Source organism: Watersipora subatra, chromosome 10 (assembly GCF_963576615.1).
Source record: "Watersipora subatra chromosome 10, tzWatSuba1.1, whole genome shotgun sequence".
In the NCBI taxonomy this organism is placed as follows: Eukaryota; Metazoa; Bryozoa; class Gymnolaemata; order Cheilostomatida; family Watersiporidae; genus Watersipora; species Watersipora subatra.
In genome coordinates, this window is record NC_088717.1 from 57,398,546 (window position 1) to 57,542,724 (window position 144,179).

At 34.5% G+C, this 144,179-nt stretch overlaps 8 protein-coding genes and 2 long non-coding RNA genes across 10 annotated transcripts; 9 read left to right on the top strand and 1 right to left on the bottom strand.

Annotated features, from left to right (window-relative positions):
- Positions 1 to 2,148: 2,148 nt before the first annotated feature.
- LOC137406291 (uncharacterized) lies at positions 2,149 to 15,570 on the top strand. Its single transcript, XM_068092840.1, has 10 exons — positions 2,149 to 2,252; positions 2,580 to 2,698; positions 3,627 to 3,756; positions 4,668 to 4,794; positions 9,585 to 9,703; positions 10,128 to 10,425; positions 11,792 to 11,874; positions 12,614 to 12,880; positions 13,666 to 13,827; positions 15,160 to 15,570. Exons 1-10 carry the CDS (start codon positions 2,204 to 2,206, stop codon positions 15,345 to 15,347), a joined length of 1,542 nt encoding a protein of 513 aa, XP_067948941.1. The 5' UTR covers positions 2,149 to 2,203; the 3' UTR covers positions 15,348 to 15,570.
- Positions 15,571 to 26,272: 10,702 nt separating this feature from the next.
- LOC137406538 (uncharacterized) lies at positions 26,273 to 29,176 on the top strand. Its single transcript, XR_010979894.1, has 3 exons — positions 26,273 to 26,376; positions 27,895 to 28,058; positions 28,886 to 29,176. It is a non-coding gene; the product is annotated as an uncharacterized lncRNA (long non-coding RNA).
- A 23,991-nt stretch (positions 29,177 to 53,167) lies between these two features.
- On the top strand, positions 53,168 to 55,799 carry LOC137406326 (uncharacterized). The gene is made up of 3 exons (XM_068092889.1): positions 53,168 to 53,292; positions 54,838 to 54,995; positions 55,515 to 55,799. Exons 1-3 carry the CDS (start codon positions 53,264 to 53,266, stop codon positions 55,670 to 55,672), a joined length of 345 nt encoding a protein of 114 aa, XP_067948990.1. The 5' UTR covers positions 53,168 to 53,263; the 3' UTR covers positions 55,673 to 55,799.
- LOC137406327 (uncharacterized) lies at positions 53,216 to 62,344 on the top strand. Its single transcript, XM_068092890.1, has 4 exons — positions 53,216 to 53,232; positions 59,753 to 59,812; positions 60,628 to 60,782; positions 61,907 to 62,344. Exons 2-4 carry the CDS (start codon positions 59,784 to 59,786, stop codon positions 62,047 to 62,049), a joined length of 327 nt encoding a protein of 108 aa, XP_067948991.1. The 5' UTR covers positions 53,216 to 53,232; positions 59,753 to 59,783; the 3' UTR covers positions 62,050 to 62,344.
- Positions 62,345 to 66,198: 3,854 nt separating this feature from the next.
- Positions 66,199 to 69,072, top strand: LOC137406429 (uncharacterized). The gene is made up of 3 exons (XM_068093011.1): positions 66,199 to 66,315; positions 66,972 to 67,126; positions 68,732 to 69,072. The coding sequence occupies exons 1-3, from the start codon at positions 66,287 to 66,289 to the stop codon at positions 68,872 to 68,874; spliced, it is 327 nt and encodes a 108-aa protein (XP_067949112.1). The 5' UTR covers positions 66,199 to 66,286; the 3' UTR covers positions 68,875 to 69,072.
- Positions 69,073 to 78,065: 8,993 nt separating this feature from the next.
- On the top strand, positions 78,066 to 80,788 carry LOC137406453 (uncharacterized). Its single transcript, XM_068093038.1, has 3 exons — positions 78,066 to 78,194; positions 79,043 to 79,197; positions 80,312 to 80,788. Exons 1-3 carry the CDS (start codon positions 78,166 to 78,168, stop codon positions 80,452 to 80,454), a joined length of 327 nt encoding a protein of 108 aa, XP_067949139.1. The 5' UTR covers positions 78,066 to 78,165; the 3' UTR covers positions 80,455 to 80,788.
- A 2,936-nt stretch (positions 80,789 to 83,724) lies between these two features.
- LOC137406443 (uncharacterized) lies at positions 83,725 to 85,604 on the top strand. The gene is made up of 3 exons (XR_010979872.1): positions 83,725 to 83,815; positions 84,249 to 84,403; positions 85,057 to 85,604. It is a non-coding gene; the product is annotated as an uncharacterized lncRNA (long non-coding RNA).
- A 15,237-nt stretch (positions 85,605 to 100,841) lies between these two features.
- On the top strand, positions 100,842 to 102,254 carry LOC137406463 (uncharacterized). The gene is made up of 3 exons (XM_068093045.1): positions 100,842 to 100,956; positions 101,461 to 101,615; positions 101,883 to 102,254. Exons 1-3 carry the CDS (start codon positions 100,928 to 100,930, stop codon positions 102,023 to 102,025), a joined length of 327 nt encoding a protein of 108 aa, XP_067949146.1. The 5' UTR covers positions 100,842 to 100,927; the 3' UTR covers positions 102,026 to 102,254.
- Positions 102,255 to 109,216: 6,962 nt separating this feature from the next.
- On the top strand, positions 109,217 to 111,299 carry LOC137406137 (bombyxin A-2 homolog). The gene is made up of 3 exons (XM_068092668.1): positions 109,217 to 109,354; positions 110,310 to 110,464; positions 110,931 to 111,299. Exons 1-3 carry the CDS (start codon positions 109,326 to 109,328, stop codon positions 111,095 to 111,097), a joined length of 351 nt encoding a protein of 116 aa, XP_067948769.1. The 5' UTR covers positions 109,217 to 109,325; the 3' UTR covers positions 111,098 to 111,299.
- Positions 111,300 to 127,041: 15,742 nt separating this feature from the next.
- LOC137407254 (protein GVQW3-like) lies at positions 127,042 to 127,446 on the bottom strand. Its single transcript, XM_068093861.1, has one exon. The coding sequence runs from the start codon at positions 127,444 to 127,446 to the stop codon at positions 127,042 to 127,044; it is 405 nt and encodes a 134-aa protein (XP_067949962.1).
- Between the last annotated feature and the right edge of the window lie 16,733 nt (positions 127,447 to 144,179).

Below are 144,179 nucleotides of genomic sequence, written 5' to 3' on the forward strand. Positions count from 1 at the left end.
GCTAGTTCGGTCTACTCAAGGTCAGAAGAAATTCATGTCTATTAGAGCTGGTGCCAATAGCCAGGAACTATGTTGTGTCTCATAAACATTGCAAACAATGTTATTATATTGATAAGCAGTTTGAACTATTTGGCTTGCCTTCGCAAATAGGGTCTGTATGGAAAGTCAGATGAAGATGCCAATAACTCGCGCATGACATACAAAATAATTAAATGTTGCTGTTTCTAAATTCATTCAATTAAAAACCTGTCAAAGTATGAGTGGAGGCAGCAATTAGCAATCAGTATACATGACGCGAAAAGCATGATTACGATTTTCACGAGTGGTTTATTGAAATATTAATGACAGGCTGAGGCGGTTGCTGGAATGGCCGTAGAGTAGTAATTGTTTGTATGATGTGGTAGGCATTGATTGAAATCATCTCTTATCAAGAGCAGTTAATTTATTAAGGATACTGTTTAGAAAGCCTCATGTAATTACGGTGCATAACAAAAGACGTCTAATATATATACTGCTATCATTTGTGTGCTGTGGTCAGCGTCTAACCAAAAGTGCTTATCACTAACGCAGTAAATAATAGCAACATTAGTTGTTTGGTGACAAAGTATTTAACTTTCAATTGATAAGGTTTGTTTGTGTTCGTCTGGTCATTCCAGGGTTCTATAACAATAGTCAAAATCATATCTCCTCACAAAAATTTCAATTAAATTATGCGAATATAAATTAGCTTTTGTTAATTGTAATAGATTTATATCTATTTGTTTTACGCTTTATTAAATTTTGTAGTCAGGATAGCAGACGCTCAAAAGTTATTTATAGCACACCTATTTTATTCCTTGTTTTCTTTTAGTTCATAATAGCTTAGCTCTCCCTTGACCCTGGCTGGGGTAATAGTCAACCGGTTATGGGAGTGTAATGTGGGCCTACCAGGCAGCCATAGCGAGCATGCCAAATATATTGTATTCCACTATGACCTATCAGAACTTGGCACAAACCCTCTATTTGTCTGCTGTCAATGATTTGCAGATTCCCTAGTAAACGCCGCTGTAGAACAGATCTGCTCAGTTCTAGTTTCAGAATTACAATAAGCTAGGAAAAGTTTGCTCTGCTGGTGAAGACTTCTTATATTTTTTTCATAGTAAAGTATAATATTTCATTCAATTATCAATCTACATATATGTTCATGGGCTGTGAGATACGGGGCTAGAAAATGGCAAGTTAAAGCAATATTGTAGGTTGTAATGCTTGTATTGTCAGCAGAAATACCAACACATTTCTTCCAATTTTCTCAATTTTATGATAAACCAGGGGTAGTTGGTTGTTCAGCTGACAGAACAAGTAAAAGTTATTTTGTTTGCGTAAAACTCATTATGTTGTACTAGGAAAGAAAGGGGTTCTTTTAACATATTTAGTGGAAACTGTTGTGCGGTATGAAACATTTCAATATTTAAATGTATTAATTAAGACTAAATCCATATGATCAATACTTAGCAATAACTACTTGCTTAGACGAGCAGTTAAGTTTCTCATTTGAAACAATTTATTGTGTAGAATAACTGTATTAGCTAGCCACACATAAAGGGCAAGTGGGTTAATCTGTAAACAAATTCTCCTTTTTTCCTACTTCTCATCTGCTCGAGGTTGCTCTCACTTTTAATCAGATAGTCAGCAGGTGGATGTTTAGGAGGCTGGTTCTCGGGAACCAAATGAAGTTTCGAAATTAAATATTCTAGCGACCTGGCAAGAGGCACGGAGCATATTCGAGTCAAGTTTGGATGAAATTGGCAAAGAATTGTGGAAACGCAAAGCATTTACGTGGACTAACAGACACAATTGCACAATGACAAGGTGAAATTTATTAACATAGATAATGACCGAAATCATATTTTAACAATATAAGTTTTCAAAAATAACACAGCAATGCTCTGAGTGCTGATCGTCTACAGATAGCATGAGCGACGCACAATATGCCAATAGTGGGTCAAATTGATGCATTGGCTCAAGAGGCTTGTACATTCTTAGCATCCAATAAGACAATGTGATTACCTGGAGGGCACATTTGATTGGCTGACAGATCTACTAGTGATACTATTTTGCTGTTTTATCACGACTTCGAGTTGTTCAACATAAGTGGTCACTTTAGATAATCACACATTGGCTTTCTTCCATCTGCTTCTGTGCATTTCGAGATATTCTGAGGGAAATGATGGACTTAGTTTTACCTCCCGCATCAGCTGACCCCCTTCATGCTGGTAAGATTTTTTTTACAGCTTTTTATGGAGCTGATGTTAATGCGTTTCTGTAACCAATCTTCGAAGCATTTATCTGGAGTTTCTCACTATCATTGTAGAAACCAGCAAATATCTCAGTTAAATTCCTGAGGCAGTATTTTCAAAACTAGCAGATAATGAAAAATATCTCAAGCGTATCTCTTCCAGTTTGTACTGTTTTTAAATATTTCTTTTATTAATATCAGTAAACATTCTATTGCTCTGACATATTACGTTGGGATAAAATTTGAAATGATTGATCAAAGATTCACATATGATTGTATTTATTGCGAATGCGTAATCTAGCAGTTGGAGAGCACAAAGCTCAAGGAACAAAGTCGGAAAGATCAGGGTATCAAACGTCTCCTCATGTTGAGAACAAGCCAGAAAACAACGTTTGTGAAATGGTTGACTATCGCTCACGCAGGGTAAGGCAGCCTATACAGCAGCATCTGTGCAGCATAGAGTGTGTCAGCATTTTTAAATGTTCATATTTTTATAGGATTTTCTTCATCCATGTTTCAATCCAAGGTATCGTACATCTTACTTTTTAAGAGACTTACCTAAAAGACTAATTATAAGACGCACTTTTTATTCTGCAAAATCTCTCCATAAACTTAAACGTCTGCCAATTGAAATATTATCCCTAGCTATAAATACTCTTGTGGTTTTTTATTTACATCTGACTGAAGCCTGGGTTATATCTTTTTTATGCACTATTAAACTATGTGAACCGAATACCAAAGATTTTAGCCTTTGGTTCAATTAATAAAATAGTGGGGAGAGTTATTATCAACTCCGTAACATATGCAACATGTTCATATCAGCATGCTAATGCCCACTAAATGCAAAACAATGCAATTTAAACTACCAAAGTGAAATAGATCTGTGTGCACAGCCATTGTTATTGCTGATACACGTTTTAGTTAATGCGCGATTAGCTTACATAATAGGCTTTATTCAGATTATAAATAAATTTTATATATTTGTATACCAAATTCTACAATCATTCATTTGATAACAAATGGATCATTGTATTTAAATAGGTGGTTTGTCTAATGTTAGTTTCTATTATTATATTATGATACTCTAATTAAGTTTTTATTCATATCACATTTAAAAATTAATTTTTTCTATTGTGATATGGATTTTGCATAAAGCTTTTTCAAAGCTTAAAATAATTTAAATAAATTATTAATATTCAAGAGCATTTATGGTAATAAATATTTGTAATTTAATAAACCATCAGCAAGCGCTCTGCAATAACATCAACTTATTTTAACACAATGAATGCTCGCAATAGCATTATTGTATAATTTCTTGTAATGGTATTGTTGATTTGTCTTGTTTGATCAGGTGGCGAGCTTCAATGTAGATGGGAGGCAGTTGATTTGCCTTCCACAGGCTTTTGAGATTTTTCTCAAGCATTTAGTTGGAGGGCTTCATACAGTCTACACAAAGCTGAAAAGACTCGAGATAACACCAGGTGTGTAGCGACTCCAACTTGACATTTTATTATTTATTTGATTGTAGCTTTTCTAGTTTGATGTTTTAGTGTTCACGTCAGCAATGAGTCCTGCGCAATTGTCAAAAACTAGGCTTTGTCAAGGTTGTGAAAGTGCTTTTTACTAAGTTTGCTAATAGACTAAGAAACAAGGCTAGGTGAAGGGTGGTGTGAAAAGAGATGAGCAAGAAAAGAAGAAAGAGCCAAATGCCCATAAATTAAATTCACTGCTGGATATATCATGTTATACAGTGTCTGCCATGTGTTGTGGAATTTTCACTCAAGCGGACACCAGTATACTTGTGCACCGCAGAGACGTGAACATTTATCTTGGCAGCAGTTCTTGCAGGACAGTGGCTTTCTGCAGCGATTATTTTCTCATCGCTTCATGTAATACACACTGACCTTCATTCAACACAGATGTTTATAAGTGGTTTGGTCAGTTTAGTTCTCTGATGACCATTTATTTCTGCGCTGCCAATGTCATCAGCATTAGCTATTATCTGACAGCAGGTACTTGTCAGTGCTTTTCCGAAAGTCCCCCAACTTAACCTACCAATAGAAAGCTAAGCTGAGACTAGCCACATAGCGTGAAGCCATGAATTTTGATCGCTTGCTGTTTGATTCAACTTTCATTCAATTTTCAGTTCTACAAAATTTACCTTAAGTTTTCAAGAGTTTACTGTTATATCATAGCTATTGCCTATGATATCAGTGAGTATGTTTTGGGAAGAAAAGTTGGCAGCCTTTGTAGTCTTGCAGACACTGGACAATGTGCTCTCTGGTGTTTTTAATGAATGACCACATAAAATGGACAGACTGTCCAAACATTTTTGCTGGTATAAACAGTTCTCGTGCCAACTGCTACTCGATTTTTATGTTTGTTGTTGCAGTGGTGTGTAATGTGGAGCAGGTACGTATCCTGCGTGGAGTCGCCGCCATCCAACCAGGTGTCAATAGATGCAAGCTCATATCCCCCCACGAATTTGATGTGCTTTTTGAGGACTGCACAAGCAGCAGGTAGGTTGGGTAGTTCTATTAGACTAGATGCAGGTAGATGGGCATGTCGATTTAACTGGCAGCAGGTAGGTTGAACATGTTTGGTCAAAAAAATTATAAATTCTTTGAAAAATGGCTGTTTTGGAGGTTTTAAAAAGAATATCTAGATATGTTATTTAGAGAGCAAGATTGTATCATTGAATCCTATCAAAGCTGAGCACCAAACCTACTATCTTTCTATTTGTTGTTATTAAAGAATTTGAAAAACTAAGCAGTTTCAATGACTCGTATTACAAAGCTGATAGAAAATATGTGACAGGCCTGAGTATGTAAAAATGAGAATTAGCAGAAATGAAATTTAATCTCTTTTGGATTTATAGAGTATTAGTTAATGTCAACAGCAATTATACTTATTTATATCGCATTTATCTTTTCATAAAGATAGGTATGCTGTCGAAAAGATCGCTCCAGCACCATTACATGATTTGCTGTCATAAACATATACAGCTGACAAATATAATTATGATGAATATAGCCTGAGGTACTTTTAAATGGGAAGGGCTTATGAAAATTCTCCAAGTGATTACTTCAGAAGGCAATTGATAATGTCAGTTACACTCTTCTTGAAGTAATCATTCTGTCACTCGGTGCTGCTGATGTCAGTGCTGCCGTTGTCAGCTCTTTTTAGTCAACAGAGTGAAAAGTCTAATCTAATTAATACTGCAACTGTTTTACAACCAGTTTTCTGCCAAGTGAGGGTGACAGAGAAAGGTAGAGCGAAAGAGAGAGAGATAGAGAGAGAGGGGGGGAGAGAGAGAAAGAGGGAGAGAGAGAGAGGGGGAGAGAGAGAAAGAGGGAGAGAGGGAGAGAGGGAGAGAAGGAGAGAGGGGGAGAGGGAGAGAGGGAGAGAGAGAGGGAGGGAGGGAGAGCTCTCTTAGGCTATTTTAGACTGACTATATTTCTGTATGATCTCAGTATATATATATAAATGCCAGTACAGGTAAAAAGATGTATAAATCAACATCCAATAAAGATTAGAAGCATCTGTGAAGTCAGTGTCATTAGGCAAAACAGCATATTTGTATTTAGTTGATTCGTCAATTAAAACGTAACTGCTATTGTTTCTAAACACAAATGCTGATTCAATTATGTCTAATCAGGCCGTGATTTTAGTACCTTACAGTGTCTCTTTTGATAAAAGGTATAAAAGCTCACAAAGGTTGATTTTAAGTGATTCAGTTGAGTTACTGTAACCAGTAGAAAAAAACTGTGTGCAGTAAACATGACATTACAGAACTTCTGTTTTTAACAAGTTTGAATCTATGACATATGATGCTACTCATTTCTCGATGCTAACTAATAACTGGTCTGACAATTTGCTGCTGATTTGGAGTATTCGGGAGAGTGAGACCCGCACAGAGAGTTACAGTATATTCACTTACGTAGTTGAATTCTTTCTGACTATAGCGATGAGCAGTTGTGTAACAGATTCCTTGTCATTGGTTAATGGACCGAAGGGTGTGACCTTTGGGTGTGACCTTTGTGACAGATATGTTTATTGCAATAATTATCTTCTATTCCGATTGTTTATTTATTCGAATGCCATTTATTGTTTATTATAAATGTAGGAATGCGCTAGATGCATATCATGTGTTTTATCGATATGTAGCGAGGAAGCTAACCAGCCCAGTGTCAAGGTGCTTGTTTGAATGTGTGGCCCTTTTAAACTTTGTCATGCTGACTTTGAAATTTGTCATCATATGTGGCGCCAGAAGTTATCGAATATGACACCAGTCAGTCGGTCAGAGTATGATAGCTTTGGCAGCGAGTCAGCAAGGAGTGAAAGCAAAAGCTAACAATTTCTAGTTCGACAGCAAAAGCGACTCAAGGAGAACTTTACTTCATTATTTTTAAGTGTTTTTGAAACGACTTCAAAGTAAGCAAAATGCTATTTTGTGACAACCGTACTTCCTAAAATATATAAATCCTTTTTTTTACTACAGAAATTAATTTTAACCATTAAAATTATTTAAAAGTGATGATCATGATAATAATGCAATAATAGTTATGAAGATAGACTCAGAGCCAGAACCGCTGTGAGACTTTGCTCAGACCGCCCATAGAATCATGCCATCAAAGCCTTAGGCTAAAGGTAATTAGCACCTTGAAATCATTACTCTTCTTCACCAGCCAACTATATCGAGTTTCTATAAATTTGAGTTGAAGAGCTGATGGTAACAAGATTGACACATATTGTTACTGTCCTCTTAACCGCAGCACACTATTTCTCTCCTAAACCTCGCGGTCTTCACATCTAAACTTATGGCCTGCGCAACGCAGTACAGTTTCACCTCGACCTCTTCTCTATCAAGTGTTAGCATTGTTAGCCTGGCAGTGTAAGACCGACGTGTCACCACAATACCTTTGATTTGTGGGCACGACGGTAATCATATGTTTGCTATCAATTATTAGTTTGGTCATTTCATATCGTGCTCAAATTATCGTACATTCGGTCGTTATTGTGCCGATCTGTCAAGTAATTTGTTTGAAAGTTGATCCTCTATAATTGTAGCTGAGAATTTTGAGACCTTTTGTTTATGCTTGAAAGAAATGCTTACGATTGGCATTGAAATAGAGGAGAGGAAGGTGTGAAAGTCGAGAGGTTGTTAAGAGGTCACCTCATGCTTTGCGGAGACCAACAATAATAATAAATCATGCCTGTAAGATGGATGTCAATTGTCAACATAAACATTTATACGATAATATTTCTTTAAAAGTGTGGATCTCATTTCTTGTCTACAAACAAAAGCATTACAATTAATCCATCTTTATAATGAAATAGCCAAAAGAGTTGTTGTTATCTAGGTGATCGTTGGTTGCTTCGACAACACATGGTATCATCCCAAGTGCATACAATTGACCTCAAAACAATCTTTAATTTTTTCATCTATCTCTATTATTATACACCAGTGGGTTTCTTTTTCCACTCTAATTAGTACTCAGTTTCATTAATAATATCTTTTTAAAGATACTATTAGCTCTGCCTTTTGTTCAGACATCCATATCATCAGTCTGAAAATCAATAAATGTAAATGAAACCATTGGCCTTTGAGTCATATGAACACCATAGACATCATAGACACCATAGATATCATAGGCATCATAGATACCATAGACACCATAGACATCATAGGTATTAATAAATATAAAGACTTTGCTGGTGTTCAATGCCACCCTCCACCATAACTTCTTCATTTTCAATATGCCTTGTTGATATCACAAACCTTCAGAGTTTGTTAACGCAAATTTGTTTAAATGTTGAATATGCTTAAAATTTCTAAAACTGTCAAAATAAGTTTTGAAACTTTTGTGTGAACTGATTAATTAATTGATCATTATAACTTTGTCCAGTATATGTGGTAACCATGGCAACTAATAACACATTTTACCGTAACTATTTTTTAAAGTGTCCTCAAATCATTTTGAACTTTCGTGAATTGATAGCAGAGCATCTGCACAATTCTTGCACAACAACAGATAAAATCCTTAGACTCTTACTCAATGAATTGTACCAACACAGTGCAGTTCATCGCTGACTGCTGGTTTTTACGGTTATGTTTATTATTCCCCTTCTTTTCTCTTCTCTTTGACAATGTTTCAACACTAAGAGCACAAAACTCATATTAGATTTCAACTCAGGTGATGTAGAAAATATAAGAACGAACCTGGCAGAAACTACCAAAAATTTTATTTACATAGCTGACCTGGAATGACCTTGAAAGCTAAAATTGTTTGACAACTTCTTGCTACTTTCTGCAAAGTCGATTCCATAATTGCAAATATGATTGAAAATATATTTTTGCATTCTATCTCTTTTTTTGTCTCTCATTCCTTTTTATTTTATAGCTTCAGTGTTCGCACTATAAATTTATTACACCGTACTTGGAAAGTATGGAGTTATCTTCTTATTATGAAGAGTTACATATGTGCATTTTATAACTGTGAAGGGCCTACTTGTCTAGCTGTATATTTGCACTCACAGCTTGTTATCATACAAGTATTTAGTGTCATCTGCAGATATCACTCCGATGCTGATAATTTATGATCCTCCAAAATCTGTTAGCAAAAGGATTACTGATAAAATGATTACTGTCGCTACATATCAAACTTCTGCGACGATGAAAAGGAGATAGCAAAGTTAATACTCGAGCAGAGGGTATTTTGCGTCTGTTGCCAGTTCGATTCATTACGCATGCGGAGGAGACACTCGAATATAGCTTTTATTCTCTGCTGATCAATTGAGATGGAACCAAGAATATATTCTTCTCTGTTGCGCCCTTTGCAACCGTGGGCAGGTCGAATCTCTTATCAAACCACAATTAGAGCTGATAGAGCCTTCGCATGTTAAGAAAACAAATCGTTTCACACACTAGAGAGCATTTTAAGAGCTTCATACAGTAAGCAAAAGTTTCGTTAAGATAAAGCGACTATCTCTTTACAAGATGACAGAAAACCGCTTTTGGTCACTATCAACTGTCAACAGACAACACTTACTTTATCACATTTTATAACATGTAATTGCTTTACATGTGCAACTACTAGCAATCATTCATAGCATCCCATTTGCGGTGTGATGTCACCGGTGTGATGTCACCGCTTGGGTTAGCGTTGACCGGCCTAGTGTTGTTCCATCACTTAAATAGCAAAGGAAGAAAACATAGCCTACTGAATTTTTGCTTTAGATGTCTGTGACAAGTACTAACAGGTGCTTCATGTAATCTCTATTGCCAGTGTCTCATTTCTTATCGCAGTGCCAGACCCGGCAGACCACCCAAGAGAAGCAGCTTTTACCCATCAACAGACTCAGAAATTTCTCCTAACAAGCAGATGAGGAGGTCGCAAGTCGACTCAAGCGTGTTTCCGTTTGATGGTAAATCCTAGCTTTGCAAGCTGCAATGTTTCTAATTAATAGAAAGCAGAGAATTATTCATAGAGATGTATAAGGTTTAAGTAGATCTTAAATAAAATGTCCAATTGAAATAGTTGATCTCAGCAAAGTTATTTTATGTGATTTCTACCCTTGCTATTAAAATGTTGGTATCGATATGAATATGTATATGCATTTAGAAAAATTAGTGATATTTCTTACTTGCTGCCTTTAGAAGGTTTTGTATGAGTTTTGGTCGATAATATCTCCAGTTAAAAGCACCAGCAGCTGATGGAAAACAGAGTGGATTCTATCTTATAGCAAACGTGCTCACTGCGCTCATCTTTATGTATGCGTGGAAAAACTTAAACTTTTTTGTTTTTATTAATGGTGAAAATCTAATTTTATTTCTGCTACAATATTGTAGATTTGAAACCTGCCAACACTGCAGCACCACCTGTTTCCTACCCTCCACTGCCTATTCCAGGAATGCCATTTGTCTCCCCTTACCAGATAAACATGATGCACCAGGCAGCTGTTCAGATGGCCTTAGCCAATCATATTCAGTCCAGTTTTCGTGCAAAACAAGGAGTTATTCCTCCATCACTGCCATTTCATAATCCTAGAGTTCAGGCAATAGACAACAATTATACACCTTCAGTTCTTCACGGACCGATGAGTCCAAAGGCCAGGCCTGGTACGGATGCCGTTCATACTAACACACAGTGAGTACCTGTTCATACCTTTCTGGTCAGCTTTAATCTGTACAACTAAAAGAGGGATTTTCTGATTTACATGACCTGAGAACCAGTACTTGACCACTAGGGCTTGTGGTCAAGAGGCCTAGTGGTCTAGAGGCCTGATCTGCAAACATAAGGTTGGTGTTCGATTCCCATAAAATACCACTCGTGGTGACAAGCTTGACAATCCAACCTCAAATTGCTCTTTACAACTGGGCATGTCTTTAGTCATCGAGGTCCCTTTGCCGCTGGACTCAGACATGCCCAGCCAGGATCACAGAGCCAATGTTTGTACAACAAAGCTTTTAAAAAACATGCACACAGCCTCTTCTGGATAAGCAGACGTCATGCTCCGTCATCGAGGGAATGCTCACACACAGGAGCACTTGAACACAAACAGTAATTATAGTTGTCTGATATGGGTCAGCAAACAATGTCAGTTTTGGTCGTCATTTCGATATTGTCGAGACTTGAAGGTGCGGTTATCTAGTAAGTAAAGATTTCAAAATAACTTAACATTGCAATAGATTTTCATTTTCACTATTTGTGTAGCGAGTTAGAAAGATATGGAAAAGAGGAGGCAAAAGAGGAGGCGGCGGTGTATCACGCACACCTGCCCAAAGTCATCCTTAGCTTATCGTTCCATTAGCTTTCCATTTTTTATCACTCGAGTTGGGCGAGTAAATATGCATCTGGTGTGTCGTATCAAGAACACACATGCTGTTAAATGAGTGAAACCCATTTGTTTTGAGATAAAGCAGATCGAAGCATGAAGGGCGGAGAAGATGATAGCATGATGTTGTTATACCTTTGAAGGAATTGTGTTGATAAACTGTTGTAGGATATCGCAGTAAGTGGTGTGTCTCTTCTTGGATTGTATCAAAAATATTTAAGATGAATTTTGTTATAGTCAGCATTGGCAGCGCATCTGCAAAGGTTCATCTAACTACCCCTACAGCTGATTACCTCTTTCCACCCCTGCTGGTTACGAATACAATTTTTTCTAGTTGTCAATAATTCATTTGATAAAATTTTTGCCACATGATAGATAGAGCCTGAGTACTACATGGAAATAAAGACAGCGGGTGGTTAGTGAGGCCTCTTGCAAAACTCATTCTATAAAGTTTGGAATCTTTTTCATTTAACTGTTTACCATTGATAGGGCTAGACAGACTGGCGCCAGAGAGAGTGCATGATGTATGATGTATCTGTGACGGCTAATTGCCTATCCCAGGAGCTGTGATAAGAAGTAATATAGTGTGAGATATAGTGAGATGTTCAAATGACGAAAGGCTTTTGATGTACCCGCAGATAATGACATGATCTAGCAGATGTTTTTCGTTTGTTGCAGACCATTGCCAGTCCATAGCACAGTGCAACGTCTCTCCCCACACAACAGTGACTTGTCTAGAGGTGTCATATATAATAACATAGGTAAGGCAGCATCTTCTTTGGCATAATTTCATTCTTTACATTTTGCCAATCAAAATTTTAGCCAATAATCTACAATTTTTTAGAGTATAAGTAAAACCAGATTACTTACCAAAGTAAAATAATAGTATATAGTAGTGGAAGTATAACATAACAAGCACTATCAAGTAGTCCATTTTATACATTTTTGGGCATAAGTTTTACAATTGAGTAACATACTTACGCGCTAATGATTAGTCACACTATCTTAGCATCATAAAAATGCAACACTGCTGAAATGGCTAGGAATGCCATTGTATAAGAAAAAGACAACTCCAAACAAATGAGCTTTGACATTGTTATGCATTTTTAAAGCAACAGGCCATAGATATGATATGAGCCATTCAGATACAGAGCTGTTTGAAAAATTGAATGCACTAAAAAGTGTGCTAAATTCATTTTGGCATGTTAGGACTAAAAAATGATCAAAAAGATTTGCAAGAAGAGGCCTCCTAATGTTTGAAATCTTTCTGCCATTGCAATAAAACATGTAACATTTGAATTTAAAAAAGAGCTTTAGCAACTATCTGTGCTTTTAAACAGACATGGTGAGAGTCGGAACTACTACAGTGAGGCATCATAGTCATCTGATCAGGGTAGAACTTGCTTAGATCTGCAAAATCACAATGCATATTATTTTATTCAAAGTGCAGATGTACTTACTTGTTTACTGACTTACTTACTTACTTATTATCTGCTGTAGATGTCAATGATAGTCGTGTACAATATTCTCCATCCGTAAGAAGTTGTTGCAGTGAAGATCTCAACGTGGATGATGTGCCACACGCTTCACCAGAAATTAAAAGTCATGAACTTAGGCATCACGCCATGCCAACGCCTCCTCCCTCTTCTCCAAGAGAGCCAGAAGAAAGTTCTCTTGCTGAAAAGTATTTTTCTGCCCCAACAGAAAGCAGACTGAAATGCAGAGAAGAAGATGAATTGACTGAAAATAGAACCAGAAAACTTTCTTGTGAGTACTGCTAAGCTTAGAAAGAGAAGATAACTCATTCTTTATAAACGCTTGTTTTGAAATATTGGGCGTTTGTTTTTATGTCATACATCTTTACAGATAGTTCATGTTATACAGATAGTTCATGTTATACAGATAGTTCATGTTTTACAGATAGCTCATGCTATACAGATAGTTCATGTTATACAGGTAGTTTATGTTTTGCAGATAGTTCATGTTTTGCTGATACTTATGTTTTTGCAGATTGCCATGCATATGACATGATATCAGATGCCTTTTAAAATATCTCATTTTCTTTATACATTAAATGATTTTATAGATATCTCGTCTTTTTACAGATATATTTGTATCATATACAATACAATACATATGCAGAAAATACATTTTGTTTGTATATACGTATGAATGTATATACAGACAATTTATATAGAGATAACATATTTGATATAAGATAATTATCTTAAAAGATGTATAAAGTATCATATTAATATTAGTATTATTATTATTAGTATTATATTCAATAGGTGTTTTTAAATATACAAGTGCTGTACTGATAGATAGGCAACACTTTTGTACATTTATTTCTTTCAAGAGGCCTCGAATACTTCCAGGTATTTTGTCTCTGCTTTTTGATAGATCTCACTTTCATAGAAATAACTTTCATAAAAATAACAGACACCACTACTATTCTGCAAATCAGCAATTCTACAAGTCAGTGTGTCGATACGCTTGACGCATCATACCTTTTCTTATAAAATATATTTTATACTCAGAATGTATTTTAGGTGACATGCCAAGCATTGACTCAGATACAGATAAAAAGCTACAGGTCATCTCAGAGGAAGACACACAAAGCCTACAAGATGCATTGAGTAGCATGAAATCAGACATCCAGTCATTCATGGACTCAGTGCTTCAGCATCAGGAGGATTTGCTTGCTGACTTAGGTATGCAGGTGCTCCAAAACCTAATACATATATTACATATGGCTGTTAAGAGAAAGAATAGCAGGTGAATCTACAGTATGATGATCTAGTAGCTGTACAAGCTCTTGACCCACAGGCTACTGGCTAAGATCATAGCAAAAGGCTGATACTCATTACAGGTTGAAAATTGAACATTTAGGAGTTTTGTTATTGTTTTTCGGAATGCATTTAGAGCCGGACTATATAGCCTGACTGTACAGACTGCACTCCTAAACCAGACTAGCCTCTATGCTTCTATTTAGAGCCTGACTATGGAACTTTATACATCTGGTTGTTAGTAAACGCTGTGGCTGTACCGACTGCACTTCTAAACCAGACTAGCCTCTATGCTTCTTTAGCCTCCTTTCTAGATTAGTCTCATGTTGAATGCTGAGTCCATCAGGCTCCCCATGATCACACAATAGCATTTAAAGTTTTAGACTATGATGCAGTAAGCCCAATGGGAAGTGCATATAACGAAAGAAAGCATAAGACGGAACCCTCGCACCAACCGTTATCAAAACAAAATTAACTCGTGTTTTTAACTAAAGAAAAAAAGAGTAAACAAAGTTAGTGCGCAGAAAAATTTAGTCATTCACTCAAGTTGCTCAGTTTGTTTGGAGAGCAAATTTGAAAAATCCCTATCATTATTGTGGCTACACATGTATCTGGGGTAGTTTGTGAGAGCGCTGGCGAGATATGCTTTGGGGTAGTTTTATTTTACAGCATATATATCATCTAACATTCTGTTAGATAACTTCCGTTATAGTTTACCATTTATTCTGTTTTAATTATTGCACGTGCCCGCTATGACAAATATTCTACTTTAAAAACTTATCCCGTAGTTTCCGAAATAAATAAAAAGCCAATAGATGCGGTATTATTGGTAAGTTTCCTTGCAGAGTAGCGACACCAGGGTGCGCCAGTGCTGAAGCTCTGTGTTGGGCTGACAAACAGATCATGTTTCCATAGAGCACTATAGTAAACCGATGGTTAGGCTGTGCTGTATGTCAAGGTCAAGCAAGACCTGTGCGCACGCATAAGTGCAACGTTGTTGGCCACTAAGGCCTTTCCACGGCATAAAGATGGCACACTGCACGAGTGTTTCGCTTTCAAACAGTGGCACTGAATCAGATCAGAATGGGGGTGACACAACTGTTCACATGATGATATTGCAGTGCCACATATGGGGGTGTGTCACTATGCTAGTGCTGTATGAAATCTTAGTAAATGTATTACTTTCTGAGGTTTGTCACCTCAAACCATCTCATTTAGAGCTTCTCCAAACTGATAATAAAGGTTTGTGTTGCATAGATGCTTTGGGGGAGCGACTGAGAACTAGTGTGTACAACAAAGCCTTCCTTGACACGCTACTTAGGGAGCAGCAACAGGCTAAATCACTGTACGAGGCGCACAGAGAAAAGGATGAACTACAAAGACACAAGATAAACCAACTCCTCCAGATGACCAAGACTGGGTCACCTGACCGGTGGCGGAACTAAAATAACTGGTTATGTTCTCTTAGAAAACAAATCAGTTTTTCATTTTAGTTTAGGTTTTTTTGTGATTGTGTACAGAGAATTTACTATAGATTTTATATGTTGTTTTTTGTTATAAGCTGTTGATTTTTGTTTACACAAGTAATGCACCTGCTGAAGATAGTAAGCATAGTATTGTATTTTCCTATGGATCATCTACTTCAATAAATTGTTGATATATTTTTGGTTTGACAGGCCTAATTATGGCGTATTGACTTTACCATTCAGTCTTTGTCACCATTTATCTTACAACTGATCGTCCAAGTAGTTTGGGAGACCTGGCAGCTTACAACTGATCGTCCAAGTAGTTTGGGAGACCTGGCAGCTTACAACTGATCGTCCAAGTAGTTTGGGAGACCTGGCAGCTTACAACTGATCGTCCAAGTAGTTTGGGAGACTTGGCAGCTTACAACTGATCGTCCAAGTAGTTTGGGAGACTTGGCAGCTTACAACTGATCGTCCAAGTAGTTTGGGAGACCTGGCAGCTTACAACTGATCGTCCAAGTAGTTTGGGAGACCTGGCAGAAGGCACAGAGCAACAAGTATTTTGAGAGACCTGGCAGAAGACACAGAGCAAAATACTGGTAAAGTTTGGACAAAATGTAGAAAGGCATAGCAGCATTCATAGAAACTAACAGACACGTTAATTAGTAGAGATATAAAGAAACTAATATGAAAATCTAAATTTGAAAACTAATGAAATAGTAATAAAATAATAATCAGTAAAAAATATTGTTACTGAATATTATTTTATCTATATTTTGATATGTTGGATATATTTGATATTTTATTTTTTTATTTTCACTGTTGTTTTTCGTCAGATGCGCATGAACAGAAGTTCTGGCTTGCCAATGCAAAGAGACAAAAATACGTTGCGCAACTTACTCATCTTATATTAAACAGTTCAAATTTTATTTTTAATTTTTTTAATAATTAGTTGTTTAAATTAATTTCAGTAACTTATTTTCAATTGGTTTTAGTTTTAATGTGAATTTCTACTAGTTTCACTTTTACTTTGGCGATGATGATGTCTCGAGAACCTTTAGTCATCTTATACTGGAAGTTATTTCATATGTTGATGCTCATATCTGCTCAAGTTCTACATCACAAGTAATAAAAATTTGTGCGTAGGGGTGATGGCAAGTTGAAGTTGCCTGTAGTTTATTTAAAAGATTTGAAACTTGCGAGCCCTAACTAAGTTTAACTAAGTTGCGAGTTCAGGTGACAACTTCAGACAGGTGAAGTTATTACCTGATGAGAGCAGATCTATATCTACTTAAAACAAATTAGTAGTGATTGACTGACAGTTAAGTACTCTTTATATTCTATATAATACGCCATGTTTTACATTATTAATTTGTATATACTGTATTTATAAGATTTGAAAATTAGGAGCCCTAAAAATATAAATATTGCAATGTTTTTGCGGATTGTTTTTATAAAATTCTTATTATGATATGGCAAAGTAGAGATTGTAGGAGCAATTTAAACCACACATGTCAGAAGCATAACACTCAGTTGATAAAAAATAGACAAGATGGCGGCAGAGAATGAAAGTGTTTCACAAACAAGTAGGTCAGCGTGTCAGCTTGTTATTCCATAAAGGTTCTGATGCCAAAGGTCGAAAAACATCAACCAAATACTTGTTGTTGAAATACCTGATACCTGGTTTTATATAAACACCTTTAGACATATGGGAGCATTTAGGACACGAATAACCTAAAATTAGAACAAGACAGGAGTGTACCAGCAGTAAGATCAGAGAACAACAAGAATTTTTACAGGAAAGATTTTATTATGGTTAGTTGTCTGTGTAGTTTAATTATGCTACAATTTTATATAACAGTAATTAAGCTGGTCAGTCTATAGGCTATACACTCTTATTATATTCTCATAAAAAGCCTCCTTACCATAAGGAAAATATTCAAGCCGGTAAAACAACAGAGTCCAGTTGCAGCCCCTTCTCAAATCTTTGTGGATGTTTTTGAAAACTGATACTAAGAAAGGTCATAGGTTAACACATTAGGCAGCTCATGTAGATATATATAAGATGAGTACTCATTTGTTTTTCAGTCTTACAGTTGTATTTCTTCAAGTCTTTTAGAAGGATCATCTCTGTCTGTCATCATTCCTTATGGCGATGAGTCAAGGCTTACAACTGAGGTATGTTTCAGACAAACATAGTAGGACACAACTTTCTTTATTCTTTTAACCGTATTCTATATTATATATCACTTTATTGATATATATTATTTTATTTTATATTACCCGGTATTTAAACACTAGAAATTCTACTGTCATACAGCCCACGACCAAAGTGAGCTGATCTCAAAAGAAAGGGTACTGATTGTTGAGAAATGCAATATTAGCAGTCAAATAGGATAACTGCAATGGTAGCTGTAATGTACTGGGTGTGGGTGTTATTATATACAACAAATAGCAATAATGAAAGGAAAAGATTATATGTTTATATCTCTCCTCCTGCAAAAAGAGAAATGCAATATCGGCCAATATTAGAAGTAAAATGCACTGACATTATTAGATTGACCAATATTATTAATATAGTAATAATATAAAACTAATGCACAATTTTGTTTACATTTCAAAACGTCATAGCTAACAATATCACGAAGTTGTGATATTTATATAGATTTTTATAAAATCTGTACTATGTAGTCATCGTTCTGTAGTCATCCAAACTTATAATTAATTGTTGTAATAATCTTATAAGAACTGTTAGAAAAAATATCATCGTCATTTCTTTTACTTACACTGCGTTGGACATCAGTTAGAATTCCAAAGTACTCAGAAGTTTCCAAAGTGTCAGTTACTTTGAAATCGGCCAAAATGAAACGATTTCAGTACTCCTACGTTAATTACAGAAACCTTCGACAATGCTATAGACTGATGAAATGTGCACGTTATTTCTTTCGTGAAATGCGCACGCCTTAATCGTTCTATTCTCTGTCGGTCGGCGTTTTAGTTTCCGGTCTTAACTTTGAAAAAAGTGAAGATTAGCAAGTTTTAATAACAATTTTCGGCCAAATAAATCTGTTTATTTATGTTTAATCCAATCAGATGGGTTAGTTTTAAAAATTTGCAGTAACTTTTCAAAGGCTTGGTAACATATTTAAATAGGTTTATATGCGTTTTGTATCATTATTATACTTAAACGATTTTACTGAAAAATAGTTAAATTTGTTGATAAGATTTCGTAACAAGGGTTTGGTGACGGCCATTAACGGATAATTTTTCGGGAGTTGTGTGCCTATGTGCATTTATCATAACTCTCCCAAACCAATCGCTTCACTCGTGTTTGGTAGTAGGATTACTCTATTATATATTATATATACATTACTTTGTTCTATAGTATATGTACATTACTTTATTCTATAGTATATATACATTACTATATTATATATACATTACTTTATTCTATAGTATACGTATATGCATTACTTTATTCTGTATTGTATATACATTACTTTATTCTATATTATATATCTATTAACTACTTAATATTATATAGTATATATTACTTTGTATTATATGTATTATTTCATATTATGTATAAAAAAAATTTTCTATTCTCTATTCAAGACATAAAACTTGATTAAAAATTTGATATTATATGTTATTTTTTTCTATATTATATATATATTACTTTACTAATATTATATATATATGATTTTTTTCTATATTATATATATATTACTTTACTGATAATGTTATATATAAATATTACTTCATATTATACATATTATTTTATATTATTGTGTTTTCCTTTTATTTTCTGTTCAAAACACACTGACTAAAAACCTACTCAAAGATATTAATAAAAGATCATTTATTGTGAAATGCAAAAATCTCTTACGCTTTCATTTTCAGAGAATGTAGTGTTAGGATTCAGGTGAGTAATTAATATTCACAATAAAATCCTGGAATCTCCGCAGTGCTCACTTTATTATTATTAATAATAATAATATCAGCAAAGATACCTCAATCCTGTTTCAACCAGAGACTAACAACTACTATCTTTAGCATCCCCAGAAATATAATTGGTCAGTTATACGTAGTTAGACAGTCAGCTTTTCAACAGGTAAAAGCTGTCAAAATAAGAGTTATGTGACCTTTGCAGGCTGCTAATGCTTGGGACTCTATGTAGCTTGCTGATAAGTGTACACGGAGATTTTGAGCATATCTGCTTTCCAGACGATTACTCCAACCAAGAAGAAGCTCTCCAAAAATGTTCATCCGAACTTTTACCCTTTGTCAGGACAATATGCCATTCTATAAATTATGGACCGTGTAAGTGACAAACATGGCTTATTAAATACAATTAAGGAAACATAAAATACATTATTTCAAGTATTTCAATTGTTAATGCTGTGCAAATGTTTCTAGGATAAATTTGAGTTCATACAACTCCCACTCTGCTAACTATAGCTGGGTTGAGTAATGGGTCTGGCAGTTTAGTTGTATGACAGTTGGTAGAGTGTGAATCCTACAGCTTTTATTTCTTGTAAGATATTGTCAATACTCAGGCAGTGCTCAGGCAGCGTTTGGGCAGGGCTGGGGCAGCACTCTGGCAGCGCTCGAGCAGCGCTCGAGCAGCGCTTGAGCAGCGCTCTGGCAGTGCAGTCTCACTTCATCCAAAGCCTGCAAAGCTGCAAATTTGTTGTTCACATCAGAGGGTCTAGCTCACATGTCCTAATACCTTTTGGACTTGGATTAGCTCGAATAATTTCCTGTTTTTAAACTGCTCATCAGTGATTGGTCCATTTAATGGCTGCCGTGATTAGCTCTCAAAGAGTTAGGCAATATTTTTATGTTTCGTTTTCAGTTAATCATAAAGATAGTGAATACAATGTTTTATTTCGTGAGCTTTTCATACGTTGAATCAGCTGGTAAAAATTAAACTAGTCTGACTGTTTGTCTTCATATGTTTTAAATAGAATCTTAACACTAATAATGTTCTTTATTTCATGCAAAAATAACCAAGCTTGTACTTTTATAATTTAGAAGGTGAACAACTAGTCAATAATCCTTACTTGGTTTTACATTTCAACCAATGAGATCACTCTGATTGGTAATACTAGCCAACTCGTGTGAAAAATTGGCTAGTCAGCCAATAGAAACTCTTATACTAGACCACTTTGTTTAAACGCTGAAAGCTTGCATCGCTGACATAAGCAAAAACTAGAAATGGTGTAAGTGAGAAAGATGCCAATGAGTAAACATATAATTGTTATATTGCTGTGTTTGTAGACCGGCGCCGACGCTCTCTTTTTCTCAGTTCCTCTACTGCAAACCGATTCCTACGAGATAAACGATCAGAACATGGCTCACATGGCATTGTATGTGAATGCTGCGTCAACTCATGTAGCATATCTGAGATATTAGATTATTGTTTTTATTAGCTGTTGTCAGAGAGAACCAAGCTGATAAGGCATGTATTAAACTTGAGTGTTTTCTAAGGACATGTTTCTATGCCATTATACTACTATAAATATATAATATCATGCATGTGTTGAATTACATGTTATTTTATAGTCAAGAATAAAATATGTATATAGAGTTACATTCTCTCGTCGCATAGTTGTATGAGGTGGAGGTTAATTTCACTAAAGTCATTTATGCCATAGAGTGGCAGTCAATGTGCATTGTGAAAGTAATTACCCAGCATTTCTGTGCAATTACTGTTTTATTACTCATCCTTCCATGAGTAAATAAAAATAGCTTTCGCATTAAAAATGTATTTTTAATCAACATATACAACATTTACCATTCTAACTTTTAAATAAAAGGGTTTGTTTATTTTTGTGTTTGTCTCACCAATACATAATGTTTTAAAGCTAATGCATAAATATTTGGGAGCTTGAGGTATTCCTAAAACAGACTGTTGAAAAGCATTTCCTACTTTTTATGTTTATTATTCGAGACATGAAACAGCTTATGAACAGAGGCATATATTTTAGTCGCCATTGGCTAACTTTCTTTGGCTAAGTTTCTTTACCCGATGAATTGGAGTAACTTAAGCTAGTAACTTAAGCTAGTCTAAATTTTTGCTATAACAAAAGGCATGTCCTTCTGAAACCAGCATTAAAAAATAGATTGTATCATGATCTTTCACTCAATCATGATTTTGGAGGGTGCTAGATGAAACGTGAAGCATGCTATTTTAACCAATCGGCATTAAAGATTGGTCGGAGTAATAAGTATGTGTGTAATTATTCCTTATTATCGCCAGCAGGCCGTGTGGTGTAGTTGATAGCATGCCTATCTGCATAATCAAAGTTTCTGAGTTTAAATTCAGTATGAAGTGATCTTTTCATTGCTAGATCTTGATCACTATAACTGGACATACGAACAACAGACTACAAACATGTACATCTATATATATATATATAGACTAGTTAAATGCCCGGCTTTGCACGGTTAATAGAAAAGCTTTTGCACTAAAAGTTTACTTTTAAGTACCATACAATATTTACTATTCTCACTTTTAAACTTCATATCATGAAAAAATGTATTGTGCAGTTCAAATTATTTTTAAAGAAAAATCGAACCACGGTAAAGGTGTTTAAATGTGAAATAATTAGCAAGTGATGGCTAGATAAAGTCTGTTCTATTACTATGATTACAATGAAAAATTATTTAATACTGATACAATTAATAAAAACTTAAAAAACAAATCATGAATATGTTGAACTAGAGGAATGTTGGCGTTGCTCGAGTAATGAGCCTTTTGACAAAAAATTTATTTTTGTTTAACATATACAACATTTATCATTCTAATTTTTACACTTCATGTCTTGAGAAAAGTGTTTTTTGTGCAGTTCAAATAAATTGAGAGAAAAATAAAACAACTTTAAAGGTTTTCCAACTTTTTCAAACAACTGCAATGAGGAAAAACAAAACTGTAAAGGGGTGTAAATGTAAATGTGAAATCATTAGCAAGTAATGTCTAAATAAAGTCTGTTTTGTTATGATTACAATAAAAAATTATTTGGCATATGATTATATGATATTATCTCATTTCAGTTTTGGCACTGTAAGGGAAAAATGTCGTATCGCGTGCTATAGAAATCCATAATAATTACCTAATGCAAAAACCTCCTGGTAAAAGTTATCGAAATTCTATATGCATAAATACATCTCTGAAGCGTTTGAGGGAAAACAATGTTCTTTGTCTGACAATACTGAAAAAGAATATAGAAGCTATTTTTACTCAAGATAATGCAACATATAACTAACTATCTGTGTAAAAAGTTTTTAGTTTTTACAGTTTTTGACCCTAAGATTTGTTGAATCGAAGTTTGGAACAAATGAAAGTCAAACCAGAAATTAAAGGCGTGTAAATTAACACACTTAAAAAAATTGATAAAGAATATAAAGCTTTTAAAAAACTTTCAAAAGAAAAACAAATGTTTAGCTTGTTATAAAAAAGCTTCAACTAAAAAATAACGTCAAAACTGTAACTCAAGGAAAGAGGCGAAGTTTTGTTCGTATTTAATGATTGTGATACTCAAGCTGTCCAGCACGCAAACCAGCTCAGAGCGCTGGGAAAAAGATTTCACTTTAGTGGAATCAAACTGTACATTCAGATGCATGGATGTGAAACCAAGCGCACTTCGATTGGCAGGTGTAATAAGTATGCACATTATTCCATAGTATGACAAGTAGGCTGTGTGTAGCAGTGATTAGCTCACCTACCTGCAGAACTGGTTATTCCGAGTTTAAACCTAGTGCCGATTGAATTTTTCATTCCCAGACTTTAATCACTATGACTAGACATACGGACGACAACAGACCAACAAAAAACAAACGAACACCAAATACTTTATATATAGATAAGTCAAGCAAATGCAATACACATTACGAAATGCAAAGGTTAACAAAATTAGTCAATGCTATGTGATTTACTCACATGCTCAGTGCAATATATAGAAGTATTATCAGTAATTTATGCATTAACAAATGCAATCTTGTGTTGAAAATACTTTTACATGTACAAATGCATTGAGCAATATGCATTAAGCAATATGCATTGAGCAATATGCATTGAGCAATATGCATTGAGCAGATTGCATTGAGCAATATTCATTGAGCAAATGCAGTTACATTTTCTGCAAATGATTGTAGAAATCAAAATTCAACTAAGTACTAACAAGTATTAACCAGCAAATTACTGCAATTATTACATCTGTGGCTGATGCAACAGCTAGTGGAGAGTGGAGCTAATGTCAGTGTTCATACTAATGCAATGCTGGATTAGTATTTGTAACGCATGGATGACTTCATCCAATCAAACCGCTGAGTGCAATATCTATTTAGTAGTAAACAACAAGAAATCCTGCTGACCAGTGTGATAATAAGTGCTGATTGTTTGTTTGTTGTCTTCTTAGAACTTGCCACTATAAACAGATCCTTGTTAAAGCAGCTAATGTAAATACCTGTTACATAGTTAGCTCCTCCCCTTTCCTAAAATGTTACACATAAAAATGCAATGGCTAGCCCCGCCCTTTTTGTAAAGTATGGCGGATAGATCCCGCTCCGTTTAGGAAACTTTCACATAAATAGACTGGGTGTCCCCATTTTTTCTTTAGTAATGAGATTGGCAGTGTACCGCTGTACATATACAAATCAAGTCCACTGAAAACTCTTGATGTCCAGCAAAGCCACAATAGTTGAGGCCCCGAACTAGAAGGGTTTATTATAGTCATACAATATAGCTAGTCTAAACGGCAGCACACGTTAGACTTAAATTTCTCAGTAATGCAGTTCTGAACAATTAGATGGGATGACAGCCACCCACCCGGTAATAAATTTTGAAACAAATATTAAGCTATCTTAATCACAGGTCTTTAAAACTACAAACAACAGAAAATGACATGCTTATCACCAGAGCATTAAATTCTTTACTTAGTCAAATAAATAGTCAGCTGCATAGCGACAGCAACAAGACTTCACATTGACCTTGACATTGTCATTAACCTGTGTTGCTGATTGTGCAAAAAGTGTTACTTACAAAAAAGGGGAGATAACTCCTCTTTCAGTCATTCCATAAGTCAGTTTCATCACTGACACAGTTTCGTTAATGAAATGCAAGCTGGCAATGTTTTTAAACTTCAACTGAACTGTTACCTGGCCTCAACACTCAGTCCAAGATTAGATTCAAAGTTACGCAAACCTCTCAATTAAAGATGTTCTCTAGGATTAGCCAGTTAGCCAAGATAGTCTCTACTGAGGGAGAACAAGTCATACTTGCCAATATTGTGGAAAGTTTAAACACTTGAATGAGCGTGTCATGAATATCCAAGTGTTGACAACTCGTTCATGATCTAATTAATATTTCGAATAAATCAGCACTTTCTGGAAGTGATAGCTTCAATCTTACGGGCTTTCAGTCTTGACTCATTATTCAGTCAGTTATTCACAGCAATGAGCTATCATGAGAGTTGGCAACTCTTTAAATCCAAGGGCAGACAAGTCTGTCTACACATTTGACCTTGCAATATACAACTGTTTCTATTGCATCATTGTGAAGCCTAGTGGGCTATTTTCTAGGAAAGAAGTTGTTCTCAACAGCCAGTCAATTTGTCTGATGAGATTATTTAAGAACCCTTAGAGGCTTAGACCAACCTAACTTGACAAGCTCTGGTAATAAACCAAAATCAGTGTACAGTATTCTTATCTTATAAATACCGTCTCTGATAACCAACCAAACAAGAAATTAATCTAAAGAGCTTAGCAAAAACTAACATAAGTAGAGTCTACTCCTCTGTGGATGACTATGTCATGACTCGCACTTTTTGTACACTATTACGATGCAGAACTAATGCTATAGATGGCAGATGTACACAATGTGTTGTATATAAAACTGACTGGGTATTCCAATGATTATAATATTTGCATGTAGTTTATTTAAAAGATTTGAAACTTGTGAGCCCTAACTAAGTTTAACTAAGTTTAACTAAGTTTAACTAAGTTTAACTAGGTTGCGAGTTCAGGTGACAACTTCAGACAGGTGAGTTTATTACCTGATGACAGCAGATCTATGTCTACTTGAAACAAATTAGTGGTGATTGACTGACAGTTAAGTACTTTTTATATTATATATAATACGTCATGTTTTACATTATTAATTTATATACACTGTATTTATAAGATTTGAAAATTAGGAGCCCTAAAAATATAAATATTGCAATGTTTTTGCTGATTGTTTTTATAAAATTCTTATTAGGATATGGCAAAAGTAGAGGTTGTAGGAGCAGTTTAAACAAGGCATGTCAGAAGCATAACACTCAGTTGATAAAAAGATAGACAAGATGGCGCGGAGAATGAAAGTGTTTCACAAACAAGTACATGTAGGTCAGCGTGTCAGCTTGTTATTCCATAAAGTTCTGATGTCAAAGGTTGAAAAACATCAACCAAATACTTGTTGTTGAAATACCTGATACCTGGTTTTATATAAACATCGTTTAGACATATGGAAGCATTTAGGACAGGAATAACCTAAAATTAGAACAAGACAGGAGTGTACCAGCAGTAAGATTAGAGAACAAGAAGAATCTTTACAGGAAATATTTTATTATGGTTTATTATGGTTAGTTGTCTGTGTAGTTTAATTATGCTACAATTTTATATAACAGTAATTAAGCTGATCAGTCTATAATTTATACACTCTTATTATATTCTTGTAAAAACAAACTGGTACCTGTAAGGAAAATGTTCAAACTGGTAAAACAACGCAGTCAAATTGTGGCAGCTCACATAACTTCTCAAATCTTTGTTGATGTTTTTGAAAGCCGATACTAAGAGAGGTCATATAGGTTAACACACTAGGCAGCTCATATAGCTATATATAAGATGAGTACTCATTTGTTTTTCAGTTTTTCAGTCTTTCAGTTGTATTTCTTCAAGTCTTTTATAAGGATCATCTCTGTCTGTCATCATTCCTTATGGCGATGAGTCAAGGCTTACAACTTAGGTATGTTTTAGACAAACATATTAGGACACAACTTTCTTTATTATTTTAACCGTATTCTATATTATATATTACTTTATTGATATATATTATTTTATTTTATATTACCCGGTATTTAAATATTATTTTACCGGTATTATATATACATTACTTTACTGATATTATATATACATTACTGTATTCTATAGTATATATACATTACTTTATTCTATAGTATATATACATTACTTTATTCTATATTATATATTCATTACACTGTTCTATAGTATATATACATTGCTTTATTCTATAGTTTATATACATTACTTTATTCTATAGTATATATACATTACAATACTGGTATTATATATAAATTACTTTACTGATATTATATATACATTACTTTATTCTACATTATATATACATTACTCTATTATATATTATATATACATTACAATACTGATATTATACATACATTACATTACTGATATTATATATACATTACTTTACTGATATTATATATATTACTTTATTCTATAGTATATATACATTACTTTACTGATATTATATATACGTTACTTTATTCTATAGTATATATACATTACTTTATTCTATAGTATATATACATTACAATACTGATATTATACATACATTACATTACTGATATTATATATACATTACTTTACTGATATTATATATATTACTTTATTCTATAGTATATATACATTACTTTACTGATATTATATATACGTTACTTTATTCTATAGTATATATACATTACTTTATTCTATTCTATAGTATATATACATTACAATACTGATATTATACATACATTACATTACTGATATTATATATACATTACTTTATTCTATAGTATATATACATTACTTTATTCTCTTCTATAGTATATATACATTACAATACTGATATTATACATACATTACATTACTGATATTATATATACATTATTTTACTGATATTATATACATTACTGATATTATATATACATTACTTTATTCTTTAGTATATATACATTGCTTTATTCTATAGTATATATACATTACTTTATTCTGTATTGCATATACATTACTTTATTCTATATTATATATCTATTAGCTACTTAATATTAAATAGTATATATTACTTTATATTATATGTATTATTTTATATTATTGTTTTTTCCTTTTATTTTCTGTTCAAAACATTACACTGACTAAAAACCTACTCAAAGATATTAATAAAAGTTCATTTATTGTGTAATGCAAAAATCTCTTACGCTTTCATTTTCAGAGAATGTAGTGTTAGGATTTAGGTGAGTAATTAATATTTACACTAAAATCCTGGAATCTCTGCAGTGCTCACTTTATTATAATAATAATATTAATAATAATAATATGAGCAAAGATATCTCAATCCTGTTTCAACCAGAGACTAACATCTACTATCTTTAGCATCCCCAGAAATATAATTGGTCAGTTAGTTAGACAGTCAGCTTTTCAACAGGCAAAAGCTGTCAAAATAGGAGTTATGTGACCTTTGCAGGCTGCTAATGCTTGGGACTCTATGCAGCTTGCTGATAAGTGTACACGGAGATTTTGATCATATCTGCTTTCCAGACGATTACTACAACAAAGGAAACTCTCTCTATGAATGTAGATCCTATCTCGTAGACCATCTTCTGACAAACTGTAACTATGGACCACCGTGTAAGTAACAAACATGGCTTATTAAATACAATTAAGGACACATCAAATACATTATTTCAAGTATTTCAGTTTTTAATGTCATGCAAATGTTTCTACAATAAACGTGAGTTCATACAGTGCTCAGGCAGCGCTCGGGCAGTGCTCAGGCAGCGCTCGGGCAGTGCCAGGCAGTTCAAGTCATGCAGACAGTGCCATTACATAGGCATTCTCACTTCATCCAACAAAGCCTACAAAGCTGCAAATATGTTGTTTGAATCAGAGGCTCTAGCTCGCATGCACTAATACATTTTAGACTTCTCATAGTTGTCTACTTTTAAACTGCTCATCAGTGATTGGTCCATTTAATGGCTGCCTCGATTAGCTCTCAAAGAGCTAGGCAATATTTTTACATTTTGCTTTCAGTTAATCGCAAAGATAGTGAATAGAATGTTTTATTTCATGAGCTTTTTATACGTTGAATCAGCTGGTAAAAATTAAAATAGTCTGACTGTTTGTCTTCACATGTTTTAAATAGAATCTTAATACTAATAATGTTTTTTGTTTCTTGCAAAAATAACCAAGCATGTACTTTTATAATCTAGAAGGTGAACGGCTAGCCAATAATCTTTCCTAGGTTTTACGTTTCAACCAATGAGATCACTATGGTTGGTAATACTAGCCAACTCGTGTGAGAAATCGGCTAGTCAGCCAATAGAAACTCTTACACTAGACCACTTTGTTCAAACGCTGAAAGCTTGCATCGCTCACATAAGCAAAAACTAGAAATGGTATAAGTGAGAAAGATGACAATGAGTAAACATATAATTGTTATATTGCTGTGTTTGTAGACCGGCGTCGACGCTCTCTTTTTCTCAGTTCCTCTACTGCAAACCGATTCCTACGAGATAAACGATCAGAACATGGCTCACATGGCATTGTATGTGAATGCTGCGTCAACTCATGTAGCATATCTGAGATATTAGATTATTGTTTTTATTAGCTGGTGTCAGAGAGAACCAAGCTAATAAGGCATATATGAAACTTGAGTGTTTGCCAAGGACATGTTCCATGCCATTATACCACCATATCCATATAATAACATGCATGTGTTGAATTACGTGTTATTTTATAATCAAGAATAAAATATGTATAAAGAGTTACATTCTCTCGTCACATAGTTGTATGAGGTGGAGGTTAATTTCACTAAAGTCATTTATGCCATAGAGTGGTAGCCAATGTGCAATGTGAAAGTAATTACCCAGCATTTCCGTGCAATTACTTTTTTATTACTCATCCTCTCATGAGTAATAAAAATAGTTTTCGCATCAAAAATTTATTTTTAATCAACATATACAACATTTACCATTCTAACTTTTAAATAAAAAAGGTTTGTTTTTTTTTGTGTGTCTCACCAACGAATAATATTTTAAAGCTAATGCATAAATATTTGGAAGCTTGAGGTATTCCTAAAACAGACTGTTGAAAAACATTTCCTACTTTTTATGTTTATCATTCGAGACATGAAACAGCTTATAAACAGAGGCATGTATTTTAGTTGCCATTGGCTAAGTCTTTTCCCCGATGAATTTGAGTAACTTAAGCTAGTAACTTAAACTAGTCTAAATCCTTACTATAATAAGAGCCGCGTCCGTCCATCTAAAACCAGCAATAGAAAAATAGGTTGCGTTATGATCTCTCATTCAATCATGATCTTGGAGGGTGCTAGATAAAACATGAAGCATGCTATTTTAACCAATCGGCATTAAAGATTGGTCGGAGTAATAAGTATGTGCACAATTATTCCTTATTATCGCCAGCAGGCCGTGTGGCGTAGTTGATAGCATGCCTATCTGCATAATCAAAGTTTCTGAGTTTAAATTCAGTATGAAGTGATCTTTTCATTGCTAGATCTTGATCACTATAACTGGACATACGAACAACAGACTACAAACATGTACATCTATATATATATATATAGACTAGTTAAATGCCCGGCTTTGCACGGTTAATAGAAAAGCTTTTGCACTAAAAGTTTACTTTTAAGTACCATACAATATTTACTATTCTCACTTTTAAACTTCATATCATGAAAAAATGTATTGTGCAGTTCAAATTATTTTTAAAGAAAAATCGAACCACGGTAAAGGTGTTTAAATGTGAAATAATTAGCAAGTGATGGCTAGATAAAGTCTGTTCTATTACTATGATTACAATGAAAAATTATTTAATACTGATACAATTAATAAAAACTTAAAAAACAAATCATGAATATGTTGAACTAGAGGAATGTTGGCGTTGCTCGAGTAATGAGCCTTTTGACAAAAAATTTATTTTTGTTTAACATATACAACATTTATCATTCTAATTTTTACACTTCATGTCTTGAGAAAAGTGTTTTTTGTGCAGTTCAAATAAATTGAGAGAAAAATAAAACAACTTTAAAGGTTTTCCAACTTTTTCAAACAACTGCAATGAGGAAAAACAAAACTGTAAAGGGGTGTAAATGTAAATGTGAAATCATTAGCAAGTAATGTCTAAATAAAGTCTGTTTTGTTATGATTACAATAAAAAATTATTTGGCATATGATTATATGATATTATCTCATTTCAGTTTTGGCACTGTAAGGGAAAAATGTCGTATCGCGTGCTATAGAAATCCATAATAATTACCTAATGCAAAAACCTCCTGGTAAAAGTTATCGAAATTCTATATGCATAAATACATCTCTGAAGCGTTTGAGGGAAAACAATGTTCTTTGTCTGACAATACTGAAAAAGAATATAGAAGCTATTTTTACTCAAGATAATGCAACATATAACTAACTATCTGTGTAAAAAGTTTTTAGTTTTTACAGTTTTTGACCCTAAGATTTGTTGAATCGAAGTTTGGAACAAATGAAAGTCAAACCAGAAATTAAAGGCGTGTAAATTAACACACTTAAAAAAATTGATAAAGAATATAAAGCTTTTAAAAAACTTTCAAAAGAAAAACAAATGTTTAGCTTGTTATAAAAAAGCTTCAACTAAAAAATAACGTCAAAACTGTAACTCAAGGAAAGAGGCGAAGTTTTGTTCGTATTTAATGATTGTGATACTCAAGCTGTCCAGCACGCAAACCAGCTCAGAGCGCTGGGAAAAAGATTTCACTTTAGTGGAATCAAACTGTACATTCAGATGCATGGATGTGAAACCAAGCGCACTTCGATTGGCAGGTGTAATAAGTATGCACATTATTCCATAGTATGACAAGTAGGCTGTGTGTAGCAGTGATTAGCTCACCTACCTGCAGAACTGGTTATTCCGAGTTTAAACCTAGTGCCGATTGAATTTTTCATTCCCAGACTTTAATCACTATGACTAGACATACGGACGACAACAGACCAACAAAAAACAAACGAACACCAAATACTTTATATATAGATAAGTCAAGCAAATGCAATACACATTACGAAATGCAAAGGTTAACAAAATTAGTCAATGCTATGTGATTTACTCACATGCTCAGTGCAATATATAGAAGTATTATCAGTAATTTATGCATTAACAAATGCAATCTTGTGTTGAAAATACTTTTACATGTACAAATGCATTGAGCAATATGCATTAAGCAATATGCATTGAGCAATATGCATTGAGCAATATGCATTGAGCAGATTGCATTGAGCAATATTCATTGAGCAAATGCAGTTACATTTTCTGCAAATGATTGTAGAAATCAAAATTCAACTAAGTACTAACAAGTATTAACCAGCAAATTACTGCAATTATTACATCTGTGGCTGATGCAACAGCTAGTGGAGAGTGGAGCTAATGTCAGTGTTCATACTAATGCAATGCTGGATTAGTATTTGTAACGCATGGATGACTTCATCCAATCAAACCGCTGAGTGCAATATCTATTTAGTAGTAAACAACAAGAAATCCTGCTGACCAGTGTGATAATAAGTGCTGATTGTTTGTTTGTTGTCTTCTTAGAACTTGCCACTATAAACAGATCCTTGTTAAAGCAGCTAATGTAAATACCTGTTACATAGTTAGCTCCTCCCCTTTCCTAAAATGTTACACATAAAAATGCAATGGCTAGCCCCGCCCTTTTTGTAAAGTATGGCGGATAGATCCCGCTCCGTTTAGGAAACTTTCACATAAATAGACTGGGTGTCCCCATTTTTTCTTTAGTAATGAGATTGGCAGTGTACCGCTGTACATATACAAATCAAGTCCACTGAAAACTCTTGATGTCCAGCAAAGCCACAATAGTTGAGGCCCCGAACTAGAAGGGTTTATTATAGTCATACAATATAGCTAGTCTAAACGGCAGCACACGTTAGACTTAAATTTCTCAGTAATGCAGTTCTGAACAATTAGATGGGATGACAGCCACCCACCCGGTAATAAATTTTGAAACAAATATTAAGCTATCTTAATCACAGGTCTTTAAAACTACAAACAACAGAAAATGACATGCTTATCACCAGAGCATTAAATTCTTTACTTAGTCAAATAAATAGTCAGCTGCATAGCGACAGCAACAAGACTTCACATTGACCTTGACATTGTCATTAACCTGTGTTGCTGATTGTGCAAAAAGTGTTACTTACAAAAAAGGGGAGATAACTCCTCTTTCAGTCATTCCATAAGTCAGTTTCATCACTGACACAGTTTCGTTAATGAAATGCAAGCTGGCAATGTTTTTAAACTTCAACTGAACTGTTACCTGGCCTCAACACTCAGTCCAAGATTAGATTCAAAGTTACGCAAACCTCTCAATTAAAGATGTTCTCTAGGATTAGCCAGTTAGCCAAGATAGTCTCTACTGAGGGAGAACAAGTCATACTTGCCAATATTGTGGAAAGTTTAAACACTTGAATGAGCGTGTCATGAATATCCAAGTGTTGACAACTCGTTCATGATCTAATTAATATTTCGAATAAATCAGCACTTTCTGGAAGTGATAGCTTCAATCTTACGGGCTTTCAGTCTTGACTCATTATTCAGTCAGTTATTCACAGCAATGAGCTATCATGAGAGTTGGCAACTCTTTAAATCCAAGGGCAGACAAGTCTGTCTACACATTTGACCTTGCAATATACAACTGTTTCTATTGCATCATTGTGAAGCCTAGTGGGCTATTTTCTAGGAAAGAAGTTGTTCTCAACAGCCAGTCAATTTGTCTGATGAGATTATTTAAGAACCCTTAGAGGCTTAGACCAACCTAACTTGACAAGCTCTGGTAATAAACCAAAATCAGTGTACAGTATTCTTATCTTATAAATACCGTCTCTGATAACCAACCAAACAAGAAATTAATCTAAAGAGCTTAGCAAAAACTAACATAAGTAGAGTCTACTCCTCTGTGGATGACTATGTCATGACTCGCACTTTTTGTACACTATTACGATGCAGAACTAATGCTATAGATGGCAGATGTACACAATGTGTTGTATATAAAACTGACTGGGTATTCCAATGATTATAATATTTGCATGTAGTTTATTTAAAAGATTTGAAACTTGTGAGCCCTAACTAAGTTTAACTAAGTTTAACTAAGTTTAACTAAGTTTAACTAGGTTGCGAGTTCAGGTGACAACTTCAGACAGGTGAGTTTATTACCTGATGACAGCAGATCTATGTCTACTTGAAACAAATTAGTGGTGATTGACTGACAGTTAAGTACTTTTTATATTATATATAATACGTCATGTTTTACATTATTAATTTATATACACTGTATTTATAAGATTTGAAAATTAGGAGCCCTAAAAATATAAATATTGCAATGTTTTTGCTGATTGTTTTTATAAAATTCTTATTAGGATATGGCAAAAGTAGAGGTTGTAGGAGCAGTTTAAACAAGGCATGTCAGAAGCATAACACTCAGTTGATAAAAAGATAGACAAGATGGCGCGGAGAATGAAAGTGTTTCACAAACAAGTACATGTAGGTCAGCGTGTCAGCTTGTTATTCCATAAAGTTCTGATGTCAAAGGTTGAAAAACATCAACCAAATACTTGTTGTTGAAATACCTGATACCTGGTTTTATATAAACATCGTTTAGACATATGGAAGCATTTAGGACAGGAATAACCTAAAATTAGAACAAGACAGGAGTGTACCAGCAGTAAGATTAGAGAACAAGAAGAATCTTTACAGGAAATATTTTATTATGGTTTATTATGGTTAGTTGTCTGTGTAGTTTAATTATGCTACAATTTTATATAACAGTAATTAAGCTGATCAGTCTATAATTTATACACTCTTATTATATTCTTGTAAAAACAAACTGGTACCTGTAAGGAAAATGTTCAAACTGGTAAAACAACGCAGTCAAATTGTGGCAGCTCACATAACTTCTCAAATCTTTGTTGATGTTTTTGAAAGCCGATACTAAGAGAGGTCATATAGGTTAACACACTAGGCAGCTCATATAGCTATATATAAGATGAGTACTCATTTGTTTTTCAGTTTTTCAGTCTTTCAGTTGTATTTCTTCAAGTCTTTTATAAGGATCATCTCTGTCTGTCATCATTCCTTATGGCAATGAGTCAAGGCTTACAACTTAGGTATGTTTTAGACAAACATATTAGGACACAACTTTCTTTATTATTTTAACCGTATTCTATATTATATATTACTTTATTGATATATATTATTTTATTTTATATTACCCGGTATTTAAATATTATTTTACCGGTATTATATATACATTACTTTACTGATATTATATATACATTACTGTATTCTATAGTATATATACATTACTTTATTCTATAGTATATATACATTACTTTATTCTATATTATATATTCATTACACTGTTCTATAGTATATATACATTGCTTTATTCTATAGTTTATATACATTACTTTATTCTATAGTATATATACATTACAATACTGGTATTATATATAAATTACTTTACTGATATTATATATACATTACTTTATTCTACATTATATATACATTACTCTATTATATATTATATATACATTACAATACTGATATTATACATACATTACATTACTGATATTATATATACATTACTTTACTGATATTATATATATTACTTTATTCTATAGTATATATACATTACTTTACTGATATTATATATACGTTACTTTATTCTATAGTATATATACATTACTTTATTCTATAGTATATATACATTACAATACTGATATTATACATACATTACATTACTGATATTATATATACATTACTTTACTGATATTATATATATTACTTTATTCTATAGTATATATACATTACTTTACTGATATTATATATACGTTACTTTATTCTATAGTATATATACATTACTTTATTCTATTCTATAGTATATATACATTACAATACTGATATTATACATACATTACATTACTGATATTATATATACATTACTTTATTCTATAGTATATATACATTACTTTATTCTCTTCTATAGTATATATACATTACAATACTGATATTATACATACATTACATTACTGATATTATATATACATTATTTTACTGATATTATATACATTACTGATATTATATATACATTACTTTATTCTTTAGTATATATACATTGCTTTATTCTATAGTATATATACATTACTTTATTCTGTATTGCATATACATTACTTTATTCTATATTATATATCTATTAGCTACTTAATATTAAATAGTATATATTACTTTATATTATATGTATTATTTTATATTATTGTTTTTTCCTTTTATTTTCTGTTCAAAACATTACACTGACTAAAAACCTACTCAAAGATATTAATAAAAGTTCATTTATTGTGTAATGCAAAAATCTCTTACGCTTTCATTTTCAGAGAATGTAGTGTTAGGATTTAGGTGAGTAATTAATATTTACACTAAAATCCTGGAATCTCTGCAGTGCTCACTTTATTATAATAATAATATTAATAATAATAATATGAGCAAAGATATCTCAATCCTGTTTCAACCAGAGACTAACATCTACTATCTTTAGCATCCCCAGAAATATAATTGGTCAGTTAGTTAGACAGTCAGCTTTTCAACAGGCAAAAGCTGTCAAAATAGGAGTTATGTGACCTTTGCAGGCTGCTAATGCTTGGGACTCTATGCAGCTTGCTGATAAGTGTACACGGAGATTTTGATCATATCTGCTTTCCAGACGATTACTACAACAAAGGAAACTCTCTCTATGAATGTAGATCCTATCTCGTAGACCATCTTCTGACAAACTGTAACTATGGACCACCGTGTAAGTAACAAACATGGCTTATTAAATACAATTAAGGACACATCAAATACATTATTTCAAGTATTTCAGTTTTTAATGTCATGCAAATGTTTCTACAATAAACGTGAGTTCATACAGTGCTCAGGCAGCGCTCGGGCAGTGCTCAGGCAGCGCTCGGGCAGTGCCAGGCAGTTCAAGTCATGCAGACAGTGCCATTACATAGGCATTCTCACTTCATCCAACAAAGCCTACAAAGCTGCAAATATGTTGTTTGAATCAGAGGCTCTAGCTCGCATGCACTAATACATTTTAGACTTCTCATAGTTGTCTACTTTTAAACTGCTCATCAGTGATTGGTCCATTTAATGGCTGCCTCGATTAGCTCTCAAAGAGCTAGGCAATATTTTTACATTTTGCTTTCAGTTAATCGCAAAGATAGTGAATAGAATGTTTTATTTCATGAGCTTTTTATACGTTGAATCAGCTGGTAAAAATTAAAATAGTCTGACTGTTTGTCTTCACATGTTTTAAATAGAATCTTAATACTAATAATGTTTTTTGTTTCTTGCAAAAATAACCAAGCATGTACTTTTATAATCTAGAAGGTGAACGGCTAGCCAATAATCTTTCCTAGGTTTTACGTTTCAACCAATGAGATCACTATGGTTGGTAATACTAGCCAACTCGTGTGAGAAATCGGCTAGTCAGCCAATAGAAACTCTTACACTAGACCACTTTGTTCAAACGCTGAAAGCTTGCATCGCTCACATAAGCAAAAACTAGAAATGGTATAAGTGAGAAAGATGACAATGAGTAAACATATAATTGTTATATTGCTGTGTTTGTAGACCGGCGTCGACGCTCTCTTTTTCTCAGTTCCTCTACTGCAAACCGATTCCTACGAGATAAACGATCAGAACATGGCTCACATGGCATTGTATGTGAATGCTGCGTCAACTCATGTAGCATATCTGAGATATTAGATTATTGTTTTTATTAGCTGGTGTCAGAGAGAACCAAGCTAATAAGGCATATATGAAACTTGAGTGTTTGCCAAGGACATGTTCCATGCCATTATACCACCATATCCATATAATAACATGCATGTGTTGAATTACGTGTTATTTTATAATCAAGAATAAAATATGTATAAAGAGTTACATTCTCTCGTCACATAGTTGTATGAGGTGGAGGTTAATTTCACTAAAGTCATTTATGCCATAGAGTGGTAGCCAATGTGCAATGTGAAAGTAATTACCCAGCATTTCCGTGCAATTACTTTTTTATTACTCATCCTCTCATGAGTAATAAAAATAGTTTTCGCATCAAAAATTTATTTTTAATCAACATATACAACATTTACCATTCTAACTTTTAAATAAAAAAGGTTTGTTTTTTTTTGTGTGTCTCACCAACGAATAATATTTTAAAGCTAATGCATAAATATTTGGAAGCTTGAGGTATTCCTAAAACAGACTGTTGAAAAACATTTCCTACTTTTTATGTTTATCATTCGAGACATGAAACAGCTTATAAACAGAGGCATGTATTTTAGTTGCCATTGGCTAAGTCTTTTCCCCGATGAATTTGAGTAACTTAAGCTAGTAACTTAAACTAGTCTAAATCCTTACTATAATAAGAGCCGCGTCCGTCCATCTAAAACCAGCAATAGAAAAATAGGTTGCGTTATGATCTCTCATTCAATCATGATCTTGGAGGGTGCTAGATAAAACATGAAGCATGCTATTTTAACCAATCGGCATTAAAGATTGGTCGGAGTAATAAGTATGTGCACAATTATTCCTTATTATCGCCAGCAGGCCATGTGGCGTAGTTGATAGCATGCCTATCTGCATAATCAAAGTTTCTGAGTTTAAATTCAGTATGAAGTGATCTTTTCATTGCTAGATCTTGATCACTATAACTGGACATACGAACAACAGACTACAAACATGTACATCTATATATATATATATAGACTAGTTAAATGCCCGGCTTTGCACGGTTAATAGAAAAGCTTTTGCACTAAAAGTTTACTTTTAAGTACCATACAATATTTACTATTCTCACTTTTAAACTTCATATCATGAAAAAATGTATTGTGCAGTTCAAATTATTTTTAAAGAAAAATCGAACCACGGTAAAGGTGTTTAAATGTGAAATAATTAGCAAGTGATGGCTAGATAAAGTCTGTTCTATTACTATGATTACAATGAAAAATTATTTAATACTGATACAATTAATAAAAACTTAAAAAACAAATCATGAATATGTTGAACTAGAGGAATGTTGGCGTTGCTCGAGTAATGAGCCTTTTGACAAAAAATTTATTTTTGTTTAACATATACAACATTTATCATTCTAATTTTTACACTTCATGTCTTGAGAAAAGTGTTTTTTGTGCAGTTCAAATAAATTGAGAGAAAAATAAAACAACTTTAAAGGTTTTCCAACTTTTTCAAACAACTGCAATGAGGAAAAACAAAACTGTAAAGGGGTGTAAATGTAAATGTGAAATCATTAGCAAGTAATGTCTAAATAAAGTCTGTTTTGTTATGATTACAATAAAAAATTATTTGGCATATGATTATATGATATTATCTCATTTCAGTTTTGGCACTGTAAGGGAAAAATGTCGTATCGCGTGCTATAGAAATCCATAATAATTACCTAATGCAAAAACCTCCTGGTAAAAGTTATCGAAATTCTATATGCATAAATACATCTCTGAAGCGTTTGAGGGAAAACAATGTTCTTTGTCTGACAATACTGAAAAAGAATATAGAAGCTATTTTTACTCAAGATAATGCAACATATAACTAACTATCTGTGTAAAAAGTTTTTAGTTTTTACAGTTTTTGACCCTAAGATTTGTTGAATCGAAGTTTGGAACAAATGAAAGTCAAACCAGAAATTAAAGGCGTGTAAATTAACACACTTAAAAAAATTGATAAAGAATATAAAGCTTTTAAAAAACTTTCAAAAGAAAAACAAATGTTTAGCTTGTTATAAAAAAGCTTCAACTAAAAAATAACGTCAAAACTGTAACTCAAGGAAAGAGGCGAAGTTTTGTTCGTATTTAATGATTGTGATACTCAAGCTGTCCAGCACGCAAACCAGCTCAGAGCGCTGGGAAAAAGATTTCACTTTAGTGGAATCAAACTGTACATTCAGATGCATGGATGTGAAACCAAGCGCACTTCGATTGGCAGGTGTAATAAGTATGCACATTATTCCATAGTATGACAAGTAGGCTGTGTGTAGCAGTGATTAGCTCACCTACCTGCAGAACTGGTTATTCCGAGTTTAAACCTAGTGCCGATTGAATTTTTCATTCCCAGACTTTAATCACTATGACTAGACATACGGACGACAACAGACCAACAAAAAACAAACGAACACCAAATACTTTATATATAGATAAGTCAAGCAAATGCAATACACATTACGAAATGCAAAGGTTAACAAAATTAGTCAATGCTATGTGATTTACTCACATGCTCAGTGCAATATATAGAAGTATTATCAGTAATTTATGCATTAACAAATGCAATCTTGTGTTGAAAATACTTTTACATGTACAAATGCATTGAGCAATATGCATTAAGCAATATGCATTGAGCAATATGCATTGAGCAATATGCATTGAGCAGATTGCATTGAGCAATATTCATTGAGCAAATGCAGTTACATTTTCTGCAAATGATTGTAGAAATCAAAATTCAACTAAGTACTAACAAGTATTAACCAGCAAATTACTGCAATTATTACATCTGTGGCTGATGCAACAGCTAGTGGAGAGTGGAGCTAATGTCAGTGTTCATACTAATGCAATGCTGGATTAGTATTTGTAACGCATGGATGACTTCATCCAATCAAACCGCTGAGTGCAATATCTATTTAGTAGTAAACAACAAGAAATCCTGCTGACCAGTGTGATAATAAGTGCTGATTGTTTGTTTGTTGTCTTCTTAGAACTTGCCACTATAAACAGATCCTTGTTAAAGCAGCTAATGTAAATACCTGTTACATAGTTAGCTCCTCCCCTTTCCTAAAATGTTACACATAAAAATGCAATGGCTAGCCCCGCCCTTTTTGTAAAGTATGGCGGATAGATCCCGCTCCGTTTAGGAAACTTTCACATAAATAGACTGGGTGTCCCCATTTTTTCTTTAGTAATGAGATTGGCAGTGTACCGCTGTACATATACAAATCAAGTCCACTGAAAACTCTTGATGTCCAGCAAAGCCACAATAGTTGAGGCCCCGAACTAGAAGGGTTTATTATAGTCATACAATATAGCTAGTCTAAACGGCAGCACACGTTAGACTTAAATTTCTCAGTAATGCAGTTCTGAACAATTAGATGGGATGACAGCCACCCACCCGGTAATAAATTTTGAAACAAATATTAAGCTATCTTAATCACAGGTCTTTAAAACTACAAACAACAGAAAATGACATGCTTATCACCAGAGCATTAAATTCTTTACTTAGTCAAATAAATAGTCAGCTGCATAGCGACAGCAACAAGACTTCACATTGACCTTGACATTGTCATTAACCTGTGTTGCTGATTGTGCAAAAAGTGTTACTTACAAAAAAGGGGAGATAACTCCTCTTTCAGTCATTCCATAAGTCAGTTTCATCACTGACACAGTTTCGTTAATGAAATGCAAGCTGGCAATGTTTTTAAACCTTAACTGAACTGTTACCTGGCCTCAACACTCAGTCCAAGATTAGATTCAAAGTTACGCAAACCTCTCAATTAAAGATGTTCTCTAGGATTAGCCAGTTAGCCAAGATAGTCTCTACTGAGGGAGAACAAGTCATACTTGCCAATATTGTGGAAAGTTTAAACACTTGAATGAGCGTGTCATGAATATCCAAGTGTTGACAACTCGTTCATGATCTAATTAATATTTCGAATAAATCAGCACTTTCTGGAAGTGATAGCTTCAATCTTACGGGCTTTCAGTCTTGACTCATTATTCAGTCAGTTATTCACAGCAATGAGCTATCATGAGAGTTGGCAACTCTTTAAATCCAAGGGCAGACAAGTCTGTCTACACATTTGACCTTGCAATATACAACTGTTTCTATTGCATCATTGTGAAGCCTAGTGGGCTATTTTCTAGGAAAGAAGTTGTTCTCAACAGCCAGTCAATTTGACTGATGAGATTATTTAAGAACCCTTAGAGGCTTAGACCAACCTAACTTGACAAGCTCTGGTAATAAACCAAAATCAGTGTACAGTATTCTTATCTTATAAATACCGTCTCTGATAACCAACCAAACAAGAAATTAATCTAAAGAGTTTAGTAAAAACTAACATGAGGAGAGTCTACTCCTCCGTGGATGACTATGTCATGACTCGCACTTTTTGTACACTATTACGAAGTAGAACTAATGCTTTAGATGGCAGATGTACACAATGTGTTGTATATGAAACTGACTGGGCATACCAATGATTATAACAATTCTTGTAATCTCCTGTATAGTATCCTTCATCTTGATCCTGGATCCTCCAACTTATTGTATTCAGCTGCACTGTACCCTCTATCTTATTGTAATCTGCTGTACTGTATCCTCAATCTTCTTGTATTCTGCTGTACTGTACCCTCCATCTTATTGTATTCTGCTGTACTGTATCCTCCATCTTATTGTATTCTGTACTGTACCCTCCATCTTCTTGTATTCTGCTGTACTGTATCTTCAATCTTCTTTTATTCTGCTGTACTGTATCTTTCATTTTCTTGTATTCTGCTGTACTGCACCCTCCATCTTCTTGTATTCTGCTGTACTGTATCCTCCATCTTCTTGTATTCTGCTGAGCTGTATCTTCCATTTCTTATTGCATTCAATATGGTTCCCATATTGAATGCTCACCCTGGCGGTAATCTCACGCATCAACGCACTTGGGCGCTAGACTCGGCAGCTACTGCTCACGTTAAGCTGCATCGCTAATAATCGTGTAAAAATTGTTCACTCAAGGCCATTCTAAAATTGGTGACCTTCACTGGCACAGTGCATTTCAAGAAAGTTTTACTTGCGGCTCTTCGCGAATGTTGTACAGCGCTGACCGCCAGTAGTTGCTGGCAGTAGCTGCCGCCGGCAGCAACCAGCGGTACTCAGCGCGTAGGTTCACATTTCACCGCTGATCGCTTGCGGTGCTGTCGCCGGTGCCATCACCGGTGCTTGCAGCGTATATGGGAACCAGGCTTTACGGTCAGCTAGCGAGCAAATTCCAAATTGTTCATCATGGTTCTAGTTCTGTTTTGATATTTATGATGTCTTGTTTACGTCTTCTAACAGTCCTACTCTAACAGTAGCAGTTTAACAATCGCAGATGAGTGAAGGTATTTAAGTATCTTGTTACAATCTTTCAGCATTCTTTCCTCCAATCAGATGCTGATAGTTCCCTTATTGATAATTACTTAGTGCAGAAACTATTGTTTATCAACTTTAGAGACTTACCGCACCCCCCCTCCCTTCGCGAATCCTTTAGGCTTCTCTTTGTAAGGTCTTTTAGAAATCAGTCAATGATGTTAGGATAGCGTGCTTTTTAAGCATTGTGAAATATTTATGGAGTTATCCTTCTCTAGCAGTTCTATTTTTAATTCCCAAAAGCAGAGGTGGTAGTCAGTTTAAAAAGTTACTAGCAGCCCATTCGTTACATCTAGGTACAATTCCATCGCCTTTCAAACTCTCCTTCACTTTACATATCTCCTCCCTTTTCTCTTTTTCTCTGTGCCTCCTTTCTCTTCCCCTTCTCTGTCCATTCGTCTTCTTTGCTTCTTTCTCCAAGTACCATGACTATGATGACGGTGTTTTTATTTTAACCCTGGTTTGGTGGTGGCGGGAGAATCAAGATATCAGCCTGTATTCTAGTCAGACCGGATAAAAGGTTTTGAGCGGGTGTATTTTACAATTTTGTTACGCTAACTTTTCGCTGCTTTTTCTTTTAAGTTATTAGCTAATTATATGCTGTGAAGTTTGATCGGTTCATGAGGAGCCGATACCTATCAATGACAGGATCATGTCGATGCCACTCTTTCACTAGAAGAAGTCTCACTCAACTTGTATTAGTGTGTCAGGCCCTACTATGGCTGCCACTGAGGAAGTAACCAAATAGTTCTACAGAGATGGTCTGAAAGATATCATCTGATTGGTCACAGCCAAATATTGATTAATGCTGATTGGCTGGTTTGTGGTCAACTAATAAAAGTATTAAACTAATGGTAAAAGTGTTAATTAGCAATTTAATTTAATGTAGAATTTAGAAGTGCTTTAATTTAAAATCTATTGATTAATGCAAATTTTCTTGCAAAAGATTTATAAATTCAATTATTAATGCAGAATTTTCCAATACTTGTTTGATAATTTGGTAAGTATTATAGCTTTTGAAAAAAATTTAATTCACTTATTCGATGGTTTATGTTTTTATTTGACAAGCTAATTTGGTAATTTAATGCATAATTTGATTTAATGATTATTTAATTTTTTAAATTAATTATTAGTACAATTATTATTATTATTTTCCATGCTAATTTGCTAGTTTAAAGCATAATTTAGTTTTTAAAGAAACTAATTAATTCATTCAACTATTAATGTAATTGTTATGGAAACTAATTTGATTATTTTATGTATAAGTCTGTTTAATACAAAATTTAATTTAATAGTCTAATTATCATTACATTTATTTGTTACACCAGCTTATTAATTTAATGCTTAACTTGAGTTATGCAAAGTTAATTTATAAATTTAATTATTAATGCAATTAGTCTTCAAATTAATTTGATAATTTAAGGCTTCATTGAATTTAAATAGAACATGTTTTGTTACTTCAATTATCTGAAATTAATTAAATTAATAATTCAATTTTAAGCTACCAATTAATTATTAATTTAACTGCAATTTCTGCCATTGCTCCACCCCACTAATTAGTGGGTGGAGCTCCCCCCCCCCCTAATTGCTCCACCCCACTAATTAGTGATATTAACGCTGAAATGCTGAAAAGTGAAGATGTGTACATGGCAGCCGCGTCATAAAATGTTCAACTACAGTAAAGAACTTCCCATGGAGTGCCTAGCTTTGTTCTGAGCACAAGGAGCAGGAGCCACAGTTACCTCAAAGTAAAGTACGTAGTATATTAGCCTTGAGGCCTGGTAGTTTTGCTGTATGATGCTGGGACACAGACTGACTACAGAGTGTGTGAAGAGACATTTACCAACAATTAGAGTCGCACCTTGAGACGTGAGCTTCATCCAAATCCATTTCCGAGCTCAGATTGCAAAAAACTCATAATCCAAACAATTATTTCCTGTTTAAAATTAAAAAAAATAGATGTCCATGTTGCCAGTCGCAATCTTTTAAAATACTCCCAACACGCCCCGTAGTAACTTTTGTAACTATAAGTACTTTACAGTAGATTATATATTAATTTGAAACACAATTATAACTAAAAATTGAAAATAGAAAATAAAATAAATACATTATTAAAATAATCAAAAATGAATGCTGTATGCTCACCTTCAAGACAGATGAATGTGCTAGCAAGAAGTATTGTATTTGCCTGCTTGTTAGGGTATTACAGAAATACAACAGGCAAGTGTTGTTAAATAATCGTTAATATAATTGTTAAATTGTGGTTAATATTTTTCTCTGTAGACCTTTTCCTAGTGGAGCTATAGTGACACACATAAAATTTCAGCGAATATAGGATTGACTGAGGCACAATAAACAAATAGTGTTTAATAATGTAAATCAATCAAGAAAGATGTCTTTACAACCTGGCAGAAAAATTTTGAATTAAAAGCTTCCATCTTGTCACTAACTTCCAGTCAAGTCAAGCTCGTATTTCCAAATTCAGCTCACACTTCAAGCAAAAATTTAGCTTGAATTGAAATTTAGCTCAGATTGTCATATCTAAAAGCACAGCTGTTTAGGTATTTCATAAATAGAAGATGTCACTAACACTGAGGCTTTAATAAGAGCAATAAAACCATCACTATGGTGAAGATGATGATGATAATGATGGTGATGATGATGATGATGAGAATGATGGTGGTAAGGATGATGGCAAGTAGAAGAAAGGTGTAAACGAAGCTATCTGACTGCTAGTGTAATATGCTGTGACCCATTTTAAAATTATCTTACAAGAAAAAATGAAGTTGTCTGCTCATCACCATTAGCATCTCAAACGTAGACATCCGTACATTTGAATAGCAAGTTTACAAATGCTCATTGTATACATTAGCAATTTGTATATTCAAATGTAATACATCTATGCCAATGTACACAAACATAAAGCAATTTTTATATTCAAACGTAATACATCTATGCCAATCTACACAAACATAAAGCAATTTGTATATTCAAATGTAATACATCTATGCCAATCTACACAAACATAGATGTAAACTACAAAAGCTGAACAAGTTTCTCGCAAACAGACAGAACCAATTGAGTTGCTGTGCTAGATTAGTTTGCACTACCTATGTGCTATCTTTTCATATTATTCCTTCATTCGCTGTGCATTAGGCTACGTGACACCGGATACCTTTTTTGTCGGTGGTATTTATAAGTTGTCTCGAATACTTGCAAGCGTATCATTTGGCATTTGACTGATACTAACATAGCCATACCCAGAAGGTGTTGTCCATTACAGGCTCTCATGGCAAGTCTGAGATATTCAGCGCGATGCCAGACAAAACAAAGCAAGGAATTCAAAGAAAATGTAATTCACACTAAACCATCAGTTTACTGTCTAGACTAGGCATGTCTGTATTGGTTCAACTAGACCATATATAGGCAATCCAAACAACATTTGTTATCTCATGCTGTTTACAAACTTAGACAGACAGGGTTTTTGTCGTTTCTTTGCATTGCCTAAGCTGCTTCTGCCTATATATTTTACTCAACTACTAAATTAAGCAGTCGTCAAAACTAAATACTGCTAAATATAGCGGCTGTATTGTTTTTAACAATAGTAATTACTGACTTCAGCAAACAACAATAACAATCAGATAGATCAAAGTTTAAATTTTTTCATAACATTATGAGTACAAACAGTATCTGTATTCAAAGCAGTGGGGCATCTATAAGTATACAGCAGAGTGCAAAATAAACTATTTGTGGAAAAACTAAAACTCTCATTTACAGCATTATTACTCATTGTAAATTTAGTCAATAGCCATAAAATATATATTAGATTTATCCTCATTTTGTTCTGATTTCAGATATGTAAACCAAACAGCTGTAAAAGTTATGTTTCAGGGTAATTATGTAGGCTAAATTCCAAAAATTTCATCTTCAATTGTTGAAGATAACGATCTGTACAGATAATATCACAAGGCATACATTCATATTTGCTTATCCCACAACCAAATATTATATTTATATTCCCACGATCAAACGAGTGGAGCGAATGTTTGAGAGTTTTTATGATAAATGCATGTGCACACAACTTACGAAAATTATTCATCAACAACGTCGCAAACCCTTGTTTTGAAATCTCATCAACAAATTTAACCATTTTTTGTAGAGTCGTTAAAGTATAATAACGATACAAAACACATATAAACCTATTTAAATATGTTACCAAGTCAATGAAAGGTTACCGCAATATCTTAAAACTTACCCATCTGATCGGATTATACATAAATAGAGAGATTAATTCGACCAAAAATCTTTATTTAAACTTGCTAAGCCTCACTTTTATCAAAATTAAGACCGGCAACGAGCCGCCGAGCGACAGAGAATAGAACCATTAAGTCGTGCACATTTTACGAAAAAATAACGTACACATTTCACCAGTCTATAGCATTGTCGAATTGCCGAAGGTTTCTGTAATTAACCCTTTCACTGCCGAGCATGTACAAATTTGGGTATCTGCTAAGTGCCAGCCATTTTACCGAAAATTGCCGACATAGTTTCATGATATATAAACAGTATTTTTTCCAAATTCAACCTCTATTTAGAACAATTTTGTTACATATTTTAATTTGCTAACATTTTAGCCATCATTGCTATGCAAAAATTCAATGGATCTATACTTTGTGCAATGATAACGCTGTGTGATACTATGATCGATGCGAAGCTAAAATGATCTTCCATGTTTCTGACTCTTACAAAATTATTACTTTTACCACTCTCAGAGACAGTGCTGCTGCTTTAATTATCTGTATAATCACGAAAATCTGAATCTGAAATAGCTATAATGTCATCAACATTCCTAATTACCTGTTTTCTGACTCGCGCGCGGTGATTAATGAACTCACACAAAAAATGTTCGTTATTAAATTAGAAATTCTCTAACAAAAGTGTAAAATTGCTTCATTACTTTAAGCTAATTTTATAGACAAACATTCGGACAACAATGTCAATTTCATAAAAGTCCTAAAGACCGTGGGTTATGATGTCAACGAATAATAAAATGAGGTAACTACGCAATTGCAGGGAAAGTCGCAATAATGCGTCTACGGCAGTCGTCCCACGAAAACGCATTTATGCGTCTACGGCAGTGAAAGGGTTAACGTAGAAGTACAGAAATCGTTTCTCTTTTGCCAATTTCAAAGTAACTGACATTTTGGAAACTTTTGAGTACTTTGGTATTCTAACTGATGTCCAAAGCAGTGAAAGTAAAGGAAATGACGATGAGATTTTTTTTAACGATTCTTATGAGATTATTACAATATTTTATTATAAGTTTGGATGACTATTGTAGTCTTACAGTCACACTAACAACATCGATGATGGGCAGTATGTACTGTTATTATTTTTTATAAATAGTTTTGCTAAATAGATTCTCTAAAAATCTGTATAAATATCACAACTTCTTGATATTGTTAGCTATGACGTTTTGAAGTGTAAACAAAATTGTGCATTGGTTTTCTATTATTACTGTATTACTATATTCATAACATTGGTTATTCTAATAATATCAGTGCATTTTACTTCTAATATTGCATTTCTCCTATTGCAGGGGAGACATATAAACATATAATCTTTTCCTTGCATTATTGCTGTTTGAGTCACTTTTTGCAAACACTGAAAAAGTGTTTGCAAACACTTTTTTAAATAAATTTTCTAAAAATCTATATAAATATCACAACTTCTTGATATTGTTAGCTATGACATTTGGAATTGTAAACAAAATTGTGCATTGGTTTTCTATTATTACTATATTAATAATATTGGTTATTCTATTAATATCAGTATATTTTACTTCTATTATTGGCCAATATTGCATTTCTCCTATTGCAGGGTGAGAGATATAAACATATAATCTTTTCCTTTCATTATTGCTATTTGTTGTATGTAATAACACCCACACCCAGTACATTACAGCTACTATTACAGCTACCATGGCAGTTCTCCTATTGCACTGCAGTGCCATTTGACTGCTAATATTGCATTTCTCAACTAGCAGTACCCTTTATTTTTTCCAATATCACTTTGGCCGTGGGCTGTATGACAGGGAAATTTCTAGTTTTAAATCATATACATATAGCTGTCTAGTTTAAACATTTAAAATCAGAACCAAATGAAAAATAATTTAATATATAATTTATGACTATTGACTGAATTCACAATGAGTAATAATATTTTAAATGAGAACTTATTTTCCAACAAAGAGGTCAAATTTATTTTGCGTGCTACTATATACATCGGTGAAGAAAGTACAGCAGGTACATCAACAGCGGTAGAGAAGCGTACACATATAAAAGGTGGACAATGCATGCCAATGCGATTCCGAGCCAACTCATAGGTGGTGCATCGGCCATCTATAGTCGATAGATATAAAACTGAAACATCTGTCACTTGAATTATAAGGCTTTTGGTTTAAAGCATAACTGCCACGAACAGCTTTCATGGTTTGTTCATGAGTAATCAGACATGCTGATTCTGATTTTATACTCAAAACAGAAACTGGTCCACTCCATATATTTGTTTTTGAAGGTTTTTTTACAGCGATTCAATATCGGTGTCGCAAATGACACAAATGACACAACAAGTTCCGTGCATAAATATGGGACGTAGCCTAGCTGTTTAGGGACGAATATTGGGGATGTTTAGTCCGATCTTGAATTATAGAGATAGGATTCTTAAAACCCATTATTATCTAAATTCAGCCTTCAAAATAATATCAGTCTTTTCTGAAAGGTAGATAAGCTATTTAGCATTGCGTGTAGCTTGTTACAGGATGTTTAATAGGCTGGATGCCAAGAAAAACGAGCTCATAAAAGCGCGGTTTTATCACAAGCTAGGGTTGTTATCGCGCTTTTTTGAGCTCATTTTTCTCAGCGTTCAGCCTATTAAACATCATGTAACAAGCAACGAGCAGTCCTAAAAATAGCTTATAGGGTTATTGTGCGTATACTTATTCCCTGTACTTTATTGACACATCTGACAACTTCTCACGACACACTAGACTACTAGACTACTAGTGTTATTAATTTTCAACGTAAGCCATCCAATATTCCCATTTGAAGACCCTGCTTTTCACTAACAACTACCCATGTACAGACAAAGATATTCTTACTTGTAAAGGCTAGTTCACACTATATCACCGTACCTCGGTGTTGATGCCACAATACTTCAGTGATGGTCGATGATAATAATGTTCACATTATCACAAACCCATCCACGTTTGCATCAGCAAATACTCTGTGACATAGTGTTTTCATTTTTCTTTGTAATTTTTCGTGAAGAAACCTCTTTCTTTTCGTATCAAATACTAGTTCTGCAGCAGCTATCATAAACGAAAATAAATACATCATCAAAATGGTTCACATTGTACAGGCTGTCGTTGACGCTCGGCTGTCGTTGACGCTCGGCTGTCGTTGACGCTCGGCTGTCGTTGACAGCCGGGTGAAATATCGAAAGAGTTTGACAGCTGCAAACTTTCCTGACATATCCGTACTACTCCGTACTACTCCGTACTACTCCGTACTACTCCGTACTACTCCGTACTGCTCCGTACTACTCCGTACTACTCCGTACTGCTCCGCGTTGAACTGTCAATGCTATAGGTCCCCGGAAAACATAGTCGACGATGAACGCCGAAAAGACAAAGCCAACATGATATAGTAATATAGTGTGAACCGGGCTAAGGACAACACCAACATGATACAGTAATATAGTGTGAACCGGGCTAAGGACAAAACCAACATGATATAGTAATATAGTGTGAATTGGGCTAAGGGCAAAACCAACATGATATAGTAATATAGTGTGAACCGGGCTAAGGACAACACCAACATGATATAGTAATATAGTGTGAACCGGGCTAAGGACAACACCAACATGATACAGTAATATAGTGTGAACCGGGCTAAGGACAAAACCAACATGATATAGTAATATAGTGTGAACCGGGCTAAGGACAACACCAACATGGTATAGTGATATAGTGTGAACCGGGCTAAGGACAAAACCAACATGATATAGTAATATAGTGTGAACCGGGCTAAGGACAACACCAACATGATATAGTAATATAGTGTGAACCGGGCTAAGGACAAAACCAACATGATATAGTAATATAGTGTGAACCGGGCTAAGGACAACACCAACATGATATTGTGATATAGTGTGAACCGGGCTAAGGACAAAACCAACATGATATAGTAATATAGTGTGAACCGGGCTAAGGACAACACCAACATGATATAGTAATATAGTGTGAACCGGGCTAAGGACAACACCAACATGATATAGTGATAAAGTGTGAACCGGGCTAAGGACAACACCAACATGATATAGTGATATAGTGTGAACCGGCTAAGGACAACACCAACATGATATAGTGATATAGTGTGAACCGGGCTAAGGACAACACCAACATGATATAGTAATATAGTGTGAACCGGGCTAAGGACAACACCAACATGGTATAGTGATATGGTGTGATCCGGGCTTTACAAATATATGAATGCTACTAGCATATTTTGAGACTGCTATTAAAATATTTCTGATAATAATTTTTTTAATTACACTCTTTTCTTCTATGCTTGTTTTTTGTAATGATTCGAGGTATTTTAGTACATGAGTTAGTTTATAGTAGTAGTAATAGTAGTAGTAGTAGTAGTAGTAGCAGTAGTAGCAGTAGTAGTAGTAGTTGTAGTAGTAGTAGTAGTAGTAGTAGTGGTAGTAGTAGTAGTAGGTGTAGTAGTAGTGGTAGTAGTAGTGGTAGTAGTAGTAGTAGTAGTGGTAGTAGTAGTAGTAGTAGTAGTAGTAGTAGTAGTAGTAGTAGTAGTAGCAGTAGTAGTAGTAGTTGTAGTAGTAGTAGTAGTAGTAGTAGTAGTAGTAGTAGTGGTAGTAGTAGTAGTAGGTGTAGTAGTAGGTGTAGTAGTAGTGGTAGTAGTAGTAGTAGTAAAAGTAGTAGTGGTAGTAGTAGTGGTAGTAGTAGTAGTAGTAGTAGTAGTAGTAGTAGTAGTAGTAGTAGTAGTAGTGGTAGTAGTAGTAGTAGGTGTAGTAGTAGGTGTAGTAGTAGTGGTAGTAGTAGTAGTAGTAAAAGTAGTAGTGGTAGTAGTAGTGGTAGTAGTAGTAGTAGTAGTAGTAGTAGTAGTAGTAGTAGTAGTAGTAGTAGTTGTTGTTGTTATCAATGTCAACCTGTAGTGTCATGTTTAGCAAACTATAGCAATGTATTAATTGTGCAAACATTATTGTTATTACAAAGTGTTGATGACCATTATTAGATAAATATAAATATGCTGACAATTATAGCATGCTACTGAAAACTTCAGGAAAGACGTCACGGGTTGATGACACAACTGAGTTTAATATTTGTCAGCATGACTGATCATTTAGTAACATCAGTATGTGTAGCGATAGTAAATATCTACGCTAGGCATCGGCGATGCATAATGCTTTAGTACAAGTCTATTTCTGTGAATCTGAATATTACTTTTGAAATAATTCCCAAGTCAGCAAAGATGGTTTCTATCAAATTTTTAATCTCTTATATTTTACATAGAGAAATGGCTTTTTTCTGATATTCACAAAGTATGGAGTAGACAAGAGTAAAACTTGTTTGTAAACTCACACAAGTGATTGACAAAGGAAAAAAATCTAAGTTTAATTTGAACTTCGATCGCAATAGAAATCTGTGTCCCACCTACTGAAAAAGAATACAGTTTGAATTGAGCCATCATCATGGACACTCCATGAAGACAATAATTGAGTTGATATTCCTTGAATGTTGTGTTGGCTAATGATTTCTAAGATTGTAGATTAACAGTAGATTAATAATAGATTAATAGTAGATTAACAGTAGATTAACAGTAGATTAACAGTAGATTAACAGTTGATTAACAGTAGAATAAAATCTTTCTTAATCTTTGTTTGTTTCTTAACTTAGTCTTTACAAGATGATAAGGATGTTGATGGGACTCTCTTTGGTGTCAGAAAATATTGAGCTTTTAATTTAAATAACTGTGAAACTGTTATGCAGGTTAAAAGCAGCATTCCATTCTCTTTGAAGTCAGAGAATATTTGTCTGTTAATTTAAAAGCTTGTTGAAGCTGTCAAACAGTCTAATAGGCAAAGTTCCTAAAAAGGGTTCACTAACTATGAGAAATTGTTCTTCTTTACTTTTGCTCAAGAACAAAATAGGATCAATATGAAGCCCAGATACAAGTCATAAACAATATGGAATGCGTCACCTCAGCAACGGGACTAACTTTGCTATGAGTTTTGAGCACATTTATGTCAAAAATAGAAGCGCATACAGTTGATGTCATTAAGTGAGTGCATAGAAGGGTTGGGGAGAGCTACATGTGGGGCAGGTTACACAACAGAGCACCTGTCTGCTATTCTTATCCGCCTGGTCAATTTAGCAACAACAGAGGGTTCAGAGGTTATTATTAGATATCTTCATAAGCATTGCATAAGTTTTTTGTGTGGGAATGAATGCAGAAAGACAGCGATGTCTAATTACTTCTACTTTGACGGCCTCCACTGGTGGATGTAAGATTGTTAGCTAAAGAACACAGAGTATCATGTCAATCAGGAAAGAGACTTGTTTGGGGTATGAGCATAGCAATACAAACTCGTTTGATAGAATGAGTTATGATATTATAGCATATATTTATAATACAGTAATAATAAGGTGATGCTAACAATAAACTATTTCAATTTACTGAATTATTTCCTAATTCTATCAGCTTCAGTGTTTACTTGAAGTAAACATCCTTTGAGAATTCTCAGCTTGTTTAGATATAACGTATTGTATGACTCAAATGTTACATATTTATTTTAATAGCAGGCTGAAAACTCTTTAATATATTTAACATAATTGCTCATTATGGCTTTCAATTCTTAAAAGATTATTTGTGTAACTTTTTGTACTTTAATTATAGAATATACTGTGTGATACGTGAGACATAAATAGAATATACTGTGTGATATGTGAGACATAAATAGAATATACTGTGTGATATGTGAGACATAAATAGAATATACTGTGTGATACGTGAGACATAAATAGAATATACTGTGTGATACGTGAGACATAAATAAATAACTAACTCAAAAGGCTGGTATTTTAAAATGGAGAGTTTGAAAAATTTATTAAACTCTTTAAACATAGGTAAAAGTTTGTGCTTTACTAAGCTGCTAAATATTTTGCAAGTGTAAGTAAGTGTAAGTGTAAGGAGCCATTTTATAAAATACATAAATAGAAAATGCTCTTCAATAAGGATATCTGTAACTATTTCATTTTTTGTGGTCTTGGTAGAGTGTTATTTACATTTTTATCCATTTTTTTTTAAATTAACTGTTTTGTTGCTCTCATTAATATGAACAACCCAACTTCAATTTTCAACTCAATGTGTATCTGAAAAGTAAAAATCAAATTGATTGATATCCAAAATTATTTTTTTCTATTACTAGTTGTCTAAAAGATTTTTATTCACCCCAAGAGATGGAAAAATTTTTGATTGGTTTTGTCATTATTTTATACTAGAGACTGTATAATAACATAAAAGGTGCTATATAAATTTTATTGAGTTTTTCATAACTATTTTATTAACAGAGAGGTAAGGTAGGAAATGTGCTGCCATACATGTAGCAGCTTGTATTCCTAACTTGCTATTTTTAGATTACCGTGTAAAATAAAAAAAACTTAGAAAAATTTTGTGAGTTTTATTTAAAATAAAATAAATTCAAATAACATACTTATACACAATCTAAAACCCAAATTACAGTCAGTACTTGGTAAGCCTTAAAGAAGACCCCTGTATTCAGCAGTTGAACACTAATAATAACAAGAGAAAGGGGAGAGTGAAAGATAGAAAAAGAGAGTCGTTCTGTTAGGTTTTCTCAGGTTATCTCGAGTGTGATTAAGTTTTGGATATTTGTTCAGCATGTGAAGCAGAAAGCTTGGAATTGTCATTAGAACTCAGATTTGTTTAAGGTCTGAGGCATTCATAAACTGAGTTGGACTAAATGTTAAAAGCAGGAAAAAAGAGCTGAGAATACTATTTTCAAATAGATATGCAACAGAAAACTGTTTTTATGAAGTTTAGAAATATGTATAACCGAAGATAAACTGAGAATACTATTTCTATTGTAGAATGTTGGTGGTTGTGCTTGTCTTTTGCTTGCTGACTGGTGTTCATGCTGCATACGAGCAGTCATGTTCGGCAGAGGACTACAGAGAACACGTCTTCAGTACTGATTGCCAAGGCAGTTTTTTTACCAGCTATTTGCAAGTTTGCCACCAATCAGGAGGTCAGTTATAAACATGACATAATTACATATCCGTGGCTTAATTTCCTGTTGATACAGAAGCTCCCAAGAGTTAGAGTGTTTTCTATATGAGCACATATCCTTTGTCTGGTCAGACAGAGTAGAATACTTTAATATGGGCTAGTAACAATGTCTATGTATACACTAGTACATTAGTTTATATTAGTTTTTTTTTATAAAAAATTTCTAATAATATTTGTATGACATCTAGTCAATGACTCTGAGCACTAAACAAAGATAATTAATTGTAAAGACATTGAAAAGTGAAACCGTAAACTTGATGAAATGAAACTACAACTCTAGTAGTTAGAAATCTTTCTGATTAGTTATAGTAATTCAGTAGTTGGCTAGTAGCCAAGTTGCTATTTATAGCTAACTAGCGGCTAACTAGAGGTTAAGTGATCTTCTCGGGCTCATCTGGTAGATAACTTCGAACAACAGTATGTCTCTGACAGCTAATCAGCAAGTTATGTCATAAAAATTTTGTAATTGTACTTGCAGCGAGACAAAGGCGTTCTCCATTCACAAGTTATGCTGCCGCTCACCGATTCCTGCGAAGAAAGCGATCAGAAACATACCCAGAGCAAGGTTTTTGGTGCGAGTGTTGTATTCATGCATGCACAGTCGGGGAAATTTCACAGCACTGCGACGAGTTATAGACTAGCTCTCAAAACACTGCAGAGGCACAGAGACACTGTATAGCAATAGAGTTTAGCAGGAATTGTTCTCTCTATCAACTTCTATATGTCTTCATTTTTACAGTAAATAAAATTGCTAAAGCTACTACCAGAGTAGTAGATACTTCTATTGTTTATACAGCCTGTTACAGAAATCTTCAACAGTCATAAATTCTGTCACATCTCACTGTGGGAAGTTTGTGAATACATTAATTGTTTTAAGTGAACAAAACTCGTCATTTAGAAGTCTCTGAATATATTTATTATCCAAAGCAAACTTTGTAGCTGAAACTACAGAGATACCTAAATATCCAGTAATAAAGCTACGGTAATCACAACATTGGCTGAACGCATTAAGAAATTGTAATAAAAAACAAGCACATTGTCTCATAATTTCAAAAATAACTACCTGAGAATTTAACACAAGTTTCTATATTTTTCGCAACACAAACAAGATTCATGCACCTTTATCATCTCATAAACAGCAAAGACTATATGCATATCTTTAGTAGTTTAAACAGCTCTAAAGTTAAAAATGTGCTGACAACTCAAAAAAATATGCTGAAAGCTTGTAATGTGTTCAAACTCTGTAACAAAATGTATTAACCTTGTGCCTAATCTGTCAGCATGTAAAACAATTACTGAAAAAAATGCCCGTAAAGAACATGGATGTTTATACGGATAGATATAATAGTTATATACTAATTATAAATATCACCCACCGGTTTCCTGTTGCCTTCATCATTGTCATTCGAGCTCATATTTTTGTCTATGGCAGCGTTGTTTACTATGGCAGCGTTGTTTACTGTGTGATTATGAAGACAAAATATTATCTAAATATTGTCAGCAATTTCTTTAAAAACCATCAATCTGCTCACAGACTGCTCCCTTACAATAATGCAGTTAATTACAATAATCTACTTTCTAGCGATGATGTATGCACTTACATGTACTTGCAGTAATGTAGTTCCTTTTAATGATGTACTAACTAGCGTTGATGTACACACTTGCAATAACGCAGTAAAGTTCATTAAGTTACCTGTTATACCTACTCATAATACATACTGTCTTGTAACAAATGCACTTACAATAATGTACTTGTTTGCTATGAGGTACTTACTTGCAAAAAATTAAATTTAGAGAACCAAGTTATCATAAACGTAATAAGCAGTAGCAAACACTGAAACCATAGGGTGAGATATCCAATAATCTAAGCTATGCCTAAAATATGTGATTTCTGTCAACATGGGTGTCACTTAGCTTCAAGTAACTGCATAAACTGCTCTTTCTTTTTGGTAACCTAAATATATTGCAGTAAAACCTGCAAGATCTTCAGAGAACTTTCAACTTTAGTCTGCTGAACTTGTCTAATTGCTAATATAGTGAACTGAATCTTGGAAGGTCTTCATTGATGTTATTGATTTTATTTTATCATAATCATGACACTGTCAAGACTAACATAGCAATACTTAACAATTTTAAAGTATGCGCTTTATAGTCATGGAATACACAAAACAATAAAGTGCCAAAGCAAAGAAGAATGAAACAAAACATATCTATTAGTTACTTCAAATCAGGTCGCTAGTCAAAAAGCAAAACATGACTCATCTCTACTAAGGCTCACTATAAACTGGGCAGCTATGCATTGCCTGCTAACAAAAAAGTTTTGTCAAGCACAATGAAAAGTGTCAGGGTGTGTGAGCCTAGCTGTACTTTAGCTGGCCTACATTAAGTGCACAATATTAAGATTATATGATTGTAATTTTACTACAATTATATAATCAACACGTACAAAGTTTTCCATTTATGGGTATTTCAACAGTTCAATGTTTTGTTAAGAAAGTTTTGTCAAGTATTGCACAGCTAGTAGTGAAAATGGGTAGTTGGTAGCATTGGAACATTGCCTAGGTCAAAGGTTACATGCCTAGGTCGAAGGTTACATGCCTAGGTCGAAGGTTACATATTAAATCGAGCTAGCCATCATTGTGAACACTCCATGAAGACAATAATTAATTTAATATTCCTTGAATGTTGTGTGCGTTAATGATTTCTAAGACGGTAGATTAACAACTCTCTTGTTTGTTTCTTAACTTTAAGTCTTTACGTGATGATAACAGTGTTAATATGACTCTCTTTGGTGTTAGTATGACTCTCTTTGGTGTTAGTATGACTCTCTTTGGTGTTAGTCTGACTCTCTTTGATGTTAATATGACTCTCTTTGGTGTTAGAAAATATTTGGATTTAACTAAAAGATTGTGAAACTGTTGAGTTAAAAACAGCATCCCTAAAATAGGCACACTAGCTAAGGGAAACGGTTCTTCCTTATTTTGCTCAAAAAATATTACGTAATGTGAAAGCTAGCTACAACACAAACAGTATTGACTGTGTCATCTCAGCAACGGATATTTTAAGTTGTAGGCACATCCATGCTAAAATTAGAAGCGTGTACTTTTGATTTGATTACATAAGACCAAGGAAGATGTGATGAGAGATGCAGGCGTGTAGGTTACACAACAGAGCACCTGCTTTTAAACTTCATCTACCTGTCTTGGAGAGCAAAAACAAGAGCACATTAGGACATAACCTATGTCCTTGGACGAAGGTTAACACTTTCAAGCCTGATTTTATATATATACAAGCCGGTACCTTGATCCTAGAGACCTAGACCATATTACAAACTTGCCATCAGCTGTGAAAGCGCTTAAAACACCCCAATGCCTTTTGAACTAACAGATATCATATTCAAGCGCCAAGTTTGCAGAACTCCATGAACAACACAGAAATCAGATAGAATAAATAGTTTATTCAAACTCTTTCGATGAAGTGATGTTTTCGAGACTCAAGAGACTATGAATACAGTACACTGAGTCTGATAGAGTCTGATAGAGTCTGTATATTTGTTACGAATAGAATATCAAATAGTTCTAGGATAAAGCTCTTGTTGTTGAGGAGGAACTTTTTAGCTTTGCCTATTTTTGATCTTTTATTACCAAAGATTTCTATCAGCGTGTCATTGGAAACTGATGTTCTGACGGCAGCCATTTTTCAGCCAGTTGAAAATACCCTCAGTATTCAAGAACTAATAGGCCAATAGACTTGAAAGTTCGGAATTAGGCTGAAAACGTATTTTGCACACACTGAGTAAAGCTAAGTAACTCTACGTAAATCACAAGTGCAGAATGACGGAGCGAAACTATGCAGCTGAGTTTACTCGAGAGTAAAATCAGATGGAAAGGCAACTCCCTGAACTATCTCATACACAGGCATCTAAGTGTTAAAGATTGAAATGGCTGGTCATCATCATGGACACTCAATGGTCATCATCATGGACACTCAATGGTCATCATCATGGACACTCAATGGTCATCATCATGGACACTCAATGATGATGAAACTCAAGTTAATATTTATTGAATGTTGTGTTCGCTACTGATTTTTATGATTAATGATTTTTAAGATTAATGATTTCTAAGATTAATGATTTCTAAGATTAATGATTTCTAAGATTAATGATTTCTAAGATTAATGATTTCTAAGATTAATGATTTCTAAGATTAATGATTTCTAAGATTAATGACTAAATATTTGTGAAGGGATTAAGCATTTAAAAAGCGAAATTCCTAAAAAGGGGTTCATTATCAATAAGAAATTGTTTTTTCTTGCTTTTGCTAAACGAAAAGAAGATTAATTTGAAGCTCAGATATAAGTCATGAACATTATCGAATGCGTCAACTAAGCAACAGGGGGGGCGTTAGGTGGGAGGGGTTAATGTAAATTATAAACACATTTATGCCAAAAATAGAAGTTCATATAGTTGATGCCATTACAAAAGCGTATAGGAGAGGTGATGAGAGATAAATATGATTAAACAATAGAGCACCTGCTTGTGACCTTCATTTGCTTGTCCTAGATAACCTCTGCACCCCTTTGTCCTACAAAGGGGTGCAGAGGTTATCATTAAATGTCTTTTTAAGCATTGCAAAAAAAATTTTTGCGTGGGAATGAATGCAGAATGACAGAGCTGTCAAGTTACTTCTGCTTTGGCTGCCTCCACTGGTGGATTAAGATTGTTAGCTAGAGAACACAGAGCATCATGGCAACCAGGGAAGACACTTGCTTGGGGTATGAGCTGATTTGATAGTATCAGTTATAATAATATAGCACTTATATATGCGTCTGTAGTCTTTTAATAATATTATGCTAACTATATATTATTTTAATTGCAGTGCCAATGTGTTAATGTCGTATACCCTTTAATAAAAATCAACCTGAAATTTATGCCTTTTTAGAGTTTAAATTACAATATGATTATTTTTAAACATGATTTGTTTAAACGTTACATATTTATTTTAATAACGAACGGAAAATACTTTAAAGCTTTAACATCTATACACTTGAAATGCGTATAATGGTTTTTCATTTCTATGAAATCATCAAATTTTTTGTAGTCTTTTCTACTCTAACTCTAAAATATACTGTATAATAAACTATAACGCATAAGTATATATAATACTGATCAGTACAATATGGTATAATTCTAAAAGTTGAACATAGTTTGTTAAGTTATAATAGTATGATAGAAGGTCTCTCCTTTACTCTGTTGTATACTTACTAAATTAGACTGTATCTTATGTTGAACACCTAAATATACATTTGTTACGTGACAAAGATAGTTTTATATTGTCAGCACTCTCATGTGTCACAGTGTTAAAACAGTTTGTAGGAGTGAACAGAAATAGTAATTCTATAAGTAAGTTTGGATTAAATAATGTATTTTGGTTGCAGCTGATAATATCAACATTAGTTTCATGTTGTCTTTTTACTGACACCTAATTAATCACATATTTCAAACTGATATGTACCAGAAAATTATTGTTTTATCAACTTTAAAAATATTTATAGTAAAAGATAATGTGAGAATACTATTTTCCTTGTAGAATGTTGATGGCTGTGCTTGTTTTCTCCTTGCTGACTGGTGTTCATGCTGGATACGAGCGATCATGCTCGTTAGAGGACTATAGCCTATTCCCTTACAGCACTGACTGCCAAAATGATTTTCTGAGAAACCTTATGCGAGTCTGCAGTGATGAATGTTAGTTATAAACATTACCTAATTACATATCCATGGCCTAATTTCCTGTTGATACAGAAGCTGCTAAGAGTTGAGCTGTTTTTATATGAGCACATATCCTTTGTCTGGTCAGACAAAGTATATATATATATATATATATATATATATATATATATATATTCGACTTTCAACAATGAACAAAGATATGTTAGTAATCTGTGAAGGTATTTGAAAAGTGAAGGACATAATATATTGTAAATCAGGTAACACTACAATAAATAAATATAATATTAGGTTGTGAAAACATTGAAAAGTCAGTAACGTCCTGACACTAGAATTTTTTCTGATATGCTGTTATTGCAGAATTAGCATATAAAAGCTGAACAAGGTCAAAATTGAGTTTAACTGATTAGTCTGCTTGTTTGGAGGAGGCTGATAATTGTTAACTTATTCTGAGTGGTCAACTGGTGTAGATTTTACCAACTCTAGCCAATTGTATGTTAGATTACTATCGAGCTGAGAGATGGATAAACTCTATTCAGGTCCTGTATCAAATGACTTCATAAATTTACTGGGAGAATATAAATTGTCTTCTAAAGCTAGTCAGCGAGTTGATTAGAAAACAAGGGGTGTAATGAAGCTGAGTAATAGACAAGTTGTCTTTTTAGGCCACTCACCGTGATGACAAGGGGGGAGTTGTATATTTACAAAAATCAGCTCACTGACTGAGATATGCTGTCTAAGCTGTCCATGAAACTAGTCAGCAAGTTGTGTCATAAAAATTGATTTAGCTGAAAATATGTTCAAGGTTGGGTGGTACCATTCCTCATTTCTTATTAGAAACTCAGCTTTAGGCACACCTACCATGAAGACCAAATGATACAGCGCATCAATTATGTTAATCAAACTTATCAATTGTGTAGACATGAATAATGGTGTTCATCAGCCCAATCAGCAGATGTTAGAGTTTAATTGATGTTCAGATATTGAACAGCGTGAAATTATCAATATGTAGCTTTCTATTACTTTAATACAAATAAAAGGAGTTTCAGTATATTTCAATACAACGTTAATCTTTTAACCAAGCGCTGCTATGCAGAGAAGATGTTTTTCCAAATCAAATTATGTTATATCTATATTTGCAGCCAGACAAAAACGTTCCCCATTCGCAAGTTATGCTGCTGCGCACAGATTCCTGCGGAGGAAGCGATCAGAAGCAGAAAGTGGTATTTGGTGCGAGTGCTGTATTCACCCATGTACTTCAGCAGAACTGGCAGCTCATTGCTGACTTATCCACAGACATGTAAACCAGCTCTTAAAACACTGCAAAGACTTGCGTTGTTGTCTGTGAAGCCTATGGTTGCATATTGCCTTCTCCTGACTTAGACGTAATATTCTCAGATAATAAACCAGGTAGAGAGACATAGTATAGCAATAGAGTTCAGCAGAAATTGTTCTCTCTCTACCAACTTGTATATTTTTTTTATAGTAAATAAAAAAGCTGAGAGATACAACCAGAGTAGTAAATACTTCTGATGTTAATATAGTCTGCTCTAGAAACCCTAAACAGTCATCACTTCTGTCTCGCCTCACTGCGAGAAGTTTCTGAATAAATCTATTGTTTTAAGTGAACTTCTACATCTATAACTTACAGCTTCATCACTAAAATTGCAGGAGTTCTAGAAGATCCAATTTCAATGCAGCATCAATTTCTATGCTAATTAAGAAAATCGAAGAACTGACAAAAAAAATAAACACATAACTATATAATTTCATATGCAAATACCTTAGCGTCTACCAAAAGTTTCTACAATTGTCGCAGCATAAAAATTTTATTCATGTACCGTTTTCATCTCATGAACAGCAAAACATTTGTACATACCTTTAGTAGTGTTGACAACTCTCAAGTTAACAATGTGCTAACAACTCTCGAGTTGAAAACGCACTGAAAGCGTGTTCAAACTGTAATGAAATGGAATGAAACCACTTTTGTGTCTCAATCTGTCAGCAAATAAAACAATTAATAGTAAACATATTGATGTCAGATAGATACATGTATAGCAGCCAATAAGTAATAATAAATATCACTCACCAACTTCACTGCTGCCTTCATCAAGGTGTCTATAGCAGCGTTGTTTACTGCATGATCCTGAGGACAGGGTATTATCTAAACAGCTTTAACAAGTTTTTTAAAAACTCCTACACAATCCTGAGATGATACTACAGTGCGCTCCGGAGTTACAATATCTCTTATGAACACTTAATGTTTTGTTTGTCCTGCCAAAGGAATTCTTTTTGCCATACGTCATCAACAAAAATCTTCTCGAATTTAAGATTTGACAGGCAGGCATTGTGCTCAATACATCGAAATAAAGAAGGTGCTAATATGTTATTCCCTAAAGTCCCTCTCACAACACCTAAAAGAGATACGATGCTTGCTGTCTCTCAGTTCAGGGGTATTCGTTATAGGGAAAACAAAACTGGAAACAGATAGGTGATAAAATTTTATATGATAGCAAAGTTGAGTTTAGTTTAGTAAAGTACATATTAAATCGTAGCTTTACATATGTGTTTAGTAAGCTAAATTCATTTAAGTTAAATTTAGCATTCAGGTCTATCTCAAAGGTAAGAACTCCCTACGGTTCGTAATGCACGTAGTACCTTGTAATGTTACATTTTATTATACAGATCCTAACCACTAAATACACTATATACACACAAATAATGTAGTAATCTCAGTAACTATAAATACTATGGTTAACATACTACTTTGTTACTAATCTTTAATATGTACAGCACGTATATTAAATTTGGTGTTTATTTCTCAGGGTTGTTTGCATTAGATAATTACTATGGGTTTCTACACCCCTCTATACGACATTTTCGCCTTACGATGTCAATACTGGAATGAATTAAAATTGCATGGCTGTATGTAACTTAGTTAACATAGCATTTTTATGTACCATATGTAACGTTTACCATAAAACCTCTAATTGAACACCACCTTTCTTTGAACGCTACCCTTATTTGACTGCTATAAAAAAAAGGTTGAAAAATATAGCATCACCCTTTAATTGAACGCCACCTTCATTTGAACGCCACATTGACATTCTTTGATCTTTACAAACCAACAAAAAAAGGTGATCAGTAGAAAAATGTCCACAAAATCGTAGGCCCTACTACTAATGACAATAATAACACACCAATTACTATTAATCTTTTCATATCAAAATAATAACTATCTTTTCTGTTTGTATCGAAGCCCATTTTTCAACTCCAAAGCTTTTCTGTTTTTTCATTAAAGTTTTAAAAGCTCACCATAGAAATAATTAATAACTGTTTTAGGCTAATATTAGTTTCTTGTTTAACGTGGTCTTTATACTTTGACGTATGTGAAAAACAGTTTACATTTATGATGGTATATGAACAACTAGTTTTAGGCTAAAAGTTGTGCTTAGAGAGCCAAACTTCTATGTATTGCATTTGTGCGAAATGCAATGCGTAAAAGTTTTGCTCTGCTAAAAAAAATTGTTTGAACGTCAATATTGACTAGTTCAGCTGTGCGGAAAAAGAGTTGAGGTTTGGAAAACATTGTGGGAGGTACTGGACAACCAAAAATGTTCATTCCATCAAAAGCAACAATAGGAACGCACCTGGTCGAGCAAACGATGCAAATGTTTTTGTTTCAAAATTGTTAATTTTTGTTTCTGCTTGTACTATAAGTATGGTTCATTTATGTCCCTTGTTCATCTATATATTTGAATCTCAAACTTGTGTGTGTGTGTCTGTATGTAGCTCGGTTTGTCCAACTATAGCTATTAAAATTTAGGAATGAAGAATCCGTATCGCAGAAGATTTGATCTCGGAACTTCCCATTAGCCAGCAAATACCGTACCAGTTAAGCTATGCATAATTGATGAATTCAATGAGCGATATGTGTCGCTATTTGGGTGAAAATATGCAACCGCTCTCCATTACGGCGCAACGTAATTTTATGCTTGCTCTCACAGCTCTTACTAGTCAGCTTACTCAAATTAGCCATTGGCAATGTGCCAGGCTAATGGCAAGTGGTGGGCGACTACATTATCTCTCACTGTTTATAAGTTGATTTTTAATACCCGAGCAATAGCGGGTATTTCGTATTGAATATATATTTGGAGCATTTGTTAGATTATAATTACTATTATATAACATTGAAATTTGCAGATTTATAGCATATTATTTAATGACATGAATTATGTTTATCTTGACTCAGCTTACAATGGAGCGACGCTCATAACTCCTCTTCTATTGCACAAAAAAAGCTGCAAACTGTTGCAAACACATCAATGAATGCAATGGGCTTTTATTGAACATTGTTAAATATAGTGATAAAATAAAAATATGCTTTCAAATTGAAAAGAAAATAAAAAATTGAGTGCTCCAACAAATTGCACTGCAGGTCACAAGCTATAATATCATCGCAGGTTATTTTCAAGCAATAGATATCAACTGGTAGAGATATTTCTCGAACTCCCAATGCATATTTCTTTAGATATCATTGACAAGTTGGAGGTAAGTTAGCAGATTTATTGCATCCAAAAGAGTTAATGTCGCTCTGCCCAAAGGACAATGCACATTATAGGCAACATTCATATTAGTATAAAAGGGTTAAATGAGTTTTCCAAAAATTCTGACGAGCTATTTGTAAAATACAAGGCCAATTTCTATTTGAAGGTCACCAATATTTGACCTCTATTATGAGAAAAGGGTTAAAAAATAGAGCACCACGGCGTTCAAATAGAGGTTTGACAATAACTATATGTAACAAAGCAATGATGTATGTAAATTAAACAATTTTTTACTTGCAATGGCATACCTAGTAGCAATGATGTCCTTACTAAAGAGACTTTACCTACTCGTAATGTTGTGCCTACTTCTAACGATGTACTTACTTGTAATTATGCAGTTACTCGTAACGATATACTTACATGTAGTGATGTACTTACTTGCAATGTGATAATAAGGATGTTGATGTGATTTTCTTTAATCTCAAAAAGTTAAAAACATTTTGAAGTTGTTACACAGTTTAAAAGCAGCATTCCTAAATGGGTGGGCTAGCTCTGATAGCCTTCTCTTCCTTAGTTTTGCATACAACTTACAGAATTTAAGAACTAGGTACAAAGCATAAACAGTAGCAGCTGTGTCACCTCAGCAACCGGGTATTTTAAGCTATAAACGGATTTAAAATCTGTGCCAAAATTAGAAGACAATACTTTTGATGCCACTGCAAAAAACGATTGAAGCGGTGATGAGATATGCATGTGATGCAGGCTAAACAATGAAGCACCTGCCTGTGACCTTTCACTGCCTGTTTTAGAAAGCAAAAACAAAGGGGTTCAGAGGTTATTATTAAATGTCTTTAAAAGCGTTGTACAAGTTTTTTGCGTGGGATTGAGTGCAGAATGACAGGCGGTCTAATTAGTTCTGCTTCAACTGCCTCCACTGGTGGATGTAAAATTGTTAGCTAAAGAACACAGATCACCATGGCGATCAGGAAAGAGACATATTTGGGGTATGAGCAATACAAGCTGGTTTAGCAGTATATATATATAGTAATAATTACAAAGCAATAACAACATACTATTTTGAACTGCAGTGGTAATTTGTTAATCATGCATATATGTCAACAAAATCAAATAACAGTTTGTATGTTTTTAGCTTTATAGGTTTAAACATGATTATATTAAAAATATTATTTGCTCAAATATGTAATATTTATTTTAATGGCAGACTAAAAATACTTTAAAGTTTTGATTTTAATATATTTAAAATACTTGCGAAAACAGTCTTTAATTTTTCAAAAGTAACCATTTTTGTAGTCTTTTGAGCTCAAACTCTAAGATATATTGTATAATACAATATAATACATAAATATATGTAATACTGATCAGCTCAACATGATATAACTCCAATATGAAAAGTTGAAAATGCTCGTTAAAAATTAAAGTTTTCAGGAGTTATCATCTTGTTAGCAGCTGATAATATCCACATTAGTTTCATATTGTCATATATCATACATGTATATCCTACTGTCATATTGTCATATATTGCTGACACCTAACTAGTTTTTACATATTGCAAACTGATATGCAACAAAAAAAATCTGTTTTATCAACTGTTAAAATATGTATAACCAAAGATAAGCTGAGAATACAATCTCTCTTGTAGAATGTTGTTAGTTGTGCTTGTCTTCTCCTTGCTGACTGGTGTTCATGCTGGATACGAGCGGTCATGTTCGGCGGAGGACTACAGCCTATCCTCTCTCAGCTTCGACTGCCAAAATGATTTTTTGAGGAACCTTTTGGAAGTCTGCAGTGATGAAGGTTGGTTATTAACATTACATAATTATATATTTGTGGTACAATTTTCTGTTGATACAGAAGCTCTGCAACATGTGTGCTGCATTTTATATGAATACTTAAATATGTACCAAAGGCTATGTCTACACTAACACATTAGTTTGTATTAGTTTGTTTTCTATTAAAGATATTTAATAGTATTTGAGTGACATATACAATGCACTACTCAACAATAAACATTGAAATATTAATAATCTGTGATGGTATTTGAAAGGTGAAATAGGTACTATATTGTACATCAAGTAACACTACAATAAATAAAGATAATACTAAGTTGTGAAAACATTGAAAAGTAAATAAGGTAATTAATTGCAAATCATCTGACATTAGACTCTTTTCTGATTGGCTGCCAGTATAGAACAAGCGTATAGAAGCTGAAAGATATTAAACTGGAGTTTAACTGATTGTACCGCTTGTTTGGGAACGCCTGTTCGTCATAATTTATTCTGAATGGTCAGTTAATAGAAATATCACAAACTTCAGCCAATTGTATGCTAGTTTACTGGCACCCTAAGGGATACATAAATGCTATTGAGGGCCTGTATAAACAGACTGTATAAATTTACTGAAAAAATATAAGTCATGAGTAGTATTCTAAAGTTAGTCAGCGAGTTGACTAGAAGGCAAATTGTCTATCGAAGCTGAGTAGTAGACAAGTTGTCATTTTAGGCTATTCAACGTGCTGCCTAGGGACAATTTGTATTCTAACACTGGTCAGCACCCTGACTAAAAGACAACTTGTCTCTCAAAACTAATTAGGAAATAGTGTAATAAAAATTGATTTAGTAATCTCAACTAAGATTAAGCTAACTGCAAATATATATGAGGTTGGGTGGTATCACTTCACATATCTTGTTAAAAACTTAGCTACAGGCACAAATATCATGAAGACCGAATGGTACAGCGCATCAATTACATTAATCAAACTTATCTATCGTATAGACAAGAATAATGGTGTTCATCAGCACAATCAGCAGATGTTAGAGTCTGTTTGACATTCAGATGTTGAACAGTTTGAAATTAACAATATGTACCTTTCTATAACTTTAAAGGTTTACTTGCAATAAAATTCACATTACAGTTATTTGATATCAAAAGATTCACCATGTCTTACTCTGATGTGTTGAAGGTGCAAGATATATGGGAATGTGATTAAAAGCTCTAAAAAGCTCAAAAACGAACAGTTAATCGCAGCCACATGAGACCGCCATAGTTTGGATTCTCTTTCCAAAACGGCTCAAATGTGACGTAGTTGTTACAGGATGGTTTCTGTTTACACTTTCATGCAACCTCATTCGTGAAAATATTTTCACAAATATACTTCACGCATTCAATAAAACCAGGTCTATTGTTCTTACCAGCTGGTTTTTTGTCATTGTAATGCTGTCACTTTTAGCACTGATATCTTATAACTTACCGTAAAAATTTGTTAAACTTTTTAACCTTAGCTCGAAGAAGTACATATCATTCTCTGATAATCATGACTATTTAGTTTGTTAACCAAGTGCTGCTATGCAGAGACTATGTTTTTGTAAACCCAAATTATTTTACTTTTATTTATATTTGCAGTGAGACAAAAGCGTTCTCCATTCACCAGTTATTCTGCTGCACACAGATTCCTGCGAAAGAAGCGATCAGAAACAGAAAGTGGTATTTGGTGCGAGTGCTGTATTCACTCATGTACTTCAACAGAACTAGCAGCTCATTGCTGATTTATCCAAAGACACGTAAACTAGCTCTCAAAACACTGCAAAGACTTATGTTGTTGTCTATGAAACCTATGCTTGTATCTCACCTTCTCCTAACTTATAGAGGTGGAGAATAGAGTTCAGCAGGAATTTTTCTCTCTTTACCAACTTGTGTATGTTTTTTATTTTTGCAGTAAATAAAATAGCTCAGAGCTACAACCAGTGTAGTAAATACTTTTTTGGTTAATATTGTATGCTCTAGAAATCTTAAACAGTCATAACCTCTGTCACATCTCACTGTGAGAAGTCTCTGAATACCATCTATTGTTTTAAGTAAACTTCTACATCTATAACTTTTGACTTTATGGCTAAAGTTCCAAGGATTACAAAATATACAATTACAATGCAACATCAATTGCTATGCTAAATAAAAAAATTGTAAAAATTGTAAAAAAATACAAACACATTATTGAATAATTTTACACACAGCTACCTTAGCATCTAGCAAAGGTTTCTACAATTGTTGCAGCATAAAAAAGTGATTCATGTACCTTTTTCATTTCACCAGCAGCCAAAACTCTGTACATACCTTTTGTAGTGCCGATAACCTTCAAGTTAAAAATGTGTCGACAATTTTTGAGTTGAAAATGTGCTGATAACTCTTGAGTTGAAAATGCACCGAAAGCTTGTTATGTGCTCAAACCATAGACTCCTTAAAAAAGGTCAGCCCACTGTCATGCTCGGGATTTGGAACTTGGATGCTAGATTTAATTTGGGTGTATCTCTAAAATTGGTTCTAGATGGCCTAGAGAGGGGATTCCAGTGTCCAAATGGGAGATTCTAAGGACAGCGGATTCAATGATGATAAAGTTAATATACTAGAAAGTCATCTAGAAGGTAAATAGGTCAAATTCTAAGGTCAAATAGCATAATTCAGCTGAAAATTAGCCTAAATTGGCCTCAGCGTGGGTTACATGAGGGATTTCAGTGTCTATTGATGGGCTAAAATCACTTCTAGATAAAATAAACAACATCGATGCAATGAACACTACTACCACTATGTATATTTTATGTAACTTACATGCAAAAGTTTATCAAAATGGTTATACTAGCAACAAGAAGTACTTAATTTGACAACTTTCCTTGTCTCCTCAAACAACCAAGTTGCTTCTCTTTGTCACTTTTATCAAGAACAAATGACTTTAAGAAAATATTATGTAATGTCACACATGCTCCATGAATTATTGCTATAGGACTATAAATGTGTGATATTGCTCGGCTAAAGTGAACACATCAGCAGTGAAGGTTACAGTCAATAAATAATCTATGAGCAGCATGAACAAAGTAAACAGTGGACATTTTTGGTACAGTCAACCCACCCCTGCTCAAGTTGGTGATAAAATCAGAATCTGCGAGGTCTTCAGCTGTTTCTGGTTTCACAAAATCTGCAGTCCCACGAAATTTGTGCTCTAAAAACCCTGCTAAGAAAATAATTTTGTGTTTTGATGTCTCATCAGAGTTTATTGATCATATAGAGTTTAAGATCATATTGATCATTATCAATGAATATGTTGTTTGCGCAAGACAGCTTGTGATGGGGTTGATGATATTAATTCATACTTAAAGGTTGACTTGCAACAAAATTCACATTAAAGCTATTTGGTATCATAAGATTCATCATGTCTTAATTTGTTGTGTTGTAGGTGCAAAATATATGGGAAAGTGATTACAAGCTCTTAAAAGCTAAAAAACGAACAGTTAACAGCCACACGAGACCGCCGTAGTTTGGATTCGCTTTCCAAAACGGCTCAAATCGGACGTAGTTGTTACAGGATGGTTTCTGTTTACATTTTCATGCAACCTCATTCGTTGAAATAATTTCACAAATATACTTCACGCATTCAATAAAACCATGTCTATTGTTCTTATGCGTCTGTTTTATCGTCATTGTAATGCTGTCACTTTTAGCACTGATATCTTCTAACTTACCGTAAAAAATCATTAAACCTTTTAACCTTAGCTCGAAGGAGTACATATCATTGTCTGATAATCATGACGAGCTTATTGGTTACCTGTGATCATCAAAAAGTGCTGCAAAAATTATTTGCGAAGTATTGGGTCACATGATCAGATTACGACTTGACGATTGAATAATGCCGAAACAAAACTGTAAAGTAGCGAGCATCTATATTTGATACGGGGTCTTCGGTAAAACCCGAAGTGTTTGTCATAAACTAGTGCTACGACAAGTTTTATTTTGAGCTTTTTATTGGTCTTTCAATTCACGTGAGAACATCACGTGACAAGACGATAACCAAACTGTAATGACTACGTCAGAGAAATAAACAGATTCCAATCTACGGCGGCTTTTTGTTTTTGGGCTTTTAAGAGCTTGTAATCACATTTCCACGTATTTGGCACCTACAACACAACAGAGTAAGACATGGTAAATCTTTTGATACCAAATAACTGTAATGTGAATTTTGTTGCAAGTCAACCTTTAAGCAGTGAGTAGAGATTCTTGGTCTTCACACTTGTCTTGATGTCCATCCGTCAATAAAAAAACTTCCCCTACCGCGCTGTTGAGCCTGACCGAAGAAATTTTCAAGAGCTTCATCAGAAAATATTGCGGGTAAGACATAGCTAAAGCCATGTTCATCCGGAAGAAGGTCTGCAGCCTCAACGATTGTTTTTGTTGACATCACAAAAGCATTTACGATTTGCTTGGGAAGTTTTTTCAGCCTCGACCACCTTGCCATGCACAAGTGAATACGACTTCAGACATTTCCTTCAATTCTGTGAAACTGTTACAATACTTGGTCCATGGATGGCGACACTGGTCACACATATGAACCCCAAAATATTGATCCTTCGTGTTCATCATATGGAACCAATCCGCAATAAGTTTTATTAGGATGATGGTGCCCCCACTTATACAGAGTTTGTCCTTAAGAGTGGAGAGAGCTGCTACATTTTTTCATGAAACACTTGACATACGAAAGGTACATACATTCTGTCTCTGGGGTGGTTTTGGGTACATTGAAGAGTATGTCAACTTAGTGAGACGAATGGTGGTTGTTCGGTCCTCATTATAGACTGCCTTAATATCTGCCCAGCGTACTGTGTACACGATTCCATCTTTCTTGAAAGTGAGCTCCTTGGTAGGTATAGTGATCCAATTGTTTCGGATGTTTTTAAAGATATGGATGTAATCGAACACGAGAAAAATGTGTCTGTTGATGGCCTCTATGAAAACCTTTTTGGGACCATCAAATTTTTTGTAAACATTTTGTAAACAATTTTTTGTGCACATTTGTTGCACAATCGTCACATACACATGCTACCGCTGTGTCTCCAGCATTTGAAACAGCCAAAAGTGCATTGATTAAGAGCTCTTTCAGCTGATGTGCATTTAGTTTTGCCACAAGATGAACTCCCAGGATATATTTTGATCCTCCGTAATGACAGACTACCTTGAGCACCATAGCACGGGTTGCAAGGGTTTCAGCACCAGCATCATCACTTCTAATCTGAGCATAACCCACCACTCGGGCACCTGAATATCTCAAGGTTTTTATTAGCTTGACTTCATGAAAAAGTAAATTTCGAGACGTTGCTGAGGCAAAAGTTTTTCGAGGAGAAGTTTCAGGTTCTCAGCATGGAGAAAACGTGACAGTAGCTTCTTTACGCAGTTTGAATGAGGCACAAAAATTGATCCAGATTTTCTAATCATTCTGTATGCTGCTGATGAGATGTTGTAAATATCTGCTGCTAGAATTTACATATGCGTATCAGAGCAGCGTCGTGTTGGTTGTGACAGAAGAAGTTGCAGTTGTCCATAAAGAAACTGGTAGCGTGGCAAGTTAGTGCAACTCGTGTGACTGAGCTCCTCCCATGCACGTTCGAGGAAGTCTGCATCTTTTAGCTCATAGCCTTTCAAGCACTCAACTATCTTACCCAGCTGAGACATCTGCTTTTCAAACTATTTTTCTGAAAGCAACATGGCATTGTCTTTGTGAAATAGTGTTTTGGTACACTTCTTCCTTCATGTTCTAAGGTTTTGACGGAGACACAGCCAAAATGTGAGATTACATTTTAAAAATGCACATAGAAAGTCACAGACCTACCCTTTGAGTCCATTTGTAACAGGTAAAGGTCTTCGCCCTCTTGAATAATAATGTAATCTTTGCCAAAGCGTGTGTAAACCTGAGACGAAAGAGGGAAAGTCACCAATTCTATCTGAAGCTTCAAGACTCTGTTCCTCTAAGTCAGCTCGTGCTTCAGCTTAAGTTGATGAAGTGCTGCCTTTAGGTTGCTGCTGTTTCATGTAAGACTGAGACAAAGTCATCAGTGCTCTATTTAATGACATATAATACCTTGTATCATATAATAGGCTAGGTAAGTATTAGTGGACAAGCGATTAACTAACTAAAAATGGTGTACTTACTTGTAATGATGTGCTTATTTGTAATAACTTACTAACTTGTAATGATTGTACTTACTTGTAATGATGTACTTACTTGTAATGCTTGTACTTACTTTAATGATGTACTTACTTTAATTATGTACTTACTTGTGATGATGTATTTACCTGCAATGATGCACCTACTTGTAATAATGTACTTACTTGTAATGATGTACCTACTTGTAATGATGTACTTACGTGTAATGGTGAATTTACTTGTAATGATGTATTTACTTGTAATGCGTGTACTTACTTTAATGATGTATTTACCTGCAATGATGTACATATTTGTAATGATGTACTTACTTATAACAATGTACTTACTTGTAATGGTGAACCTACTTGTAACGATGTACTTACTTGTAATTATGTACTTACTTGTAATGATGTACTTACTTGTAATGCATGTACCTACTTTAATGAAGTACTTACTTGAAATGATGTACTTACTTGTAATGATGTACTTACTTGTAATGTGTGTACTTACTTTAATGATGTATTTACTTGTAATGATGTACCTACTTGTAATGATGTACTTACGTGTAATGGTGAATTTACTTGCAAAGATGTATTTACCTGCAATGATGTACCTATTTGTAATGATGTACTTACTTGTAACAATGTACTTACCTGTAATGGTGAACCTAGTTGTAACGATGTACTTACTTGTAATGATGTACTTACTTGTAACAATGTACTTACTTGTAATGGTGTATTGACGTAATGGTGCATTGACGTAATGATGTAAGCAGCATTCCTAAATAGATGGGTTAGCTCTGAGAAATTGCTCTTCTTTAGTTTTGCTCAAAAAAATTACAGAATTTAAAAGCTAGGTACAGAGCATAAACAGTATCAACTGTGTCAACTCAGCAACCGGGTATTTTAAGCTATAAATGGATTTACACTCCGTGCCAAAATTAGAAGCACAGACTTTTGATTCAATTGCAAAAAATGATAGAAGCGGTAAGAGATGTATGTGATGCAGGTTAGGCAATGAAGCACCTGCTTGTGACCTTCAACTGCCTTTCCTAGAAAACAATAACAAAGGGGCGCAGAGGTTATCATTAAATGTCTTTAGAAGTGTTGTACAAGTTTTTTGCCTGGGAATGAATGCCGAAAGACAGCATTGTCCAAGTACTTCTGCTTTGGCTGCCTCCACTGGTGAGTGTGAGGTTGTGAGCTAAAGAAGACAGATTACCATGGTGATCAGGAAAGAGACATGTTTGGAGTATGATCAATACAAGCTGGTTTAGCAATATAGTTCATATATATATATGATAATAATTACAAGGTAATGCTAACAATATATTATTTTGAACAGCAGTGGTAATTTATTAATTTGACATACACTTTGATAATCATCAATTTATTATTTATATGCTTTTAGCTTTTTAGAATCAAGCATGATTATATTTAAAATATCATTTGATCAAAGATGTAATATTTATTTTAATGACTGACTGAAAATACTTTAAAGTTTCAATTTTAATATACGTATCTAGAATACTTGCGAAAACATGGTCGTTAAGTTTTTTAAAATAATCAATCTTTGGTAGCCTTTTGCCCTCCAACTCTAAGATATACTGTAAATAAAATATTATACATAAATATATATATAATACTCATCAGCACAACAGGGTATCATTCTAACATAAAAGGTTGAACATAGTTTGTTAAGTTATAATAGCATGATGGAAGGTCTCTCCTTTACTCTGTTGTATACTTACTAAATTAGACTGTATCTTATGTTGAACACCTAAATATACATTTGTTACGTGGCAAATATAGTTTTATATTGTCAGCACTCTCATGTATCACAGTGTTAAAGCAGTTTGTAGGAGTGAACAGGAATAGTTACTCTATAAGCAGGTTTTGATTAAAAAATGCATCTCGGTTGCAGTTGATAATATCAACATTAGTTTCATGTTTTCATTTTGCTGGCCCCTAATTAATCACTAATTTTACATATTTCAAACTGATATGTACCAGAAAACTATTGTTTTATCAACTTTAAAAATATTTATAATAAAAGATAAACTGAGAATACTATTTCTTTTGTAGAATGTTGGTGGTTGTGCTTGGCTCCTCCTTGCTGACTGGTGTCCATGCTGGATACGAGCGGTCATGCTCAACACAGGATTACAGCCTATTCTCTCTCAGCATAAACTAACTAAAATGATTTTCTGAGAGACTGTATGGAAGTGCGCAGGGATGAAGGTTGGTTATAAACATTACATAATTACATATTTATGGCACAATTTTCTGTTGATACAGAAGCTATGCAACAGGTGTGCTGCATTTTATATGAATAATTAAATATGTAACAAAGGCTATGTCTATACTAACACATTAGTATATATTAGTTTGCTTTCTATTTAAGAAGATTCTATTAAAGATATTTAATAGTATTTGAGTGGCATATACAATGCAAGAATATTAGTTAAGCACCTACTACACATCTTTCAACAATAAACAGAGACAATAATAAGTTGTGAAAACATTAAACAGTAAATAAGGTAATTAATCGTAAATCACCTGACACGAGGCTCTTTTCTGATTGGCTGCCACAATAGAACATGCATAGAAAAACTGAAAAGAATACATTGGAATTTAACTGATTGCACCACTTGTTTAGGAATGTCTGATAATCATAATTCATAACTTATTCTGAAAGATCAGTTAATAAAGATATCACAAACTTCAGCCAATTGTATGCTAGGTTACTAGCGAGCTAAAAGATAGATAGATACTATTCAGGTCCTGTATCAACAGACTATATAAATTTACTGAAAGAATAATTATTAGTCATGAGTAGTATTCTAAAGCTAGTCAGCGAGATGACTAAAAGGCAAGTTGTTTATTGAAGCTAAATAATAGACAAGTTGTCTTTTTAGACCACTCACCGTGCTGCCTAGAGACAAGTTGTATCTTAATGGTTGACTTGCAACAAAATTCACATTACAGCTATTTGGTATCAAAAGATTCACCATGTCTTATGCTGTCGTCTGGTAGGCCCAAATATGTGGAAATGTGATTACAAGCTCTTAAAAGCTCAAAAAACTCGCGGAAGAAGCACTTAAAAACAGAAAGTGGTATTTGGTGCGAGTGTTGTATTCACCCATGTACTTCAACAGAACTTGCAGCTCATTGCTGATTTATCCACAGACATGTAAACCAGCTCTCAAAACACTGCAAAGACTAACGTTGTTTTCTGTCATACCCATGCTTGTATCTCCCCTTCTCTTGACGTATACATAATATTCTCATCTAATAAAACAGATATAGAGAGATACAATATAGCAATAAAGTTCAGCAACAACTTTTCTCTCTCTCTCTACCAACTTCTATATGTTTTTATTTTTACAGTAAATAAAGGAGCTGAGAGCTACAATCAAACTAGGAAATACTTCTTATGATAATATTGTCTGCTCTAGAAATCTTAAACGTTCATAAATTCTGTCGCGTCTCACTGTGAGAAGTCTCTGAATACATCTACTGTATTAAGTGACTCTCTGTATCTGTAACTTTTGACTTTATAACTAAAATTCCAGGGATACCAAAACATCCTATTACAACGCAATATCAATTTCTGTGCTAATTGAGAAAATTCAGAAAATTGTGGTAAAAAACAAACACTTTGAATAATTTCACACACAACTACCTTAGCGTCTACCAAAAATTTCTACAACTGTCACGGCATGGAAAATTGATTCATGCACCTTTTTATCTTATGAGCAGCAAAGACTCTGTACATACATAAACTTTTAGTAGTATTTACAGCTCTCAAGTTAAACATGTGTCGACAACTTTCAAGTTGACAATAGAATGCACTACCTCTTGTGCTTAATTACTCTGTCAGCAAATAAAACACTTGATGACAAACTTGCTGATGCCAGATAGATATAACAGTCAATAACTAATAATAAACATCACTCACCAGCTTCACTGTTGCCTTCATCCTTGTCATCCAGGTTCATTTTTATGTCTGTAGCAGCATTGTTTACTGTGTGATTATGAGGACAAAATATTATTTAAATAATATAAGCAATTTTTTTTAAAAGTCATTCATAATCCTGAGATGATATTATTATTGTTTTCGCTGGTCTATGGTTACACTTAATTTCAGTCATCAGTATTCTGTTTAATGACATATCATACCTTGGATCATATAATAGGCTAGGTAAGTATTAGTTTACAAACAACTAACCTTGCCTTGATGCACTTCCTTGCTATGATGTACTTACTTGCAATAATGTACTTACTATTATGTACTTACTTGCAGTGATGTATTCACAAAATGTAATGCAAACTAATGGGCTTTTAATAAAAAAAATAGCGAAGTTGTTAATCAAGTTAAACACGAAGTTTTTATGATGGGTTCGCTAGCTATGAAAAATTGTCTCCCCTTACTTTAGCTCAAATAAATACAGAATTTGAGAACTAGGTTGCTGAGTTGATACAGTTGCCACTGATACATAAACAGTATCAACTGTGTCAACTCAGCAACCGAGTATTTTAAGCTATAAACGGATTTAAACTCTGTGCCAAAATTAGAAGACAATACTTTTGATGCAATTGCAAAAAATCATAGAAGAAGTGATGAGAGAAGCATATGATGCAGGCTAGGCAATAAAGCACCTGCTGGTGACCTTCATCTGCCTGTCCTAAAGAACAAAAACAAAGGGTGCAGAGTTTGCAGAGTTCAGAGGTTATCGTTAAATATCTTTTTAAGCGTTGTTCAAGTTTTTTGCGTGGGAATGAATGCAGAAAGACAGCGCTGTCGAGTTACTTCTGCGTTGGCAGCCTCGACTGGTGGATGTAAGATTGTCAGCTAGAGCACACAGATCGCCATGGCAATCAGGGGAGACACATTTTTGGGGTATGAACATAGCAATACAAGCTGGTTTAGCAGTATTGTAGTTTATATATACATGTATATAGTAATAATTATAAAGTGATAACAGTATATTACTTTGAACTGAAGTGTTAATTCATTAATGTCGCATAGACTTAAATAATAATCAATTTATCATTTATGTGTTTTTAGCTTTTTAGAATCAAACATGATTATATTTAAATTATCATTTGCTCAAAGATGTAACATTTATTTTAATGACAGACTGAAAATACTTCAAAGCTTCAATTTTAATATACATATTTAAAATACTTGCGAAAACACCGTCGTTAGGTTTTTTAAAATAACCAATTTTTGGTAACCTTTTGTGCTCTAACTTTAAGCTATAATGTATAATAAAATGTAATACATAAATATATATAATACTGATCAGTACAACATGGTATAATTCTAACATAAAAAGTTGAACATAGTTTGTTAAATGATAACAGCGTGATGAGAGGTCTCTCCTTTACTCTGTTGTATACTTACTAAATTAGACTGTATCTTATGTTGAACACCTAAATATACATTTGTTACGTGACAAAAATAGTTATACATGTATATTGTCAGCACTCTCATGTATCACAGTGTTAAAACAGTTTTGTAGGAGTGAACAGGAATAGTAATTCTATAAGTAAGTTTTGATTAAAAAATGCATCTCGGTTGTAGCTGAAAATATCAACATTAGTTTCATGTTTTCATTTTACTGATCCTAATTAATCACTAATTTTTACATATTTTAAGCTGATATGTGCCGGAAAAATATTGTTTTATCAACTTTAAAAATATGTATAACCAAAGATAAACTGAGAATACTATTTCTCTTGTAGATTGTTGTTAGTTGTGCTTGTCTTGTCCTTGTTAACTGATGTCCATGCTGGATACGAGCGGTCATGTTCGGCGGAAGACTATAGCCTATTCTCTCTCAGCTTCGACTGCCAAAATGATTTTCTGAGTGACTTTATGGAAGTCTGCAGTGATGAAGGTTGGTTATAAACATTACCTAATTACATATTCATGGTAAAGTTTTCTGTTGATACAGAAGCTCTGCAACAGGTGTGCTTCATTTCATATGAATACTTAAATATGTAATAAAAGCTGTCTACACTAACACATTAGTTTGTATTAGTTTGTTTTTCCATTAAAGATATCTACTAATATTTTTTGACACCTGCTACACAACTTTCAACAATAAACAGAGATAATAATAAGTTGTGAGGACAGTGAACAGTAAATAAGACCATGAATCATACATTACCTGACACTAGACTCTTTTCTGATTGGCTGTCAGAATAGAACATTCATAGAAAAACTGAAAAGATTACATTGGAATTTAACTGATTGTACCACTTGTTTAGGAATGTCTGATAATCATAATTCATAACTTACTCTGAACGACCAGTAAATAGAGATATCACAAACTTCAACCAATTGTATGCTAGATTACTAGCGAGCTAAGAGATAGATAGATTCTACTCAGGTTCTGTATCAATAAACTTAATAAATTTACTGAAAGAATATAGGCCTAAGTCATGAGTTGTATTCTAAAGTTAGTCAGTGAGATGACTAGAAGGCAAATTGTCTATTGAAGCTGAGTAGTAGACAAGTTGTCTTTTTAGGCCATTCAACGTGCTGTCTAGGGACAATTTGCATTTTAACGCTGGTCAGCACCCTGACTAAAATACAACTTGTCTCTTAGAACTAGTTAGGAAATAGTGTAATAAAAATTGATTTATTACTTTACTCTAAGATTAGGCTAACTGAAAGTTTATATAAGGTTGGGTGGTATCACTTTTCATTTCTTGTTAGAAACTTAGCTACAGGCACACCTACCATGAAGACCAAAATAATGGTACAACACTTCAATTACATTAATCAAACTTATCAATTGTGTAAACAAGAATAACTGTGTTCATCTGTACAATCAGCAGATGTTAGAGTCTGTTTGACATTCAGATATTGAACAGTGTGAAATTATCAATCTGGAACTTCGATGCAAAAATAAAGAGACAATTCAATTCAATACAACTTTAAGTTTTAACCAAGTGCTGCTATGCAGAGATTATATTTTTTCAAATCAACTTATTTTATATTTGTAGCCAGACAAAAGCGTTCCCCATTCACCAGTTATTCTGCTGCACACAGATTCCTGCGGAAGAAGCGCTCAGAAGCAGAAAGTGGTATTTGGTGCGAGTGCTGTATTCACCCATGTACATCAGCAGAACTGGCAGCTCATTGCTGATTTATCGACAGACATGTAAACTAGCTCTCAAAACACTACAAAGATTTGTGTTGTTGTCTATGAAACCTATGGTTGCATATTGCCTTCTCCTGACTTAGACGTAATATGCTCATGTAATAAAAGAGGTAGAGAGACACAGTATAGCAATAGAGTTCAGCGGGAATTGTTCTCTCTTTACCAACTTCTATATGTTTTTATTTTTACAGTAAATAAAACTGCTGAAAGCTACAACCAGAGCAGTAAATACTTTATCTATTAATATAGTCCGCTCTAGAAATCTTAAACGTTCATAAATTCAGTCTCACCTCACAGTGAGAAGTCTCTGAATACCATCTGTTGTTTCAAGTGAGCATCTACATCTATAGCCTTTGACTTTATAGCTAAAACTCCAGGATGCCAAAATATCCAATTACAATGCAACATCAGTTCCTATGCTAGTTAGGAAAATTAAAAAAATTGTAATAACAACGCTAACAAATAATTGAATAATTTCACACCCAACTACCTTAGCATCTACCAAAGGTTTCTACAATTGCCACATCATAAAAAAGCGATTCATGTACCTTTTTCATTTCACCAGCAGCCAAAACTCTCTACATACCTTTAGTAGTGTTGACAACTCTCAAGTTAAAAATGTGCCGACAACTTTTGAGTTGAAAACGCACCGAAAGCAAATTATGTGTTCAAACTGTAATGAAATGGAATGCACCACCCTGTTGCTCAATCTGTCCGTAAATAAAACACTTGATGGTAAACACGCTGATGCCAGATAGATATAACAGTCAATAACTAATAATTAATATCACTCACCAGCTTCACTGCTGCCTTCATCATTGTCATCCAGGTCTATTTTTGTCTATGGCAGCGTTGTTTACTGTGTGATTATGAGGACAAAATATTATCTAAATAATGTCAGCAATTTCTTTAAAAAGTCATTCATAATCCTGAGATGATATTACAGTTGTTTTTGCTGGTCTATGGTTACACTTAATTTCATTGTCATCAGTGCTCTATTTAATGACATGTAATACCTTGGATCATCTAATAGGCTAATTAGTGGACAAGCAATCAATTAGCTAATGGTGTACTTGTAATGATGTACTTACTTGTAATGATGTACTTACTTGTAATGATGCACTTTTTGACAACGATGTATCTACTTGTAATGATGTAAGCAGCATTCCTAAATGGGTGAGTTAGCTCTAAAAAATTGCTCTTCTTTAGTTTTGTTCAAAAGAATTACAGAATTTAAGAACTAGATACAAAGCATAAACAGTATCAACTGTGTCAACTCAGCAATCGGGCATTTTAAGCTATAAGCGGATTTACACTCCGTGCCTAAATTAGAAGACAACACTTTGGATACCACTGCAAAAAACGATTGAAGCGGTAAGATATGCATATGATGCAGGTTAAACAATGAAGCACTTGCCTGTGACCTTCATTTGCCTGTCCTAGCAAGCAAAAACAAAGGGGTGCAGAGGTTATCATTAAATCTCTTGATAAGCATTGTACAAGTATTTTTGGGGTGTGGGAATGAATGCAGAAAGACCGCATTGTCAAAGTACTTCTGCTTCGGCTGCCTCCACTGGTGAATGTGAGGTTGTGAGCTAAAGAAGACAGATTACCATGGTGATCAGGAAAGAGACATGTTTGGAGTATGATCAATACCAGCTGGTTTAGCAATATAGTTCATATATATATATGATAATAATTACAAAGTAATGCTAACAATATATTATTTTGAACAGCAGTGGTAATTTATTAATGTGGCGTACACTTTAATAATCATCAATTTATTATTTATATGCTTTTAGCTTTTTAGAATCAAACATGATTATATTAAAAATATTATTTGCTCAAAGATGTAACATTTATTTTAATGACACACCGAAAATGCTTTAAAGTTTCAATCTTAATATACGCATTTAAAATACTTGTGAAAACATGGCCGTTAAGTTTTTTTTCTAAATAACCAATTTTTGGTAGCCTTCTGTGCTCCAACTCTAAGATATACTGTATAATAAAATGTAATACATAAATATATATAATACTTATCAGTACAACATGGTATCATTCTAACATAAAAAGTTGGAAATAGTTTGTTAAATTATAATAGCATGATGGAAGGTCTCTCCTTTACTCTGTTGTATACTTACTAGGTAAATTAGACTGTATTTTATGTTGAACACCTAAAATACATTTGTTGGGTGACAATGATAGTTTTATATTGTCAGTACTCTCATGTATCACAGTGTTAAAACAGTTTGTAGGAGTGAACAGGAATAGTGACTCTATAAGCAGATTTTGATTAAAAAATGCATCTGGTTGCAGCTGATAATATCAACATTAGTTTCTAATTCTCATTTTTCTGATGACCAATTAATCACTAATTTTAAATATTTCAAAATGATATGCAACAGAAAACTGCTTTTTATGAAATTTAAAAAAATGTATTACAAAAGATGAACTGAGAATGTTATTTCTCTTGTAGAATGTTGTTAGTTGTGCTTGTCTTCTCCTTGCTGACTGGTGTCCATGTTGGATATCGTTTTTAGATTTTAAATTACAATGTTACATATTTATTTTAACAACGAATGGAAAATACTTTAAAGTTTTAACATCTTTACACTTAAAATGCGTATCATGGCTTTTCATTTCTATGAAATCACCAAAAACAAACACTTGGAATAATTTCACACACAAGTACCTTAGCGTCTACCAAAAATTTCTACAACTGTCGCAGCATAAAAAATTGATTTATGTACCTTTTTATCTCATGAGCAGCAAAGACTCTGTACATACCTTTAGTAGTGTTGACAACTCTCAAGTTAAAAATGTGCTGACAACTCTCGAGTTGAATATGTGCCGAAAGCTTGTTATGTGTTTAAACTATTAACGGAATGAAACCACTCTTGTGCTTAAACAGTCAGCTCAGCTCAAAAAATTACAGAATTTGATAACTAGGTACAAAGCATAAACAGTATCAACTGTGTCACCTCAGCAACCGGGTATTCTAAGCTATAAACGGATTTACACACTGTGCCAAAATTAGAAGACAATACTTTTGATGCCATTGCAAAAAAGGATGGAAGAAGGGATGAAGAATGCGTGTGATGCAGATTAGGTAATAAAGCACCTGCTTGTGACCTTTATTTGCCTGTCCTAAAAAGCAAAAACAAAGGGTTCAGAGGTTATTGTTAAATGTCTGTATAAGGTTGCATAAGTTTCTTGCTGGGAACTCATGCAGAAAGACAGCTTTCTAAATCACTTTTGTGTTGGCTGCCTCAACTGGTGGATGCAAGATTGTTAGCTGGAGCACACAGATCATCATGGCAATCAGGAAAGAGACATGTTTAGGGTATGAGCAATACAAGCTGGTTTAGCAGTATATTTCATATATATGGTAATAATTATAAAGCAATAACAATATATTATTTTGAACTGCAGTGGTAATTTGTTAATGTTGCATATATTTTTAACAAAATCAAATAATAATTTATATGTTTTAGCTTTATAGGTTCAAACATTATTATATTCAAAATGTTATTTGCTCAAGTTTTACATATTTATTTTAATTACAGACTGAAAATAGTTTAGTTTTTAGGAGTCATCATCTTGGTAGCAGCTGATATCTACATTTGTTACTTGTTCCATATTGTCATCTTGCTGATGCCTGACTATTCACTAATTTTTAAATATTTTCAAGATGATATGCAACAAAAAACTGCTTTTTATGAAGTTTAAAAACATGTATTACAAAAGATGAACTGAGAATGTTATTTATCTTGTAGAATGTTGTTAGTTGTGCTTGTTTGCTGCTTGCTGGCTGGTGTCCATGCTGGATACGAGCGGTCATGCTCGATGGAGGACTACAGCCTATTCACTCTCAGCACTGACTGCCAAAATGATTTTCTGAGAAACCTTATGCGAGTCTGCAGTGATGAAGGTCAGTTATAAACATTACCTAATTACATATCTGTGGCCTAATTTCCTGTTGATACAGAAGCTCCCAAGTACCAGACTGTTTTCTATATGAGCACATATCCTTTGTCTGGTCAGACAGAGTAGAATACTTAAATATGTGCTAGTAATAAAATCTATGTCTACACTAACACAATAATTTGTATTATTTTGTACTTTTTATTAAAAATATCTAATAATATTTGAGTGGTATATACAATGTACTACACAGCTTTCGACAATAAACAAAGCTAATATTAAGTGGTGACAATGTTAAAAAGAGAAGCAAGTGGCGCTGGACTCTTTTCTAATTGATTGTTATTATAAAATTAGAGCAAGAGGTAAATATAAAATAAATAAAGGTAAATAAACAAAATAAATAGAGGTAAATAAACAAAGGTAATATCAAGTTGGGAAAATATTAAAAAATGAAAGTTCAAGTCAGCGCTTTGACTAATGAATATGCAGTCTTTTCAAACAAGTCGTCCTTCAAATGTTAAACTGTAGCTTTTTATGATCTAAATGCAAATATAATGGGAGTTTTAGTGCATTTAAATACAACTTTAATTTATCAATCGAGTGCTGGTGAGAAAAAAAAAATTTTTTTCAAATCGAGTTATTTTGTATTTATATTTGCAGTCAGACAAAAGCGTTCTCCATTCACTAGTTATGCTGCTGCACATAGATTCCTGTGGAAGAAGCGATCAGAAGCAGAAAGTGGTATTTGGTGCGAGTGTTGTATTCACCCATGTACTTCAACAGAACTGGCAGCTCATTGCTGATTTATCCACAGACATGTAAACTAGCTCTTAAAACATTGCAGAGACTTGTGTTGTTGTCTAGGAAACTTATGTTTGTATCTCCCTTTCCCCTGACTCAGACGTAATTTTCTCATGTAATAAAACAGAGAGATACAGTATAGCAATAGCGTTCAGCAGGAATTGTTTTCTCTCTACCAACTTCTATCTGTTTTTATTTTTACAGTAAATAAAATAGCTGAGAGCCACAACCAGAGCAGTAGATACTTTTTTTACTGTTAATATAGTCTGCTTTGGAATACTTGAGCAGTAACAACTCATTATTCAGAAGTCTCTGAATACATTTATAGCTCTGTATATCTATACATCTCTGAATACAACTAATAATAGTTCTATATATCTATACATCTCTGAATACAACTAAGTGTACATTTGTATCTCTTCCTTTTGGCATTACAGCTGAAATTACACAAATGCTATAATCTCCAAGTATGGTGCAGCATCAATTGCTATGTTAATTAGAAAAGATGACCAAATCGGGATAAAACAAAAATAACACATTGTTGTATAATTTCAAACATACATGTAACTGCTTGAGAATATAACAGACGTTTCTATATTTGTGTCAGCAAAGAAAGCCATTCATTCCCTTTTTTCATCTCATGAAAAGCCAAACCAAATCCATATTTTAGTAATATTGACAGCATTGGAGTTGAAAGTTTGCTAACAACTTTTGTGTTGAAATTGTGCTGACAACTCTTAAATAGAAAACGTGCTGATAACTCCTAAATTGAAAATGTGCTAAAACCTTGTACATGTGATATGGTTTAGCTATTGCCAACCATATTCACGGCTACCTTCATCATTGTCATTCAGGTTTATTTTGGTGTCTCTAGCAGCACTGTTTGCTGTGTGATACTGGGGACAAGGTACAGTGCACCCTCGAGATACGATTACCCTGATATACGATTTTTTCACCTTACGAAGTTGAACATCGTGAGATTTTCATCTGGCCATACGAATTATATTTCACAATACGAATTTGAGAAATGTTTTGTCCGTGTTAAAATTTGGCGGTCGGTGTGCTCATAACACACGTCGAAATAACAAACATGCCGAAATGCGGTTTTCCGAAAACATTTCACAACGTTTAGAAGAGACACGATGACCGACTTCTCTCAGGTCAGCGTTCCATGTGGGAAGTTTTGTGAAAAGCACATAATCGAGAGCGAGTATCCATTTTAAGCATTATAATCTTTCTACAAGACAAAGGAAAAATGATTGCCATGACAGCAGAGTTGGAGTCATAAATAAATAGGAAAAAGACGCCTATATTGTTAATATTGCCAGGGAATATGTTTGCAACCTGTCAACAATTGCAATTATTAAAAATCAGAAATTCGTTAAAACAAGCACAAGGAGGAGCTTACGACTGACGACTTGAAGGAGTTGAAAGCAATAACCGGGATGTAGAAGAGACATAAAAACCTACATCGGCAGAAAAGTGTTAAGTGTTACGTTACCGATGTGAACTGGTACATAAAAACATTACTATACAATGCATATCATTATTTATCTTCTTTGTGTGGCATTTTATCGTGCTTTATTCAATACATTTTATGTTTTATTTATTTCATTTTGATTTGATGTTTTATTTTCTTGTTTAACCATGTCTTTGCAGATGGGCCTGTTTTTTACTACGCAAATACAAATCATCGTATGTATGTAACTCATATATAACCATACCTGCCAACTCTCACGCGTTGGGTGTGAGACTCACACTATCACCTCAAAGAAAAAATGAAAATGCATAAGATTTTTTGCCCCTATTTCTACAATTTTATATATACTATCATTGATACATCAATTGCCCCAAAACCAAATCTCACGCATTGCCCCACTCTTAGGTTGGCAGGCCTGTTAATATAACTAGCTACTCAAGATAGTTGACGCATCCATATTACTTTCTAGAAGATGCTAAAACCGTGCCATTTAGGGTATAAATACGTACAAACCTCTGTATGCATGGGCACATTGATTTTTGTGCACATTTCATTCAAGACAAACTACTGTACAACCTTCTCTGAATCCTTTTACAAATGTTAGCTAGCTAGCAATTTTCTGCGCTGAATCAGAATTTACAGTACACGAGCAAGCGTCATCCTCAATAAGTAATAATCCGCACTAAGTTAGCTTATTTTCTTTGAGCACTCTCTGTACCAGCAGCAAAGTTGTGTCTTCCTGGCAATTTCTGCTTTTCACGACCCAAAAATAATAAACTAGATCAACAGCTCAAGTCACATTACTCCAAAGGTATGTGCACGTACACTACTGTATAGTAAATAAAATTTTATTTTTTTGATGGCCGTTATATAGTCAAGTGTACGAGGGGCCGCTTTTGAGAATTGCAATACTCAGCTTTTCTGATCAAGTTAGGTTTAAAAAGGTTTTAACCAGACTTACTAAAGGCTATGGTAAAAGCTGGGAAGCAAAAAGATTTTAGGGATGAAAAGTTAAAATTTAATGAAATAGTTAAAAATACATACTGAAACTCAGCTTTAACTAGCTTTGAATGTGTGTTTAGTAAGCTAAACATATTTGAAGTGAATTAAAAGCTTATGTTGTACGTACGTCTTGATAGTAAGAACTCCTTACCCTGCGTACTGCATCTCGTACACACATGATGTTGCATTTTACAGTTTTGCAGAGTATAATCACTAGGTGCACTTAATACAATGCAGCTACTGTAGGTAACTATAGTTACTAAAGTTAACATATTATTTTGTTACTAATTTTTAATATGTACAACATTTTTATAAAATTTTGAACGATTTTTACCATTTTTCTTTGCATTGTGTAATTATAACGGTTTCTATACCCCTACATACGATTTTTTCACTATACGATGCCAACCTTGGAACGGATCAACATCGTATCTCGAGGGTGCACTGTATTATCTAAATAATATAAGCAAGGTTTTTTAAAAGTCATTCATAATCCTGAGATGACATTATTATTGTTTTCGCTGGTCTATTGTTACATTTAATTTCACAGTCATCAGTGTTCTATTTAATGACATATCAAACCTTGAATCATATAATAGGCTACGTAAGTATTAGTTTACAAACAACTAGCTTTACATTGATGTACTTGTTATGATGTACTTACACTGATTTAACTTACTTTAAGCAATGTACGGACTTGCAATGATGTACTTACTTTCAGTAATGTACTTACATGTAATAATGTATTTGCATGTAATAATGTGCTTACATGTAATGATGTACTTACATGTAATAGTGTACTTACATGTAATAATGTACTTACATGTAATAATGTACTTACATGTAAGAATGTACTTACATGTAATAATGTACTTACATGTAATAACGTACTTACATGTAATAGTGTACTTACATGTACTAATGTACTTACATGTAATGATATACTTATTGTTACTTATATTACTTATATACTTATAGTTTTTGTCTTGCCACTATTGCACAGCGTGAAGTCTCTAATTCGGGTTTATTAAATATGAGTTCATTACTGGTTTTCATTTGGGGATTACCGACCTTGAGATGCTGTCACATAAACACCAACTATTTAGGCTCTAGTGAACCAAAGTCAGACCTCAAGGGTCAGCAACCGAAAACCGGGTGAGTGCAGAGCCAATGAAGAACTTGTTATAGCTAAAATATCAGGACCTCACGAAGTTGGAGTCGTCCTCTCCAATGCTCCTGCTTACCTACATGTACCTTTTGGCACAAATTTAACTCCCTCAAACTGTCCAATAGCAGCTTCGCTGTGCAAGCGTATGTCTTAGCAACAGATTTCATAAACTAAATTCTGCTTTTTCCACAGCTTGTGCTACTAAAGTCATATGGTTAAACGCTTGGCTTTAAGTCTGTGGGCAGACGCTTTTTTAATTCCTGGCATGTTCTCCAAGAGATACAGGCGGTGCCTCTCTGCCAGACATAATGTCATTCTAGAACCACACCTGCTAAAGCTGTCATCTGCTGAGGCACCAGCTCAGTCACACGAAAGATTATTGTACCAACTATGGAGCTTTGTTCAGACAAAGAGGAAAGCTAATGGCTCTTTCTCAGAGCCAGTGCGAGGAGTTGTCTACACAAACTCACCTTGTAGGTTTACTTGCAACAAAATTCACATTGCAGTTATTTGGTATCAAAAGATTTACCATGTCTTACTCTGTTGTGTTGTAGGTGCAAAATATGTGAAAATGTGTTTACAAGCTCTTAAAAGCTCAAAAACGAACAGTTAATCGCAGCCATCACGAAAACGCCATAGGTTGAAATCTCTGTATTTTGACGACATACTTAAACATTGTGGTTATTGTTGTGACACATGATGTTATCACGTGAAATTAAAGGCCAATAAAAGGCTCAATATAAAACGCTTCGTAGCACTAGTTCATGACAAACACTTCGGATTCTACCGGAAAGCCTGTATCAAATATAGATGTTCGCTACTTTACAGTTTTGTTTCAGCTTGGTCTAATCATCTAGTCGTAATCTGATCATGTGACCCATACTTCCTGCTGAATGGTGCTAACAATTTCTGCAGCATTTTTCGACTATCACAGGAGACCAACAGGCTCCTCATGTTTATCAGACTCCTCATTTTTATATGTACTCTTTCAAGCTAAGGTTAAAAAATTAAACGAATTTTCACTGTAGGTTATAAGATTTCAGTGCTAAAAGTGACAGCATTAAAATGATGATGAAATAGAAATGGTTTTATTGAATGTGTGAAGCATATTTGTGAAAATATTTTGACAAATAAGGTTGCATGAAAGTGTAAACAGAAGCACATCATGCCCAGCTACGTCACATTTTGAGCCGTTTTGAAAGGGATTCCAACCTACGGCGTTTTCGTGATGGCTGCGATTAACTGTTCGTTTTTTAGCTTTAATAGCTTGTAATCACATTTCCCCATATTTTGCACCTACAACACAGCAGAATAAAACATGGTGAATCTTTTGATACCAAATAACTGTAATGTGAATTTTGTTGCAAGTCAACCTTTAAAGACCATTTGATCTGCAAGCAGCTCACTGCCTGCAGAGTGAGCTGCTTGCATGCTTGTGATTAAGCAGGACCATCACAAACACCTTCCTTATTCTCAGCTTCTTCATCAGGACCTGCTGTGGTTAACTTGGCCTTCACCGACCAAAAAAGACAAAGTCAGCTAGACTCTTTATCTTCCACAACATCCCTCTTCGGGTCCACCAACCCTATCAAGGAGTTGTTCTACCACATTAATCCGTCTCATTTACTTTACATGTTCATAGATGAAAGTCTGAATTATAGCAATTTGGATTGTTAGCTTGTTTATTTGGTTTCTGAAGATTATTTTTCATTCAAGTTCAACCAAATTAATAAAGTAGATCAAATATATTATTTAATAAAATAAATTCAAAATTAACCATTCCTATTAATATTTTTCTGCCTGCCACTCGAAAGGCTAAAGTAAAAATAAAATGCTAGGCACTTTTTAAAAATTTCATAAAACATAAAGATCGATACAATGCATAGAGGTCTCCACAATGCATAGAGGTCTCCACAATGCATAGAGGTCTCCACAATGCATAGAGGTCTCCACAATGCATAGAGGTCTCCTCAATGCATAGAGGTCTCCACAATGCATAGAGGTCTCCACAATGCATAGAGGTCTCCACAATGCATAGAGGTCTCCACAATGCATAGAGATCTCTACAGTGCTTGTTTAGTGTAAATGGAGTTGGTGTGAAGTTAAACTTTGAATTGTTGCTAATTGGTCACAGTGCGCTGAATTGGAATTTGGATAAATACTTCCAACGGTCCTTCTTGTCTATTGCATGTTTATCAACAATTTGTGACTTATATAATAAATGTGAAATGGGAAACATATAAATGATTAATGACACATACCATTAAAAAATTAAAGAAACAAAAGCCCACTTAGACAGTTTTGATTATGGATGGATGAATAATAGAGAGATTAAGAGTGTGAATATAATAAAATGAATAGCCTACTATACTATAATACTATAACAGCAGTTATTCCCTTCCAGAAAATTGATACATAACAGTAGCAGGATCATAGCAATGAATTCTGGGAAAGGGGCAACGACGTATCGACCTAACGGTACCCTCTAAAATCTTGTATACAGATAATTGTTTTATGATAAGAGATGTTGTCCCAGTTGTTATAATATATAAAATCCATAGCTTTTGTTGAGCCGAGACCTTGTTTTAAAAACTCCCCTTCGGCTTTCCCAAGGTTGATTGGTTTATAGGTCATGCTCAACTGATGAAACATGTTATACATGGGTTACTTACTCTACATGAGTGGAATGTGTAATTAGGAGTTAAGGTCTTTTTGCATCAATTATAGATATGGTCAATAATAATGTGAATTAAGCACTTACCGTAAAACCTTTATTTGAATGCTACCTCTAATAAAATGCCAATATAGGAAAAGGGTTAAAAATACAGCCCCACCTTTTAATTAAACCCCACCTCTATTTGACTACCACTTTGATACTCTTTGATCTTTACAAACCTATAATAGAAAGGAATCGGTAAAAAAGTATCCACAAAACGGTACTAATAATGACTCGATTACATCAATAACAAACAATTTTTTTGTTGCTGCTTTAGAGTTTTCATGGTTTTAGTGAGGATATGTCTGAGAACATAGATTGTCGCAATCATAAAACTACACTTCCGTTCGGAGTCGCGAAGGTCTAAATCCGATCCATTGTTTTCAAATTTATCCATAATGAGATTTACAATCTCACCTGAGTATTTTGATGAACAAGCAGAATGCTCTTCAGGAATACAGTGTGATGTAATAACAGCCATTGTCACGACGTATAGAAGCTCAATTTGTAACTCGAAAGCTATTCGCTTTTCCTTAAAACATTGAAAGCCTCCACATAGAAATAAGTAATAACTGTATCCCTATTTTTACTCAAATTAGTTTTTGTTTTAACTCAGATAATTCAGTGCGTATAAAAAAATGTTGAGGCCGACAGCATTAATGTAGCTCTTTAAGCAGGAAAGTGCAAAATATAGGCAATATTGCTTCACTCGTAAAACGGTAAATTTAGCTTTTCAAAATTTTGCCCATCTAGTCCAAAAATATAGCGCCACTTTCTATTTGAATATCTCTTCTAATAGCACACCGCTATAAAGGAAGGGTGAAAAAAAACCGCGGTATAGTGTTTAAATAGAGGTTTTATGGTATATCTATGTGTATGTGATTTACATCCTAAAACACACAGGTTCCACATTTATTGTTTGGTGCAAGCAGCAATGGTTGCTTACAGCAAGATAACATACGACTGTCCATGTAAAAAATTGTTAGTTGTTAGTTTTTACAGCTTTTTGCAATTGACCTTAGGAATAGTTGCTAATAGAACCGAAAATTGAAGGCATATAAATTGAAATGGCACATTTGAAAATAACAAATGAAAAAATAGGTAATGACGGTAAAGCTTTTAAAAAACTTTCAAAAAAAAACAAAAGCAAAAGGTAATATTAATTAATAATAAAAAGTACATACTGAGCTTGCAATCTGCAATCGCGGCTAGAAGTAAAAGTGGTAATACAACCCCAATATGCTGAGCCAATGTAATGCAAGGAAAACAATGCTGAACCAATAGATTTTGGATAAGGACAAATATGATATCGAAGAAAGATAAGGGCGACTTATTTTAATTTCATCATTTTTATAATACAATATATAAGACATTTGCAGAGCTCTCTTGCTTATGTTGTTTGTGTGCTTTCAAATCGGCAGCTGCTACTGCTGCCCAACCATGCCAGTCATTTCTTCCATTAGCCAGGAAGTTCATTATTGTTGGTGAAGATTGTGGTTACCCACAAAGTGTCGCAAGGTGAGTCTAATGGATGATAGACCGAGTTAGTTGTTAATTCCAATCATTCTACTCCGACAGTCATGTTCAACAACACTCTTAGTGTAGTGGTAAGAACTTAGGCCTCCAGACTTGAAGGTTCCATGTTCAAATCCATTGTGAAATGGTTTTTTCATTGCCAGATTTAAATCGCTATTACAGGCACACAAATGGTGTACCTACAAACAGACAAATGACAAACGCTGAGATTTATAGATTAGATGACATGTCATTCTCTGTAACTCTGTTCTCTGTTAGTTATAGTAACAGAGTTATCATCTGAAAATATAACTAATGGGATTTACAATCACACCTGAGCGTTTTGATGAGCGATGAGAATACTCTTCAGGAATACAGTGCGATGTAATAACAGCCATTGTCACGGCGTATAGAAGCTCAATTTGTAACTCGAAAGCTATTCGCTTTTCCTTAAAACATTGAAAGCCTCCCCGTAGAAATAAGTAATAACTGTATCCCTATTTTTACTCAAATTAGTTTTTGTTTTAACTCAGATAATTCAGTGAGTATAAAAAAATGTTGAGGCCGGCGGCATTAATGTAGCTCTTTATGCAGGAAAGTGCAAAATATGGGCAATATTGCTTCGCTCGTAAAACAGTAAATTTAGCTTTCCAAAATTCTGCCCATCTAGTCCAAAAATATAGCGCCACTCTCTATTTGAATATCTCTTCTAATAGCACACCGCTATAAAGGAAGGGTGGAAAAATACGGCGGTATAGTGTTTAAATAGAGGTTTTATGGTATATCTATGTGTATGTGATTTACATCCTAAAACACACAGGTTCCACGCTTATTGTTTGGTGCAAGCAGCAATGGTTGCCCACAGCAACTCCTATTCAAGATAATATACGACTGTCCATGTAAAAAATTGTTAGTTGTTAGTTTTTACAGATTTTAGCAATTGACTTTAGAAAGAGTTGCTAATAGAACCAAAAATTGAAGGCATGTAAATTGAAATAGCACATTTGAAAATAACAAATGAAAAAAATAGGTAATGACTATAAAGCTTATAAAAAACTTTCAAAAGAAAAACTAAAGCAAAAGGTAATATTAATTAATAATAAAAACTGCATACTGAGCTTGCAACCCGCAATCGCGGCTAGAAGTAAAAGTGGTAATACAACTCCAATATGCTGAGCCTGTAATGGAAGGAAAACAATGCTGAACCAATAGATTTTGGATAAGGACAGATATGATATCTAAAAAAGATAAGGGCAACTTAGTGTAGTGGTAAGAACTTCTGCCTCCAGACTTGAAGGTTCCAAGTTCGAATCGATTGTGAAATAGCTTTTACATTGCGAGATTTAAATTGCTATTACTGGCACACAAATGACGTACCTACAACAGACAACCACAACCTACAACAGACAACCACAACCTGCAACAGACTACCACAACCTACAACAGACAACCACAACCTACAACAGACAACCACAACCTACAACAGACAACCACAACCTACAACAGACAACCACAACCTACAACAGACAACCACAACCTACAACAGACAACCACAACCTACAACAGACAACCGCAACCTACAACAGACAACCACAACCTACAACAGACAACCACAACCTACAACAGACAACCACAACCTCCAACAGACAGCCACAACCTACAAACAGACAAACGACAAACACTGAGATTTATATAGATTAGATGACATGTCATTCTCTGTAACTCTTTTCTCTGTTATTTATAGTAACAGAGTAATCATCTGAAAATATAGCTAGATCGCGTAAAAAAGCTAAAAGTAGCTTTTTTACGCAGTTTGAATGAGGCAAAATAATTGATCCAGATTGTCTAATCATTCTGTATGTTGCTGATGAGATATTGTAAATCTCTGCTGCTAGAATTTACATATGCGTCCATAAAGTTGTCCATAAAGAAACTCGTAGTGTGGCAAGTCAGTGCAACGCATGTGACTGAGCTCCTCTCGTGCACGTTCGAGGAAATATGCATCTTTTAGCTCGTAGCCTTTCAAGCACTCAACTATCTTACCCAGCTGAGACATCTGCTTATCAGACTATTTTTCCGAAAGCAACATGGCATTGTCTTGTGAAATAGGGTTTTGGTACACTTCTTCCTTCATGTTCTAAGGTTTTGACAAAGATACAGCCAAAATGTGAGATTACATTTTGAAAATGCACATAGAAAGTCACAGACCTACCCTTTGAGTCCATTTGTAAAAGGTAAAGGTCTTCGCCCTCTTGAATAATAATGTGATCTTTGCCAAAGCGTGTGTAAACCTGAGACAAAAGAGGGAAAGTCACCAATTCTATCTGAAGCTTCAAGACGCTGTTCCTCTAAGTCAGCTCGTGCTTCAGCTAAAGTTGATGAAGTGCAGCCTTTAGGTTGCTGCTGTTTCATGTAAGACTGAGACAGAGTCATCAGTGCTCTATTTAATGACATATAATGCCTTGTATCATATAATAGGCTAGGTAAGTATTAGTGGACAAGCGATTAACTAACTAATGGTGTACTTACTTGTAATGGTGTACATGTACCTACTTGTAATGATATGCTTATTTGTAATAATTTACTTACTTGCGATGATTGTACTTACTTGTAATGATGTACTTACTTGTAATGTTTGTACTTACTTTAATGATGTACTTACTTTAATGATGTACTTACTTTAATGATGTACTTACTTGTAATGCATGTACTTACTTTAATGATGTACTTACTTGTAATGATGTACTTACTTGTAACAATGTACTTACTTGTAACAGTGAACCTACTTGTAACGATGTACTTACTTGTAATGATGTACTTACTTGTAATGGTGTATTGACGTAATGATGTAAGCAGCATTCCTAAATGGATGGGTTAGCTATGAGAAATTGCTCTTCTTTAGTTTTGCTCAAAAACATAGAATTTAAGAGCTAGGTACAGAGCATAAACAGTATCAACTGTGTCAACTCAGCAACCGGGTATTTTAAGCTATAAACGGATTTACACTCTGTGCCAAAATTAGAAGACAATACTTTTGATTCAATTGCAAAAATCGATAGAAAATGTGGTAAGAGCTGCATGTGATGCAGGTTAGGCAATGAAGCACCTGCTTGTGACCTTCAACTGCCTTTCCTAGAAAACAAAAACAAAGGGTGCAGAGGTTATCATTAAATGTCTTTAGAAGTGTTGTACAAGTTTTTTGCCTGGGAATGAATGCGGAAAGACAGCATTGTCAAAGTACGTCTGCGCTGGCTGCCTCCACTAGTGGATTGTGAGCTAGAGAACACAGAGCATCATGGCAATCTGGGGAGACACATTTTTGGGTTATGAACATGGCAATACAAGCTGGTTTAGCAGTACTGTAGTTTATATATATATATGGTAATAATTATAAAGTAATAACAATATATTATTTTGGACTGCAGAAAAAATTGGTTAATGCTGCATATACACTAATAAAATCGATTTAACATTTTTATGTTTTGAACTTTTTGGATTCAAACTTGATTATATTTAAAATATCATTTGCTCAAAGATGTGAAACTTATTTTAATGACTGACTGAAAATACTTTAAAGTTTCAATTTTAATATACGTATCTAGAATACTTGCGAAAACGTAGTCGTAAACATGATCGTTAAGTTTTTTTTAAATCATCAATCAAAATAGTTTGTTAAATTATAATAGTATGATGGAAGGTCTCTCCTTTACTCTGTTGCATACTTACTAAATTAGACTGTATCTTATGTAGAACACCTAAATATACATTTGTTACGTGACAAAGATAGTTTTATATTGTCAGCACTCTCATGTATCACAGTGTTAAAACAGTTTGTAGGAGTGAACAGAAATAGTAATTCTATAAGTAAGTTTGGATTAAATAATGTATTTTGGTTGCAGCTGATAATATCAACATTAGTTTCATATTGTCTTTTTACTGACACCTAATTAATCACATATTTCAAACTGATATGTACCAGAAAACTATTGTTTTATCAACTTTAGGGTTAAAAATATGTGTAACCAAAGATAAACTGAGAATACTATTTCTATTGTAGAATGTTGTTAGTTGTGCTTGTCTTCTCCTTGCTGACTGGTGTTCATGCTGGATACGAGCGGTCATGTTCGGCGGAGGACTACAACCTATCCTCTCTCAGCTTCGACTGCCAAAATGATTTTCTGAGAAACCTTTAGGAAGTCTACAGTGATGAAGGTTGGTTATAAACATTACATAATTGCATATTTGTGGGACAATTTTCTGTTGGTACAGATGCTGTGCAACAGGTGTGTTTCATTTTCTATAAATACTTAAACATGTAACAAAAGCTATGTCTACACTAACACATTAGCTTATATTAGTTTCTTTTCTATTAAAGATATTTACTTATATTTTTTGACACCTTCTACACAACTTTCAACAATAAACAAAGCTAATATTAAGTTGTGAGGACAGTGAACAGTAAATAAGGCCATGAATCATACATTACCTGGCACTAGACTCTTTTCTGATTGGCTGCCAGAATAGAAAATGCATAAAAAAACTGAAAAGATTACATTGGATTTTAACTGATTGTACCACTTGTTTAGGAATGTCTGATAATCATAACTAACTTATTCTGAACGACCAGTTAACAGAGATATCACAAACTTCAGCCAATTGTATGCTAGGTTACTAGTGAGCTAAGAGATAGATAAATGCTATTCAGGTCCTGTATCAACAGACTATATAAATTTACTGAAAGAATATAAGTCTTGAGTAATATCTTAACGCTAGTCAGCGAGTTGATTAGAAGGTAAGTTGAGGTAAGTAAGGTAAGTAAGGTAAGTTGTCTATTGAAGCTGAGCTGTAAACAGGTTGTCTTTTTTGGCCATTCAGTGAGCTGCTTAAGAACAAGTTGAGTTTTAACGCTGGTCAGCAACCTGACTAAAAGACAACTTGTCTCTTAAAACTAGTTCGGAAATAGTGTAATAAAAATTGATTTAGCTGAAAATATATTCAAGGTTGGGTGGTATTACTCGTCATTTCTTGTTAGAAACTTAGCTACAGGTGCACTTACCATGAAGAACAGATGGTACAGCACTTCAATTATGTTAATCAAACTTATCTATCGTATAGACAAGAATAATGGTGTTCATCGGAACAATCAGCAGATGTTAGAGTCTGTTTGACATTCAGATGTTGAACAGTGTGAAATTATCAATATGTAGCTTTCTATAACTTTAATAGAAAGCAGTTTTTTATAACGCAAAAATAAAGGGAGTTTCTGTGTATTTCAATACAACTTTAATTTGTTAACCAAGTACTGCTATGCAGAGATTTTGTTTTTTCAAATCAAGTTATTCTATATTTATATTTGCAGCCAGGCAAAAGAGTTCTCCATTCACAAGTTGTTCTGCGGCTCACAGATTCCTGCGAAAGAAGCGATCAGAAACAGAAAGTGGTATTTGGTGCGAGTGTTGTATTCACTCACGTACTTCAACGGAACTGGCAGCTCATTGCTGATTTATCCACAGACATGTAAACTAGCTCTTAAAACATTGCAGAGACTTGTGTTGTTGTCTGTCATACCTATGCTTGTATCTCGCCTCTTGACTTATACATAATATTCTCATGCCATAAACTAGATAGAGAGATATAATATAGCAATAAGAGTTCAGCAGCAACTTCTCTCTCTCGCTCTCTCTCTCTCTCTCTCTCTCTCTCTCTCCTCTCTCTCTCTCTCTCTCTCTCCTCTATCTCTCTCTCTCTCTCTCTCTCTCTCTCTCTCTCTCTCTCTCTCTCTCTCTCTATCCTCTCTCTCTCTCTCTCTCTCTCTCTCTCTCTCCCTCTCTCTCCCTCTCTCTCCCTCTCTCTCCCTCTCTCTCCCCTCTCTCTCCCTCTCTCTCCCTCTCTCTCCCTCTCTCTCCCTCTCTCTCCCTCTCCCTCTCTCTCCCTCTCTCTCCCTCTCTCTCCCTCTCTCTCCCTCTCTCTCCCTCTCTCTCCCTCTCTCTCCCTCTCTCTCCCTCTCTCTCCCTCTCTCTCCCTCTCTCTCCCTCTCTCTCCCTCTCTCTCCCTCTCTCTCCCTCTCTCTCCCTCTCTCTCCCTCTCTCTCCCTCTCTCTCCCTCTCTCTCCCTCTCTCTCCCTCTCTCTCCCTCTCTCTCCCTCTCCCAACTTCTGTATGTTTTTATTTTGATAGTAAATAAAAAAGCTGAGAGCTACAACCAGTGTAGTAAATACTTTTACTGTTAATATATCCTGCTCTAGGAATATTGAACAGTCATAACCTCTGTCACATCTCACTGTGAGAAGTCTCTGAATACCATTTATTGTTTTAAGTAAACTTCTACATCTCTAACTTTTGACTTTATGGCTAAAATTTTAGAGGTTCCAGAATATCCAAGTACGATGCAACATCAATTTCTATGTTAATTAAGCAAATTGAAAAAATTGTATAAAAAATAAACACATTGAATAATTTCCCACACAACACAACTACCTCAGCGTCTACTCAAAGTTTCTACAATTGTCACAGCGTAAAAAAATTTATTGTACCTTTTTATCTGAGGAGCAGCAATGACTCTGTACATACCTTTAATAGTGTTGACAACTCTACAAGTTAAAAATGTGTTGACAACTCTCGAGTTCAATATGCCTGAAAGCTTGTTATGTGTTTAAACTATATATTGGAATGAAACCACTCTTGTGCTTAAACAGTCAGCCAATAAAACAATTAATGGTAAACATGCTGATGCTGAATTGATATAACCGTCAACAACCAACAATAAATATCACTCACCAGCTTCACTGCTGCCTTCATCATTGTGATCCAGGTTTACTTTTATGTCCATAGCAGATTGTTTACTGTGTGATTCTGATGACAGGGTATTATCTAAACAATACTAGCAATTTCTTTAAAAAGTCATTCATAATCCTGAGATGACATTATTATTGTTTTAGCTGGTCTATGGTTACACTTGATTTCACAGTCATCAGTATTCTATTTAATGACATATCATACCATGAATCATATACCGTAATGGGCTATGTTGGTATTGGTTTACAAACAACTAACCTTGCCTTGATGTACTTACTTGCACTGAGGTACTTACTTGTAATGATGTACTTATTAGCAATAATGTACTTACTATTAATGATGTACTTACTTGCTATGATATACTAGCGATGATGTTCCTACTTACGCTGATGTACTTTCTTGCAGCGGTGTATTTACAAATGTACTTGTAATGATGTACTTACTTATAAAAATGTACTTACTTGTAACGATGTACTTACTTGTAAATAATATACTTGTTTGTAATGAGATGATAAGGATGTTGATGTGACTCGCTTTGATATTAGAAACTATTAGGCCCCTTCAATAAATATAAAATTGAGAAGTTATTGAACAGGTTAATTAAACACAAAATTCTTAAAATGGTTTTGTTAGCAATAAGAAATTGTCCTTTCTTACTTGAGCTCAAAAATTACAGATTTTGAGAACTAGGTGAAAAGCATAAACAGTAGCAGCTGTGTCAACTCAGCAACTGAGTATTTTAAGCTATAAACGGATTTACACTCTGTGCCAAAATTAGAAGACAATACAGTTGATGCAATTGCAAAAAACGATAGAAAAAGTGGTAAGAGGTGCCTATGATGCAAGTTAGGCAATAAAGCACTGCTGTGACCTTTAACTGCCTGTCCTAGAAAGCAAAAACAAAGAGGTTCAGAGGTTATCATCAAATGTCTGTATGAGGTTGCATAGGTTTTTTCCTGGGAACGCATGCGGAAAGACAGCGTTGTCAAGTTACTTTTGTGTTGGCTGTCTCCACTGGTGGATGTACGACTGTGAGCTAAAGAACACAGAGCATCATGGCGATCAGGAAAGAGACATGCTTAGGGTATGAGCCTAGCAATACGAGTTTGGGTTTACTATACTGAGTTTATAATACAATACTGGGTTTACCAGTATATTTCATATATATGGTAGTAATTATAAAGCAATAACAATATATTATTTTGAACTGGTGTGATAATGGTGCATATATATTTTAACAAAATCAAATAATAATTTATATGTTTTTAGCTTTATAAATTCAAACATGATTATATTCAAAATGTTGTTTGCTCAAGTTTTACATATTTATTTTAATTACAGACTGAAAATAGTTTATGTTTTAAAATAGTTAAAGTAGTTAAAATAGTTTTAAGTTTTCAGGAGTTATCATCTCGGTAGTAGCTGATAATATCTACATTTGCTACTTGTTCCATATTGTCATCTTGCTGACGCCTGACTATTCACTAATTTAAAAATGTTTCCAACTGTATGCAATAAAAGCTGTTTTTCATGAAGTTTAAAAACATGTATAACCAAAGATGAACTGAGAATATTATTTATCTTGTAGATTGTTGGTGGTTGTGCTTGTCTTCTCCTTGCTGACTGGTGTCCATGCTGGATACGAGCGGACATGTTCGGCAGAGGACTACAGCCTATTCCCTTACAGCACTGACTGCCAAAATGATTTTCTGAGAAACCTTGTAAGAGTCTGCAGTGATGAAAGTTAGTTATAAACATTACCTAATTACAAATCCGTGGCCTAATTTCCTGTTGATACAGAAACTGATAAGTGTCAGACTGTTTTCTATATGAGCACACATCCTTTGTCTGATCAGACAGAGTAGAATACTTTAGCTTTCTATAATCTAAATACAAATATAATGTGAGTTTTAGAGCATTTAAATACAACTTTAATTCATCAATCAAGTGCTGGTGAGAAAAAATTAAAGTATTCTTGCAAATCAACTTATTTTATATTTATATTTGTAGTCAGACAAAAACGTTCTCCATTCACTAGTTATGCTGCTGCACACAGATTCCTGCGGAAGAAGCGATCAGAAACAGAAAGTGGTATTTGGTGCGAGTGCTGTATTCACTCATGTACTTCAACAGAACTGGCAGCTCATTGCTGATTTATCCACATACATGTAAACTAGCTCTTAAAACATTGCAGAGACTTGTGTTGTTGTCTAGGAAACTTATGTTTGTATCTCCCTTTCCCCTGACTCAGACATAATTTTTTCATGTAATGAAAGAGGTAGAGAGATACAGTATAGCAAAGAGTTCAGCAGAAGTTGTTTTCTCTTTACCAACTTCTATATGTTTTATTTTTACAGTAAATAAAATAGCTGAGAGCTACAACCAGAGCAGTAGATACTTTTTCTACCGTTAACATAGTCTGCTTTGGAATACTTGAACAGTCACAACTCATCATTCAGAAGTCTCTGATTTCTGAAGTCGCAGTTTTATATATCTGAATACATTTATAGCTCTATATATCAATACATCTATGAATACATTTATAGCTCTATATATCTATATATCTCTGAATACAACTAATTGAACTTTTGTATCGCTTCCTTTTGGCGTTACAGCTGAAATTACACAAATACTATAATCTCCAAGTATGATGCATCAGCAATTGCTATGTTAAATAAAAAATATGGCCAATTGGGATAACACAAAAATAACACATTGTTGTATAATTTTAAATATACATATAACCAGGCCCGTATTCTCTGGGGCGGCTGGCCGGCTGAGCCGCCCCAACTTGCAACCAGGGAATTCAGGCCTGCATGTAACTGCTTGAGAATATAACAGATGTTTCTATATTTGTGTCAGCAAAGAAAGTGATTTATTTCCTTTTTTCATCTCATGAACAGCAAAGACCAAATCCATATTTTAGTAATATTGACAGCATTGGAGTTAAAAATTTGCTAACAACTTGTGTTGAAGTTGTGCTGACAACTCTTAAATGGAAAACGTGCTGATAACTCCTAAATTGAAAATGTGCTAAAACCTTGTACATGTGATATGGTTTAGCTATTGCCAACCATATTCACGGCTACCTTCATCATTGTCATTCAGGTTTAATTTGATGTCTGTAGCAGCGTTGTTTGCTGCGTGATCCTGGGAATAAGGTATTATCTAAGTAATATTAGCAATTTCGTTTACGCCATTCATAATCCTGAGATGATATTATTATTGTTTTCGCTGGTCTATGGTTACACTTAATTTCACAGTCATCAGTATTCTATTTAATGACATATCAAATCTTGAATCATATAATAGGTTAGGTAAGTATTAGTTTACAAACAAATAGCTTTGCATTGATGTACTTGTTATGATGTACTTACCCTGATTTAAATTACTTTAAGCAATGTACTTACTTGCAATAATGTACTCACTAGTAATAATGAACTCACTAGTAATAGTGTACTTACATGTAATAATGTACTTACATGTAATAATGTACTTACATGTAATAGTGTACTTACATGTAATGATATACTTATTGTGACTTATATTACTTATATACTTATAGTTTTTGTCTTGCCACTATTCCACAGCGTGAAGTCTCTAATTCGTGTTTATTAAATATGAGCTCATTACTGGGTTTCATTTGGGGATTACCAACTTCGAGAGGCTGTCACATAGACACCAACTATTTAGGCCCTAGTGAACCAAAGTCAGACCTCAAGGGTCAGCAACCGAAAATCGAGTGAGTGCAGAGCCAATGAAGAACTTGTTATAGCTGAAATATCAGGACCTCACAAAGTTGGAGTCGTCCTCTCCAATGCTCCTGCTTACTTACATGTACCTTTTGGCACAAATTTAACTCCCTCAAACTGTCCAATAGCAGCTTCGCTGTGCAAGCGCATATCCTATCAACAGATTTCATAAACTAAATTCTGCTTTTTCCACAGCTTGTGCTACTAAAGTCATATGGTTAAACGCTTGGCTTTAAGTCTGTGGGCAGACGCTTTTTTAATTCCTGGCATGTTCTCCAAGAGATACAGGCGGTGCCTCTCTGCCAGACATAATGTCATTCTAGAACCACACCTGCTAAAGCTGTCATCTGCTGAGGCACCAGCTCAGTCACACGAAAGATTATTGTACCAACTATGGAGCTTTGTTCAGACAAAGAGGAAAGCTAATGGCTCTTTCTCAGAGCCAGTGCGAGGAGTTGTCTACACAAACTCACCTTGTAGGTTTACTTGCAACAAAATTCACATTGCAGTTATTTGGTATCAAAAGATTTACCATGTCTTACTCTGTTGTGTTGTAGGTGCAAAATATGTGGGAATGTGTTTACAAGCTCTTAAAAGCTCAAAAACCAACAGTTAATCGCAGCCATCACGAAAACGCCGTAGGTTGAAATCTTTGTATTTTGATGACATATTCAAACATTGTGGTTATTGTTGTGACACATGATGTTATCACGTAAATTTAAAAGCCAATAAAAGGCTCAATATAAAACGTTTCGTAGCACTAGTTTATGACAAACACTTCGGCTTCTATTGGAAAGCCTGAATCAAATATAGATGATCGCTACTTTACAGTTTTGTTTAAGCCTGGTCTAATCATCTAGTCGTAATCTGATCATGTGACCCACACTTCCTGCCAAATGGCGCTAACAATTTCTGCAGCATTTTTCGACTATCACAGGAGACCAGCAGGCTCCTCATGTTTATCGGACAATGATATGTACTCTTTCGAGCTAAGGTTAAAAAATTAAACGAATTTTCACGATAGGTTATAAGATATCAGTGCTAAAAGTGACAGTATTACAATGATGATGAAATAGACGTGTAAGCACAATAGACATGGTTTTATTGAATGCGTGAAGCATAATTGTGAAAATATTTCGACAAATGAGGTGGAATGAAAGTCTAAACAGAAGCCATTGTGTTCAACTAGGTCCCATTTGAGCCATTTTTGAAAAGGATTCCAATCTATGACATTTTTGTGATGGCTGCGGTTAACTGTTCAATTTTGAGCTTTTAGAATCTTGTAATCACATTTCCCCATATTTTGCACCTACAACACAGCAGAGTAAGACATGGTGAATTTTTTGATACCAAATAACTGTAATGTGAACTTTGTTGCAAGTCAACCTTTAAAGACCATATGATCTGCAAGCAGCTCACTGCCTGCAGAGTGAGCTGCTTGCATGCTTGTGATTAAGCAGGGCCATCACAAACGCCTTCCTCATTCTGAGCTTCTTCATCAGGACCTGCTGTGGTTAACTTGGCCTTCATCGACCAAAAAAGACAAAGTCAGCTAGACTCTTTATCTTCCACAACATCCCTCTTCGGGTCCACCAACCCTATCAAGGAGTTGTTCTACCACATTAACCAGTCTCATTTACTTTACATGTTCATAGATGAAAGTCTGAATTATAGCAATTTGGATTGTTAGCTTGTTTATTTGGTTTCTGAAGATTATTTTTCATTCAAGTTCAACCAAATTAATAAAGTAGATCAAATATATTATTTAATAAAATAAATTCAAAATTAACCATTCCTATTAATATTTTTCTGCCTGCCACTCGAAAGGCTAAAGTAAAAATAAAATGCTGGGCACTTTTTAAAAATTTCATAAAACAAAGATCTATACAATGCATAAAGGTCTCCACAATGCATAGAGGTCTCCACAATGCATAGAGGTCTATACAATGCATAGAGGTCTATACAATGCATAGAGGTCTCAACAATGCATCGAGGTCTCTACAATGCATAAAGGTCTCTACAATGCATAGAGGTCTCCACAATGCATAGAGGTCTCCACAATGCATAGAGGTCTCCACAATGCATAGAGGTCTCCACAATGCATAGAGGTTTCCACAATGCATAGAGGTCTCCACAATGCATAGGGATCTCCACAATGCATAGAGGTGTCTACAATGCATAGAGGTCTCTACAATGCATAGAGGTCTATACAATGCATAGAGGTCTCCACAATGCATAGAGGTCTCCGCAATGCTTAGAGATTTCTACAGTGCTTGTTTAGTGTAAATGGAGTTGGTGTGAAGTTAAACTTTGAACTGTTGCTAATTGGTCACAGTGCGCTGAATTGGAATTTGGATAAATATTTCCAACGGTCCTTGTCTATTGCATGTTTATCAACAATTTGTGACTTATACAACAAATGTGAAATGGGAAACATATAAATGATTAATGACACATACTGTTAAAAAATTAAAGAAACAAAAACCCACTTAGACAGTTTTGATTATGGATGGATGAATGAATAATAGAGAGATTAAGAGTATGAATAGAACAAAATAAATTGCCTACTATACTATAATACTATAATAGCAGTTATTCCCTTCCAGAAAATTGATACATACCAGTTATAGCAGGCTCATAGCTATGAATTCTGGAAAAGAGGCAACGACGTATCGACCTAACGGTACCTTTTAAAATCTTGTATACAGATAATTGTTTTATGATAAGAGATGTTGTCCCAGTTGTTATAATATATAAAATCCATAGCTTTTGTTGAGCCGAGACCTTGTTTTAAAAACTCCCCTTCGGCTTCCCCAAGGTTGTTTGGTTTATAGGTCATGCTCAACTGATGAAACATGTTATACATGGGTTACTTACTCTACATGGGTGGAATGTGTAATTTGGAGTTAAGGTCTCTTTGCATCAATTATAGACATGGTCAATAATAATGTGAAATAAGCACTAACCGTAAAACCTTCATTTAAATGCTACCTTTATTTAAATGCTACCTCTAATAAAATGCCACTATAGGAAAAGGGTTAAAAATACAGCCCCACCTTTTAATTAAACCCCACCTCTATTTGGCCACCACTTTGATCTTTACAAACCAATAATAGAAAGGAATCAGTAGAAAAGTGTCCACAAAACGGTACAAATAATGACTCGATTACATCAATAACAAATAATAATTCTTTTATTGTTGCTTTAGGGTTTTCATGGTTTTAGTGATGGTATGACTGAGAAGATAGATTGTCACAATCATCAGAACCACCTTATGATTTGAAGTCACTAAGGTCTGAATCCGATCCATTGTTTTCAAATTTATCCATAATGAGATTTACAATCTCACCTGAGTATTTTGATGAACAAGCAGAATGCTCTTCAGGAATACAGTGTGAGGTAATAACAGCCATTGTCACGGCGTATAGAAGCTCAATTTGTAACTCGAAAGCTATTCGTTTTTCTTAAAACATTGAAAGCCTCCCCATAGAAATAAGTAACAACTGTATTCCTATTTTTTACTCAAATTAGTTTTTGTTTTAACTCAGATAATTCAGTGCGTATAAAAAAATTTTGAGGCCGACAGCATTAATGTAGCTCTTTATGCAGGAAAGTGCAAAATATAGGCAATATTGCTTCGCTAGTAAAACAGTAAATTTAGATTTCCAAAATTCTGCCCATCGAGTCGAAAAATATAGCGCCACTCTTTATTCAAATATCTCCTTTAGTAGCACACCGCAATAAAGGAAGGGTGGATAAATACGGCGGTATAGTGTTTAAATAGAGGTTTTATGGTATATCTATGTGTATGTGATTTACATCCTAAAACACACAGGTTCCACGCTTATTGTTTGGTGCAAGCAGAAATGGTTGCCCAGAGCAACTCCTATTCAAGATAACATTTAACTGTCCATGTAAAAAATTGTTAGTTGTTAGTTTTTACAGCTTTTTGCAATTGACCTTAGGAATAGTTGCTAATAGAACCGAAAATTGCAGGCATGTAAATTGAAATGGCACATTTGAAAATAACAAATGAAAAAATAGGTAATGACGGTAAAGCTTTTAAAAAACTTTCAAAAGAAAAACTAAAGCAAAACGTAATATTAATTAATAATAAAAAGTACATACTGAGCTTGCAACTTGCAATCGCGGCTAGAAGTAAAAGTGGTAATACAACTCCAATATGCTGAGCCAATGTAATGCAAGGAAAACAATGCTGAACCAATAGATTGTGGATAAGGACAAATATGATATCGAAGAAAGATAAGGGCGACTTATTTTAATTTCATCATTTTTTATAATACAATATACAAGACATTTGCAGAGCTTTCTTGCTTATGTTGTTTGTGTGCTTTCAAACCGGCAGCTGCTACTGCTGCCCAACCATGCCAGTCATTTCTTCCATTAGCCAGAAAGTTCATTATTGTTGGTGAAGATTGTGGTTACCCACAAAGTGTCGCAAGGTGAGTCTAATGGATGATAGACCGAGTTAGTTGTTAATTCCAATCATTCTACTCCGACAGTCATGTTCAACAACACTCTTAGTGTAGTGGTAAGAACTTAGGCCTCCAGACTTGAAGGTTCCATGTTCAAATCCATTGTGAAATGGTTTTTTCATTGCCAGATTTAAATTGCTATTACAGGCACACAAATGGTGTACCTACAAACAGACAAATGACAAACGCTGAGATTTATAGATTAGATGACATGTCATTCTCTGTAACTCTGTTCTCTGTTAGTTATAGTAACAGAGTTATCATCTGAAAATTAAACTAGATCCAACTGGTCATTCTCCTAGTTTATTAGCAGGCGTTGAAATACCAATGATAAGATTACTCTCGCAAAGTGTGAAAAATGTTTTTTCTATTGTTTTTAATTCTTGAAGTTAAATAACTTGAAACTTTTAAATCTACAAACAGAAATAAGTATAAAAATTGGTAGAAGTCATCAACATTACAGAATGTGTCAGCTATGAGGCTGGTTCATGCTAGATCGCAGTATGTCAGCATTAATCTCACAATACATGTACTTCACGGATCATTTGCAATAAAAATGTTCACATTATCCCAAACCCATTCGCATTTACATGAGTGAAATGTCCACATCATAGCATTATCATTATACAATGCGGTCATGAAAGCAATAAAATTCTAGTCTCGCAGCAACTGTCAAAAAAATGGATCAAGCAATCCGCGACGGCCAATCATCATCGCTAAAGTGGTGCACATTGCACAGGCTGTCGTGGATGCTCAAAAAACTATTCGGAAAGTTTGACAGGTGCAATCGTTCCCGATGTGTCAGCATTGCCTAGACGAACCCATCGGTTTACAGAGCACAGAATCAATGAGTATTTGTCGGGAGGACAACTCCAACATCAGAAGATATAGTGTGAGCCAGCCTATAAGTATATTCATGCCAAAAAGGGAAGCGCATACACTTGATGTCATAACATAAGCTTAGAGCAGAGTTGAGGGTAGAAGAGTTTGATGCAGGTTAAACAAGGGTGCACCTGCTTGTGACCCTCAACTCTGTGGTTTAGCTAGATAGGAAATGAGTGCAGAGGCTATCATCAAATGATTCCATAAACATTACGTAAGTTTATGTAGAGAAGCATGCAGAATGACAGCGCTGTCTAATTAGTTCTGCTTCATCTGTCTCCACCGGTGGATGTAAAATTGTTAGCTAAAGAACACAGAGCACCATGTCGATCAGGAAAGAGACATGTTTGGGGTATGAGCCTAGCAATACGAGTTTGGGTTTACTATACTGGGTTTATAATACAATACTGGGTTTAGCTCATATATATGGTAATAATTATAAAGTAATGCTAACAATATAATGTTTTAATTTACCTAATTATTTTGTAATTTTATAAACTTGAGTATTACTATAAGTCTTAAATGCTTTTAAATCTTTCAGCTCACACTTCATTTTTAAATTTATGCTAGTATAATGATAGTCTGTTTTTTACTCACCCTAGTCCTACACATGAACCTACTTCATACCTTTAAAATACGACACAAATTAGTTTCATATCACCATCATTCTCATGTACACAACCAAATCACTTTGCTACAGAATCTATTGTGTACCTCGTAAGCAGTAGTTGCTTTACAAGCTGTGATTACAAAATACTACTTAGTGGTAAGTAGTATAAAGCATCAATCTTTGGTAGCTTCTTGTGCTCTAACTCTAAAATATACTGTATAATAAAATGTAATACATAAATATATATAATACTGATCAGTACAACACGGTATAATTCTAATTCTAAAAGTTGAACATAGTTTGTTAAATTATATTAGCATGATGGAAGGTCTCTCCTTTACTCTGTTGTATACTTACTAAATTAGACTGTATCTTATGTTGAGCACCTAAATATACATTTGTTACGTGACAAAGATAGTTTTATATTGTCAGTACTCTCATGTGTCACAGTGTTAAAACATTTTGTAGGAGTGAACAGGAATAGTGACTCTATAAGCAAAGTTTCATTAAAAATGCATCTAGTTTGTAGCTGATAATACGAACATTAGTTACTTGTTCCATATTGTCTTGTTGCTGACGCTTGGCCATTCACTAATTTTCACATATTTCAAACTGATATGCACAAAAAACCTTTTTTTTCCCGAATTTAAAAAAATGTATAACCAAATATAGACTGAGAATAGTATTTCTATTGTAGAATGTTGGTGATTGCGCTTGTCTTCTGCTTGATGACCGGTGTTCATGCTGGATACGAGCAGACGTGCTCGGCGGAGGACTATAAGCTGGCCACTCTCGTTTCTCACTGCACAAAAGACATTGCGAACATGTTGATGACAGCTTGTCAAGGAGAAGGTTGGTGCTAATGATTAGCAATGGCACTTCTGTTGTTGGATTAACTGTTTATGTAGAGACTTTATAATAGTAATATTGCTGTTCATATTAAACATCCTTTGTCTGGCCAGATAGAAGACCAGATGAAGGATGTTTATTGGTGTGTATACAACAACAAAAATCTTTATTCAGCAAACATACGCCGTTTGTTGGTGTATGTGTCACCAACAACCGCCGTGTCTAAAGCAGTACTGAATTTAGTGCTGAGTAATGAGTACTGAACCTACGATAATGCGATAAGCTGTCTAAGCTGCCACCATCACGATATATAAAAATGATTAGCACGAATTACAACATTCTATAAAAAATAAATTGTTCTAGAATATTCTGCAAAAGTTCTACTTTATGGTATAGGTCATCTGATCATCTGAATCTTCATAATATTCAAATAGACTGAGTTTTTATAATTTAATTGTTATATTTACAGCGAGACAAAAGCGCTCCCCGTTCACCAGCTATGCTGCCGCGCACAGATTCCTGCGAAGAAAGCGCTCAGAAGAATATAGTGACAAAGGTGTACTCTGCGAGTGCTGTATTAACCAATGCACAACAGCTGAACTTCTGGCTCACTGCGACTCACCAACAAACATATAAACTAGCTTTCAACACACTGATGAATCTAGTGATTTTGTTTACAAAACCTGCTATTTGTATTACATCTTTTCTGACTTAAATACACCCGTTGAGATGCATGTCTCTCACACAATAGAAACAGCTAGTAACACAATATAACATTGCAGCTATACACTACTAATTTATTTCGCTTTTGCTTTTAATAAAACTACTGAATTTTATATATCAATGTGCCTAGTATGTTATCCTTCTCCTCTTAACATAAAAACGCTAAGACCTATATAATCAATGTGTCTAGTACAGTGGTTTCTGACCTGGGTTTGATCAAGCTCTGGAGGTTCTGTGAGTCAGTCTCAGGTCTCTCAAAGGCAATAGCAGAAGTCACACTGATTTGCAAGGTTATGTCATTATAAAAGGATATGTAATTTGTTGTGAGCTCATGCATTGTATTGTTTTTGTTCTTTGAACACAGTGATGCTAATGTAGAGCTCATTTATTGCACCAGGCAACATATAACTGCCTTGAATGTGAAAAAATCATATTTTATTTTTCATTAACGAGCACTTTCAGTGAAAGTGCATAAGAAATGGGAGGGGTTTGGTCCAACAAGGTTAAAAATGACTGGTCTAGGATGTTTTAAAAGAAAATAATGAGAGCTTTTAATTCCTAGATTTTAATAGCTATAGTCGGACGTACCAAAGGAAATAAAGACAGACAAACTTGAGATATATATATACTAGCTGTTTTACCTGGCAATGCCTGAGTAATAAAAAGGTCTTTGGACAGAAAATTGATTTGTATTTAACATATAACAACATTTGCCATTCTAACTTGATATCATACAAAACTTGATATCATGAGAAAAAACTTAATATCATGAAAAACTCCATATCATGAGAAAAGTGTTTTGTGTAGTTCAAATAAATTAAGAGAAAAAATAAAAACAACTGTAAAGGTTTTTAAGCTTTATCAAACAACTGTACCTTTTAAACTTTATATCATGAGAAAAATGTTTTGAGCAGGTCAGATAAAATTAAAAAATAATAAAAGAATTATAAAAAGGTTTAGAGAAATAAATAAATAAATAATTAGCAAGTAATAGCTAAACTAAGTCTGTTTTATCACGATTACAATATAAGATGATTCGGTAATGATATGATTAATAAAAAATTAAAATAAAAATCCTGAATATGTTAAATTAATAATAAAATTTTTTGCATAAAAGTGTGTGTGTGTGTGTGTGTGCGTGCGTGCGTGCGTGTGTGCGTGCGTGTGCGCGTGCGTGTGCGTGTGCGTGTGCGTGTGCGTGTGCGTGTGCGTGTGCGTGTGTGTGTGTATAAAAAAGGTTACTGTTCCACCAGAAGCTATCAATCAAAACTTTGAATACGACTGTACTGTTACATCTCAATACTGGTACAAATGTAAAAATGAGATATCGTACTGTCTTTTTAGTACGATTCAAATACATGTATATAATCAGTCCACAAATCACCAAATTTTAGGTTCGAGATAAATTATTGTTGATATCGTGGGGCGGAACAAATTAGCCCTAACAAAAAAGACTAAGAATCATATATAATGTTGCATATACTTAGGTTCCAAAACATCTCTTAACATGGGCATCGTAACGCGCGGGCGCAATGCTAAAATAATTAGCGTGTGCATACGTTATACGGTATATGATATTGGTTAGGATTATTATGCCTTGTATGGCTCAGCGGTAAAGCGCCTAGATTTTAAACTTGTAATAGTGATCTTCGTGTGTTCAAATCCATCAGATTGCGGCACTTGAACTTCAAGATTTTAACAGCTATAGATTTACATAGACAGCGACAAATACACAGACAAACTTTGAGAAATTGATATATATATATATATATATATATATATATATATATATATATGTGTGTATATAGGCCTACTACTTCGATGGAAATAATTTCATTTCAAACATAAATGAATTCACAACAGAGATTAATCTTTCAGATAGAAATAAATAATAAATAACTAATAATAAAAATAAATAGAATAACAAATGTGACAAATATACAAATTAGAAGTTACAAATCTCTTAGTTATATAATCTCACAGTTAGATAACCGTATTACATGTAAATTTTTACTAAAAACTTAAACAACTTTTTCCAACTGTTGTTTCATCTTTCAACTCTTCAAGTACATCACAAGTTTAAAGTTAATTTGAGAAGCTAGACCTTTTGGCCTTATACTTTCCTACCTATACACACCTTTTGTTTAGTCAAAGAAAACCAACAAATATATTAACACATTAATAATAAAACAACATAAACTGAAAAAATTCCAATAGGATGCAAACATCAATCTAAAAATGCTGATAGAAAACAAACAATTTGAATGTTGAGTATAAGAAATGGAGAATAATTGAGAAAAAGCGTTCTTGGCAGTTGCTACCCAATTTTGTTGGTTCTGGCCAGATGAATGGCATTCTTCTAGTCTTATAACACTTAGAAAAACATATTAACTAAACAATACGCCCAGGCAGCGTCATTCATATTATTGAATTATTCCAAGTTGTAAGTTACCAGTCAATTTATCTCAGTGCACTGCTTCCAGCTGGCAGCATCAAATTAAGTTTGTGCTGACTCGATTCAAGGTGTTTGTTAGGATCGACTCACTAGAGTTTCAACTAAACTGTTATGTATGTGTGAGTGCTCCCTCAAAGATTGACTATGATGCTATCTTTTAGCTCTATGATTTTGACTGAAGATATCCGAGTTCAGTGACAAGGGGCCCTCAATGACTGGAGACACGCCCAGACATGCCTAGTTGCAGAGAGCAATACAGTACAAGGTTGGATGTCATTCTTGTCACTACCAGTGAATGTCCTTTTGTGGGAGTTGAACCTCAACCCTGTTGTTTCCAAGTCAGGCATTTTAGACAACTGTTATGTACAACGAGGAACACCAGCAGCCATTCTCTCCAAGGTTGAAGTGACAGATAGCTATGGTTTAAGTGACAGATAGCTATGGTTTAAGTAGCAGATAGCTATGGTTTACGTGACGGATAGCTATGGTTTAAGTGACAGATAGCAATGGTTTACGTGACAGACAGCTATGGTTTAAGTGACAGATAGCTATGGTTTAAGTAGCAGATAGCTATGGTTCAAGTGGCAAATAGCTATGGTTTAAGTGACAGATAGCTATGGTTTAGGTGACAGATAGCTATGGTTTAAGTGACAGATAGCTATGGTTTAAGCGACAGATAGCTATGGTGTAAGTAACAGATAGCTATAGTGTAAGTAACAGATAGCTATGGTTTAAGTGGCAGTTCGCTGGCTGTCAGATGACTAAATTCAGCTCCAACCACTTTTACTACTTTTCACATGTTAGTATAATTGTATAAATAATTCTATGAATACATTTACTATCACATATAAACAACAAGCCACTAGTCATTGCTAGCCACAAGCTGCCTTAGCAATGATTAGTAGCTATTATCTGTCATCAACTCAAGTTACAGTTTAGTGATTGGAAGAAGGCTTTGTCAGTATTTATATTTTTATTGGTTTTTATAAGTAGATTAATTTTCTTCCTTTGAATAATACAGTAGGCGCTCCTACAACGTAAATAATTTGTTCCAGGACGATTTAAGACCGAATTTACATTATAAGAACAGTAACATACATGTAACTTGCCTACCCCGTTCCAAGATCTTTCCAAACTTACCCCTTTGTCCATGCAAAGAGAAAAGTTTGACTTAACTCTTTTAATTTGTGTGCTGTACCATAACTGCAGCACTATTGATTTGCATCGACAACTGTTCTCCTTTTTAAGATCATTCTCACTGGTTTTATAGACTATGATTGCAATAATTTTACAACAGGTTGATAGGAACTGCACATTTTCTACGTTCACTTATAACAATTTTCTTATTTTTTCTAAACAGCAAAGTCTATTCTGCAAAGTAAAACTAATAACAAATATTTTGTACACGTACAATAAGGCAAAGCAACAAAATATTTTTGTTATAAAAAGCGGTGCTACCTGGCCGTCGTCTATCTGTATTCAGGGGGTCAAGGTTAGGATATAAGATAACTTTTGATGATACTCCAACTCGTGACATTCAGATTGGTAGACCGACGCTGTAACACCTGCACCAATCGAGCGCCTTGGCATTGATGAACAATTGCGCAGGTATCCTATTTTCCTTTTGGTCGACACATTTAACGATCTATTACAACGAACTAGAATGTCACGAAAGTTATACATATATATAACGCTATACGCAAGGCGGTTTTTCTTTCACAAGTGCGCTGTGTTAATTAACATTAAAATCAAATTTGAAAACTCACCCGACTTGACATGTTACGTTATATGGAATTTTTGACGTAGTAGAAAGCAAAAACTTCACATAAATTCTTTACGTGCTCTGGAATTTTCGTTATAGGAGGTATAGTTATAGGGGCGTCTGATGTATAGTAAATTTATAATGGTTTGCTACAGAAAAATAGCTGAGCCAAGCATTAGTTTTGTGATGGAAATATATGTATTACTTTATAAGCAAAAATTTCATTTCAAACAGAAATGAATTCATAGAGATGAATCTTTCAGATAGAATTTTATTAACAAATGTCAAAATATACAAATTAAAAGTTACAAGTCTCACAGTTATATAATCTCACAGTTATATAATCTCACAGTTATATAATCGAATTACATGTAAATTTTTACTAAAACTTTTTCAAAGATTCAGCCATAAACGTTGTATTTTCTATTCGCCAACTCAAATGATTGGTGTGAATGTGTATGACAAATTAAAAATTTTCAAATTTTACAGAACTTTACAAACAAAAAACTTTTTTGCATCAGTTTCATTTGTTCTGATCTGTTTAATCAGTTCTGAATATTTTCTCTGCAATCCTTGGCTACAGTTATATGTCACAATATGCCATTCTTGGTTGCTGAAGTGCAGGCTGAAGAGATACCTCCAAGGGCTTCTTATTCCACTCAACTAGCAGTCTGTTAAACTCTAAGTCTTGGCTGAGATAACAAAAACAAAAATATATTGTCATAGACAATCCTTAGAATAGTCTCATTGAGCTCTGCCAACACAAATAGTACACTGTGAGTTCAGTATGTTTTCTCTCCAGGTATAATAGCGTCATTTATGTTTGTTTTTTGTCTGACGTAGAAAGTCGTCACAACAAAGTCGATGACCATTTGTCTGTTTTTATCGCAAACATCATAATTGGCGTACTCAGCATTATTTATTTTGACAGAGATCCTGTAAAATAAACCTGTACATGTAGTTCTGTACAGAAGAGTTTTGTATGGGTAGCCTAAGCTGCTGGCGTTTAATTAGCAGTCATTTCAATACTGGCCACTAAATGGATCACTATAATCAAAGACTATTTTGATGTTTACAGCTGACCAATTCTAACTCTTTCTATGGTTCTACTAATTTGTAGGGTACCTACCAATATTATTATATTGGTAGGTAAGGCAACATATTAGGCCTGTGGTAGATATTCTTCTCAATTAACTTGTGTCTTGAAAAACAAACTTTTAATAGACTATTCATTGAGCTCACTATCTCACAGGTCGAATGACCAAACAGGGATATCAGACACTCAGACATCAATGTCTCATGGTTCAAAGCTTCTGAGTTAGAGTAACTCTGTCAGAACTTCTTAGAGCTCTTCGAAATGCTACTTTATAGCCTGGAACTCCTTATATGATTACTCTCTTTATATTACTTTATATATCTCTAGTTTTTAAAGTTTGGATCACAAGCTGTTTGGTCACCTGATGTTTGGACTCAAGCTGTGTCTCATCTATCTTGTTGTTAGATCATGACTCAGGTAGCACCTGCTAGCACCTGCTAGCAGAGATCTCACCAAGACTTTTCTGAGTCAAAGAAGTCTTACAAGGCATAACTTGCTTATATACAGTTTCTTTTTGAAGGACATAGAGGTATTTTGATACATTGAGCTATTACGATACATCTATTCTGATACATAGAGGAGTTCTAATAAGTACAGCTTTTGCAGTTTGACCAAAACGCAGACACACATTATCTAATATAAAAATGTAGTAGCCAAAAATATCATTGGTTTAGTGTTGAAGGATTTCACTGGCAGAAATGCATTTATAGGTTGCTGTTTACAATATTTCTTTTATTCATCCTAAACCGGAAATCAACAAAATTGAAACCTTGTATTTTATGCTGTGCTTCATAAGTAAAGGAAAAGCTATGCAACTGGTTCGTTTTTGGCACGATGATAACCTAACTTCCTAAATTTACTGTAGCAAGTTTGGGTTGGATTTGATAACACTGCGAGCTGTGATCGTTGTTTTTGTGTAGGTATGAAGGCAAGTAATTCAAAAGGCTTTTCAGTAGAATGAACGATATTCACGAGCAGCTATGAAGCTTATAAATAAGTTTGTCAGTGCGCAGGCAAATCATAAACATAGTGTGTAGTATATACTATTTACCAATAAAATATACGTAGTGATATCGAAGTCTTATACAAACATGTGCAAATGGCAACATTGGACTGCACCGACATCTTTGCTTTGTCACACATCAATGAACAAATTGTGCTGCTTAAAACACTATGTCGGTGATGGATTTTCCTTCAACACAGCAATTAAAAAGGAAAAGATTGCTACATTTTCACTCAAGTCGTTTTGCTTTTTAAAAATAGAGAATTAGGTCAATTTTTCTACAATGACAGTAAAAACTCAATTCAACTCAATTCTTACTAATAGAATGCTCTGAGTCAATACAGTTCTACAGTAAGTAAGAAATACCAAAGAATCGATTCTTTTCAATTCATTTGTGAAATGAGCCTTAAGCCTCAAGGTTTGCTTGAGTAAGTAGGTAAGTCGAGTGCCCACTTTTGTCTAATACTTATATCTTAACCAGTTAGTTTCATTGTCTATAAAGCCAATCATATTCACCGTAAAATCTTTACTTCAATGTCACTTTTATTTGAATGTCACCTCTAATAGAACACCACTATAGGAGAAAGGTGGAAAAATACAGCACCGTTCCTTAATTGAATGTAGCCTGACTGACTGTATTTGACTGCCACTTTGGCATTCTTTGATCTTTGAACCAAGAAGTAACTAAGGAATAACTAGGGAGTAACTGAAAAGTAACTAAGGAGCAACTAAGGAGTAACTATGGAGTAACTAAGGAGTGACTAAGGAGTAACTAAGGAGTAACTAAGGAGTAACTAAGGAGTAACTAAGGAGTAGCTAAGGAGTAACTAAGGAGTAACTATAGAGTTACTAAAGAGTAACTAGGGAGTAACTAAGGAGTAACTAAGGAGTAGCTAAGGAGTAACTAAGGAGTAACTAAAGAGTTACTAAAGAGTAACTAGGGAGTAACTAAGGAGTAACTAAGGAGTAGCTAAGGAGTAACTAAGGAGTAACTATAAAGTTACTAAAGAGTAACTAGGGAGTAGCTATGGAGTAACTAAGGAATAGCTAAGGAGTAACTAAGGAGTAGCTAAGGAGTAACAAGGGAGTAACTAAAAAGTAACTAAGTAGTAACTAAAGAATAGCTAAGAAGTAACTACGGAGTAAATAGGAAGTAATTAGGGAGTCATGTCCATGATGTAGCATAGTTTCATCAGCTTAGAGCTGGTTCAACTTTGTAGTGAATGGACTATTACAAGTATGCTTACCACATTTTCTATTTATGCGTTAGTGTCCCATCTGCATGAAAGTGTCCAAGAATGTTGTAAAAATTGGTTTTGTTATGTGTTTTCACATTTATTCATGTCTCGTTATGCACTGCTACATTATTTTGTGTCATAAAACTTCTGTAAACTTTCAGATACTGGTCTATAAGAAATAGAAGAGGTGTCTTTTTTTATAGTCAGAGTTTGCACGAGCTCTAGAAATGGTATGTTGACAAACGTGTAGAATATTTGGCAGTATATTCTACACTAAAACGTGTAGAATATACTGCCAAAACTATTGTTATTCAGTCCTGCGAAATGGAAACAATACCTTGTTTATGTGAGAGAAAATATACGCACAAGATAGTGACATCACATTGATGTTACAGTCACAGATGCATCTGAGGGTTCACTTTATACGAACTCCTTTCACTGGTTTTGCCGAAGGAGCTTTGGCCCATGTACAATGTTTATCTACTTGATGCCAATAGCCAGCCTGTTTTTAGTACGCATAACAAAATAATCCGGGAACTGATATCAAACAATGACAGGCTAATTGGCAAAGGATTCTATGCCATTACCTTCTGTTCTCAAAACCTGCTTAGTGTAATGGATTACTGGGCGGATGATTTTTAGCCTCATGCCACCCTTTTTGCTGGAGTATTGTAATCAAGTCATACAATTGGACAAACACAGCTCAGGGGTTATGTACGTTTGGCATGCTTCTTATTACTGGTGAATGTTTTGCCAAAATCACCACTATGTAGAAACTGTTTATAGCGCCAGTAACTTAGGTGATTTATGTCGCTCAGTCTCCTGTTTAATTAGATCAGAATAAATAAATAGAAATGTGCTGCCAGCTTTATCTGGCTGACCGTAAATTTTGCACACACAGCAAACCTGCTTTACGTGTAATCCAGGAGGCAATCTTTATCTAGAGAATTTAATGAAAGAGTTGGGTTGTGAGAGCCACAAGCGGATGCTCACATGACTGGAGTGATGAAGCAGGTGCTCATCTGACTGAAGTGATAAAGCGGGTGCTTATATGAGTGAAGTGATGAAGTGGGTGTTAATCTGACTGAAGTGGTGAAGCATGTTCTCATCTGATAGAAGGTGTGAAGCGTGTGGTCATCTGACTGAAGTGATGAAGCAGGTGCTCATATGACTGAAACGATGAAGCAGGTGCTCATATGACTGAAGTGATGAAGCAGGTGCTCATCAGATTCGAATAGTTGCTCAATGGCTCTCAACCTGCATTTGTTAAACTAGTCGAATTTTCTCATAATTAATATACTGCATTTTTTTTAATATCTTCTTAATGGCACATGATTTCTTTAAAGAAACAATTCTATTAAATAAATTATGTATAATAGTAGACTGAAAAAAGCTCATATGGCAGCAATTACGACTTGTAGTAAATAATAAAAACAGATATCGCATGGAGGAAGTGAACTCTGACAATTACCGCTTTCATTCAAAATATTTTTGTAGAACCCAGCTTCTCTCAAATAAATATAGAAATAAGTCAGATCTTTATAGCCTTGAATCCATCTGTATCAAAGACTGCTTTGAAAATTGAGTGATTGGAACTGATTCTATAGACCAGCAAGTGTGTTCAAAGCTGAGCTACTATAGAGACCTGGAGTAGAACAGTCTCATAAACTTAATTAATAGAAATCACTATGGACTAATAAATATGATATTATAATAAATATTAATATAGGGTGCTTAACTTTTAAAATCAGTCAATAAGCAATACTTTACTGGTTGTCTCTTTAAGGTTGCATTTTTAGAGAATATTTTTGTGATTTTCTTAAAAATGATAAATTTGCTAAAGCAAAACAAATCTAGTAGCATAGAACCGGCATGAATCCTTTCGCATTCAGTCAACCTATCATGACTTGAATTTTTGAAAACAAGAATTTGGTTAGACCAATGATATAAAACCCCCCACAAGGATAGGCGACGGCTATCATATGGGCGGAGTTTAATGATCGAGCTCTGTTCGATCGCTTATTCTTGTGGTGGGTTTTATATCATTGGTTAGACTATGGTCAGATTATAAATAATCATTAAATTACATGTTTTTCTTATCAATTACTTTGTTAGTTTTATTCTAGATTTTATTATTCACATACATTTGTTTGATAATTCTACAAACTTCATGGTGCTGCATAACTTGTTAAGCGAACAGCGCAACAATAACTGAGTTTCACTATAGGAAACCGGAAATAATAAACTAAGACCAAAATACGAAAAATTTCAGAAATGCATTTGGTTTGTCATCATAAAGATGAAAATATAAGATAAACCACGTATCCAAATAAATCAGTGTATTTTCTGAAGATTGTTTTAGCTGAGGAAGTTTTAGATAGTGCAACTCCTAAAATGGAAAACTAATTCCCGTACGGCAACCTTTATAACTCCTTTTTTGAGATGTCACTTTTTTAAGATTGTACTTATTGTATGTAGAGTTTCTTCACTTAGCTTCTTAGTAAGTTTAATTTCAGCTTGTTTGGAATGTGAAGATAAGCATGGGTTGCTGTCATGTGCTGACTTCAAGAGTAGAAGCAGAATCTAACGAGGCAAATAGGCAGATATGCTGACCTCTAAACTTCTACCCTTTTGATTATCTTGTTTTTGCTTCTACTAGACATCTAATTGTTTCTATGTGATAAACATCTTGTGATGCATAGGTTTCCTACCTCTAGACCAATCAGATAGAGTAATACATGACAGCAAAGTCGATATAGTTAAAAAAACAGTGCTGTGAAAAACATTAATATATATAAGTAGGTTGGATGTCAGGTTATCTTTTTCTAAAGAATTCGGGCTATTTATTAGCGTAGCTCTACACACCAGGCCAGCTCTAACTTCTGTCCATTGTTAGACATCTGCTTTATTTTTTTACACAGCCTTTAATTTTACTGCTGAGCAATCCTACAGTTACTGCTGAGAAACTTTTGAGTACAAAGTGATAACAATCGAACTTAAAAATATAAATTGATTGGTTATTTGTAATGTCGACTTTCAGATATGGCTAAGCTGCAGTAAGTTAAAAACTTATCACCTGTCATCACCTGTCGTCACATGTCATCACTTGTCATCACCTGGCATCACCTGTTGTCACCTGTCATCCCCTGTCATCACCTGTCATCACTTATCATCACCTGTCATCACCTGTCGTCACCTGTCATCAATGTACTCACAAAAAGAACGTAACTGCTGCTTTAATTATTTCATACGCAATTGAGTTTGATTTTGATTTTTATTAAAATCTCTGCATGTTTACAAACTCGACTGTTCTGACTATGCGCAGCCAGCATTTGTCAGGAGCTGTCGCTGTGATAATGAAACACAAACTGGCATCGGCAAGTTAATTGAATTCTGCTGGCCTCTCATCACCCAGTCTAGAATTAGATTCCACTAATCTACTAACAATTAAAAATGTTCTCTAATGATAACCAGTTACATCATGACTTGGGATAAGTTCTGAGCATCCACTTTTGTCACATTGTGTATGTTTCCATGATGTGCAGTACTTCGGAGTTGCGCTCTCTCCAAATCATGGAAACGACGTCTTCGCACTGAAATCACTGCGTACTGATGAGTGCGAAGCCAGTGCAAATTCGCAGCAAGGAAACGGCAATTGCGCAGTGGCTGCGCAAAGCTCTCTTGCCGTGGAGGCAGATTCATCGAGGACCATAAACTAGTACAAAAGTTATCCCGCTTATCTTGTTTTTTTTCTATTCTTCCGATCTTCTTTTACTTGAATTTAATTATGGTCTGCTCCTACGAGGATGATGAGATGATTACTCTTCTAGACTTTGTTATCGATGCCAACACTTCGAAAACTAGGTGGCAAGTCCTATAGTAACATTTAAATGGTATATCACTTAAAAATACTTATTAAAAATATATTACTTTGTAAAAATTGTATTAAGGTTTGTAAAACCTTGTGAATGTGTATTGTAAATAAAAGTATAATGACGACAGAAGCATAAAAAGACCGTTTCTGACGTTCGGTATCCATGGTCGATTCTATCTCTTTATCCGGCGATTCGATTTATACATTTTCTCTTCTCTGGCTAATTTGCTGAAAACCACTGTGCAGCATGTAAATGTACAATCCCCTCGACTTCGGAGGGGGCTGCATCGAAGTACTGCGCATCATGGAAACATTGTGATTGATTTCTTCCAGTTATCTACAAGAAAGTAAAAGAATACATAAACTCTAATAAATAATTCAACTTGCTAATGAGCAAAAAGCTACGATATGTTAATAATAATAATAATATATGAATATATAAATAATGTTAATATAAATGTGGAGTCTGTGTGATGTATATAGTAGGTATATATTATAGGCTCTCATGATACCATTTTAGACAGAGACCTTGACTAGTTGCTATGCTCGAGATTTTCCCAAATGCCAAACATTAAAATGTTAAATGTCAAGCATTACCTTCTGGCATTACCTTCTGGCATATGGCAAGCTCCAGATTCTGTCACATTTAAAAAAACAGATTCTCACAGATTTCAAACGCTAGATTTGTTCATCTGTAAAATTGTAGACTTTATCATATTTGAAATGCTAAATTACGTCTTATGTATTACCCAAAACTCTCTCTGATACCAAACACTAGATTCTGCCACTTGCGTGTTACTTTCATGGTAGTGTTGTAACCTCAAACTTCACTGCAAAAATAATAAGTCTCTAGCTTGTTTATTTTGGTCCTTCGCCAAAATTTCACCTACAACTACTAACTCAGCCATTGGTGGTAGGCTGACGGTCACCTCCTTCACCATCAGCTAATTGCTGGATTTCTTCAGTTTAACCATTCAACTTTTTAACTGAGTTAGTGCCCATTAAATAAATTTTGATTTTGTGTGTACACTTATATATGGTACACGTGTACATGGTACAAATTCACATGGTACATGTGTGTGTGTGCGCATGTGTGTGTGCGTGTGCGCGTGTGCTCGTGTGCGCGTGTGCTTGTGTGTGTGTGCGCGTGTGTGTGTGCGTGTGTGTGTGCGTGTGCATGTGTGCGTGTGTGTGCGCGTGTGCACGTGTGTGTGTGCGCGGGTGCGTGTGCGCGTGTGTGTGTGCGCGTGTGTGTGTGCGCCCGTGTGTGTGTGCGTGTGCATGTGCGTGTGCGCGTGCGTGCGTGTGTGCGTGCGCGCGCGTGTGCGCGTGTGTGTGCGTGTGTGTGTGCGTGTGTGTGTGCATGTGCATGTGTGCGTGTGCATGTGTGTGTGCGCGTGTGCGCGTGTGTGTGTGCGCGTGTGCGCGTGTGTGTGTGCACCAGTGTGTGTGTGCGTGTGTGTGCGCGCGCGTGTGCGCGTGTGTGTGTGTGCGCGCGTGTGTGTGTGTGCGTGTGTATTTTATCTCATCAATTCCAATGGAAACATCAATGTAGCATAGTACATGTGTACACAGGTACATGATGCACGCTACACTGTACACACATACGCATATACATGTATGTATACATGTACATGTGTGTACATGTATACATATTGAACTGATCTGTTCTGTTCCAGAACAATTGTGCTCATCTTTTGCTACCGACAATCAGCGCAGTGCACACCCAGCACTACCCTTGCTTCGGTTTTCCAAGAGGGCAGGATGTTGTCCTAAGTAGATGTGTGCAGATTCTATCTTCATATATACCGACAATGTGTGAATCACATGGTAAGATACTATTGCTGTTTAATGACTTCTGTTGAAATACTTTTTTCAAAGAAATGTTGCATTAGCTACTTAAAATAAAATAATTGGCTTGTATAGCCACTCTTGCATACAGTATAGACTTTGGGTAGGTTCAGATTTGCAGTGTGCATGCCAACAGAATCATGAGAAGCTTTGCGAATAGCATATTTCAAATACTACCTTGTTGTCAGAACAAAAATGGTTCATTTAGTAATAAATATTTTACAATTTATGAAAATGGCACACGAGTCTGTCATGGTGAAGTTTTGGTTGAATATTATATATTATTACATTATTTTGTTCTGACAACAAATAATATATATATTATTTGACCTTTATTTGAATTGTATATCATAAAATCTTTATTAGAACGCCCAAGTGCTCTATTTTTAATCCTTCTCCTTTAGTGGTGCTTTATTAGAGGTGGCGTTTAAATAAAGGGTGTTGTATTTTTTGAACACCTCGTTAAAATTTTCAAAAGATAAATTTAACCCTTTCACAAGAGAAACGAATGTTGCCTATATTTAGCGCTCTCTTTTGGGGGAATGACATTAGCCCTTTTGGATGCAAGAAATTTTCTAACTTACCCCCAACCTGTTTTAGATCTTTAAATAAATATGCGCGTGGAAGCTCACACATGTTTCTACCAGATGGTATATATTGCTTGCAATAAAATATAGCCTGTATTGCTATTTGATGAAGCTTTCAAGTTTTTTCCATTCTAAATTTAAAAGCATATTTTTCATTTAATAACTATATTAAACAAGGTTGCATAAAAGCTCATTACACTCATTAATATGTTTGCTATAGTTTGCAGCTGAAGCTGGCTTTTTATATGCAATAGAAGGGGAGTTATGAGCGCTGATTGTAAGCTCCATTGTAAGCCGAGTTGATGTAACCGCAATAATGCTAGCAAATACGGTAGTAAGCTATAACTCTGCGAGGTTATAAGTTATATAGTAATAATCTATTAAATGTCACAAATGTATATTCAAGAGCTAGTGATATAAAAAAATCGCCTTTGTAATACATTTGGAAACAAAAATGAGCATTTTTAAAAGAAAAATAATAGCATTCTTTGCTCGGCCAGTTGTATTACAATTGTTGCCTTCGTTTGAAACTATTTCATATTCTTCTGGCTGTTTAATACCGTCTACAGTGTTTTCTGACTTCAACTTCTCGTCTGCACAACTGAGCTAGTTGATAATTGCATCCAAACAACTTTTAGCAGTGGCAAACTTTTACACGATGTAATTTATACTTCTCGCGCAAATAAAGAGAAACTGCGTATAATCAAAATAGCTTCAAATTTTTAGCCTCAAAATGGCCAACCATCACACCTATCATAGCTAGCAGTTCAGTTTCCCTCTTGAGCCAGTCATGCGCTCATAATGGTAGCTTCATAGTACACAGTTTCAGGTTACCTGTAAATGTTCACAACTTCTGCCATACATATAATGACTATCAGGATTTATGTTTTATATTAGACTGGCTGTACCACCCGGTGTTGCCTGGGTAATAAAAAAGCCTTTGGACAGAAAATTGATTTGTATTTAACATATAACAACATTACCCATTCTAACTTTCAAACTACATCTCACGAGAGAAGTGTGTCGTGCAGTTGAAATATATTAAGAGAAAAATAAAAACAACTGTAAAGGTTTTAAAACTCTGTCAAACAACTGTACCTTTCTATCTATTAGCCTGACATGTTGCCAATGGAAAATTCCATTAAGCTAGTTAATAAGGCTAGGCTTCTAATGATGGTACTCCATGACGTTGTGTCAGCATTGTCCAGCTCCGCTGTTCTAATAATAGCTATAGCTGGAATGACAGACAGACGGACTTTGAGAAATATATACGAGGTCTGTTAATTAAGTAATGAGACTTTTATTGCAGTGCCAAATATTTACAATTTATTCACAATTTGACTCTATCCCCTTCAAAGTAGTTGCCTTGGCTAGCCACACATTGCATGAATCGGAGTTTTCACTCCTCATAGCAGTGCTGGAGTTCAGAAACCGTCAGCGCCTTTAGTTGCTCCGTCACAGCTGCCTTTATGGTGTTCAAATCACCAAAATTCTGTCCCTTGAGGAGTTTCTTGACTTTGGGGAATAGAAAAAAGTCACAGGGACTTAAATCTGGAAAGTATGGAGGATGTGGTACAACTGGTATGCTTTTCTGAGCCAAGAATTCTCTTACAGAGAGTGCGGTGCGGGAAGGCGCATTGTCATGATGAAACATCCAGTTGTCCTTGATGGCTGGCCTTGCACGAGCAACTCGTTTTCGTAACCTTTCCAGGACTGTTTGGTAGAATAGGGCATTGACAGTTTGTCCTTCAGGTACAAACTCTTTATGGATGATACCTTTGCTGTCAAAGAAGCAGATGAGCATGGTCTTCACTCTTGATTTGCTCATTCCTGCTTTTTTGGGTCGAGGTGAGACTGAAGTGTGCCATTCGAGACTTTGACGTTTTTGTTTTAGGATCATACTCAAAAATCTATGATTCATCCCCAGTAACAACATTGGAGAAAAAATTTGGGTCAGTGTCAATTCTCTCTAGAAGATCAGAGCAAATGGCTCATCTGTTCTCTTTCTGTTCGAAAGTCAGATTCTTGGGAACAAACTTTGCCGAAATCTCCTTCATTTCCAGATCAACAGTTAAAATTTGATGGACAGTCACAGGATTTAACTGCAACTGTTCAGCAATCATCCTGACAGTTAAACGGCGGTCTGAATGAACTAATTCTCTGATTCGCTCAACATTTGCATCGTTGTGAACGGATGATGGCCTCCCTAGCCGAGTGTCATCTTCGACAGAGTCCTTGCCTTCAGAAAATGCCTTGAACCACCTAAAAACCTGTGCTCTTGACAGAGCTGTGTCTCCATAAGCTTGTTGAATCTTTGAGTAGGTTTCTGTGGCACTGTGTTGAAGTTGGACACAAAACTTAATTGCACAGCGTTGCTCAACTCTGCTGTCGCTCATTTTTGGAACGCATGTAGCGAATGTCCCTTACAAAAAACTGCTCTCAGAGCCCACCTGTTACACTTATGAGTTTCCTAATTGCACTGCTGATAGATAAGCATCTGCACCATAGTAGTATAGCAGGGGAGTCCCTGGGAAATTCCCCATTCTAATGCTATCTGACTTGTCTCATTACTTAATTAACAGACCTCGTACATAGGTTTGCTACAGTGAAACAAAATATAATTATGAGCTTGAATAGAAGCTAACTTTGAATTACCGAGTTCTAGCACGAACTTTCTCAACAGTTCCGGTTAATGAGCTCAACAAAACAAGTTAATTGTCAATTGCCTCTCATTGCCAAGCGTACATTTGCAGTCCTATGTTGCCAGAGTAAGTCTTGCACAATAACAAAAAACAAATTATATATTGTCCTAGACAATGTTTAGATGGTCTCATCGATCTCTGCCAATATAAATAGTACGCTGTGAGTCCAAAGGGTTTTTTTGTAAATGTATTTCACTGGCCTATGGTGGTAAGAACAAATCGAGTTTTGTGAAAAAAAATAAATTAAACAAATAAAATAATAACATGGGAATTTAATAATTCTAATATTTTGATACCTCACTATTGTAGTTTAGCACATCCATATTACACAAGACATATACTCACACTGGCAGGCGTTTACACAAACACATAATATAAGATTACCACACCAAAATATTTTTTTATCAATTATTATTTTTTAACAATTTTTTACAGAAACTTCATCTTTTTACATTCAATTTTATTGCATAATTTTATATCATGCGTTTGTGTTAATACTATGTGTAATTACTTGCCACATTTAAGTTAAAAAAAGTTTTAACCATGGGTTCAATGAAATTAGAATAATTTAAATTTTGTAGTAGGTCTTTAAGAACAGCAGAGACTGTATTAAAAAGATTATCATTCTTACTATCGTTGCTGTTGTTGTTGTCTGTCATTAACAAAGCTCAGCAAAATTTCAATAAATAATCGCATTGCAGCTGATATTTTTTCTACTCACTCCAATATCTTTTATAGGGTGTAATATTGTAAGTATTTCAAGATTTCCATAGTTGTTGAAATAATTATATATAACAAGTATCTTGATATAAAAGTTGTACATTGTCAGTCAATTAATGCATTTAATTCAATGATGAAACCAGAGGTACAAGTATAAAATATAAAACTATTGTCCTATTTCTACCTATATCTTTTACTATTCAAAGATAATAAGTCTACAGAAATGCGCCTTGATGAAATTTAGAAGATAGGGGAGGGCAGATATAGTTTGGATACAGCGTAGATACTAAGGCTAATATATCAATATTACTTCATTGTAAGCTTATGAACATATATTGAGTTTTACTGCATTCTCATCTAACCCATAAGTTAGAGACTAGGATTTATGTTCTCTGAAATAAATTATGAGTGTAGCTGTAAAACCCTCCTACCTATCAGCAGGAAATTGGGAAACTCGGGCTACTTGTTGTACTTATTATCAGTGCTAAATTGGTTTGTTAAACTAGCTACAGGTTAGTATAATTTAAGTAGTGCCCTAGCGTTCAAAAGAGATGGGTGCCTAGAGTTGTCCTACATTGTACAAATTGTAGGACAACTGCACACAGTGATGTGTATTTCGCATACATACCATAAAACTTGTATTTGAACGCCACTATAAATGCCACTAGTGTTTAATTGAGCGTCTTCTCAATTTGACAGTAAGTTTAACATTCTTTGATTTTTATGAATCCACTAGCTGTGCCTCCCATCATTGCCTGGGTATTAAAAATCAGCTTATAAATAATGAGAAGTGATGAGATTTGCTTACCAGTGGCTTGGCACGTTGCCAATGGAAAATTCCACAAACCTAGTTAGTAAGCTTCAAATGCCGGTAGACAATGACATTGCATCAGCATTGTTACCCAGCTAGGCAATTCTAATAATAGCTATAGCAGGAATGCAGACAGACATACGACACGCGGACATGTTTTTAGAAATATATACGTATATAGAATATAGATAATAACAAGTAATCAGTAGAAAAGTATCTTCAAAATTGTACTAATAATGTCTAACAATTAATTATTTTGTTGCTTCTGTTCATATCAAAGTTCCTTTTTAACTCCAAAGCTTTACAGTTCTTTAGTTAAAATTTGTAAGCATTACAATAAAAATAATTAATAACTGTATTAGGCTAATAACTGTTCTTTGTTTAGCGCAGTCTTAATACTTTAGCCCATGTAAAAAATGGTTTAACAATTCTGATGGAACCTGCCTTACTATTTTACCCTTTACAGGCTAAAACCTCTGTTTGGCACGCTTGTGCAAGATCACAGTTTCTCTTTGTTTGCACGAAAAGTGTATGTTCTAAATGGCAACACGTAAGCATTGCTCTGCTGAAAGAATTGTTTGGACGCTAATATGAACTAGTTCAGCAGTGTAAAAGAAAATTTGGAGTCAGAAAACACTGTGGAAGATATTGAACAGCCAGAAAAAGATGAAATGGTTTCAAACAAAAGTAACAATAAGAATGCAACTAGCAGAGCAAACGATGCAAATATGTTTGTTTCAAATATGTTCATTTTTGTTTCTGCATGTATTCTAAATATAGTTTGTTTATGTCACTTGTTCATGAATATATATTTGTAGCATTTGGTAAAATATTATTATATAACTTATAAATTTGCAAATTTATAGCACATTATTTGATAGCACCATTGCAGTTATTTAAATTCAGCTTGCAACGGATCTGCGCTCATAACTCCCCTTCTATTGCACATGAAAAGCTAGTTTTGACTGCAAACTGTAGCAGACATATCAATGAGTGAAATGAGCTTTTATGCAACCTTTTTAATTATAGTTATGAAATAAAAAATAAGAATAAAATAAAAAAATTAAAAGCTCCAACAAATTGCAACACAGACTATAAGATTATTGTAGGCTAGTTGCAAGCAATTATAGATATCAACTGGTAGATATATTTCTCAGCTTCCTGATGTATATTTATTTAGAAATCTGACAAGTTGGAGGTGAGTTACAGCAGATTTTTTGCATCCGAAAGGGCTAATGTCACACCAACCGAAGGAGAGTGCAAAGTATGGGCGAAATTTAGTTCACCCATGAGAAACCTAAATTTATCTTCCCAAAATTCTGACAAGCTATTTGAAAAATATGTCACCCTTTAATTGAGCGTCGCCTCTATTAAAGCGCTTCTGTAGCAAAGGGTTAAAATATAGAGCACCATGGTGTTCAGATAGTTTTTACGGTAAGTTGTAAAGGAATGTGGAGTTGTCCTACTTTGGAAATGGTATGTGTATGCGGAGTTGTCTTACTTGGAAAGCGTTTGTTAGAATGAAAATACAGTTATTTTCATTATTTTGTAGAGTTGCGGATAAAATTCTTTGAGTTCAGTTCAATAAAATTTTTCATAATTATGATATTGTAGCTAGGACAGTGCAATCATGACAGTTACATGAGTCCTCATCTAGATGTATTCACTGAAGATAAACAATAAATAGTTTTTGCTTTAGGAGAACAGTCAAGGGAAAAAGAACAAGTATATTAAGAACCGAACTAGCAGTTAGAGTCCAAAGCTACCAAAGCTTTGCCTGTGAATGTTGCTTGAATCCCTGCCCTATGTCTGCATTCGCATCCCTTTGTTCCTTCCTACAAGAAGCATATTAAAAGAATTCAAGTTTTTTAAAGTAGCTTTACTAGCACACCATCTATCAGCTTTTTTATTTTGCAAAACTTTTTAAATCTAAATATTTTAAGTACATCACTTAGAGGTACTAATGAAGCCATTGTATGTATGTCTGTACGTATGTATGTCTGTACGTATGTATGTCTGTATGTCTGTATGTACGTACATATGTATGTACGTACGTATATACGTACATACGTATGTACATACGTACGTACATACGTACATACAGACATACATACGTACAGACATACATACGTACAGACATACATACAGACATACATACGTACAGACATACATACAATGGCTTCATTAGTACCTCTAAGTGATGTACTTAAAATATTTAGATTTAAAAAACCTTCGGCAATTGGACAATGCCATAGACTGGTGAAATGTGCACGTTTTTCTCGTGAAATGCGCACGGCTTAATAGTTCTACTATCCATCGCACGGCTTTATTGGCGTTTTGCTTGCCAGTCTTAATTTTGATTAAAAAAGGCTTGTCAGGTTTTAATGACGATTTTAGGCCAAATTAATCTGCCTAGTTATGTATTATCCGATCAGATAGGTAAGTTTTAGGATATTGTCTGTACGTATTTACGTACAGGATAGGATTTAGGTCTGTACGTATGTACGTACGTATGTACGTACGTATGTATGTACGTGTGTACGTACATATGTACGCACGTATGTACGTACGTATGTACGTACGTATGTACGTACGTATGTATGTACGTATGTACGTACGTATGTACGTACGTACGTACGTATGTACGTACGTATGTACGTACGTATGTACGTACGTATGTACGTATGTACGTACGTACGTACGTATGTACATACGTAAATTTTATTGACATTTGTAATCATCAACAAAATGACGTTTTTATTACATGCAAAAAACAAGAAAAAATCAATGCTATTATTATCAATGATGTTAATATCAATGCTGTTAACATCAATGCATATTTGTAACAGTGTTAACTATTTGTTATTCAAGGCACCATACAGTTATATGATTATATGTTTACATGGTAATTTGTTTTCCCACGACCAAATACGAGCGTAGCGAGTGTTTGGGAGCTATATGATAAATGCATATGTGCACATAACTCCCGAAAAGTATCCGTCAACAGCTGTAACCAAACCCTTGTACCGAAATCCCATCAAAAATTTAACCATTTTGTGTAGAGTCGTTTAAGTATAATAATGATACAAAACACATATAAACCTATTTGAATATGTTACCAAGTCTTTGAAAAGTTGAGACAATATCCTAAAACTTACCTATCTGATCGGATAATACATAACTAGGCAGATTAATTTGGCCTAAAATCGTCATTAAAACCTGACAAGCCTTTTTTAATCAAAATTAAGACTGACAAGCAAAACGCCAATAAAGCCGTGCGATGGATAGTAGAACTATTAAACCGTGCGCATTTCACGAGAAAAACGTGCACATTTCACCAGTCTATGGCATTGTCCAATTGCCGAAGGTTTTACGTAATTAACATAAAAGTACTGAAAGGTAATAGTTTCTTTTTTGCCAATTTTATTATTCGATTTAATTATTCGGTTTCATAGGATTATTATAAGATTTAACTATAGGAACAATCATTCGAATTTAGAAGATCGAAGTATATAGTGACTGATGGTGTGCAATATGTTACTGTTATTATTTTTCTAAAGATTTTGTTGATGATATTACGGCTGTGCCCAATATCACGGCACTGCCAAGTCGTTTTTAATATCTGCAAAATTAAGTAATAGGCCTACATTTTCTTATAGATTTACAGCTATTTTTATGACAACCAACTAAATCTGTTTAGATTTTTAAATTCAGCATAATCTTTTGGATATAAATACAGAAATCTAAATAAATATCACAACTTCTTGGTATTAGTTGCTATGACATTTTGAAATGTAAACAAAATTGTTTACATTTCATTGGTTTTTATTTCTGAAACTTTAACACCAGTTTTCTCAGAACTATGTTTTCGCATTAAGGGTAGACATGCATTCAGTTTATTGACCATAAAATCTGCTGTAATTAAGCTGGAATCAATTTTTTTGCAAAATAACTGAGAATTTTCTCTTTCTGCTAGTGTAGCTAGGTAGCTCCAAATCTCACACACCCGACTTAACCATGGTTTCTTTGATCATGACCCATTTTTTCATTTTGCTTCAGTTTGCAAAAAACTTCCAGACACACGTGAATGCTAATGTTTGCTTTCTGTTACAGATCACTGTCAAAACCATTCTACATTCAACACAATTAATTTTCAAACTGTGTATATTACACAGCAGCTTGCCATTTTACTTCTAATATTGCGCTTCTCCTATTGCAGGGGAGAGATATAAACATATAACCTTTTCCTTTCATTATCGCTGTTTGTTGTACATACATAATAAAACCCAGTACATTACAGCTACTACTGCAGTTCTCCTATTGCACTGCAGTGCCATTTGACTGCAATTATTGCATTTCTCAACCAGCAGTACCCTTTCTTTTTCCATTATCACTCTGGTCGTAAGCTGTATGACAGGGAAATTTCTAGTTATAAGTATATGATTGTATGATTACACATTTATATGATTATATGTTTATATGATTATATGTTTATATGACTATATGTTTATATGATCAATGATTACAATGTTTACTTATTTCTTTATTTATTATTTATACTTGCTTTCTTATTTAATTAAACATTTAATTCAACTTATAAACATGGAATATAATTTAATCAGATAAATAAAAAATTATATCAAAATGTTCTTTTAATTTAAAAAACAGATATGTTTTATTAGCAAGCAAATTAACCGCATATATTTTGCGCTTTTGTAGAACCTGAATGCTTTATTGCTTGATGTTCAATGCTTTATTGCTTGATGTTCAATGCTTTATTGCTTGATGTTCAATGCTTTATTGCTTGATGCTCAATGCTTCATTGCTTGATGTTCAATGCTTCATTGCTTGATATTCAAAGCTTTATTGAAATCAATAAATACTTTATTCAACAGCATGTCAGGTTCAGCTCACCTCTGTGTCTGTCTCAGGTATAAGCCATGTCTGTTGTAATCCTGCTGATCCTGAGCCTGCGCTGTGACTTGAGTAGTACCTGCAGGGTAATATAATTGTTCATTTTGGACAATTCAGGAGTGCAACACTGATACATTTTGGAGTTTTCTACTCTCTTTCTTTCTACTTTTCAGAAGTATCTTCTGCTCTTCACAGTTGCCTGGTCTTTTTTTGTAGACTTGCACTTTTTACCAAATTGTTCTGTCTTGCCTCTTGCTATACATTTACTCTGATCATGCCCCATAGTGTAAGTGAAGAGTGCTCCTTGATATTACATAATTTTCAGTTGCACAGCTGCTAGCTTGTCAGGTCTCTCTCTCCCTCGCCCTCTCTTCTCTCTTCCTTTCTCTCTCATTCTCTCTCTCTTTCCCTCTTTCCCTTTTTCTCATTCTCTCTCCTTTTCCCCCTCCCTTCTTCCTGCCTCTCTCTCTCTCTCTCAATCGGTCGTTTTAACAATGATTGTCTTATGGTTTAGGCTTCAACGCTGACTTCCATGCAGCTCTGTTTTCTACCTTCTCTTGTCTTCTGTTTGCATCTAGTACCCTCATCTAAATATACTTCACTAAATAGTACAAGCTAAATTTTCAGTAAATCATTTTGTCTAAACACTTCCAGTTAGCCGAGACTTTAAACCAAGTAAACAGGAGCTTCAACTCTTATTCCAACTGTTTGTAGGATGAAACTACATGTCTACCAGCTACACTGAATAGATATGAACTTTATTTACACCAATAAATGATATTTAAAGTAAATTAGAACATTAGGCAAAAACAAAAAATTGTAAAGAAGATTATGTGTTTTGAAAGAAAATGCTCTCTTTTACATAACGCTGTTCTATAATATAAACAGGCAAGGTGTTGATGTCTAATATACGGTGTGGTGGTTTTTAGGAGAAGTAGGAATGGAATGAGTTACTATAATACCAGTTAAAACATGTTACAATTGTTAATTTTTTGTGAGGACAAATGGTAAAGTATTTAGCTACTACATGTGGCCATTTAAATACTAACAACTGAGCCAGGGTGTTGTCTTAGGCTATTTCAACCACAACAACATGTCAGGAATAAAAAAGGTTTATCTGATACACATTCCATCACCGATGCTAAAGCCAATCATGTGAAAAGCATAAATAGACAACATTAAACAACTTATCATTGATTATTGATTATTGTTAATTGCTTGAACGTTTGTACTGAGCAATTAAAAGCTGGCTCACACTATATCGCAGTTTGTCAGCGTTTCCCTTTCGGCGTTCATAGTTGATTATGTGAACCGTGAATTGATGGCATCGACGAAGCATCGCGGACACGCCAGGAAAGTTTGAAGCTGTCAAACTTTCCCAATGTTTCGCCGAGCATCGACGGCCACTTTTCAGTTGTGAACCATTTCGGCGATGGTAAGTCGTGGATAAAGTGATTTATTCCTATTCGTTTATGATAGCCGCTGCGGGACTAGTTCTTGGTTTTAGCATGCGAAAACAAAAAGGTTTCTTCAAGAAAATTTAGAAAGAGAAATGGTAACACTGATGCAAACGCAAATGGGTATGTGATACTGTGAACATGGTTATCATTGGCGATCACCGAAGTATTGTGGCATCAACGCCAAAATACGACGATATAGTGTGAACCAGCCTTAAGAGAGTGTGTTTAGGCAGCAGGCTCTGTTTACAGCCAATCGCATTCTTATTTCCAGAGAAGACGACTTTGAAGCTGTGAGAATATTGATCAGCTGATAAATTTTGTCAGCCACCTGAAAATGTGTTGATAAGTCGGTTAAGTTCACATAGGTTGTTCAGCCATGACAGTTAGTTGTAGCACACCAAGTGCAAAGTTTGACTTTCTGATGATGAGCATAAATGAATGTGAATATAAACATGATAAAGATTAATGACTAAAAACCAATAAAAATAATAATTGTATTAGAATGTGTAATGGCTATTGATAGCATAGACCAATCGAAGTGCTCGTTCATATCAGAAACTGGTTGTTACAGAGATAGGCCAAAAACTGCTAGCAGATTATCGGTAAATGTACAAACGCCTCAATCCTATCATCCCCTTGGATAAATAAAAAGCATCACCAAAACATTTTTTTTAGTTTAAAGCACAAATATTTTGCGCTTCTGCAGAACCTGAATGCTTTATTGCTTGATGTTCAATGCTTTATTGAAATCAATAAATACTTTATCTAACAGCATGTTAGGTTCAGCTCACCTCTGCGTCTGTCTCAGGTATAAGTCATGTCTGTTGTAATCCTTCTGATCCTGAGCTTGCGCGGTGACTTCGGTAGTACCTTCATGGTAATATAATTGTTCATTTTGGGCAATTCAGGAGTACAACACTGATACATATTTTGGAGTTGTCTATTCTTTCCTTTTTACTTCCTTTTCAGAAGTAGAAATGATGAAACAGTCAACACTTTCTGAGTTGTTGGCTGTTTCACCACTATAATATGTCGGGCAATAAGCCAAGAATGAGGTTGATACACTGAGTTTAACAAGGAAATAGTCACATAACCCATTAGGTTGTTAGAAGTAGTTCAGCTCATATCTATTCACTGGATATAAAGGCATGAGTTGGAGTCCTTATTTGTGGACTTAATGTTTGTTCAAATTAATATTATTTAATAAACATCCTTAATTAATTTTTTCCAGTATTATTATTGTATTGTTTGTTAAAAATACTACAAAAATTGTTATTTCGGTTTTTTTATCATAATTTGCGGACTCTAACTGCAACAGGTCAAAAAGCCGGCCAACGAGTGAGTGAATTCCTGAGTGAATACACGATGAGCAAAGGATGAGAAACAAACGCGGAATCGTTCACTCTTTGTAACTTTCCACTCGAGGGCCTCGATCTTCTCCTTGTTCGATTTTTTACAAATGTTACTGATCATTTAGTCTTCAATTAGTCTGAAGAACTGGTGGTTATAAGCATTCTAAAGCAGAGTCGAAAACAATAAGTTACCTACAAGAACGTCAATTACATTGCAGACAGACAGACAGACAGCTGGTCCAAATTTACAAGGACTTGAGAAACGTCACTAGTCTCTGCTAGTTGTTGTAGAACACCTTGTTCCTTCCTACAAGAAGCATATTAAAAGAATTCAAGTTTTTTAAAGTAGCTTTACTAGCACACCATCTATCAGCTTTTTTATTTTGCAAAACTTTTTAAATCTAAATATTTTAAGTACATCACTTAGAGGTACTAATGAAGCCATTGTATGTATGTCTGTACGTATGTATGTCTGTACGTATGTATGTCTGTATGTCTGTATGTACGTACATATGTATGTACGTACGTATATACGTACATACGTATATACGTACGTAAGTGTAAAAGTGGGTGGCTAGCAGGTAGGTGACTAGTAGGTGGGTTGTCTTAGAGGCAATCAGTCAGAAACAGTCGGTACCATGCAAAAAGTTTGTTCTAATCATGTAGATGTAAAATGACAAGTGAAAAGTATTTTGTTCCGAATCATTCTTCATCATCATCAACTCATTTCTTTATTTATTTTGTTTATTTTGTTTTTTATAGGTTGAAAGTTGTTTGAGTAGGATGGGCCATAGATATGTTTCACAACTTATAGGCATAGTTGTACTTTATTGCTGTCTATAACCCTGAACCATTGGATGAGCCTTCTTGGCAGTAATGTTTTGCTGTCATAGACAGGCTGTCGGTAGGCTGTCTTTTGCTGTCGGTAGGCCTACTTGTTCAGTTGTGCAGAGGCATGATGCGAGTTGAAAAGGATTTTTAACTAGTCATGTGTTATCATCAAATAGGATACATGGTTTATATCTGAGTGGAATAATGCATTCATGACTGATGTTGACTATTGCCACCAATTTTCCAGCTAGTTGCATTCACAGTTAGTTTTAGAATCAGAATTCAGTTCTAACTTGACAGTTGTTAGTTCCTCAAACAAGCCTCACCAATGGCTATAAGGGTTTCAATGAATTGAAGGAACGCTTGTAGCTTATTATAGAGAAAGCTTTGTAAGGTGGGCAGGTCCTTAAATCTCACGGATTGTGTTTCAGTTAAAATGACATTCAGCAAAACTGTTGCACTATTAGCTAGATAAGATTACTATCGCACCTAATTTGGCAGCAGTTCATATAGCTGCCACATTAATCTGCTAGCAATTGCGCTGATTCTCAGACTAGTAAACTTATTTTGATTAGCCATTAGGTCTTCCCAAAGTGGCAGGTGTGGGCATGTACTTGTAGAGTTTTTTAAGTTCTTGGTTCACTGCCAAACTATGTCTTTCGTTTTTTTGAAAGTGAACTCCACTAGAGCTGCACCGGTTTTGGTTTTAACTTGGGCTGCCATCGGCGAATGACAAGAAATCAAAGATTGAAAACAAAATTCATGTTGTAGAGCGCTGTAATAAGACACTAGGTGTTATCTAATTAAAACTTTGAAGCAATAAGTCAACAACAGCAACGGATTGGAGTACTATCGCAGCCCTAATTATGCTGGCATTAGCTGATATCACGCGCCCGTACTGGTTTACCAATAAATGGGGACTGTATTACAGGTTATTTAAGATCTGTGGTGTAGATGACACGGTTAAATTGGCTCTGAAGCAAGAAAGGGGACTTTATCTAACATGAGGAAAAAATGTCTCACCTACTCTTATGGGTAAGACTAAACGTGTTCCGAGAAATAGGCAAAGTACTTTGTTTAATGTAACAATTTTCTGACTTGTATGCCTTGGCTAGCTTAATTGGCTATATAACCATCTGTGAATAGTATTTTAAATAGTATTGAGGTAGATTAACATCTACGGTGGCAGAAGGTGAGTGAAAAGCTTTTTTTTATTTTTGTTGTACATTGCTTTCAGGTTTGCTGGTATTGAGATTTCCTACAACGGAAAGTAAAGATGATGTTAAAATCTCGAACTAGTGATATAGAAATACTAGCTGTGCTACCCGGCGTTGTCCGGGTAATAAAAAAGTCATTGGACAGAAAATTTGTTTTTATTTAACATAATTATAGCTTTCAAAATTTACCATTTTAACTTTAAAACTTCATATCATGAGAAAGTTTTGTATTATGGATTTTTGTGCAGTTCAAATGAATTAAGAAAAAAATAAAACATCTGTAAAGGTTTTTAAACTTTTTCAAACAACTAAGTTTTAAATTTCGTAACTTGAAGAAAGTGCTTCGTTGAACAAAATTATGAGGAAAAATATAAATGTTAAGGTGTTTAAATGTAAATGTGAAATCCTTAAGAAGTAATGGCTAAATATAGTCTTTTTTGCTACGATTACAATGAAAGATTATTTGGTGTACAAGTAAATAATTTTAGTTCGCTTCAGTGTTGGCATGCACAAATTGGCATGCCAGTTTTCACATGCCAGTGTTGGCATGCAAAAATATCGTAGGCTATAGAGTGGTATAGAAACCCATAATAATTATTTAATGCAATCACCTTTTGGTAAACATCATCATCTTAGTAACTATAGGTATCTACAATGACTTTAGTGCATTTTTTGGTTATAATCTGCAAGATTATATAACATTACAATGTACTACGTAGAGAGTTCTTACCTTTGAGGCAGACGCATAACATAAATGCTGAATCTAACTTGAATGAATATAGCTTACTAAACGCATACTTGAAGGAAGTTTTAGCATGTATTTTAACAAACTTCAAACTTGTAACTAAAATTTTATCCTTTATCTGTTTGCGAACTCAATTTTATCATAACGGATGCCGCTGAACTCACCATGGCGAGCAATGTATATCTCTTAATAACTGATATAATAAGTACACAAATCGCCGAATTTTAATTGTGAGAGAAATTATTGTTGATATCGTGTGGCAGAAAAAAATTTGCCTTAACAAAAAATAATAAAAAGGCATCATGTTTCCTAGAGTTATAATGTTATAAAATATTTTTCTTAGAAAAATATTTTATAATAGGAGCATCGTAACGTGTGAGGGCAATGCTTAAATAATACGTCATTTAGTGTGGGCATGCGCTATACCGTATATGATAGTGCGCGATAACCTGTTATATACAGTATATATATATATACATATATATATATATATATATATATATATATATATATATATATAGATTATGGGTCATGGCTAAATGGATTGTTCTAGAACCCTAGATAAGTAGTTTTATCCTTTTGTGCATAAGCTACATGCATTCGTGTAAATAGTACGAAGGATGGAATCAATGTGGCAGGAACAGCAAGTTCTCCAACAAGTGATTCAAATGATTATCCTAAACCTGTGTGGTTTCTGGATAATTCTAAACAGTGTACTAGTGTTTACCGATTATCTAACCATGTTCTATAAGAAATATAATATTTATATATTTGTTTTATTTTAGGGCTGTATTATTGATGATAAGCTGCCTAGTTGATACAACATACACAAATGAACGCTTTTGTTCAGATACGGTGCTTGAAAATGCTTCAAGGGAAATGTTTCGTTGTCGAGAACAGTTATGGAATTTTCTACAAGACCGCTGCTCTGAAAGAGGTAATATAGATATGCATCTTTAAATACCCTTGTTATCAACTAAAAATTGCAGCGATTTACTGGTTTTTAATTTTCAAATAAATTTTTTGTGAGAAATTCTGGGATGTAAAAATTGTGGCTTTTCCTGCCATATAAATAAACTGATAAACATATAATTGATATTTAGAATTGTTTGATTTTTTAATTACTGGTCACTGAATATGACACCAGTGACCAGCGATAGGACACCGGTGATCAGCGATAGGAAACTAGTGACCAGCGATAGGACACCGGTTACCAGCGATAGGACACTGGTTACCAGCGATAGGACACCGATTACCAGCGATAGGACACCGATTACCAGCGATAGGACACCGGTTACCAGCGATAGGACACCGGTTACCAGCGATAGGACACCGGTTACCAGCGATAGGACACCGGTTACCAGCGATAGGACACCAATGACCAGCGATAGGACACCAGTGACCAGCGATAGGACACCAGTGACCAGCGATAGGACACCAGTGACCAGCGATAAGAGACCAATGACAAGCGATAGGACACCAGTGACCAGCGATAGGACACCAGTGACCAGAGATAGGACACCAGTTACCAGCGTTAGGACACCAGTTACCAGCGATAGGACACCAGTTACCAGCGATAGGACACCAGTTACCAGCGATAGGACACCAGTTACCAGCGATAGGACACCAGTTACCAGCGATAGGACACCAGTTACCAGCGATAGGACACCAGTTACCAGCGATAGGACACCAGTTACCAGCGATAGGACACCAGTTACCAGCGATAGGACACCAGTTACCAGCGATAGGACACCAGTTACCAGCGATAGGACACCAGTTACCAGCGATAGGACACCAGTTATCAGCGATAGGACACCAGGAAAGATTACCAGAAATGAAGTAGACTTGAACCCAGAGCGATAACAAAATATTAAAATGTTTTAGGCTCATCACAAGGATAAAACCAAAAAATCAGTAACATAGGCCCGATTGGCATGAGTAGCTTTAAACATAGTCAAATGTCTCTTTAGTGTATTCTTATTATCTCATGTAATACGAATATATGTGGGAGCCATGGTGGCCCTTGGAATCTGTCGGACAATCACGCTCATCAATAGATGCTCACTATGTTTCCATGACCCGATACAATCCGCAAGTTTGGCATCCGCAACAGCAAAACAGCAAACAGGAATCAGCAAACAGGAAACAGCAAAAATCCGCAAATCAAGCACATTTTGCTACTTGCAAATGTTTACTGAATGTTTAATGCTTGCAAATGGGGAACGGCACTTGGAATAATGTGCAAGAATTTAACCATTTAATAATTTTAACATTTTTTAAGTTTCAGTCATTCTTATTTCAATTTGAGCAGTTCTGAATGTACCACTATGACCTCTGAATGACATCTGGTGCAGAAACCGTTATTCTTTAAACAAAGCATCCTCGTTAATCCGCAACATGTGAGGGTCTATTGAAACACTTATCACACGGTAACTCAATGTGCGCACAACTCCAAATCTGCACAATGGAAACAGTGATTGTACAAGGAAACCTGAGTTTTATTAAGCCTTATTCATAAATTGTTGTATTGGTTGGGGGGGCTGGCTTGTGACCCTTCCTACTTTTTTATTAGGTCAGTCAACATCAATCCCGTGAAAGTCAGCATGACTTCATGAACTGAGTCATTGCAAAGATTAAAAACGTGTAAAGTTGATTATCTATGTACCTTGGTAACATTTTGGTAGAAAAATGAAGGTAGTATTGTTTAATTCTTTGCACGCAGCTATTACCTGTAGAGCTGCCAAGAGTTTTTGGCTAAAATTCAACAATAAAATTATGTTAGCATCTTATCTGGCCATTCTGTAATAATTATTTTAATTCAAGGAAATTCATCTAACAAAATATTTTACTAAAAAAATGTTTGAAAATTACAAAAAATTTCTGCCTTGTCCTTATTTGTAATTGTGTTTGAATTCCTGGAGATGGCTAACAAAGCCAAAAAAGGCTGTATACCTCTCCAGGCAGGTCTGGTATGTGATGAGTTTTAAATAACGCAGTAAAAACTTTTCATATGAAGCAAATAAGAAATACGATGGCCATATGGGAGGTCATTGTCCGATCATCCACCAACTAATAATATGTTTATTAACAATAATAGTGGATCGTTATGTAATACTGAGTCTTCTCTAGTTTCTTCTATGAAGTTTATCAACATTATTGTTGTGTACTCCTTATAGACTCTGCTTTCTTTGGCAGGTTGATTTTCTGGTCATGAAACCAGAAAAGATGTCAAATTTTGAGCCCTAGTTTTACTACTAATACTGACTTAATTAAGTTCTTGGTCTAGTACCACTTTCAACTCTTTCACTACTGAATTTTTGCTTGCTTTCACAGAATTAATTTTTTACAGAGGATTTTTACTGTAAACGCTAAAGTTTTTTGTTCTAAAGCTTCAATTTGAAGTTTTATGAAATAAGCAAAAGACTCCACTCTACACATACATGATTCAATGCAGTTGAAGTACAAAGGTCAAATGGCGTGTTTAATATTCTTTTAGTCTACTAAGATTGGCTACAAAAGAAAAACACGATAGTTTAGGCAGTTCAACCAGAAGGCAGACCACATTCTCTAATGTTAAAATATAGTTATCAGAAATATCGAAGCTCCACTGTTGAAGAGTAGCCCTAGCAGAAATACGTTTAGGTTGCCTTTTACAATTTTCTATTTTCCATCCTGAACCGGAAATTTTTTTTAATTAAATTGCGATGTTATGCTGTGAATTTTGAATGAAAAGGAAGCTAACTGTTTTGTTTTGGTGAAATGGTAACACAATATAAATACAGTTAGTTTGTTGTGTCAAGATTTCAGGTGACTATGACTCTGATCTATGATAGGTAGTTAGCTCTATGATCCATGATCAGTGTTTTGTATAAGTACTAAGGCAAACTGTTATAATGGTTTCTGGCCAAAATAAACAATAGAGGTGAGCCATTTGAGTTGAACTACCACAGAGCGAGTGGCCCATTCAAATTTACCTCTTGTTCTGGTACAATTTCTATTGCTCTTCAAGATTGACTGGCAAATTGTAATTGCTTTTAGAATGACCACTATGACCCTCACATGTAGTCGTACTAGTACCTCGGCAGTCCGGATGTACTGTGAGAGATCGTCAGGCGTGCCAATAAGGCGCAGAATAAATATGTGCACAATTATTCTAAAGTCTTGGAATGTAAACAATTAGTGCAGGTGGTAGTGCGCAAGGCTGGTGTTGTGAATATCATGAGTTCAAACCTTGTTAGAAGTAATCTTTTTCGAGGGATGGATAAATGGACGGACATGGCTCTATAGTAAAGTTTATACAAAATTATAAGACTGTTCTAATAGGCCAAAGCTGTCTTGTCTCCTAAGTTTTCCGACCAATCAGAGTGCATATATTCG

Coding starts and splice junctions, on each gene's coding strand:
- LOC137406291 (XM_068092840.1), top strand. CDS start 2,204: ATGATGGACTTAGTTTTACCTCCCGCATCAGCTGACCCCCTTCATGCT. Junction 3,757..4,667: donor AAGACTCGAGATAACACCAG/GTGTGTAGCGAC, acceptor TTGTTGTTGCAG/TGGTGTGTAATGTGGAGCAG. Junction 12,881..13,665: donor TAGAACCAGAAAACTTTCTT/GTGAGTACTGCT, acceptor AATGTATTTTAG/GTGACATGCCAAGCATTGAC.
- LOC137406326 (XM_068092889.1), top strand. CDS start 53,264: ATGTCAATCAGGAAAGAGACTTGTTTGGG. Junction 53,293..54,837: donor AGGAAAGAGACTTGTTTGGG/GTATGAGCATAG, acceptor TTTCTATTGTAG/AATGTTGGTGGTTGTGCTTG. Junction 54,996..55,514: donor AGTTTGCCACCAATCAGGAG/GTCAGTTATAAA, acceptor TTGTACTTGCAG/CGAGACAAAGGCGTTCTCCA.
- LOC137406327 (XM_068092890.1), top strand. CDS start 59,784: ATGGCAACCAGGGAAGACACTTGCTTGGG. Junction 59,813..60,627: donor AGGGAAGACACTTGCTTGGG/GTATGAGCTGAT, acceptor TTTTCCTTGTAG/AATGTTGATGGCTGTGCTTG. Junction 60,783..61,906: donor GCGAGTCTGCAGTGATGAAT/GTTAGTTATAAA, acceptor CTATATTTGCAG/CCAGACAAAAACGTTCCCCA.
- LOC137406429 (XM_068093011.1), top strand. CDS start 66,287: ATGGCGATCAGGAAAGAGACATATTTGGG. Junction 66,316..66,971: donor AGGAAAGAGACATATTTGGG/GTATGAGCAATA, acceptor TCTCTCTTGTAG/AATGTTGTTAGTTGTGCTTG. Junction 67,127..68,731: donor GGAAGTCTGCAGTGATGAAG/GTTGGTTATTAA, acceptor TTATATTTGCAG/TGAGACAAAAGCGTTCTCCA.
- LOC137406453 (XM_068093038.1), top strand. CDS start 78,166: ATGGCAATCAGGGGAGACACATTTTTGGG. Junction 78,195..79,042: donor AGGGGAGACACATTTTTGGG/GTATGAACATAG, acceptor TTTCTCTTGTAG/ATTGTTGTTAGTTGTGCTTG. Junction 79,198..80,311: donor GGAAGTCTGCAGTGATGAAG/GTTGGTTATAAA, acceptor TTATATTTGTAG/CCAGACAAAAGCGTTCCCCA.
- LOC137406463 (XM_068093045.1), top strand. CDS start 100,928: ATGGCGATCAGGAAAGAGACATGCTTAGG. Junction 100,957..101,460: donor AGGAAAGAGACATGCTTAGG/GTATGAGCCTAG, acceptor TTTATCTTGTAG/ATTGTTGGTGGTTGTGCTTG. Junction 101,616..101,882: donor AAGAGTCTGCAGTGATGAAA/GTTAGTTATAAA, acceptor TTATATTTGTAG/TCAGACAAAAACGTTCTCCA.
- LOC137406137 (XM_068092668.1), top strand. CDS start 109,326: ATGTCGATCAGGAAAGAGACATGTTTGGG. Junction 109,355..110,309: donor AGGAAAGAGACATGTTTGGG/GTATGAGCCTAG, acceptor TTTCTATTGTAG/AATGTTGGTGATTGCGCTTG. Junction 110,465..110,930: donor GACAGCTTGTCAAGGAGAAG/GTTGGTGCTAAT, acceptor TTATATTTACAG/CGAGACAAAAGCGCTCCCCG.
- LOC137407254 (XM_068093861.1), bottom strand. CDS start 127,446: ATGAGCGACAGCAGAGTTGAGCAACGCTGTGCAATTAAGTTTTGTGTC.